The sequence below is a fragment of the Scophthalmus maximus genome, chromosome 1 (assembly GCF_022379125.1).
Source record: "Scophthalmus maximus strain ysfricsl-2021 chromosome 1, ASM2237912v1, whole genome shotgun sequence".
Taxonomy (NCBI): Eukaryota; Metazoa; Chordata; class Actinopteri; order Pleuronectiformes; family Scophthalmidae; genus Scophthalmus; species Scophthalmus maximus.
Genome location: NC_061515.1, coordinates 11,038,566 through 11,165,000, shown reverse-complemented (window position 1 = coordinate 11,165,000; position 126,435 = coordinate 11,038,566). Strand labels below are relative to the sequence as shown.

General features: G+C 43.6%; 11 protein-coding genes across 21 annotated transcripts in view; 3 read left to right on the top strand and 8 right to left on the bottom strand.

The window, feature by feature from the left end:
* The window catches only part of itga8 (integrin, alpha 8), a 35,972-nt gene extending 979 nt beyond the window's left edge, over positions 1–34,993 (top strand). The window contains exons 3-30 of the mRNA XM_035627832.2: positions 2,072–2,172; positions 2,297–2,420; positions 3,542–3,603; positions 4,080–4,125; positions 6,133–6,258; positions 6,377–6,421; positions 7,794–7,837; positions 9,372–9,428; positions 9,629–9,681; positions 9,769–9,974; positions 12,416–12,613; positions 17,030–17,075; positions 17,244–17,351; positions 21,632–21,687; positions 22,155–22,312; positions 22,423–22,554; positions 23,426–23,493; positions 23,942–24,089; positions 24,787–24,879; positions 27,417–27,496; positions 27,952–28,032; positions 29,368–29,473; positions 30,596–30,754; positions 32,386–32,502; positions 32,606–32,719; positions 33,227–33,328; positions 33,447–33,569; positions 33,685–34,993. Coding sequence (XP_035483725.2) covers positions 2,072–2,172; positions 2,297–2,420; positions 3,542–3,603; positions 4,080–4,125; positions 6,133–6,258; positions 6,377–6,421; positions 7,794–7,837; positions 9,372–9,428; positions 9,629–9,681; positions 9,769–9,974; positions 12,416–12,613; positions 17,030–17,075; positions 17,244–17,351; positions 21,632–21,687; positions 22,155–22,312; positions 22,423–22,554; positions 23,426–23,493; positions 23,942–24,089; positions 24,787–24,879; positions 27,417–27,496; positions 27,952–28,032; positions 29,368–29,473; positions 30,596–30,754; positions 32,386–32,502; positions 32,606–32,719; positions 33,227–33,328; positions 33,447–33,569; positions 33,685–33,774 — 2,843 coding nt within the window. The 3' untranslated portion in view covers positions 33,775–34,993. The remainder of the gene's footprint in view (positions 1–2,071; positions 2,173–2,296; positions 2,421–3,541; positions 3,604–4,079; positions 4,126–6,132; positions 6,259–6,376; positions 6,422–7,793; positions 7,838–9,371; positions 9,429–9,628; positions 9,682–9,768; positions 9,975–12,415; positions 12,614–17,029; positions 17,076–17,243; positions 17,352–21,631; positions 21,688–22,154; positions 22,313–22,422; positions 22,555–23,425; positions 23,494–23,941; positions 24,090–24,786; positions 24,880–27,416; positions 27,497–27,951; positions 28,033–29,367; positions 29,474–30,595; positions 30,755–32,385; positions 32,503–32,605; positions 32,720–33,226; positions 33,329–33,446; positions 33,570–33,684) is intronic.
* Positions 34,994–38,930: 3,937 nt separating this feature from the next.
* On the bottom strand, positions 38,931–50,530 carry LOC118302049 (ataxin-1-like). Of its 4 annotated transcripts, XM_047331933.1 has the most exons (4): positions 48,154–48,631; positions 42,275–44,346; positions 41,712–41,883; positions 41,174–41,418 (listed from the first exon to the last, which is right to left on the bottom strand). In XM_047331933.1, the coding sequence occupies exons 2-4, from the start codon at positions 44,072–44,074 to the stop codon at positions 41,327–41,329; spliced, it is 2,064 nt and encodes a 687-aa protein (XP_047187889.1). In that variant the 5' UTR covers positions 44,075–44,346; positions 48,154–48,631; the 3' UTR covers positions 41,174–41,326. The 4 variants fall into 4 exon arrangements, with proteins under 4 accessions (XP_047187886.1, XP_035483740.2, XP_047187883.1 ...); XM_047331930.1 differs by lacking the exons at positions 41,712–41,883; positions 48,154–48,631 and adding an exon at positions 50,418–50,530 and having other exon boundaries at positions 38,931–41,418; XM_035627847.2 differs by lacking the exon at positions 41,712–41,883 and having other exon boundaries at positions 38,931–41,418; positions 48,154–48,615.
* Positions 50,531–58,184: 7,654 nt separating this feature from the next.
* On the bottom strand, positions 58,185–61,683 carry LOC118311794 (protein FAM8A1). The gene is made up of 5 exons (XM_035635917.2): positions 61,167–61,683; positions 60,060–60,180; positions 59,789–59,912; positions 59,503–59,642; positions 58,185–59,394 (listed from the first exon to the last, which is right to left on the bottom strand). Exons 1-5 carry the CDS (start codon positions 61,645–61,647, stop codon positions 59,250–59,252), a joined length of 1,011 nt encoding a protein of 336 aa, XP_035491810.2. The 5' UTR covers positions 61,648–61,683; the 3' UTR covers positions 58,185–59,249.
* Positions 61,684–63,290: 1,607 nt separating this feature from the next.
* On the bottom strand, positions 63,291–64,148 carry fabp4b (fatty acid binding protein 4b). The gene is made up of 4 exons (XM_035635918.2): positions 63,991–64,148; positions 63,729–63,904; positions 63,542–63,643; positions 63,291–63,435 (listed from the first exon to the last, which is right to left on the bottom strand). Exons 1-4 carry the CDS (start codon positions 64,061–64,063, stop codon positions 63,385–63,387), a joined length of 402 nt encoding a protein of 133 aa, XP_035491811.1. The 5' UTR covers positions 64,064–64,148; the 3' UTR covers positions 63,291–63,384.
* A 10,048-nt stretch (positions 64,149–74,196) lies between these two features.
* On the top strand, positions 74,197–76,530 carry LOC118315844 (hairy/enhancer-of-split related with YRPW motif protein 1). Its single transcript, XM_035643458.2, has 5 exons — positions 74,197–74,450; positions 74,741–74,813; positions 74,934–75,017; positions 75,142–75,223; positions 75,331–76,530. The coding sequence occupies exons 1-5, from the start codon at positions 74,365–74,367 to the stop codon at positions 75,945–75,947; spliced, it is 942 nt and encodes a 313-aa protein (XP_035499351.2). The 5' UTR covers positions 74,197–74,364; the 3' UTR covers positions 75,948–76,530.
* A 1,173-nt stretch (positions 76,531–77,703) lies between these two features.
* stmn2a (stathmin 2a) lies at positions 77,704–82,024 on the bottom strand. Its single transcript, XM_035640698.2, has 5 exons — positions 81,726–82,024; positions 79,841–79,936; positions 79,496–79,668; positions 79,186–79,377; positions 77,704–79,057 (listed from the first exon to the last, which is right to left on the bottom strand). Exons 1-5 carry the CDS (start codon positions 81,742–81,744, stop codon positions 78,998–79,000), a joined length of 540 nt encoding a protein of 179 aa, XP_035496591.1. The 5' UTR covers positions 81,745–82,024; the 3' UTR covers positions 77,704–78,997.
* Positions 82,025–82,699: 675 nt separating this feature from the next.
* Positions 82,700–86,049, bottom strand: upp1 (uridine phosphorylase 1). 2 transcript variants are annotated; one of them, XM_035637924.2, is made up of 8 exons: positions 85,904–86,049; positions 85,538–85,605; positions 85,112–85,223; positions 84,861–85,019; positions 84,651–84,765; positions 83,816–84,025; positions 83,578–83,724; positions 82,700–83,464 (listed from the first exon to the last, which is right to left on the bottom strand). In XM_035637924.2, the coding sequence occupies exons 2-8, from the start codon at positions 85,576–85,578 to the stop codon at positions 83,313–83,315; spliced, it is 936 nt and encodes a 311-aa protein (XP_035493817.1). In that variant the 5' UTR covers positions 85,579–85,605; positions 85,904–86,049; the 3' UTR covers positions 82,700–83,312. The 2 variants fall into 2 exon arrangements, with proteins under 2 accessions (XP_035493817.1, XP_035493827.1); XM_035637934.2 differs by having other exon boundaries at positions 85,538–85,578; positions 85,904–86,023.
* A 2,313-nt stretch (positions 86,050–88,362) lies between these two features.
* Positions 88,363–91,234, bottom strand: gra (granulito). Of its 3 annotated transcripts, none has more exons than XM_035630281.2 (7): positions 91,095–91,234; positions 89,995–90,077; positions 89,817–89,875; positions 89,469–89,526; positions 89,176–89,282; positions 89,008–89,066; positions 88,363–88,778 (listed from the first exon to the last, which is right to left on the bottom strand). In XM_035630281.2, exons 2-7 carry the CDS (start codon positions 90,074–90,076, stop codon positions 88,751–88,753), a joined length of 393 nt encoding a protein of 130 aa, XP_035486174.1. In that variant the 5' UTR covers position 90,077; positions 91,095–91,234; the 3' UTR covers positions 88,363–88,750. The 3 variants fall into 3 exon arrangements, with proteins under 3 accessions (XP_035486174.1, XP_035486098.1, XP_035486245.1); XM_035630205.2 differs by having other exon boundaries at positions 89,995–90,116; positions 91,095–91,194; XM_035630352.2 differs by having other exon boundaries at positions 89,995–90,101; positions 91,095–91,189.
* A 651-nt stretch (positions 91,235–91,885) lies between these two features.
* Positions 91,886–97,008, bottom strand: rbm12bb (RNA binding motif protein 12Bb). Its single transcript, XM_035629991.2, has 2 exons — positions 96,866–97,008; positions 91,886–94,288 (listed from the first exon to the last, which is right to left on the bottom strand). Exon 2 carries the CDS (start codon positions 94,264–94,266, stop codon positions 92,359–92,361), a length of 1,908 nt encoding a protein of 635 aa, XP_035485884.1. The 5' UTR covers positions 94,267–94,288; positions 96,866–97,008; the 3' UTR covers positions 91,886–92,358.
* A 376-nt stretch (positions 97,009–97,384) lies between these two features.
* On the top strand, positions 97,385–115,629 carry setd2 (SET domain containing 2, histone lysine methyltransferase). 5 transcript variants are annotated; one of them, XM_035629980.2, is made up of 22 exons: positions 97,385–97,799; positions 100,841–100,862; positions 100,998–105,040; positions 105,162–105,293; positions 105,653–105,781; positions 106,024–106,147; positions 106,237–106,314; positions 106,411–106,508; positions 106,663–106,795; positions 107,187–107,321; positions 107,440–107,568; positions 107,661–108,734; positions 108,852–108,900; positions 108,975–109,311; positions 109,424–109,695; positions 109,810–110,156; positions 110,698–110,823; positions 111,459–111,595; positions 111,684–111,795; positions 113,015–113,089; positions 113,274–113,375; positions 113,926–115,629. In XM_035629980.2, exons 1-22 carry the CDS (start codon positions 97,765–97,767, stop codon positions 114,085–114,087), a joined length of 7,851 nt encoding a protein of 2,616 aa, XP_035485873.2. In that variant the 5' UTR covers positions 97,385–97,764; the 3' UTR covers positions 114,088–115,629. The 5 variants fall into 5 exon arrangements, with proteins under 5 accessions (XP_035485873.2, XP_035485864.2, XP_035485856.2 ...); XM_035629971.2 differs by having other exon boundaries at positions 109,774–110,156; XM_035629963.2 differs by adding an exon at positions 99,317–99,426 and having other exon boundaries at positions 109,424–110,156.
* Positions 115,630–116,659: 1,030 nt separating this feature from the next.
* nradd (neurotrophin receptor associated death domain) lies at positions 116,660–126,221 on the bottom strand. The gene is made up of 6 exons (XM_035630072.2): positions 125,818–126,221; positions 121,451–121,583; positions 120,945–121,298; positions 119,553–119,778; positions 119,281–119,423; positions 116,660–118,377 (listed from the first exon to the last, which is right to left on the bottom strand). Exons 1-6 carry the CDS (start codon positions 125,854–125,856, stop codon positions 118,064–118,066), a joined length of 1,209 nt encoding a protein of 402 aa, XP_035485965.1. The 5' UTR covers positions 125,857–126,221; the 3' UTR covers positions 116,660–118,063.
* Between the last annotated feature and the right edge of the window lie 214 nt (positions 126,222–126,435).

Genomic DNA, 126,435 nt, shown 5'->3' with positions numbered 1-126,435 from the left:
TGTGTGTGTGTGTGTGTGTGTATCTGTGTTTAAATGAGTTGGCAACATGTGCTGTTGCATGAAAAAGAGAGATAAGACATATGGGTCTCATCAGCTACGTCTAACAAAAAGGTGCATGCTGGCGGGTTTTTGCTGGTGCAAGCGCACATCATGGGTCTTCAATATATTATCATCACTGCAAAGTGTCCAATCAGAGTTTGTTTGTGTACCTAATGTCTCTGATGCAAGAGGAAGAGAGAGAGAACAAGTGAAAAAGAGGGGGGGGGGCTTGTATGCACATGGGAATTTAGTCCCCCTTCGGAAGAAAGGGGATTGGGTGAGGTCTGCTTTTTATTAGATCTTGAAAATGTATCCCCCATCCTACACCCCCTCGTTCTCCATCAGTCTTTACCTCTCAGTCCCTCTCTCTTTGCTTCTGTCTTTACCTCAAACCAGGGGAAAGACAGAACCGACCTTTTTATTGTAAAGACTTGGCGGGAGGGGCTCTGCTCTTTGAGGGGAGACAGACGACAAAGTTTTAACGGGAAAGTTCGATTTTTTTCCAAGAAAATCTTCAACGCCTTACGGGGAAAAGCCTCAGTTGAGGATGGAGCTTTAGCAGCAAGTGATACTTATATGAGGATATCAGCAGAGGACTGTTGTGCTATACACATTTATGAATATGTTTGGCTGCTACTTGTCAGCTGCTCTCCAATCAGCTGATGTATCACTCTGCCACCCGAATTAAACAGCTGATAGCGGGTTGGCTGACATCAGTGTTCTGCCTGTGCTTTATAAAACAAGGCTCCGTGCAGATGAGGGTAAAGCTCCAAAGCTAGGATAGTTTTGTTGGTTCTCCCTCAAGTTAATTATAGGTCTTTTTTTTTTAGTGTGAAGTGTTTTGGGGGAAATTTCAGGCTTTTAGGAAAGAAGAATCAACGTGGAGGAGTAAATGTGTGCCCAGATATGTGCACACACATTTATCTTTTCTCTCTTAGTGGTGGGAATGCACAAGTTATTGATGACAGTGGCCGTGGTGGATATTTATAGAGTTACAGATCCTTTATTACGGGTACAATCAGACTGACACGCGCACACACTCATGCACAGGGTACAAAATATCCACACGTGGTGAACATCTGTGTGTACTGTACTGGGTAATATCGGTCAGTTTCACATGTGCCTGATTATGTGTGTGTGTGTGTGTGTGTGTGTGTGTGTGTGTGTGTGTGCGTGTGTGTGTGTGTGTGTTGGAATGAGTGTGTGCGTGTGCATGGCTTCAGTGATGTTAGGCAGATGTTGTAATTCATGCCAGTGTAGAGTGGGGGGCTGATACGGTGATAGTGTGACAGATTAGTGATAAATTGCGTGTCTATAACTGGAGTGGAGAAACTTAGGAAAGCAGAATACTTTACTGCTCTTGTGTCTGTGTTCTACTCGTACAAATGTATTAAAATTAAATCTGCTTGGATATGATACAGATTTGTCGAGTAAGACAAGGTGTTTAAAGTTCTTTGCAGAAAAAAGTTGATTTAGCATGCTTACTGTTTTCCAAGTAATGTCAACAAACACCTACTGTACACCTGCTTTAATGCGGAAACTGTATTCCTGTGTGTGTGTGTGTGTGTGTGTGTGTGTGTGTGTGTGCGCGTGTGTGTGTGTGTGTGTGTGTGTGTGTGTGTGTGTGTGTGTGTGTGTGTGTGTGTGTGTGCATATGCCAAAAAAGAGAAGGTGTTTAATGAGGTGGAGACCCAGCTGGTCTTTAATAAAATAACACTGGAAAATATGTACAATAGAGCAAAGACACACACACACACACACACACACAGGCTTGCTGTTTCCGGGGGGCAAATGGTGTTTGAATGTTTGTTACAGGCTTTTTAAAGATGTTTCTGTTTGTTCTTGCTTAAGGGACAAATGTTTTCCAACCGCACAGTCAGAGTTAAAGGCCTCGATCCACATTACCACGGTTAATATCAGCTGCTACTGGGACCATTATGAAGAGTCTCCTTTATTCTCATTTTTCATGCCCTTGCCATTTCCTCCCTCTCTGTCTCTGTCTCTGTCTGTCTCTGTCTCTGTGTCTGTCCAGATAACAGGATGATGAAGGTTAACGGCACCAGAGAGCCTGTGGAGTTTAAATCGCACCAGTGGTTTGGAGCATCAGTCAGGACACACAAAGGAAAAGTGGTGGTGAGTGGACCTGATGCCGAAACACACTATTTTTTCCCTGTTATTTCTTTAAAGACTTTTATTTTAGTGGCCCTTTATGGGAGTATTTCTTAAAATGGGAATCAGAGTATTATTTGCTGTGTAGGCATGTGCTCCTCTCTACCACTGGCGGACGGTGAAGCTGAGTGGGGAGAAGGAACCTGTGGGGACTTGCTATGTGGCCGTCCAGAACTTCAGCGCCTACGCAGAGTATTCACCATGCAGGACCAGTGAGTCACTCTGCAGCCCCGTCTCCAACGGCACATATCTCCCTTTTATTGCTTTCCGTCATCCATCATCTCTCTTTCTCTCTCTCGCTCTCTCTCTCTCGCTCTCTTTCAGTATGAACACAAATTAACTAGTTAAAAAAAATGAAGATATGTTCCTTCTATACTGTATCATCCATCAGTGTTGTATGTCATAATAGGACCTAAAGCTCAAGTACACTACGCCAATTTTCATGTCAGCCTATAAAAACCAATCAGACAGATTTTTACCACACCAACCTGAAAATAAGCCGTCTCTCCGACAGTCTATCGCTTTCTCTCTGTGTCCTCTTCTTTGTGTGACTCATTCTATAAATGGGTTTCACGGGGTTTCCCTGACTTGCTCCCACCACCATGCCTTTATCTCCATTTTCTTTCTTTCTTTCCCACTTTCTTCCTGTGACCTCCTGTGATAAGGAGAAACAGAGGCTATCGGGTAGCACATCATAAACAACAGATCAAACACAGCCCTTATCATCCACCCCATCATCGGCTTTGCATGAAAATCCCTCAGTATTCACTCTCTTACTCTCACACACACACACACACACACAAATGCATACTTCCAATCCCTGTAGTAACTGGTTAAAGGACGTTGAAGACCAGAATTCTTATGTTTTTGTCAGCGCTGACTAATCAAGGTTAGAATAATCACATTGAAACTCAATTGTTCTCAGGGGGAATATAATGCTGCCAAGGAATGATTTCTTTATCATATGTCTGAGTAGGAATTTTCTGTCTCCAGCAACCCCTCAGACTACCGCTATAACTCACACTGTGTTTATACACACGCGTGAGTAGTTTCACATCATTAAACTTCACCTCAGGGTGCCTCTGAAATGGAGAACAATTCATTACGTACATAAGTTTGGGGATTTTTTTTTGTTCGTGCTCAGTTAGATGCAGTTATTTAAACAGAAGCAGCACCTCGGTGCACTTGATGTCAACTGTCATAGGCGTTCCTTCATTTCTCCAATTTGTCTATAGTTGTTCTAGGGGTTCTTCTCTGTGAGCGGTTAGATGAGTGCTTTGCTCAAGGAAACCGGTGTTGGTTCTAGTGACTAGTTTCACTCTGCGGTTTCCAGGTGATCCAGACCCAGAGGGGCAGGGGTTCTGCCAGGCTGGCTTCAGTGTGGATTTCACCAAGGTAAAGACTGCAGCAACAATCGTACATTATCACCATGACACCCCCCTCCCCACATCTTGTCCCGTCTCATGCAGAGTGGTTTTCTTGAAAACACTCCCTCCAGTGATTTATGGACATGGGGAAGATGAGAGCAAGCTTGTCCCAAGAGGAGCCTCCACTCCTGACGTGACCCATCGCCTCTGAACACAATAGACAAAACACACACACGCTTATCCTTACGCATTCTTTCGGTGTATAGTCAATGTGAACCTTGACCTATGTTTCATGGTCCGATCCTACCCTCCTGTACAGGAAGCTGTCATTCTACGAAGGATGTCAACTGGCATGGCAGCAGAAATCATATGTGCTCACACACACCCACACACACACACACACACACACACACACAGCTACACGTGTGATATATCCCCCTCTGCACAAACTCACTGACAAATGTCTGTCACATGACTCACCCGAAGTAATTGTATTTATTCCAGGAAGGAAGGCTGGTGGTAGGAGGACCTGGAAGCTTCTACTGGCAAGGTAACTGCAATAGCAGCGTGTAAACCTGCGTTTCGTCCCTCTTCTGCGATGATATCATGGTGGGAATGTGTTCAAATGAGAGAAAAGAATGGAGATTAGTTTAACAGTCAGGAGGGCCCACATACACACACACATCCACACTGAAACGCTTACCACATTTTGCTATTTCATTACCGTCTTGCATAGGACAAGGTGGAAAGAATGTGTCTCTTTCTCTTTTCTGTAAATCCCCCCCCCTTGGTCTTTGACTTCATGCCTCTCTCTAGTGTAACAGGAAGTGGGTGTTTGTGCTCTCTAATGAGCTGATCGGGGGGTAATGGAGTGTGGAGGAACTGCCCCTTTGCCCCGTGATAAAGCACAGAGGGCCTTAGAAAAAGCGTCAAGGAGAGAGGAAGACCCTCATGGGCAGGCGACAGGGTTGAGAGGATGGAGAGAAGTTTTTTGGCTGTTGAGGGGGCAGCGGGAGTAACAGAGGATCATTAGGGAGATGATAGAAACATGTTGAAGTGGAGCGGGAGACAGTTGAGATGTTAGGGTGAACGCTAGAGCGTCAGAAAAAAAGATGGACCTTCTGCTTGACAAAAGCAGCACTGAGGTCAGCCAGTCTAAGCAGAGGGATGAAGTGTCTTAATAGGTGTGGACACAGATCGAGTGTGCCAGAGGTCAGCTGTTGAAGGATAACGCTACTCCCACGACTCCAGGTGTGCGCCAGAGTGTGTATGTGTCCTTTCCTCTTCCCTCATCCTGATTCACAGGAGACTTAACTTAGCTCTGCAGCTCTTCGTGAGGAGCAGGGGGACAGTTATTGATCAGTTGCACGCCCTCACTTCCCTCCTTCCACTTTTCTTTCTCTGGGACCCCCTGTTCTGTCACTCCACCGCACTTCATTCTTTTTCACAGAGAGGCCAAAAAGAAATAAGACAAAGACAAACGATGGAAGTAGCTCATCGATTGTTATTTTAAAAACGTACACACCTATTTTTATGCTCTAGTGTTATTGTTTGCCATCGATGCCGCTTCTAAATATGGTTAAGTAGAGAATGTTCCAGCATACAAGACGGCGCTCGCCAGGCATCGCAGACAGCCTAATGGACTGCTCCCTCTCCGATCCCTCAGCGTGGCAAGGCTGGCTGCCTCCAGTTAAAAAACTTCCTCCCAATGTTTATAAGAGCACTCAGCCTGGATTTTATGGCCTCTAATATACCACGATTATCTTCAGCCTTCAGCCTGAGTTATCATAAAAAAAACTCTTTTATATACAATCTTGTTATCTCTGGGCGTAAAGGACACTTCAAATTAGCAACAGTGACTTATGCCTTTGTGTTAACAGTTTGTAACATGGTGTCTCATTAATCAGATTGGAGTTTTATAATGAGTTGATAAAGTGAGATGCTGAGGGAGGAACTCGTAGCTCAGTGTGACAGTTTAAGAGAGAGAGAGAGTGTGGGAGAGGAGCTGGAGGGAGGGTTAAGAGGGCACATTTTCCCGACGTCAGTGCGCACGCACGCACACACACACTCACACATTAAGGAGGATTTATGGAAGGTTGAGGGCGGCCATAGATAAAAATCATTTGTTTGTCTGACCTCTTGTTCAACGGCAAAGGAAGGGTGTTGTTTGTGTGCGGACACCTATAATTCAGATTCCTCTCTGTGGAGAGGACAGGAAAACATTTCTTATAGGGTTTTTGTAGTAACGTTCGAGTATTTGTCCAGCGATTCCCCTGCCAATGATGTGTGTTAGCTGTCCTCGGGGAGGACTTGTGGATGATGTGTCGTTAGCTGCTTGCATCCTTCATGTGGAGCAAGCAGTCCAGCTCCAGCAGGTTTCTTTAGCAGCGGGCAGCGGTGCTCGCTTCATGGGGTCCGAGCTGAAACCGCTGTCCATGAGCAGATGTGACTGTCTCGCCCTGGGCGCTTGTTTATCTCTCTCTTTGTGTGTGTGTGTGTGTGTGTGTGTGTGTGTGTGTGTGTGTGTGTGTGTGTGTGTGTGTGTGTGTGTGTGCAGGTCAGGTGATGACAGCAGGGATAGCTGAGATACTGAATGGCTACTCTTTGAAGGCAATCCTTAGAAAGGTTCCAGGAGAGAAACACACTCGAGCGGCCGAGGACACACACGATGACAGCTACCTTGGTAACATGCATTTAACAAACTCATGCACCGTCACTTTTGAATAATAATCATAACTGAACATTAACCGCAAACCACTATGTTGTGTGCAACTGATCTCTCTCTCTCTCTCTCTCTCTAGGTTACTCTGTGGCAGTGGGGGAGTTTACAGGAGACTCTGAACAAGGTGAGAAAGCCGAGAAATTCATTGCAACTAACCACATGCAGCACCAAAGGAATCCCTCATTTACAACATCAGCAGCCAACCCGCAACACCATCTGAAACGAGGCGTACTTGCCACTGCGAGGCTGGATGCTGGGAACAATGTGAACGGCCTGATAGGGTGAACGATAGGGAGTGGACAGCTGGGTGACAGTGTCTCGGTGTGAACTCAGAGGCAGTCATGAGAACTGTCTCTCTATGTCTAGGTCACGACCCGGAGGGGACTGGACTTCAGGAACCACTGATAAAGGGATTTCCTGTCCTCCATTTTGCCTGATTAGAATGATTAGTGGCAGACGCAGACGTCTTCAGGTCTAGAGTGGGTCCAGAGTCACCTCTCGACTTGAAATATTAAGTGGAAAGAGAGACAGGCGCACCTCACGGTATAATCTTATTAAAGATCAGCAGATGGGAAAAAATGCCTTTGAGTTAATCTTTCGATCTTTTTCAAGTATGTACTGATCAAATTCATAGAACCTTAGATCATTAGAAAATGTAAAATAGTAATCTTTTGGTGCAGCATTTTGAGTCAGGTGCTGATGAAGTTCTTTCCCATGCCACCAGTTTGTCAGCACTACAAATGAAACACACAAGCACTTCAACAAAAAGCGCAGCTCTGTTATTATAAAAGATACTGAGGGAAAAAAGTCAACCACAGTCATGCAGCATCAGTTTTAAACATTTCTTATGGCTTCCTCTTCAAACACTGTGTCATCACACACTTATTTCGGAGACCCCCCTTCAGCTTCCCATTCATCATTTCCTGTCTATCGGAGTCTCTTGGCTAATCACCATTTGGTGGGATCTTTATGGGACAACATTACTCTGACATACCCCCATAGCAACCCCGCAAAGTCCCTGAACCCCCCTCCGGCACAACACATGTCAGAGGGTCTTAAAGTGAGCCTTAAGAGGTTACACATGCCTGTTGATGTGTTGTCTTGTGTTGTGGTACAAAACTTGTTGTGGTCTTGTTTCCCCAAACAATCTCCCGACCGGGGAACTGGTTGTAACTGGGTGCTCTGAGTGAAGATGGAGCTGGGAATTACTGGTTTATAGGCTCGTGGTGGAGCCTGATGGCGCAAGCTGAAGGGCAGGAAGGGGGGTCTCTGTCTTCTCTCTCTGTGTGGGACCCTCAGATCGTCCCTATAAGTCTGCAGCGCCTCACTCATCAATCAATACACAAGTAGTGCCTGAGCACTCAGATGTTCAGATGGGAGCGGGGTGCATAGGGGGTGTAAGGGTTTTTAGGCCTTCGTCAAACCTCTGTCGGGCCCTTTCTTTCTCTGTTAGAACCGCTAATTTAAGTCTTTTAATTGTTTTTAATGTTTTCCAGAGCTGATAGCTGGAGTCCCAAGAGGAGCACAGAACTTTGGATATGTGAGTATGTGCAGACGAGCAGATTTGACAAAAGGCCCACAGATTCATAGAGTCAGAAAAAGACACGTATTGGGTCATTCAGCAACAACGGCATTGCTTCAGATTAATACATAACAAATATTCATTTGTCCTTCCAATGCACAAATGATCAATGAATGGTTTGAAATTTAGGAAATGTAGAAAAAACAGTCTCCAGATCTCAAACCCAGTTAAACACCGATGGGAGATTGTGGAACCGATGTGATCATCATCAAAACACTTAAATGGGGAACTTCTTTGGAAAAGAAACATGTCCATGCCTTCAATGACTCTTTGTTGTCTCTGTTGTATAGACAAACCTGGTATCTTGTCAATGTGTTTGTCTAAATGTCTGCATACTGTGACATACAGTAATAAGTGCAGGGGCATGTGTAAGCTTTCATGGACAGACACACCAAAGTCTCTGAGCTTCATCTGTTTGACTTCTCTTAGTCTCTCAGATCTCTCATGGGATAACAGCCCATACTGTACAGATCACAAATGCATGCATCTACATGGATTTGAAAAAATACTGTGCCTCTATGCATATACTGCAGTGTGTCTTGTGTTAGCTTATGGGAATTTGTCCCCAGGGCTGACTGTGTCAGTCCTCCCTAATGACACACAGCTTCCGCTTCATGTGGAGGGGGGTGACCCCACCTAACCCCACTAACCCTTCTCCACACACACATGACCCCTAACACTAACCTGCAGTGCAACCGCAGGACTCACCGCAATGCACGCACACACAGACACTGCAACAGTGTGTGTTTAACGTCTGGACTGACTGTAGCTGGTGCAAGAACGCTCCTTCCTGTACCGACTGTGCACTCTGACCGTCGTGTAGATTCGGGCCTGTAGCTCACTGTTGGAGTCGTGTTATAGCGGATGCAGGTTGGCCACATTAGAGGCACTGGAGTTGCTGTCAACTGCGATCAGGTTCCTTCTGAGACCAATCTGACAACTCAGAGTGCACGAAAGATGACATCGGAGCAAGTGATTCAATATTTGTGTTTACACATCATCATCTGTCTGTGTTCGTAAGTCTATCCCCGTTTAGTATGTCTTTGAGACATCTGTGATTGGGTCAACGTGTATCCTTCTGCATGTGTGTGTGGGTGTGTGCGTTTGAGCATGTGAGTGTGTACGTGTAGCCCCCCGGCTGTCTCCATGTGGTTGTTATTTTAGGTCTTATGAAGGAATTCTCAGCCTTCCCCCCTCCGTCCTTCCCCACGACCCGGGTTAGGATGGGGGGAAGGAGGAAAAGATGAGGGGAAAATGGTAAAGGCACAAAGAGGATGGTGGTGGGGGAGGGTGGGAGGGTTAAAAGAAAGGGGTTTCATTTGAGTAAAAGCTTTCTTTATGCGGTTTGCTGATTTTTTTGTTTGTTTTTGCCAGCATTCTTCATGAGCCTGTTTGTCAGACTGCTTGGCCATGTTTTTGCCCGGTGTGATACAAGTCTCTTGAGGATTGTGCTTGTGCTTTAGTGTATTGACAGTCTATCTGCTGGTTTTAGGTGGTAATGATCAACTCCACCAATCTGACCTTCATCCATAATTTTACTGGGGAACAGGTACAGTAGGAGCATTAACATTCTGCACATCATTTTTCAAAGTCTGTCGTATAGCTTCAAATACACTACAGTCATCACTCGCTGATGTGAATATTTAAAAAAAAAAATTCAATTTGAATTTCAGTTGAGTTAGATGAAAATCATGTAACAGCATTGGATTTATGGTTAATAGTCATTTTCCTTTCTCGTCTGTCCCTCAGATGGCCTCCTATTTTGGCTACTCGGTGGCTGTCACTGACCTGAATGGAGATGGGTAAATAGAAAAAACAACTTGTCACTCTAGACACATGTACTTGCCGTGTCTTTACCTGAGGAACGAAACTGCACTTTGTGTCCCCAGGATGGACGATGTGCTGGTTGGAGCACCCCTCTACATGGAGAGAGAGATGGAGAGCAAGCCCAGGGAGGTGGGGAGGGTTTACTTGTACCTGCAGATTGCACCGCTCACATTCTCCAGTCCTGTTGCCCTCACCGGCACACACATCTTCGGACGTTTTGGCACAGCCATAGCGCCCCTGGGGGACATCAACCAAGATGGATACAATGGTATGTTGAGGATGAAAGACAGAGATTGGGAGAGAAGGAAGCAGAGAAAATATATGAAGGAAATTGACCCTGATAAGTCGTTGAGATGAGGAAATTAAACAAAATCCCTTCATTTATCAGCACATTAATTACTTTCCCCTGTGCTTTTCTTCATACATGGGGATGATGCTTTCAGGTAAACATGTTGGCAGACAAATCTCTTTTCTGTGTTTTGTCTCCGACTGAGGAAATCCTGTCAGATGCAGCAGCTTGAGAAAGCTTCAAGCGCTTCAGCCAATCAGGAAGTGTGGCGATGAAAAGTTGTCCGGGTGAACTTGTTTCCGCCGGCGCTGATCAGGGGTTAAGGCCATGTGTGTTTAAACATGTGTGTTGGAGTTATTTTTAACTCACCAGATGTGCCCTGAGATAAAATCATCTGTGAGTTTCTGTCCGGCTGCCCAGAGTTGATTCCTCTTCAATGTGTTTGTTTTATCCTCACATTGATTGGACAAAGGCACACGGATGCATGTGCATGCTGTACACAGAGAAATCAGGCAGTCTGCAGCCCAAATGCTCCATGACGCTAAGGCCTGAAAGCCTGCAGACCTAAAAATGAATTAATTGATACACATCTGGCCCTATAGTGTGGTAAAACCCCACTGATTTATATTTCATTATTCATGGACAGCATGTGTTAATGTGTCCCCCAACCTTTTAAACCCGTTAACCATCGGATCAATAACCACTGGATCAATACTGAAGCTTTCTCTCCGGCCAGGAACATAAATCACAGCAGGCTGTCTCAGGATGTGACAGTCTCTGAGGGGTGGTGACGTGGCCTGAGAGGGGATGGAGCCCCTCTGCCAGCTGCAGTGACATACAGAGAAAAAGACTTGTTGATTTAATCTGATGACTACATGTCCATGTCTGTGCATGATTTCAGTAATCTGCATTACATACATAAGGTCGCAACGGAAACATTGCGACCATGGCTGTCAGCAAATTACTTTTGCTAATGTCAAACTTATGTCTTCAAGTACACCTGTGTCATCGTGAGTGTATGTATAATCACTGACAGATCCCTTTTCTCCGTGTGATTATATGGAACCTCTCTATCGTTCCATGGCAGAGGCCTCATCACTCAATTTCTAAAATGATTCGTAAAAGCAGAACCATTCCCCTTCTCCTCTCATCTTCATGGCTTTGTCGAGCGTAAGCTGTTGAAACCTTGCAATTTAGCGAATATATTTTGGAATGTGGCTCTCTTTGTTTTTTAATTTTTATCAACCAAAACGCTGTCCGCATCACAGGCAGAGCGCCGGTCTGTTTTTGTCTGTGAGTAGCAATCTCCTTTAGTTTTGGTCCCAGTTATCGTAGTGGGTGTTCCACTGTGGATGTCTGCGTTGTGTGGGATGTTGTTGAGCAATGCCTGTGAGTTACTTTCACATTATTTGAAGACTTTTTTCTCTTTGGTAAGAGGTTGTTGTTTTTTTTTTTCACGGCTATTCAGTTATGTATACATACCCACGCATAGACAGGCTTGCAGACATAGGCGCACACACACGTGCTCATACACTTGCATACACACATGGTTGCATTTACCCTTTCTACCCCACAATCTGCTTCATGTGGAACTAGTTGTTTAGGCTGAGAGAGAGGGGGTCCGGAGACAAACAGGATGTCTAGAGGTGTTTGGACAGTTACACTACCGAGCGATAGGGGACAGTGCATTGCATGGACGTTTAGAGGTTAAAATACTCACTTGTATTATAGTGAATCTTTGACTTACTGCAAGTGTTTCTACGTATACTGCGTGTCTGAAGGAATTGTTAAAGGAACAGTTTGACAAACGCTTATTTGTCTACACGGTACATATCTTTACAGTAAATAGGAAGCAACCTCCACCAGCTGGTTAGCATATAGCTTAGTACGGAGACTGAAGCCGGGAAACTGGGTGGGTGTGGGGAGTGGGGGTCTGACTGAGAGCATGTCCACTGCGCGGCTGACCATGCACCTATTAGACGTTACCAGATGTCCATCATAATCCCTGTAACACTGCAACGTGTGATTTTTACACTTGGCAAGACGGTGAATATGCATATTTCCAAAAGTGTGGAACTATTCCTTTAAGACTCAAACATGCTAATCTCTTAGCCTTCCCACAGCCTCAACCTTGTGCCTTTAGGCTGGTATTCAACCACATATTGTCCTTACAGAGCGCAACACAAAGCAATCAAGAATAAGAGCAATGACCTCAACAATGCCCTGAAAGAAAATCAAGATAAAAAGTTGAGTACAATTAATGGAATTTAAAAAAAAAAAGAAAAAGTGGCCATGGTCCCCATTGCAGTCAAAGGAAGGTCAAGCTCTTTTCCGACTACCTGTATGTTTTCCTCAGCTCCTGTCTCAAAGGGGCCTTAACCCTGCTGATGTCTAAAACATACATGTGTGTCATCCCATAGACATGGCGGTGGGCTGTCCATTCGGAGGCGACGAGCGGGGAGGCAGAGTATTGATCTTCAACGGTAACAGAGACGTGTCCACGCAAGGCTTGATGCTGAGCCAAGAGCTGAGAGCCGCCTGGACCCCCAGTGGCAGCGTCCCGGGATTCGGATTCACTATAAGAGGAGGCCAAGACCTGGACAACAATCAGTATCCTGGTAAATACTCGCACTCGGCAAGTTTCTTCTCTTCTCTACTCTCCTCCCTGCGTTATGATCAAAATTCGTTGTCAGAATTGCATTCCTTCACTTCTCCACTTTCCTCCCACCTCCTCTTCATTCTTGACCTCCACATTTCATCGTTCCCCCCATGCACTCCTCCACTACCGTACCAATGTTCTCCCGTATTGCTTTCCTCCTCTGGTAAAGTCATCAGTCAGAAGAAGGGGGTATAGGGATGAGTGCCAATGAACTGCTGCCGCATCCATTCTTTGGGGATTTTCAATACTCAAGAAGGAGTGAAAACACGAGATTGGAAGAAGTGTAAGTACACATTAGCTGCACATTCAGTCTGCCAGACAGTCAAACCTCAGCCCATATCCTTAAAACTGTGAGCAAACAAAGCCTCATTCAATCAAGTTACATGTAGAAACTCGTTACTTAATGTGCAACCTACTTACTTTACCAGACACCTCCACCTTCTGAAACCTCACTACAATCATAGGAGAAGTTGTTTATATACATGAGTTTTTCAGTTCAGAAGAAAAGAAGCATTTGAAACGAAGCAGGTCTGTAAAACCACAGTTTCACTACCTTATTTTCTCCCTAATTTGGAGCCGCTCTGTTCTCAAAATTACTCCAGCTTTGTGCTTCACCGGATTAGGCTGAAAATGAGAATTTGTTTATTTTTACCTTTTTCTCTTTTTTTGCCTCCACTCACGTTACCCCCTTTCCTTTTCATTTCGCTATAATAACAGATTTCTTCATTCCACAAACAGGATATAAAGGGAAATACACGCACATGGAACACACACAGGTTCACATGTGTGGCTTGTGATCAGTTTCACTGGCAGCCAGAGAGTGTGTGTTTGTTGAGCATGTGCCAGGCTCTGCAGGTCAAAGCTAGACCTTGTGCAGAACCACTGCAAATCAGAGATCCTGAATCAGAAGCATTACAGTAAATACACACAGGGGTTACAGGTTGAAACTTAGGTTGGTGGAGTCCCTTTGGGAGAAGGAAGTGAAGTAGAAGCTCACGGGTGGCAGAGCACTCAACCAACACAGTCACACACACACACACACACACACACACACACACACACAAATGTGTAGTGCTTGTGCCATCTGTCATTAGAGAGCTGGCTGACGGAAGTTACACACATACACACATGGTGTGTCGTTAGCGGGGTAGTAAAGTCACACTGTTCAAAGGAGCCAGCGATGTTTGATCAGCATTATGAGAGGACTGCACAGGCGTCTGGGAGGCCTGCTCGAGCTGCAATATGCTCCCGTCAATGTTCAACGTCGTTAGTCCACTGCAGGAACACTAAGAGAGAGAAGGCGGATGATTAACTCTGCTTTTAGCTTTAATGAACTTTTTCTCCAAAGATCATTTTATTTTAAGCTTACACTGGGAAACAAAATGAAAAGCAGAAGTAAAAAAAAAAAAATGTTTTTAAATGAGAGGCTTACTGACACCTACACTCGAGATTAAGCTTAATTAATTCAAATGAAAGAGTGCTACTTTGGTTGTGTGCATGACACGGAAGCACTTGTGTTATTACCGATGCAATGGAGGCCACCAAGCCGGCTGGAGTTGAGGTCAGGGTATCTGGGTGTTGGTAGGGGATCAGATTGCCTCAGGGTGCATTTTAGGTTCAACCAAGGGGTCAAAGGTCAAAAACTGACAATGTTTTACCTGTCAATCACACCGAGAGAGTAACAGGCACAGCGACGTGTAGGGTCATTGATTTGGATGTGTGTGGTGGTGAGGGGTCATTAGGTTGGTAAGTAGGTGTAAAATGTGTTACTGGGCTCCACAACAATCCATTTATTTTCAGCTCCGTCTGGACGTCTTTTGTCTTTTTACAACTTAAAAAAAAGAATGTCAAAAAAGTTTTTAAAACAAGAAGAAGAACGAAGTATCTTGTTCCCTCATCACTAGTTATACCCCCCGAGTGTACCGAGTGTAACCAAATCCTCCACAAATTGGAACAGCCTATTCCCCTTGTCTGCATTGTGAAGACTATACTTTTCATTACAGTAATGTCATGTGCACAGGGTATTGAAAATATGTATAATAGCTGGCAAGTTATTGAATATCCTAATAATAATCCCGCACATGCATCAAAGAACTAGGACAAGCTCCCTTTTTCTCTCTTAAGACCACCTCCTTTTCCTCTGAGTGCCATTGACCTTTGGCATTTCATCATCAAGACCTTTTCCCTGCAGCCAAACAGGCAGTTGGGGCAGGCAGCCAGTGACAGCTTGACAGTCTGTCTAAACTCTGGGTGGAGGTTGTGTTTTCACAGCCCAGCACGGACACTATCAGCTAAAACAGCTTAGTTACCAACACTATACCTGCAAAACCTAGACCGGCCATCAGTGAGCAGAGTATACAGGCTTGTTTGTCAGCCCATTTGTGTGTGTGGGGGTATGGTTCAGTGTGTCTCGCATGTACGCAACCAATCAACAGTGGCAGGCAAGTTATTTGATTTAGCCCTCAGAGCATCCATGAGCGCGCACACACACACACACACACACACACTCACTTAACCCCAAAGGTGCCCTATCCTCCAATCAGTCTTGTGTAATGCAGTGATTTTGAGAGCAAACACGAGACTTGGGATAAGCAGCAAAGCCACTGTATTGAACACACACACACACATATAGTTGTGGCAGGAATGGAGTTAGATTTCCATGCTACACAACTCCAATATCTGGATGAACAGAGGAATTTGGATTGGGAGTGAAGTGGTCCCTCTCTGCCTCTCTCCCCCTCTGCTGAGAATACACCTGGCTTCTGATGGCTTTCACAGATTCCAGTTTTAAAGGCCAAGATCTGCAATCCTCTGCCCTTGTTTTTTCTTTCTTTCATTTCCCTAATCTCCTCCCTCTCATGCGCTCCCATTCCCCCTTTAACGCACCTCTCAAACTGCCCCACAAAAACCCACATCTTGGGGTCCATTCTCATCGTAGGCTTTTCTAGACATGACATACACACGGTGCCACACACACTCATGCAGCGAGAGAGCGCACCCCAAGGGGAAGAGGGACCAGGGTCTAAATGTTTAATGTTGTGGCTTCAGGGGGACTGTGACTGCAGCCAAAGGCAGAAACAGATGTGCCTCTCTCAGATTCAATTAGTCCCTTTCTTGTTACATATGCAGAGGAGGAGAGACACAGCAAATGACAAGCAAAGTCTACTACAGTGCACTTCCACCATCTTAGGCCAATATTCCCTGAACCGGGTTACAATAGCATTTCATATTTACAGTTGCCTAATGTGCTAAAATGATAAGTTGATTTAAAATCAGCAGATCAACTGAAAATGTATCGACAAGGCTGTTGGTGATCAATTCAAAATGCCAAACATTTACTGACTGTCGCTTCTCATACAGTGTTAATTGGTCAATTTTATTAAAAAAGATAACAGATCGATTTCTAATGAAAATGATAATTGTTTGCAGCCAAAGTTGCCTCTCACTGAGCGGCATGAGGTTATTTTTTTCTTTCTCAAGATTAGCCAACTTAGTTTGGCTTCATGTGGCACTGGTTCCATTAAGTGCCTCTCTTCAGTTTCACATTGTTTTAATCAGCATTTGTATGTGTTCATGGACTGCATGTGTCTCCTTCAGTGTGTGTATGTGTGTGTGTGTGTGTGGTGTGTGTGTGTGTGTGTGTGTGTGTGTGTGTGTGTGTGTGTGTGTGTGTGTGTGTGTGTGTGTGTGTGTGTGTGTGTGTGTGTGTGCTTGCGTGCATGCGTGCATGCATGCATGTGGCTTTCATCGGTATGTGTCCCCTGACCGCAGCCATTAAATAACCGGCTCTATTTCAAACTCAGAGACCCAATTAAAAGTGTGTGTTCATCACAAAAGCCATGAAAACAAATTAAAAAATCACATATAGATGAGATCTATTGCTGCTTGCAATTATAGGACCCGAGTGTTGCAATGCAGGCTGTTGGGAATTGTTGTTGTTTAGCCAAATTTGATTAGAGTAATGTTAAATTCTTTTAATGGCACTGGAATGCAACATGGGGTCCCTGTCTCGCAGCACACGTCAACGTGAATGAACACACACACATACACACACACACACATGCATTATGAACTCACAAACATACACGTTAACACGTTATGTTCATTAATTTAGTCTGAACTGGATCATGTGTAAAAGGAATAGTAAGGAAAAGCATGATGATATCATAATGTTAATGCTGTATCATAGAGCGTGCGTGCGTGCGTGCATGCATGCGTGTGTATTAAATGTGAGAAGTCTGTGTTTGATGAAGATTGCCGGAGACCTTGAAATCAGTCCCATCTGTTGCATTCTTTGAAAATCTCCATTTCCCTTCACTCTGTCTCCCTCCTCTCTCTGTTGCTCGCTCTAACGCCCGTCCCTCTCCCCTCACAGATCTGATCGTGGGGGCGTTCGGCGCAGGCGAGGTGTCGGTGTACAGGTAAGAGTGAGCAAGGTGTTGTGTCTCTTTTGGAAAGCTTCTCAAGAGACTTGACCGGAAATTCTTAGACTCCCAAATTCTTGTATCTCAGATTGCGTGTGTGTTTGTGTGTGTGTGTGTGTGTGTGTGTGTGTGTGTGTGTGTGTGTGTGTGTGTGTGTTTGTGTAGATCTCAAGCTGTAGTATCTGTGGAAGCTGCAATGACCCTGACTCCCAGAATCCTCAACCCTGATGACCGACAGTGTCACCTGCCTCAGACAGACATCATGGTTACCTGGTAAGAGAAGCATACTCAGATAGTCTGTGACCCCAAATACATATACAAATACTTATTCAGTGTCTTACAAATACTAGACATTCCCAATGGGTAAGTTTTAGATCTAACCCTCTCGTTTAACTGGCAACTCCTTACCTATATGTGCACGAACCAAAAGCAATATGGCCTGGCGTCCTCACAACATCTGCCAAAACCTTTAAACACTCGGCAGAGCAGATAACTGTCGTCGAAGTCAGTTTAAAGATCTGGGGCGGAAAAAAACTTTTAGTCAGTGCTTCTAAATGTTTTGTTTTTACCTTATTTTAGATTTGGGTTTTGGAAACTCATAGCTATCATCCTAATTGGATATTGTCTATACTCTCTACTCGTGACAGCAGTTATTTTAGCCTGTTTATATTATTTATACAATGTTTGAAAGAGAATTTAAAAAATCATCAAGACTGGGAAAGAAAAAAGAAAACATATTTATCTTTGAACTATCATGCTTTCCAGATAGCGCAAGAAATGAGCGCACTTCGTGATACGATGCATTAACAAGCTGCCAGATGCTGACTTTGGAGCACCACTGTCAATTAAACACAATAACTTTATATTAAAGTGTTCCTCTAGTGCTTCACCACAGTCCACAATTTGTTGTAATTTTTCCCAGCTGTGTGTTTCTCTGTTTGGCACTGGCTTTTGGGGCAATAGCATCAAAAATCAGCCAAAAAAAGAAGAAAGCGGTGTCTTTGACTAAACTTAATATAGTCACACTTTTTTGTGTTAAAACTCATCCAGTTTGAGTTCTAGACCTTACAGAGTAAGGACATTTTGGCTGATTCTCACAGGGCTGTGGGAAGGAGAAGGTTAGAGTTAGGTTCAGGTTAGTGTTAGGGAATGCATTGAGTCAATGACTGTCCTCACAAATATGGAAAAATACATTTGTGTTTGTGTGTGTGGGTGTGTGTGTGTGTGTTTGCAGGTGAATTAAAGCTTAAGGATCAAAGTCTTACACAAACATGAGACTAATGAGTCCCACTGCTTCACTGAACCCGAGATCGTACTGCTTGTACTGTATCATAAATCGGTATCGTATGAAGTATAGGCTTCCACTAACAGATGTGACAAATATTTCACCCCTGTGTTCTAGACGTCTGCCATCGGCAGAGGTCTGATGGTCTCTGTGTCTAATGCAATAACTGAAAGGGCCTACTCATAAAACCTGGAAATTCAGATTTATGGGACCGTGCAATTAATTTGAAACTGCATAATTCTATTTTGATTATATTATTGTTCCCTTGGCTTTGAACAACCGGGGGGCGAGTTTAGTTGAGGGGGAGCGAGTCTAAAGGCTCCCGCTGCTTCGCCACAGTCTAATGTTAGTTCTAACTTATTGGGGCTGGAACTGCTGAAGGACTGTTTGGACTGGAGAAGTGTGCTCGGCTAGTTGCCACCATGGTGTCTGTGCGTGTGTATGCAGAAGTGTGTGAGTGTTGGCAGTGAGTGAAAAGGGGAAAAGGGTTTTGGTCGAATTGACAGAGAGCACTAAACTATGGAATTCTGAAAAACAAAACTCAGCTTATTTAAATAAACCACCATAGAGTTTAGGTTAGAGCTATGGAATCAGATAGGACATAGGAGACAGACACACACACATGCAGAGTTGTCAAGCAGCAGCTCTTAGAAATTAGGGATGTCTGAGACTCTTGTGTTTCAGAGAGGTAGAGATTTTTTTACATTTCCGCTGTTTCCCTGCGGTGACAGACGGAGAGAAGCATGATGGGAGGTGGCCCCAGTTTGTGCCTCTCGTGTATAACCATTACATATGAGTTTCAGGGTTAAGTTCTGGGTTTTCTGAAAAATAATTACCAGAGTATCTATGAAAAACCCAGGTCTTTTTTAACAATACTGACCACATTCCTGAGGGTATTTCCAGAATCCTCAAAAAAACCTTTGACGGTCTGGTTGAAAAACTATTCTGTCTGATGGGCAATGGGTAGTTTAAGCCTTTGTTACAGCTGGAGGAATTGTGCTTCTTTTTCCAAATCCAAGCAATGGTGTTAGCCAGAAATACTATAATGTGAACGCAAATCAGTCCTTTTATTTAGTTCAATTGGTATATATATTTATGTTTCTGTCCAATATTTTTTATCCCAAGACAACCTAATGAGATAATATTTGTCTTGTCTTTCACAGAAGGAGAAATACAATTTGTTTTAGAAATGCAGTCACAACTTAAGAAATGGGTTGAAAAGAAAAGGAAATACCTCCAGAACCTCACTTAAGTCTTGTTAGCATGTCAATACAATGGATCACATTCCTTGTACGTATAAATGGTTCATTTGTGATGATGAACAAACAATGATGAGCTCAATTTTCAATTCAGTTCTCATCTCTATGAACCTTAAAAACATGTTTTGGCTGACGGGTTCACGACTTGACTGTTTTGTTGCTGCCCAGCACCAGCAAACCAGAGATAGAGAGCCAGATATATGGCTAACATGTTTACCACATTAACTGAAGGTGATAATATGTCACCATTTTTGTTTCCAGCCTGTTTCTGCTGCCCCCCAAGTTGACAAAAAAAACCATCACGTTACACTAACGTTATTGCAGGTTTAAACAACCATCTTATTTTTTTTTTAAGATCAGATGCTCTTTGATTGCAGTGAAGGAGTGGTGGAGAAGGAGGAACAGTAACTAAATGACCAGTCTTAAATGGAAAGTTCCTTCTCATTAAGCCGACCCTGGGTCGTGGGGGAAGAGATTTATGTGTGCATATTTGCAGGGAGGCCCAGTTAGCAGTGTGTAGGGTGGTGGAGCACAGATGCATTGTGGGGGAAAATTACATACAGTAATGACCAACCAAGAGCTCCAGCTGTTGTCGGTAATATGGGGGTAATTTAGGTGCTACACACACTTAGGCTTGACACATAGTGCTTATTAGAGTCACACCAGAGCACACCCGTCCAAGTACACAAAATGTGTCCGCATGCAACACATACTAAACACACATGAAACAACCTGGAGAGGATAAGATTACTAAGGGGAGCGATTTTTTAAAATAGAAACCTGTATTTAATCACACACACACACACACACACACACACACACACACACACACACACACACACACACACACACACACAAACACATAAACTCACATCTGAGTTTCAAGATTATGTCATCTTAATGGGGATCCTTATTATTAACAAACACACAAACATCAACAACATCTGCCATCTAGTTGTTAGAGTTTGTGAACTGTAACCAAACAAATTAATTTACCTCGTGCTCCACATTGCAGGGGTCTTGCATCTGTAAGCTCCCCAGATTGGTAGATATTGACAGTGCGGAGCTCCACTTTGTGGGAGTCACTTTCCTGTTCTTGATTAAAGAGGCGATAACACACAGACACACACACGTACACATCCATCCATACAGACATAAATAGAGGAAATGCAGAAATGTTTCCCAGTCTCCCATGTCTGTCTAATGGAGGGGCACATTGGGCCCTAATCAGCATTTCCTACTGCCGCCTGTGCTACAGAAAATAAGAAATGTCTCATTTATGGACCGTTTATTTATTTACTTAGTTTTATATAATTTGTATTCTGTGGGGGATTTTGTCATGTGTATAAATATGAAGGAAGAATGTGGTCAAAACTTCTGCAATGAAGCTTAGTGTCCGGTCACACTTACATATTTCAATCATTATATATATCTATATAAATTGATATAGATATATATTCCTGTGTATTCCCCACACAAGACTAATCATATATGCCACAAATTAATGTAAACCACATTTAGGTAGCCCTTGTGACAGACGGGTGACCTGTCCATGCTCTATGTAATGTTTGTATTCCATGTTTTTGCACTGAATAGAAACATTACAATGGCGAGGGATGAGTAGCAGGAAAGACGGGACTCGACACAGGACACCGCTGTTAATAGAAACATTACAGTATACACCCGGCGACCCTAAAAGGATAAGCGGGTATAGATGATGGATGGATATTTTCAAATAAAGCCAAACTAAAAAATTCACAAAATTCACAAACTAATAATAAATACAACAGACTGTATTTGTAACCCAGAAGACAAATCACAGTAAATATGAATTAAATACACCTTGTTGTGTTTCTTGTCTTCTAGGGGACATCCTGGTTGGCTTAATAATGTGCTAATCATGAACAGTATGCTGACAGTCACAATTTTCTTTCTCTCTCTCTCTCTCTCTCTCTCTCTCTGTCTTTCTCTGTTCTGCCTTTCTTTCCTCTAATATCATCCTCCTCCAGTCTGAAGGTGGATGTGTGTGCAGCAGTGAGCGGTGTGGGGATCCCCAGCTCCGTGGGTAAGCAGCCGTGCACAATGTGTTGGACCGAGAGAGAGAGAGAGAGGGAAGGGGAGGCAGAAAGGGAAATGTTCAGTGGGTGGGACAGCAGTCGCAGTAGTCAGAAGCAGCTTTGTCGAACATCTCATTAGATTCTCCTGAGTCCACTGCTCTGCCACAATGATCAGAGGGCGAAGGGAGGAGGGAGGGTGGGAACAGGACTAGGGGAGAGACACAGGCATGAGGTGTGAAGTACATTTTTCCACTGTCTAATGATGCACTTTTGTATTTAGCGCCTACCAATGGCACTCAGTTACATAACCAGTGGAAAGTCACATGCACCCGGGCCCACACACACACACACACACACACACACAGACACAGACACAGACACAGTTATGGTCTGGTTGGCTCGATTTTCTTATTCACTCCTAATTGTCACTTCTTCATCCATCTCTACCGTCTCCATCATTTTTCCTCCTGTCCAGATCTGAGAGCAGAGCTGCAGCTGGACTGGCTGAAAGGCACCAGGGGGGGAGTGAAGCGAGTTCTCTTCCTGGACACCCAGCAGCCTCAGCACACGGGGATCCTGACGCTGGGCCACAGGCACCCACGTGCATGCCTGAGCTACACCATTTACCTGCGAGTGAGCAAATCACGCATACACAAACAGACATGAATCAGCCTGGAGTATTTCTACAACTTCTTAGTTTGTTATTTCAATTGAAACAAAGTTTCTCTGTTTCCTCGCCACAGGAGGAGGACGAGTTCAGGGACAAATTAACCCCGATTGCACTGGCTCTGAACTACAGCTTGGCTCCTCCTCCACATGGCCAAAACCTCCCACCTGTTCTCAACCACTACAGCAGCACCTTCCTCCAAGAGCATGTAAGTATATATACCGTACACAATATCGTGTTACACATAAACAGTGTAATATTGTATTCCTGATTTTCCAATTGTACTTTTGATATTTTGGGGTTTATTCTGTACACACAACATCTGTATCTCATGTGTGTCCGTCGTGGACGAGGATCCGTCTTCTGTTCCTCTCGCATTTCCCCTCATTAAAGTGTTTCTTTTGGGGAGTTTTGTCTTTATTTGAATCGGGGGCCTAAGTATATTTATCTAAGGACATTTGTTTGTCAAATAAGTAAGCCTGAAGTGCACTTATATTATTGCTCTTCCTCTTGTAGACAGATTTTTTTTTAAATACCAAGAAGTTTTATTTTTTTCCAGAGCTGAGTCTTTGATGGGCAACTAGCAATTTCTTGTTCATGCACACTCATGGACCACACAAGCAATGTTACTTCATTAAAGAAGCCTTGTCCAAATAATTTATGTTTTCTTTTTAGCTTTTTTTTTGCATTATATTTAACATTACTTATCTGTAGTATTCCTTATTACTAGTTTTCCAGGCTGTGATTTCTTTTCCTGCAAGTCATTCTACGTTGTAATTGAAACACATCACACATGCAGACAATTAGAGTAACTATAGACAGAAAGAAGAAGAATATGTGTTGCAAGATTACACTTCATTATGAAGCTGGGCACAACAAGACAGCCCAAACCCAACCTCAAATTAATTTTGCTGCTCAAGACCTGGATAGCACAACTCGAAACATGTGTGTTTGTGTCTGTGCTTTTACGGAACCTGCATCCTTGTGTGCGTTTTTCTTCTATTTTTCATGATGATACCCAGTGAGCCTTAAACATTTCCTCCTGACAACCCCCTCTCCTGTGCCCCTCTTCCTCTCAGGCCTACATTCTCCTGGACTGCGGAGACGACAATATTTGTATCCCCGACCTCCAACTCTCTGCCAGCATGTAAGAGTGACACAGCCACGCCCTCTGACCTCAACCTGTAAACATTCCACACTTGACACAGACACTCACACACACAGTCGAGCTGAAGAACGTGTGTCTGTTATTCCTCACACAATGAGCAAAGTTTACACTGAAGTCGTTCACATTATAGTTACTTTTACCATGGGTTTTAGCCTCCTCTCTATAGTGTTTCCAGCTGTACGTTATCTCCATGGCAACATTACACAAACATCCTGTCACTGTCTTCCGACTGACACACTCACATATTGTTGGGGTGCGGGGTATTGCATTCTTTGCAGCTGAAGTGGATTAAACTTGAAGTCTCTGATCCTAAAAACTGTAATGTTTGTGTGTTGCTATCTGACTCCTCTAAATAACTAAAAAACGTTATTTTCTCTGTACACTGTTTTGTCATTTAAATAAAACAAACACACACACACACACACAGAGACCACTCAGAGCTGCTGATTGGAGATGACAATCTGGTCATGCTGACCATCACTGCGGTGAACCGAGGAGAGGGAGCCTATGAGACAGAGCTACACGCTCTGATACCACCAGAGGCTGACTACATTGGAGTGGAGCGCAGGGTGGAGGTAAATACACACATAAACACACACACGCGCACACACACATTTGTTTGATTAAATCTGGTTTGGTGTTAATGTTCCGCAGTGTGGATACGGAAAATAGATACATAGGATTGATGGCAGTTATCTCATCATGGTCAAGTATGTACCCAGTGAACATATCAAAAAAAAGAGGAAGTAAGCTATTTGAGGCAGCAGTTACAGTACGACATCACTTCCTGTTGTGTTTGGCATGATTAAGGCGAGGCTATCAGGAAGGTATGCTTCACTGGCAATGGCCCAAAGGCCCCTATTATGATTTACAAGCTGCATTAGTGACCACGGAAATGGACAGGGTCAACTGTTCTGTGTGTGTGTGTGTGTGTGTGTGTGTGTGTGTGTGTGTGTGTGTGTTTGTGTGTCTGTTTATGTCAGTGTGTGTGTGTTTGCATGTGTGTGTGTGTGTGTGCGCTAATGAGTGTGTAATGGGGCTGTTTGATTGATGAGGTTGTTACTGTCAGATCATTCATCACTCTTCCTCTCCCTGCATTCTCCCTCCCTCCCATTTTCAATCCCTCGCTCCCTTCCCCCTTTGATGGCGTTACGCTTCCCTCCCTTTTTCTTTTCTTTCCCCTCTTCACTCTCGCTGCTCCCTGTTTGTCTTTTTCATCTCACTAATTCTCCTTCTTCTCTTTCCCTGTTTTCTGTTTGATTCCCTCTCTAGTCTCTGTCTCAGCTAAATTGCGAGTACAAGATGGTCAATGAGTCTCGCATGGTGGTGTGTGACCTCGGGAATCCGATGGTAGCGGAGACAGAGGTGAGTTTTTACACACACGCAAGCGCAAACATACAGACACACACACTTCACAAAAAAACCCCACTTTTAAACATCCATGCTGAAAAGCTGCGACTGTTACTCATCAGGTTTAATTCACACTGATTGATGGTTTCCAATGATTACTGATCATCACCTTGACCTTCATTCCACACACTCTGACTCCCTCGACAATGCTTCACACTCAATTTGTGCATGAGTGTGTGTGTGTGCACTGCAGTGTGTAATAGTCATCCATACAGCGCTTGGATCGCTGACACATGCAGGAAGCCAAGGCTTTGTAAAGTAAAGAGTGGTCCCTTCCTACATGAAATTCTACCACGCCAGTGTACGTATGTGCGCCACAAAGCATGTCACATTTAGTGTTTGTATGTGGGCGAGTGTGTGTGTGTGTGTGTATATTTCTTTAAATGTAGGGTATTTCTAAAGGTGTCAAGGCTGGCAAAGAGGTGCATTTGAGCTCTGGAGGTGACACACGGCGTTCTAATAAATCAATTATGTGGTCATGTTTCACCGCTGGGGGAGGAGCGTGAAACCAGGCATGTTAAAGGCACAAGTTGTGTGTGTGTGTGTGTGTGTGTGTGTGTGTGTGTGCGCGCGTGCGCGCGCTCCCCAGCTGTCCAGATGTTTCCCATATTTAACTCTCCTCTTGCCCCGTTGGACGCTCTGGAATCCCAGGGCTTATGCAGAACATACCGTCATGTACCCCATACGGACTCTGGTCCTATTGTGCAGCTCAATAATTGTCATTATTCGAGTTCATTCCCTGTGCCAAATGACACAGCTGCCATCAGCGTAGGAGGTACATGCCTGAAGGAAAGCTGTTTTTGGCGTCAGTGTTCGTCTGTGTTGCTTTCCTTGCTGACCGTGTCTTGATTTCACTTTAGATGTAGTTTAGTGACGTTACTGTGAGTATGGTTCAGTAAATATGGTATAGGTCAAAGTTTTGACAGCAAACAATAATGATCAATGACTACAAAGCCACGAAATGTTTTCAAATGGATGAGGTTTCAACTCATGTCCGATCCTTGTCGGGTCAAGTGATTGTATGGAAACACTGACATTTAAATGCAGTTGTGGTTTAGAGTGAAGTGTGCAAGCACAAGTGTTATCATCAATGCCGTCCACAGTCATTGCACCTATGAAAACATTTGCTGCTGGGTGATCGTTTCAGTTGAATCCCATTTTGACAATACGTGTTAGCACTATATTTTTATTAGAGGAACTTAATTATTCTTACTTTGAGACAAGTTGTCTGTTACTCATCAGTAAAACAGCCACAATGATCAGTTGACTTCTTGTTCATTGTAATATATACTTGCTGACAAAAAACTGGCTGACAGAAAGTATTCCGATGCCCTTAGAAAACTTCACAAACCACCACGTCAGCACAAACCGCCGCTTTTGGTATTGTTTCAATGAACCATTGTTTTATCACAATGTGGCGAAATACACAGCTTGTGGCGAAGCTTTGCAGCTTCAAGGAGGGTAGTAGCCGAGCACAGACGTTGTGTATTTAGCCATATTGTGGCACCATTGTAAGTATTTGCAATACACTGAGCACACAGATAGACGGTGGATAGGCTGACCACATTGCAAGAATACTTTGAAAAGGTTTCTGTCTGTGTTTTGATGATTTTCTACACCGAGAAACGATACAACTCATTGTAAAACCCGGATAAATTCAAGCTGCAAGCAGCTGCTGGTCTCTATTAAAGGACGAAGCAAAACTTTTAACAGTCAAACAGAGATGGAGTGTCGGATGCTTAAAAGGCAGATTTTAATAGACACAGTTGACCTCTTTGTTCCACTGCCTCTTCAGACGTCTATGGCTGTGGTCCTCCTCCTCCTCTCTCAGTATCATAGCTGATAGTGACGTCTGCTCCTTTCTCCGAACGACCCATTGCCTCATTTGGTGTCTGCCTCTTTAGACCTTTCCTGCTCGACTTTGTAGTCCCACACACCACCTCCCCCCCACCCCTCCCCAGGCCTTTTGAAGTGTTAGTGCGAGTCTGCATGCTGTCATTTCCCTCTCTCGACCATGTGTTTGACCTGTTGTTCAGTAGAGCTCATGCACACACACACACACACACACACACACAAACACACACACACACACGCTGTTGTCGTACAGTGGATGGTGAACCGAATCCTCCAAGTTTCGGGTTATCCTGGAGGACAGGAGATTTAAACTGGGGAGAGACGAGGAAGTGAACTGTCGCTTTCGAGTGTGTCTGTGTGTGTCGTCAGGATTTATCTCAGATTTCAGATTTCTGCTGTTGTCAACAAGTTGTCTTGCCCTAATAACAGAAGAGGATCTAGTTAACGGCGGTTTCACTGTGTATTACTGGAAACTTTGAGACGCAGTGTGGCCTTTGATCTACAGATGCGTCTTGATTCTGCCTTTCTTTCCTCCCTGTGATCTCTCTTTAACTGCCCTCCTCTTTCTCCTCCTGTCACATGTTTTTTATACATCCTCTATCTCTCTTTTTGTGTGTTCTCTCCACACTCCTGCCCAGCTGTCTGTCGGTTTGAGGTTTTCTGTGCAAAGGCTGGATGATGCCGGACCAAAAATCAGCTTTGAGCTACAGATCCACAGGTGACACACCCACTAACAGTCACGCATTCCCCCCCCGAAACCACAAACACACACACACACACACACACACACACACACACAAAGAGCTGTTTGTATTTCCTCTGAGCCATGTAAATAGGTTCTGTGTCTGTCCCAGTCCTGTCACTGTCTGTGGTTTGATGAAACTAACTGCAGCCATGGAAGAAGACACATGTCCACTGTTTGCCCTCATTGTGCTGAATTCGATACAAATCATCACTAGACGCAGACACAGACAGTCCAAAGCAGGCCATGGCAAGAGGAATTCCTCACGGAGTCCGCTTGACATTAAAAACACAACTTCATCATGAGCTTTTCTGCACTTTGGATTTATACAGAGTGGATAGAGAATGTAGAGCACAGTCAGTGTGTTTGTGTTTTATATTATGCCATAGTTTTTTTTATATATATAAACCCCCTTTTGAATCTCTCCACAGCTCCAACAAAGATAACTCCAACAGCAACCCAGTCAGTTTGAATCTGTCCATCGTTGCGCAAGCTCAACTCGATTTACGTGGGTGAGTAAAGCATCGATTTGCATGTGAGAGTGTGGCGTCTGCACCAAGGAACATTGACATAATGCTTTGTTGTTGCCTCCCAAAGATAAAACTGATCTGGTTTCAGTCTAAGACTTGTTGGTATTTGCAGGATATTACTGCCCTCCTTTGAATTTGTGGAGCCTGTTTATATACAGATGGAAAACAGCATGAAAACACATTTCTAGAAACAAATTCCAACTAATCTTGTGCACATGGGATACTTAAGAGACGTTGACATGTACGTAGATGCCCATATGCCCACTGACACACACAATAACACACTTCAAAGGTGGGAGCCTTCATGGCCTTGTTTGGGTGTGGTCACTTGTGCATATAAGCAAAGGGGGACCAGGGATGAGAGAGATGAGGACGTACAAGTTCCCGTGTTTGTCATGTGAAACTATAATGCCTCAACTGTCTCTATCTAGATTTAAAAATGTTACATTTCAAATTCTTTATTTGTTTTTTAAAAAACACTTTGGTGATAATTGATCAAATCTAACGAGACTGTCCACCTCAAATTCCAAAATGAATGTAAGATCAATAAGTAAGATTTGGACGCGTTGCATTTCAATCACATGCCAATTTAGCTTGTAGATATACCTAGAAAATTACCAAACTGGTATTTTATTGCTAAAAAGGGTTTTGTGGGAAATATTTCCTTATATATCTTGCAGACATGGAATCTTTTGTCCTTCCAATGTAGCTGTTTTCAGACATGAACTCTAGAAAATGTCTGTAAAAATGGGTACCGACACTTTCTGGTGTTTGCCTTCGATATATGACGAAAGCAGCAGGACATGATGATCATTTCTCCATAGAAATCTCCTTTTTTTTTTTACAATCATCAACAGGCACACTTGCTCGCTGTGAATCTTCCAGAGATTTTGTTTTCTCACTTTGGCCCACTTGGACATTTTCCAGAAATGTTACCAGGGGGCTGTGGACATTTGAGTTCTCACCTCCGGAAAAGTTCAGGAAAAATGTCCAGACTTCCGTGCATGTCTGAAAGCAGATTTGGACAACATGTGGGTCAGACGTTATTGGCCTTTTGGAGCAAAATTTGTAATGTATTTGACTTCTGTGTCCTGGTGGAGGGATATTATAATTATTACTACCTGGTAGTCAGCTCTAGGCTTGTAACACAGACAATACGCCCTACTTACGACAACCAGAGTGTCCCTCCGTCATAGCTAGAAAGACAACACTTTGGTGAAGGATCACACTGACCACTAACAGGTCTCTTGAGATCGACTCCAAACCGTTTGATGTGTACATGCATCAGTGTCACCGAGCTGTTTCTCCTCCCTCCAGGGTGTCTCATCCCTCTCAGGTGGTGCTGCCATTCCCACGCTGGGAACCCAAAGACAAGCCTGTCAAAGAGGACGATGTGGGACCACAAGTAACTCACATCTATGAGGTAAACGGAAGCCCTTACGTGGAAGCACAGCCAATCGTCTGAATCTCAGAGGGCTGACTAGTTTTGTTTTTGTTGGTGGTGGTCAAAAAGCATGTCTTTGGCGTGGACTGGTAAGATGAAGAGCAGAAAAAAAAGGTGTGAGAAGTTGTAAATTAGACCACAGCAAGAGAGAGAGAGGAGGAGGGGGGGCGGGTGTCTGTACGGTGAAATAAACAGAAACACACCAAAGTAAAACCAGTAGCTCTATAAAGATTTAGGCTCTGGCGGATCAAAGGTCTCCAGCTCAGGAGTAATTACTGCTGTGATGGAAGGAAAAAAGAGAGACATGGGGGGAAACAGAGAATGGAATAAGGAGCAGGGCAAGGAGGGAGGAGGAAGGAAGGGGAGCAAGGTTGTTCTTAAGAGTGGACACAGTGTAATGAGTAAATAATGATTGAGAGGAAAAACAAGGTCAAACAGAGGTATAGGCAAATAGATCGAAGGAGGGAGGATGGCAGACAGACTGGCAACAATTTATAATAATGTGTGTGTGTGCACTCGTAATGTACATGTGATTTCCCTTTGTTTCAAATGGACGGCTGCTTCATTGAACCCGAGTGCAGCAGTGTCTGGCCTGTCCTGCAGCTGATAATGATTTTCGTTTGTGGTACTTTTTTCCCAGTTGGCAGCTGCTTCTAGTTAGAGAGGACAGAGTTTTTCGCTCGCACAGAATTCCTGCCCTGCAGCACCGGGATCATGTCCTGTTTGGAGGACTTGCATCAGTGTTAATGACCGTGTGTTTGTGTGCGTGTGCGTGTGTGTGTGTGTGTGTGTGTGAGAGAGAGAGAGAGAGAGAAAATACTGGGTTAAAAAAGAGGATTTATTGAATTGATGGTTCATTTAAACTCATAATTCATTTATCCTCACTTGGATGTGGAATGATGAGCCAGGTGATGCTCTGGGCTTTTACTTGACTGACGGCAGCATTAGTATCATCTTCACTAAATCACAGGTGGCCTGTGTCATCATTCCACAGTTAGTATAACCTGATTATAGCCTCGGTCACTTGAGACCTGCTAATAGGACAGAAGAAACCACAACCCTGACAACTTTGCTATCCCCCCTCGCTCCCTCTTTCGACAGCTCCATAACTTCGGTCCCAGCAGCATTCAAGAGGCTGAGCTGCAGGTCGGCTGGCCTTCCCGTTTCCGTGAGGAGAACCTGCTGTATGCCATGGAGATTCAAACTGACGGACCAATTAGCTGCAGGACGAACACCAGCCTCAACCCACTTGGCCTTCAGGTAACATGAACACATACACGTATACATGCAGAGGTATGTTCAAAAACAGATTTGAAGCCTCAAAATATATAATTATATATAATTATATTCTTTTACTCACAAAAACTTGCACACTATCAGAACACCAGACCTACTGCAGTTTCAAACTTGTATTTATTACATTGCTAGCGGCTCTTTCATCCATCCACTGGTCCATCATGTATACCCGCTCATGTAAGACATAATTGTACTCATGGTTCTGGCTGCTCTCCATGTTCTTTTGCCAGTTGGCTCAAAACAAGGAGGCAGGATTATTACGCTTATTAGTCAAAATTAGAGCAGAAATAGTTTCCAATATCTATGATATCATCTGTAGTTGTTTTAGAGAGTGTGCAATACTGTGTAAGCCTCTATGAAATCAAATGAGTCAGCTATACAGCACATCGTCAGAGGTCAGTTTTTATTTTCTCCTTGATTTATTCATTGCCAATATAACTGTCAAATATCATTAATAATATTGTATATTAAAATGAAATAAATAAGTTATTTCAATATAAATGATATGAAGAATAATCAGTAGCTGTAGCCCAACTGACGAAGCTTTAGAGGCAACTATTTTAGAAACGAGCACGATCCCTCTCCTGCCAACACTGTCATTTGTAACTTCTACAGGGAATTGAACCCAGTTCCCCCCAGAGGTGGCATGCCATTGCTTTTTTTGTGTGTTTTGTTGCTCTACGCCACCCAGGTGCCCTGCGGGGACCACGGAGATATCAGTGCAAGGTTACATTAAATAAAACATTTTTACAGTAATCCATTTACAAACCTCAAACCATTACAAACCGTTATTGCAATCTGTGGCCTGCAGCTCCATCGTTTGAGACTCACTGGCTGCCGCCCACTGAGCTGCAGGACGGAAAAGGAGACAAGTGTTTCAATGCCCTCCTTCCAAAATTAATAGAGAGGAATGAGCAAGTCCTCTCCTTGGATTTAAAACCTTTTAGTCCATAAAGCTTAAAATAAATGAGCTGTTATGGAAGTGAATGGTTTGTCTCTATCTCTTATCTGTGAGCTGCGACAGATTATCCAGTCTTGTCTCTTGTTGCTGTCAGCTCGACTGTGTAAGCTGCGCTTCGGAAATGAAAATCTCTTCAAATCCTCCTTTCATCAAAATGCCTTTTGATCAGAACGCTAGACGTCGTTCGTTTGCTCAGCTGCTGATATTTGTTGTATCTTGTACGACATCTTTAACATCTTACTTAACAACCATTCTTCGTGTTCTCTATTTCTCACTCATTTGCCGTCTGGGCGGCTTCAGAGCCCATGTGCAACACAGACTGCACCAATACATGTTCGTCTGTAACTGACAAATAATTGCCCTCGAAAGGCCTGAACACATGTTGCTGAGGGATTGATTAAAATTACACCGAGGAATGTGAGCATCAGCAACAACTCAGTACCTTCCTAGGTTTCCATTTCATTCTCGCCCATTTGCAAAACCTTTATTCTTACAGGTCAGTTCTGATGAAGTCTTCAAAGCTCAGATCTGATTCTATTATAAATGTGTAAGAATAACTGGCTGATGACTGTCTACCTAAAAAATCGAATTCAGACTTTGATCAGTGGTAACTCTCCTCCCTTGTCTGTGTCAGATCTCCGCTCTCCAGGACACGCCTGAATTACTGGGTTTCTTGAGGAACACAAGCGCTCCTCCTCACCGCCACAAACGAGCCGTCAGCAAAGCTCCGAGTTACAGCGGCAAAACCCTGGTGAGCCGCGCGTGTTTGTACATCCTCCTCATAAAACGAGCTCAGACGGATGTTGGTCAGTGATTCGCGTGTGTTAAATGTCTTCCTCCTCCTCCTCATGCAGAACTGCACTAATATCTCCTGTCTGAGGATCACATGTGTGGTTGGCCGGCTGGATCGCGGGCAGAGCGCCGTGGTCAAGATCCGCTCGAGACTCTGGGCACACACGTTCCTGCAGGTCAGTGTCGTGACACTGAAGTTTTGGGGGGTTTTTTGCTTTACTTCCTTTCTAAGTCTATCACTTTTTTAAGGGGTTTTCGTGTTTTTTTTTCTGTGCTTTTTAGTGCAAGTAAATCAAACCGACAAAGGTTTAGAGTTGATTTCTGTTCCGTTGAAACAGCAGTTGAGATTTTACAATAAGGTCTATTAAGTGGAGGTTCTGGAGCTTTTGATCATGTCACGCGATCTTCATCAGCAGCTGCAAATGTTCAAATTAGCTTTTTTTCACAGCACTTAAGGTGCCTCACATCCTCGCTGGCTTAAAAGCTAAGGTTCAAAGTTCAAACGAAGCTTCACAGAGAGTGTTACCCAGAAAAAAAACATGAGCTTTTTTCAGACATGAACTTGGATAAAAGTCAGGAATATTGTGTCCTGGAATCAGTCTGGAAGCAGCTCTAACAAGTAAAATGTGTGATGTGTCAAATGTCACCCTTTTTGAAAAAGTATTGTAATATGTGTCTTGCAGCGGCGTAACGATCCGTACATTCTCAACTCCTCCGTGTCCTTCGTGGTCACCGCCATGCCTTACCGAATCCGACCCCCCACCCTGCCTCAGCACGCCACCTCGGTAAGACGGAGCATGGAGAGTAAATGGAGTGTGTGAGTCTGTGTCAGGCGCTAAAGGAGATAAAGAAGATGCATCAGCATGTACAAACACCTTCCCTTTACCTGTCTGTGTTCTACAGATGGGGACCCTGGTGTTGTGGGGGACTCCTGATGTATCGTTTGCTGTCCCGCTCTGGGTCATTATCCTGGCCATACTGCTGGGGCTGCTGGTGCTGGCCATGCTAACGCTCGCCATGTGGAAGGTACAAACGCACACACACACACACACACACACACACAACATCCACCTTCCTCAACATTCTTTACAGCAGTTTAATTTTCCAATCCTGCACTAACGGGTCAATGTGATTCCCTCAGTGTGGTTTCTTTGACCGGGCGCGGCCTCCAGCCGACGACAATGTCTCCGACCAGGAGCGGCTGACGTCTGATCAAATCGGGGATGCCTAATACGATGCATGACAGCAATTGATTGGAGGACTGTGGTTTGGGAGGGATGTGCACCTTCTGAGTAACTCAAACCGGATCTGAGATCTGGGATAGTCGGACCCTACATTCCTTGGCCTGGACATCTTCTGCCTCTCTATTAATGACACTGACTGAAAGGACAGACGGAAGACTGCAGCGCCACTAAGACTGGGACTGAGGAAAGAGGCTCAAACCAGACAGAGTGGGACCAAAACACACTAAACAGGCTCAATCACACACACATGTCTATTGTTTATCCGCTGCGATGAAGCACCAGAACTGAAGACAGAACGGACTTTGTTGTGAAGACAATGCTTTAGATGTTTCTGTAACTGAACGTTTTCATGTGTCTGTGTAAAGACACGTGAGATCTATGCACAAGTGCTTTTCTGAGGATGAGACTGTTTTTTTAATGAGTGTGTGTGTGTGTGTGTGTGAGTGTCTATGTGTGTGTGTGTGTGTGTGAGAGTGTCTATGTGTGTGTGTGTGTGTGTGTGTGTGTGTGTGTGTGTGTGTGTGTGTGTGTGTGTGTGTGTGTGTGTGCAGGTAGTGTACATATGTGTGTGTTTATTCGGTGCCTCTTGTGTCAGCCTCTCATTCAGTTACTGAATTCTTTCCCCACCTAATTTAATTTATCCTGGTTCTTCAGCCCGGGCCGTACACACACTACAGAAACACATAGGATCCGGCCACATGCATGAACACAACGGCACAAAGTTTAATGTGTATATTTAAGAATGTATGTGCAATATTTGGGTGTTGCGTGATACTGAAGCTTGTTTACACTGGCATTATTTTTATCAGAGCTTAATGTTTCCATTGTTTATGTATATAAGTGTATATTAGATTTTAGTATTGCAAAAAGCTACCGTTTAGACTGACTCAAGCCAACACATGACATTACAGAACAAATTGAGGAGACAAATGACAAATGAATAACTTATTACTCACTTGCTTGTTATTTTGGATTTGGTGAGACTTCAAAAACTGCAAAGATAAATGATATTAGCAATGAATGAATATAAAAAACACATTGAACAACATTTAGCTGTGCGTTTAATTTTGTCACTTGTTTATCTGATAATGAAATGCATCACACGCAGGCCAGGCAGTACAAAGGGCATCAACATTACCCAGAATTTAAAACGAGTCCTATATGTGATTTGTGTAAGTTATATCAGAATAAAGTGTGGTTTGGCGACTTATTCTCATCATTTTCGGTTTATCGGGTCACTGACCTGTACATTTTCTTTTTCACCATGAAGTTAGAGAGTGACATTATCAGTGCATTTGATACAACAACAAAAATTGCACAGAAATAGAATTTTGTTTTTAAATGTTAATGTCTCAGTGATCTTATTTTTCTGTACGTTAAGGTTTTTTTTTACTTGCAGCAGCTGTGGGCCAGCGAATCATAAAGGTGACGTTTTCCTCTTATCAACCCAGTGATGTTTTCAGTGTTGTCATGTAGTCAGCATCTCCACCTCAGCAGAAGGACTCTTGCGCCCCCGGTGGTGCAGTGTAGAAATAACCGACTGCTGTCCGGTTGAGGAAACGGTCAAACCTGAAAGAGGTGCAGGGAGAAAGGGGACAGCGGCCTCTTGTGGCGATGGCCAAAATACATTTTAAATTCAGAAAATATCAGGTTAGAGAAAAGAACAAAGCTGTTGTGATGAAGTTACCTGCCCTACAAGAAAACACACGTCAACAAGACATGGTCTGTGAGTCTACAATGCATCACGGGAGCCACAAAATGTTTAGTGTTGAATTTATTTTTCAAGTCTTTTTTTCTGTTCAAACTCTCATTGGTTTCTCCAGTCGACACTTCATTTGATTCTCCGTGTAGCAGCCTCAGACTTCCCACCAATCACCTTTACAACATCACACGTTCTTTGCCTTTGGGCAAATATATATTTCTGAAATGTACAGTATACTAAACCTGCACGTCTAACTTCCCATACATAAAACATGCTCATATATAGTTTTTAAAGGAAAACAGACTATTACAAACCAAGAGGAGAGGCACACCGTGTCCCATCAGCTCTGTTAACAGTCCAGCACAGTATAATACATGCCTTCCATCTCACAGTAATGCAAGAATGTACATTTTGAAAACGCGTGTATCCACGAAGGTAGCTCAAATGCATCGTCTACGTGTGCTAATGTTTTGTTTACAAAGTTGCATGAGGATCTGATTTGTAATCTATGAGTTATTGAGCTGCAAATTTACACTACTCCTCATTAGCCATGCAGCTGATCCATTCTTCCCTTCAACTGAAGGGCCTGCGTGAATATCCTCAACATAATCTGAGGCACAATGGCCACGTCAAAAGTAGCTCGACAATATGTTTGTTTTTGTTTTTTTGCTATGCTGTTCATGGAAATGTTTTTCTGATGCTCTCTGAATATACTAAACCACTTACCAGCAGCAGGGAGGCGCTTGATCCTTCCAACCCCCCTCTGGGCTGTAATCAACAATTATTGATTTTGTTTAAAGGATTCAAGTCTATGCATTTTATCTATGATATCCTTGTTGACCTTAAATGTTGATAGATGCTGTGAAACATTTTTCTGGGGGTTTTATCAAAGGAGACAACTTGCACAGTTTGTCTGCATTATATTGTGTTCCGGAGTAAAGTGATCAGGATATAGATACAATAAAAATACACAATAAGCACAGATAAAATCAGGGAATTTGATTCTAAGAGCCACTCTGTGATCTAAAGGAAATAATGGCTATAACTTCACAAACCCCCAAAGCAACATCATTGATTATTATTTGAAATGTGAAATTCTCTCTCCAAATAGTGTTGTTCAGCCTTGTCATGGCTGGTGTATGTTGTGGGGGAAATACCAAATCAGGAGATTGTAGCTGAAGCTATGATCAGGTATATCTCAACTGGGGAAGCATTAATCATGGTGACACAGCAAGCAAACCACATATTCACAAAGTCCTGCCAAACATCCCTCTTCCCTGAATATCTTAGGACGGCATAAAAAAGAAATACTGTAGGGGTTTTTCTTTAGACTCTTTATTTCTTTGAATATATTTGATCAAATGTAAAATCAAACATTTGAAGTAAAGATTGAACAGTTTCTGACTAGCAAACCTCAACACCATCAAAATAGGGAACATTATGGATACTTACTACATACTGTACGTGGGACATACTGTATCTTAGCTTTGAGATTTGTCCAACAAACATACTCAAATTACAAAATTGTTTTGTTTTTTTTAAAAGTCTGTAACTCCCATAATTTCCCGGGTTTTTGAGCTAGTGTAAAAGAAAATGTCTTAGGTGAAGCAATGTCCTGTACTCAAATAATGGATGATGTTTCCTTGAAAGTAAACTTCACTTCAAAGGTCTGTACATGGGGATCAGTGTCAATCCTCTCCACTGGTCACGCAAGGTCATACCAACATCATAATGGAAGACTTTGGCTATTTACAAATTGCTGGGATGTACTGTTTGTGTACGATGTATCTCAGACATGCTGTACATTACTTGCTGTATTTTCTTTTTTAAATAAAACGCCCCAAACCCCACCCTATATTTCAAAGTGCAACTCCATAGATCACCACAAGGTGGTGCTTACACCATATTCAACATTATTTAGAAAGGCTTTGAAAATTTCATATTTGAATGGTCCTAGTTCAGGCATTATTTTCCACAAAAAAAAGGGGGGGTATGATGATAAAAAGCCTTTCCAACAGGCTGAAATTAGGGTATAACTTATCGTCCCTTTTCTCCGATTAGACCTCTTAACACTGTATGGGTCACACACAGACTGTGCTTGGCTGTGGTTGGTCCTTGACAGGGCCAGACAATATCCACTGCATCATTCTTATAGAACTGTTGTTGGATTGACAGTATAGCTCCTCCCAGAATCAACCTGAGCTGAGGTCTAACCAGCAAGAATAACTGTGCGGGTGTAAATGGAAATGGAAATTATAGGCCAAGCTATTATTAAGTATTTCTGTCATGTCAACAAATCCAAGGTAAAGACCACAACCAACAATGAAGCCTGATCTATCCTGTCCTATCTGTGTCGATGTTTTACTATGGTGAGACGTCTCACTCGTGCTGCTCAGAGAACCCGGGTTACGAAAGTAACCTAAAGATTTGTGTCTTCATGTAGGGATGAATTGTTGGTTTGAGTCTTTTCATAGGACTAATTAACAATAAGAAAAATGAAGAGTAACACCAGCCTTTTCCTCTAAGCATCAATGCCACGATTTCTTCGAGGGGAGTACAAAGTACACTGGCTCACAGAGAGAGAAGAATGGCTACAAAGGACAAACTGAGGAAACGGGAGCTCTACTTAGTAACAGTGAAGAAATATAAGACCACACAGTCTCGGAGGAGAACAGTCACCAGGCAGTGTTTTTTAAGCCTGAGCAGTCAAACACAAACAGTCAGTAAGTGGGTTTTTACAAGAAAACACCTTTCAGGAGTTCCAAAAGGTCAATGGCTGTTATGACAAACTGCAGTTCATATTCACACATACTGTATGTTACAGTGTGCAAGTCAACTTAAACTGTGGGGAAGCAGAATCATGTAGATGTTCCCCGAAGAACTGTAGCACATTCATGAACATTGGATCAGTCCTTAACTGACAAAACAAAGAAACGATAGCAGGACCACTTGATATCGGTGAGTTAATGGAATGATTGAAGGAGGCGCTGTGGCACATACAGTACATACTCTACAAGAGGATTAGAATATCTATACACACACTGTACACTTTCCAGGATACACTTTACTGTACATGATCAACACTAGCTGGCTAGTTAACTCTGCAACTCTCTTTCTCTGAATAGTAGCTCTATGCAGTCATCAAAAAAATAAACTTGATATAGTTTTGCCCGATGTGTGTTTTTAAATTCCCCGTCCCAGTATATATTGGTTTTTTTTGTCCATGGTAAAACTGCAGGATGTAATGTGATGTGAAACAGTCACTTTCATATTCTCATCATATCTGACAGTGGAGGAGCATGGGGCACTGCAAACACCATCACATCACCACCATCGCCACCTCGACCCTACTGGACGCTTCTTCAAAGTGCTGCTGCTCAGAACACACACACACACACACACACACACACACACACACAAAGATATAAAGACACACTGTTCCTGAGTATGAACTGTAGGATATATTTATTTTGGCTCTACTCTGAGAAACAAATCTACTGACCCAAAGAACTGCCGTTTATTCCAAACAGCAGTTCTCTGATACACCAAGGTATGGACTTGAGAAAGGCATACCGTCATTGAGGAAAAATAGGTTTTAATTGCAAAAACCCTAAAGAACTTGTGCTGCTGTGAACTATAAGTACATTATATACTGTATCTAAGGCCATAGTTTCTGTAAAGAAATCAAAAGGATACATCAGTAGACTGGGAAGGTACAGCTCTTCTGTCAATGTGTCATTATTGTGTCGTGCTTTTCTTATGGTGTGTTTGCATTTAAAGTCGCTCAATATTTTGATGCCGTCAATGGGTCAGGTAGCTCTGTGGATGATGGAGAATTTACGAACTTCAGATATTTCCCTCAGGAGCTGAAGGTGAGATGAGCTGGACGTCGTTGGAACCTGCTCCGAATGAATGTTAATGTTGCTCCATGTCTGCTTGTCTTCAAATTTGAAAAGTTGATCCTATGTCAATGCTAGTTTTACTAGTTTGCTGCACTGGCCGCAATGGACAAAAGAAGTTTTTCATTCATTTGAGTAGCAACCATGGTATTTTTGCAGTATGAGGGCTCACACAAAGATTGGCTAAAAACTCTTTCAGAGGTATTGGACATTTTTCCCTTTTTGTACATATTTGAAATGCTGCACAGAGCAGCAAGGGTATTAAAAAAAAGACAAACACATGTTGTCCTTGAAAGGGAATTACCAGTATTACCAGAATTACCAGGAAGTAGGAAATTGTCGAGGTAATGGTTGAGAAAGGAACTTAGTCTGAGGAATGTGCTCATGTCCACCTGATGTCACCCACGTATCGCAAAAGCATCTGTATCAAACTCTCCAACAGCACATGCATGACTTCATGAGTCGGTATTGTGGACAAATTCAGTGGTTTACATTCAGGCCTTTTCCGTTTCTGCATTTGCAGGCTGCACCGACAACTGAGCACACAGCTACAACACACACACACACACACACACACACACACACACACACACACACACACACACACACACACACACACACACACACACACACACACACACACACACACACACACACACACACACACACACACACACACATCTGACTCCTATGCTCTGTTTAACAGCCACAAAGAAAAAAAACACACAAACCAATACACAGGCACATACTTATGGAGACACGTGACGCAAACCAACAGCGGTAGCACACATCTGTAACGGTATGAAAAGGAAAAATAAAATGATGAAATAAAACTCCAAACCTCACCAGATACACAAAGGCAGCAAAAAATCACACAGCCGTGACGATTAAGCATTGTTACTGAAATGCCACAGGTTTCTCTATGACTCATAAACATCACTAAAAACCAAATGAACAGCGAAAAAACAGAATTGACAGTCGAAATATGATAACCCACTCTCTAGAAGCTGACATCGGAGACTGTGCTCGTTCATGTGATATAACAAGAGATTAACTGGACTGCATTCAACGGGTTTGAGTGAAATGTCTCTCAGGTGACCGCCATTCATTCTCAACATTCACGCTGCATTCATTTTTTGCTTTCAGCATTGATTGCACTGATCTCATGTGTGATACCTCTTATGAAGGTGCTCTACTGTACTTCATTGTAGATATCAGATTTATGTGAAAGAAAACATGTAAATACTGTGTAAACACTGTCTATATTACAGTAATCTGGATAGAGCGAAGAGGGGGTATAAACACAAAGCAAACCACAGGTATTTAAAATTCTCTCAACAGTCTACTCTCTTGTTCAAGAACCTTCCACTCCCGGTACTGGAGTGGCCCTCGATGCTGATTTTAACCTCCTGAGGGACGAAAGAGGGTTTGGGCAGAGTCAGAGGAGGCTCGTCCTCGGCTCTCTCAGTCTGGTCTCTCTCCGGAGCTGACCAGCGTCTCTTGCGGGATGAGGGTCTCTCTGGATCACCACATTGTATTTTCATGAGAGCAGGCATGTCAGTGTTCATGGATTCCTGTCTTACTTCTCCAGTCCCTGAGACTGTCAGCATCGGTCTCGCTCCGTAGAGCCCCTCTGCTGGTCCTGGAACTAGTCCCAGTCCTGGTGGTAGCTCTAGTCCTGGTCCTGATCCAGCTACCTGTTTCCTCTCCAGCCGATCTGCATTAGACGCCTTCATCAGGAGACCACTGTTACCGCCCGCAGCGTTTGAACTCATACTGTTTCTGACAGTGGCATCCACACTGAGGCAGGAGTAAGGGAGGTGACTCGTCTTCAGCTTGGCCCCCAAAGCCTGGCCGTCTGCTGCCGAACCATTCCTCAAGCTGCGGAGGGTCAGCGACACACACACATCGCCCACACACAGCTTCGCGCAGGACAACTCAAACAGCTGGGTGGTCCGGTCTGGGCAGCAGGACGACCAGCCCTGACCAAATACAAAGAAGGGGTACTCCACCAGCACCTCTACACACACCTGGATAGGAACACAGGTACAGACAAATCCCAGTTAGCGCTCGGAAAAACAGAGACTGACAAAATGATTAACAGGAGTAGGGAGATGACATATCCCCCCTGGCCACCAGGAAAACTTGAAAGAGCAGATCATTCGGGGCCACAGTTACCTGAAGTCAAACAATTTCTCTAATGAAATCCAATATATCAAAAGTACGGTGGCCCAGAAGGTCGGTGGAACAGAAAAGTAAAGTCACAACACAATGAAAGTGAGTCACAACGTGTTGACATCGGTTGCCATGGCAATGTTCTCACAGTGAGCAACGTTGCATTCATGTTGTGGCTTTTGCATTCCATTGGACACTTCTGGGCCTTTTGCATTCCGTTGGACACTTCTGGGCCTTTTGCATTCCGTTGGACACTTCTGGGCCTTTTGCATTCCGTTGGACACTTCTGGGCCACCATACGAAAGCCACCTCTTCATTACCTGATAATGAATATAATTGTGAAGTCTCATGAAAAAAAAATTCCAAATAGTTTTCGTGTTCTGCTCCAGAAACATTTTGCAAATGATTCTGTTAGCTTGAGTTTTTGTTTGTAGAATTATGTGACTTTGGCCTTTTCCACAGAATAAATTTTAACATGCCACAGCAGGAAAAGCCAGGGTGTAAACAATAAAATGATGGCGTACGAAGTCTATATAGCTGCTTCAGTTTCAGGGTCCAGGTATCGCGCATGCTGCATCACTGTCACACTGTCACACTGTCATGGCTTAGAGGAACACTTGAGGAATACTTGAGATTTAAAATTCTATGAGTACTGACGTTAAAAATTAAATGTAATATTCATATAACAAACATACATTTGGAATATCTCACCTGAGCTTTAAGCTCTCCCACAGAAAACTGTATGACCACAGCATTGGGAGTTTGCCCACTGTCAATACGCTCAACAGTGCTGGAGTCGATCTTCAGCTCACTGCTAATCTCGGCACTCTGGATGAAGTCCTCTGTCTTGAGGTCCTCCACGCGCTTCAGCTCCCCATCAGCCAGCTGGATGATGGAGCCTCGCATGAAGAATGGAGGAAGTGCCACAGGGGAAGAGGAGGAGGAAATGGAGGGGGAGGCTTGGATGGAAACGGGGGCTGGGGCTGGGACCCGAGCAGGAGCTGGGGAGGGACCTGTCACCACTGCAGGTGCCGGGTGTGAGGGCAGGACTGGCAGCACTGGAGCCGGTGCAACAGCAGGGGATGGTTGATTTCCATCTGGCCCAAGTGCCTCACACTTGGACAGGGCTGTGGCCAAATATGCATGCGGCATGGCGGTGGATATTTGAGGGGTTGTGGTCGCGGTCAGGGCACTGACAGTATGACTAACCTCTATTTCTGTGCCGTTATTGGTGCCACTGACTGGGATGAAGAGGGACTGGCCACTTGGGATCACCAAATGCTGGGGCAGTGCTGCATGGTAGCTGACAGCATGCTGGTTTGTACTGGTGATATAGCCAATGATGGGAGGTTGTGTGGAGGAATAGAGATTGGCTGGCAGGTCCTCGTGGGGCAGAGTGGTCTGGATGACTGTGTGAGGAGCAACAGACTTCACCATCTCTGAGGAAGAGAGGGAGGTGAAAGAGGATGATCTGGACACTGGTTTCCCCAAGCAGATGCCTCCTTTCTCAGTCTGAACTAAGGAGATCTTATTTGAGGCAGCCTCATGTTCCTCTCCGTGGTTGGGCTGGGCCACCAGCACCAAGGAGGTCTGGAGTCCTGCAGCGTTTTGGCCATAGTCTGCAGGCAAAAGGATATGTCTGGCCTCATAGCTCTGGACCTGCTGATGGTTTGTTGGATGACTGTGGGCTTTTGCCTGTTTGACCACCTCGAATTCCCCATTCAGTAGCCCCTTAGCATGCCCCTCTGGCTTCTTTCCAACTGTGCCATCTGCATACTGAACCACCAACTGGGAAGGAGTGAGGGTAAGTGTTTGAGGGAGGACGGCTGTGTGAGGGTGGAGCTGGAGGTGGGCTGTGTTTGAAGTGACAGCGTTTCCGCTGACAGTCAGAGGAGTTCTGCCGTCCAGATGGATGTACTGGCTGGTGACGTGGGGAGAGCTCGGTAGCGACACAGGTGCCAGTTCTGTGGGGGAGAGGCCTATTTGAAACTGCTGCTCCCCTTTGGTGTTGGGGGAGATGAGGGCAGTGGTGTAACCATCCAGCTGCGGACGCTGCCCTACCATGGCAGAGCTGTGAGGCACAGAGCTAGCGTTTGTTGAGATGATGTGAGAGGAGATGTAGCCGGCATAAGGCCCAGAGCTGATGAACTGAACGTTGGGTCCCAGCTGAGCAAACTGGATGGACCCGGCCTGCTGGGGAAGGGCTGTGGAGTAAACTGCAGGCAGAGAGGCCAGGGGCAATGCAGACAGAGGGGTGGCAGAGGAAGGTGCAGACGTGGAAGGAGAAGAGGAGGTGATGAGACATCTTGGGCTTTCAGCATCCCTAGATTTGCAGCGTTCACTGGCTACACTTGCCAGCCACGCCAAGTTCTCTGTGTGGGGACTGTGATCAGTCACCACCGCGGCTGGGGGTGTAGCTGTGGCTACTACCACTGTCCGCTGCTCCAGAGCCAGGATCTCACGCTTCTTAGGTGGCAGGCATCCGTTACTCCGCTCTTGGTTAGATTTCATTGTGCCACAGTGGTTTTAATATTCCCCTGCACTATTTTCTAAGCTCCACTGAGACAACTCTCTCTCTCTCACCTCGCCTCAGTGGTTGTGTGCACGAGCTGGCCTCTCTGTGCACTGTGCGGCTCTGACTCTCTTTGATTTCACTAGTAGACAGCTCCAGGACTCAGAGCAGAGAAGATGAGAGAGTCACTCCAGCTCAGAAAATGAGCTCCATAGACTTCATGGGGAATCATCTCGGACCGGTCCACCTCTTCCACGATGCCGGCAGTAATCTGATGACGGAGAGAAGCTTAAATCAGACACTCAGGTCATGTGCAATTAAACAAAGTCCTGTTGATATGCTCAAACATTTTAACATCCTCCTCTCTAGTCATGCTTTATACAAGAATTTGATTTAACTTGATTTGGTTTAAAATTGAATTCAATCCCATTAGACTAATTCCACTGCAGATCCAAATTCAAAACAGCAATACAAAAACAAAAATACGTCACTCTTAAAAATGTCCCTGATTTTCGTGGTGTTCTTGTTTTTGCCACAAGGTGGTACCTGGTATAACTACTGCATCCAATGTGTGTTTTTCTAATGCACTTCAGCAACAACATGTAGTAGATTCTCTGTGTTTGTTTCTCCATGAGCAACTTCTAAAGATGAATCTCCAAGGATCTACATGGACTAATCTGTCAAAACGCACCAAACATTTCCATGAGTAATGACGTATGACACACAGGAAAGTACAGTGCTCTGTGTGTCATCATTTACATCATGAGGAAAAAGACTCTTTCATGTTTTCAACACCAGGCAGGAGTTTCCTGGGATGCGGTGTTTGTGTGTCTGGGTGTGTGCGTGCAGGGCAAGTGTGTGTGCGTTGCTGTTGGCTGTTATCTCGCTCTCGGGCACGGAGAGCAGAGCAGAATGAAAGGATAACAGTGCAGAGTAACAGCCTCACAGTCTTTGTTTTAACACTCCCAGGCCTCGTGTTGAGTCAGTGGGGCTACTATAAATATAACATCCACCTCCAGACAGGAACTCTGGGTCAATGGGCACATCAAAAAAAATGAAGTGAAAACAATATGGCTTGCAATTTGATTATGGAACATTCTGCAAGAAGCACAACTATCACTGAAGAGCATGAAAATACTTTATAAAGGCTTTCGCCCGTACCCCGTTTGAGCGGTGTCTCCAAGTTCAAGGAAATACACAGTGGACAACAAACCATGAGGGAGGTTACTGGAAATTGTGATGCATAGAGTATGGGTTGGGGAAATGAACCTAACATGTCAACAAGCCACAGGAGCAGCTACTGTAGCTGCTTATTAATGTTTGACTGCATGGCTCCTTTAGTCCATATACTGCAGATTTACAGGTATGCATGCTCACATACAGTATCTCTAAAACACACAAGTAAACACGTACAATATGCTGTGCATCCATTAATTCAACAATATTAACATACAGCCTTGGACTTTCCATTGGTTTCTTTTTTTTTTCTCCTGAGTTTCTTTTTCTGATTGACTGCTCTATCCTGCAGGCTTATCTGTGGGTCAATGCACGGGACTCTGAGTTGTTCATTAGCCAGAGGCACCACAGAGATGGAGTGTATGACACCATCCATTCACTTTTCTCCCCCTACATTCCATCCAGAGAAGCAAGTCTAAACTGTATTTTCACAAAGGAGAGAGGAGGTTCACTACAGCGGGCAGCAGCAGACATGTTACATAAAGACAGAGGGGAAAAAAACACAGAATGCGACCTTGCTCAGTTTCTATTAGGTGCATCTACATCCATCGATGGCTTTGACAAGGTCACCGCATCCAAATGCAACGGGGGGGGAACAAAAAACGGGCAATCCGTCCATACGACCGCAGAGACCGGTAGATCCACCAGATGTAACAAAGGAGGGGAGCAGCGGGGTTGGAGAGAAACAGAAAGAGGAGAGCGTAGGGGAGGCGGAGTGGGAGATATGCAAGATGACAGAACTGTGTTGAAGGAGGAAAGGGAGTAAAAGGGGTGGTGGTGGTGGTGGTGGTGGGGGGCTTTGGAAAAGAAAGAAGATTAGGGATGAAAAAAAGAGGGAGAGAGAATAGGGAACGGGGAGAAGACAGAGTGCTGCTTCTCCTGACCCACATTGAGCAGCGCCTGCAGCATCGGAGCGCCGTAGCCCCCGCCTCGCCGAGAGTTCCCTGATCGGCAAAACACACCAGCCGCTACAGCCTGAGCGATGCATCGCTCAGTGGCAACAACCCCACCTCAGCAACACCATATCAACACTGTAATGACATCACATCTGAAGCACAAGTACCTCCTCCGATTACAGCTGCACTGGAAGACAAAGCCTGCACGCTCACTGATTTACGAATGCCAACAGAAAGAATAAAATATCGCAGGCGTATCTCCTCTCCTCATTTAACCTGCACACAGCCCGCTCTGCACATGGTCTCTCACACGCACGCACACACACACACACACACACACACACACACACACACACACACACACACACACACACACACACACACACACACACACACACACATACACATACACACACACACACACACACACACACACACACACACGCATACACACACACACACAGGCAGACACACGCATACACACGCGTACACACACGCATACACACACACACACACACACACACACACAGGCACACACACAGACACACGCACACACACACACACACACAGACACACACATACACATAGCTAAAAGTCTCTCTAGATTTTCCAGCATCAGACTATTATTAGATCACTGACACCAACAAACTATGGGTCGTGTGATACTATGGAGAACAAAGGCGAGCTTTCAAGACATGACTGTCACAGCAAACCAGACGGCACAGGATCCCTGAGTCAGTCCCCAGGACCGTCTCCCCTGAGACATGTATAGATGGGTGACAACGGAGAGTGATGGGGGGGTTACAGGATGCCCTCTGTTCCTTTCAACACACTGATGCTTTTCAGCTCAGACGGAGTGACAGAGTCAGCCTTGCATGTGATCCTCTCTCACACAAGAGGCTGCACAAACCACAGAAAACAGTTTGGTGAGGCGGTGTGTGTCTGCCGTCACAGATGATTGTTTTCTCTCAGCCTCCTGTCTCTTGTCTCCAGGTGAGAGGCTCCCAGCAGAGAAACTGCCCGAGCCCTGAATCTTCTCCCGTGCAACCAGAGCCACTATCCAATCCTCGCATTGATCCATGGCTTCATGGCAATAACATTTCTCCGCAGCAGGAGGACGCAGGGAGGCAATCGAAAGACGAGAAAAATCACTCGGTGACAGTGTCCTGAAGTGAAGCTTCCGTGCACAAACAAATCGTACAAAAAAGATGACTGCAGTGACCCCGGGGTTATAAACACACATCATGTTTCACCATGCTAGACCACGGATACACAGTGAATACGCCGCACTGCAAATGACTATATATAGAAAACAAAAACATCATTGTCAATCCAAGCATGAAGGGGGAGGTATTGTGGAACACTGTCGAACACGTGTATGTGTGATCCACCGCATGTAAAAGGGACCTCACGTCAACTTCACTTAGAAAACCAGCTGCTTTAACCACACAGCCGGTCAATATAGCGTGCAGCTTTTCTTCTAATACCCATAAGAGCCATTTTACTGCCCCTTCGCTGTTACGACGGCGGTGCCTGCGCCTTTAAGAGGCGGACCGACCGTGTGGCAGACTAAAGCAGACAGTAGGAACAGGCAGTGTGGTTCAGCAGGCTGTTTGTCTCCACAATGACTCCAGAGTTCTCTGCTCGACACACTCCCAACCTCACGGCACACAAGCACAGATGTGTACGCAGGCGTAGCTCGCAGCGAGCACCGCGGCAACGGAATCGGGATCGATGCTGCCGAGTCCTCCAGCTGTGGCTCTGGACAGATGCTGTGGCTGGAGCCTCTGCACGGGGGGGCTTTAGAATGACAGTGAGAGCGCATGAGTGTAGTAGCAGGGCAGAAAATACTACTATGCACACAAATCGAGAAAAGGAAAAAAGAAAAAAAAGGAAACAACCCACCCTCCTCCCCTCCTCTGGTTAGAGTACTAAGAATAGCTCACCAGTCTCTCCACAGCCACTGCTTGCAGAACATGTCCAAGGATTCTTCCTGCCTCCCAGTGTGTGCGTGTGTGTGTGTGTGTGTGTGTGTGTGTGTGTTTGCTTGTGTGTGTGTGTGTGTTTGTATGTGTGTTTGCGCGTGTGTGTGCGTGCGTGTGCTGGAGACGTGTTTCCTAGGACTCTTCTTCCTGGATCTCTCCTTTGTGCCGTCCTCCTCTCATGGAGCCTGTGTTGTAGCTGCTCCGGCTCTGCCCTCCTCTCCGGACTCTCCCAGGTTTGGGAGGTATACGTCGCCCCTGCGGCCCGACGGTGAAGGAAGTTCCCCACTGCTCAAGTCCTGCGTGCAAAGGCTGCTTCAACGTGTGTTATGCAAGGCCACCAGACCGCCAGCTCCCTCCCTGCCTGTCTGCTTCTCTCTCTCTCCCCCTCTCTCTCCTGCGCTCTCTGTATTTCTGCCTCTCTACCTCCCTCCCTCCTCCTCCTTTCTCTCCCTCAGTACTCCACTGACATAGCTCCTCCCCCAGCCAGCCTCATCAGCCGCATCAGGTATTCATTCAAAAAAACACACTCCACTTGGCTCGGCGCCCAGACTACGCTCACACAGAGAGGGACGGCGGGGGAGGGAGCAACAGACTGAGAGGGAGGGAGGGACGGAGAGCTGGAGAATCAGAGCAGGTTTGCTCAGACAGACATACTGCATGAATGTGAATGACCGTGGGACGTTCACACTGGCACATACACACGCGTAGATATTGACACATGTGCAGGCGTGCACGCAGACCGACAAAGGATTCAATTGTTCGGTGTGTTAGCACATCGAAGATGTTTCGATGCACTGCCTTGTTCTTGTTTCTATTTTCATAGACGCATTTTCTCTGCAGAGACAAATCTCTTCCTAATCTGCCCTGTGAGCTGCCCCACAATGAGAGTCTCAGCTTCAATTCAGCTGCAAAGTGACTGGGAGTAACCCCCCCCCCCCCACACACACACACACACTCATGCGCACACACATACACACCCCAAGGTCTCCCCATCACCTCCCCAGAGATATTCCCCTCAGTGCAGGCAGGGCAGGCACTGATAACCCACACACCTCCGGCCCTGACATTGGCCCTGTGGCCTCTTGAAGAGCCTCCTCCTTGCAGCACAAACTCCTCCTTGATCTTCTGTGGAGCCACTGTTTGCTGTAAACAGCAGCAGGCTGGAAGACATGGACGTAAATCTGGTGCACATGCACACTGAACTACTGAGGCGATTTGATGTGTTTCCCCAGCTGTTCAGTGGGGGGGGGGGGGGGGGGGGGGGGGCATGTGCCAAGCGTCTTTCCTGCCAAGGGGCTACTGCCTCATCTTCTTATTGTGACTCGTATTGCTTCAAAGACGCTACCGAGGCAATGCAAACCTGGCAGGAGAAGGGAAGGCAACATGACAGAACCCCACTGTGAAACATCAGGGCATCTACAATAGATTGTTGTTTCCTTGCCCTGAAATGGCTCGCTGTAAGTTGAAGGTCAGAATTGATGTCAGCCAAGTGAGCTGAATTAAGCTTTTCCTGTGAGAATTCACAAATCCAGCTCGAGTCTCGCGGAGCAGAAATGTTCACTGTTCTGAATAGATCAAGAGTGGGAGGGCCGTCACATCTGACTTGGCTGTTCGCTGCCCGGTCAAAGACGTCCCCTGCATTTCTGTGCAGGAAAAAGTCTCCAACACAGATCAGGGATATTTCATCTTTGCTGACAGTTTTTTTTCTTCCTGATAGTATCGAAGAATATTGGACATTGATTATTGTGGTCCAACCTGATGGAGGGGTTGTTGTTGTTCTGAACACATACACACACACACACACACACACACAAAGTGTAACATTCCTCAGTGTGGGACACATAATGAGAGGGGGAGCTCCAAACTGTACCAAGATCTATGTCATCATACAAAGATTAACTACTGACAGTAACAGTATTGCAGTAGTAATCGCAGTAGAAGTGTGAATACTTGTAGTGACACAACAGTAGAAATGGTTCGTGGACACTAGCACTGTGCTTCACCTTCACCATCTTGCGTTGCATTATGCTCACATTCCTCCATTTTTTGAACACACCGCCTCTCAGTGCCCTCTCGTACTCGCACACTCAGACTCAGCAGCCTTCGGCAGGAAACGACGTGAAAACACGAGTGGGTTCCAGGTGCCGCAAGTTCTGGGGGGGGGGACTTTTTCAACAGTGATCTCACACACGGCTCAACTTTGAAGAGACGATGAACCACGTTACCTTGAAACTGTTCGGTGCCCGGCAAAAAAACAAATAAAATATATCTAAGCATCAATACCGGCAGTCGCTTCTGCATCCTCACCAGACATGTACTGCAGCCAAGTGAGCCTCCTCTACTGCGGCAGACATGTCCAGACATGTTACTCTGACACACACACACACACACACACACACTGGACAGAGAAGCACGTATGATGCAAACTGTCATGCAACTTGCTTTTCCCAGTGTGCAACAGATCTCAAAGTTTTACAAACATTTCCTGGATCACCAGATTAAAAAGACCCTTACAAACTTGCTAGTTACATGTATTATGAGAGTTGCGTAAGAGGTACTCACATCCTTTGCTGAATTAGCAATAGTACAATGTAAGGCTACTCATACTTTTCTTTTTTAAGTCCTATATTCAAATTTGTGCATGAATAAAAGTACAATATACTATCATCAAGATGTAACTACTTAGGTATCAAAAGTTGCAGTATTCGGTACAAAATTGTATACAACTGTGTGGCGTTTGTTATATAATAATGCATCATATTTTATAAGTTTATCACTCAAATATTTACAGCAGTTAAAAAACTGCAGCAGAGCAGAAAATACATTGTTTCCCAAGAAATGGAGTAGAAGTAAAGTAGTATAATTAACGCTAAGTACAAATACCTTAAAATTTGTACTGAAGTGTAATTTCTTAGGTAAATAGTTCAGGTCTTCATTTTAGTGAGAGCATAATGCAAAGTTAGAAATACTGATACCTACACTGAGAAACAATGACTCTACTATAAAGTTGAAATTATAGCTTACTTAATGAATTTGTTGATTGATTGTTTGTTGAAAATTTGCTTAAAATAAGATTTTAAGTAATTGTAAAGGCAATTCGATAATCAACTCAGGCAAAAGAAGTCACTTTTTCATAATTGAGTATTTTATACTCAATTCTGACAATGCTTATTGACAATAACTGCAGCAAGTAACCTTTGTGGTAGAAGCAGAGGAGTTGTATTTTAACAACAGAACATTCACTCATTAAAATAGACTGTAAATGGTTGTTTCTGGAGCGAAGAACAACATTACTTAAATATTTAGGCAGAGTAATTGATTGATTGATTGATTGATTGATTGGCTCGCCGAAGACCATTGCGAAAAACACTGCTGGCAAAGTGTTGTTGGACACTTTCCCTTTGATTATTTACATTTTCACTCTGTCAAATTCTATTAACCACATGCTCTATGTGTAATTGCATAAATGCTTCTACACTCACCTAAAGCTTTCAGCATCGGTGACATCATCGCGATTGTCGAAGAAGTACCGTTTTCATCCCGCGTGGACTAAACCATTTGCCCCTTTTAAAGAGGGGGGGGGGGGGGGGCGTGGCCTGGAGAGGCTCTTAATGTGGTTAAAAACTTAATGTAGCCAAAGTCAACAATAATAATTGACTTATAATGCTAAAATGAGCGGGGGGGGGGGGGGGGGGTGCTGAAATGCACTATTTCTTTAACTATGGCATGTGCAAAAAAAACTGTGAGTTTTTTAAACTTCATCTCTACACTGCGGTCGTTCTCAAAACGACCCTGACTTATCCAGATGTTGGTTTGACTTCAGATGTTGACTTTTGACTTCAGAGGCATAAGGTTTCCTTCCAATGACTCTTCCAGGTAGACCCTCTTTGTGCATCAGCAGATGTCAAATAAACCTTTTGCAGTCATGAGGGGGGGGTTGGTTTGCGTGTCTGCCCAGCAGACAGATTTAATTCATCAATGTGTTCTTGGTCTTCTAGATCTTGTCTTGACCTCCACAGATCATCTTAACTGCTGCTTCTTAATGTCATTTCGAACAGTGCAAATTTCAAGCTGGAGGCGCTTTGATTTCTTTTTTTAGCCTTCCACAGCTTTGAAGGCATCAATTAGCAGTCAGTCGCTTGTAGAGGAGCTCATGGTTGTTGAGTTTTACCACAAGGTTTGAAGAGTCGGAGACTCAATCAGCTCTGGAAATGTGATCAGCTGACAATTACTAATGTCAGCTCTGACCTTACAATTTCTAAAAGAGTCCATTAAGGTTTAACGAGTCGATTCATGTCCGAGTGTTTGACAAAAACAAAAATAGCTTCTCTTTAGCATTTGAACTGAAGCCTCATTTGCCTGTCTGCTGCGGGTGTTGTATTTACTATAACTATCACTTAAAAGATCAACAAAGTGTGTCCAAACCTTTGAATATGACTCTGCATGTGTCAATGGTATCATCTCAGCTGTAAACTGCAAAAATTATAAACAACAAACCAACAAATTAGTGGGATTTTTCACCTAAGACACTTTCCAATCTGACTCTAATTTACATACACGCATACCGATGGCATCAAGCTACCTGACCATTGGCAGCAATTTGGGGATTTCAGTGTCTGCTCCGAGGACACTTTGACAGGTGGAGGTGGGTGTTGAGCTGCCATCTCAGCGTGATAGGTAGGCAGCCAACTCTGCCTCCTGAGCCACAGATGCCCCAACAAAGCTTTAAGAATACATGTTTTTAAGTTTGTGTTTGAGCAAATTTCAGTGTGTGGGAGCGGCCATTGGGGAAACACTATGCATTAGTACTCCAGAGAACGGAAAGCGGAGTGTGGGTGGTGGGATTAAGAGGGAATCTGGTATCAGAGCGGGTGGCAAATAACCCTGGCTCGGTCCTGTCGGAGAGCAGTCCTGTCGGAGAGCAGACCTGTCTGCGCGGTGGCGCGCTCCAGTTTGGAGGGAACGACATGCACACCCCACGCTATGTGGGGAGAATGTGAAAGTGCATGCTGCCATGGCAACAAGGCAGCTCCACAGTCTCCAGTCCCCATTAAGAAAGATGGGTGGCAACGTGGCTGTAGCTCAATGGTGGTGTAGCATGACACGCTGAAAGAGCCTATTGAAAGCCAGTGAATTCAGCAGTTAATGAAAAGAGCAAAGGGACAGCAAATCCACCAGGCAGGTGACACTGACCTCACCTCTCTGGGTTCATGCACTTCACTGAATATTATGTGTGTGTGTATATTATCTTCTCTGTTCCACCATTTTTCATCAGCAAATATTTTGCAGCTGAGGCTTAAATTCTCAAAAGAGATTGTTGTCGAATCTCATTGTTGAGTGCAACCAGCAGTTTCAAAGTGACCTTGAACAGAGTCCTTGGATTAAAATCTGAAAATGTTATGTCAATTCAGGGCCTTAACATTTTTCTACAAAAAAGGTTGAGTGCACTATGATTCACAATTGAGGCAGTGGCTGCTTGATGCTTGGGGAGTAGATCAAAAACTGTTCAATCAACCTGTTAAATTGAAATTACTATTATTATTACTATTATTCTTTCCCACATACAAATTCTACAGGCCAAAACACACAAGTTATTTTTTGTATTTATATTTCTCAGGATAACAAATTCCTTAGGCATGTCAGACAGAAAAATGATTATTCTACAACCACGCAGCTCAATCACATGGTTGTGGTTTTACTGCAGCATGCCATTAAAGTGAATTCTTTATCTCTGTTTTGTTGTAGATACTTGGTGAAAGCCAAATTCACCAGAACAGATTTCATCCCTGTTCCAAGTGCCAAGACTTTTTCTCATTCAGCCGAAAATAGCAAGCCACTGCTTACGCACATCTCCAGAACATAGTATAGGCAACTGAAGGATTGGGTGGGAGTGATTTTTGTGGAGGAGGAATCAGGCACTGATGGAACTGGGTAGAATCTGTTCAAACACATGAACCAAATGAATCATGAAAGACACCAAACCGTGTTGAAAGAAAACTGAGCACAGTGTGCAGCCAGGAAGTGAAGTTGCTGTTGGTTTTTAATCATAGTTTCCAAAGACGTTTAACAGAGATTTATCAGGCATGAAAGGCCATGCAAAATGATGAGGAACTCCCAGAGCAATGTGATCCGTTACATGTAATCACATATCTGTCATTATGGAATAAAAGTTACAAGTTCTCAATATGGACACGTCCCTTTTCTTCAGCTGTAAGTGGAACAAGGAACCCGACCATAACTGGAATGACCTCACTGACCTCGCTCCTCCTGCCTCATGTAGGGTCAATACCAGATTCACACAGCAGAGGGCAGTATAATGGACTCTGTGACACTTCAGCTACAGGTTAGATGTGGATATTGTAATCAAAAAAAAAATCTCATTATATTAATTATGAAGGTAAACCAATCCTTGACTGTGGCTATTACCTATGGAGAATATGTTGGTATATATATATCTTAGTTTTGCCCCAGCTCCATGCTTTATTTCCAACCCATTCTTCGAACTACATCATCTTATGAAATCATAATATAATGGCATGCAGACATCACAAAGAGAAGTTGAGAAAAACTGTTGTGTAAGTCATTAATTGTATGTTTTTTTTAATTAATTATGAATCCAAGTGTCATTAAATTTAAAACCATTAGAAACTGCACTGCATTGTTCAGTCAATCTAAATAATGCCTGTGCAATATATACAAATACAATATTTCCTAAAAAATCCCATTCATTTGACATAATGTCAAAGCGTCAAATCTGCATTTAACTCAACTGTAATCAAATACTTAGTGATTGACACTGAGGATGAAAAGGTCTCATGACTATTATCATGCAAAGTTTTGGGACTGATTGTGCTTCTCTTTTCTCTTTGTCTTTCTCTCATCTGAAAAGGTCTTGAATGTGTTCTGGTGATCGTTTTGTAGATAGTAGCAAATGATGCCAAGAAAATGCACTCAAACACATTTCTAGTCAAAATCGGTTGATGAAGTCAAACCTCGACAGTCTCTCCGCATACGAGTGGGACTGCAGTGACTAAGTCATAAAACTGAAAGTAGCATTCCAGATGATGCCAGGGGGCAAACATATGTTGGGCCACTTGTTCCTCACCAAACATCCTGTACACTCTGTATGTGCAGCATCTGTACATCAGACATTGTGTTTCTCTAAACCAACGTAATCCAAGAAAGAAAGGCTGTATTTCTCTGCAGTAACCAAAGCTACCTCCGTGGTTGTCTTGACAACTCAAGCTTCTGGCTGCCGTAAGCAGAACTGTATTCAAAAACACAAACACCCAGAGACCTAATGTAATGTCATGTGAAAAAGGAAAGCCTTGAGTGAGTTTGTACTCGCCTCATATTCACATCTATTTTTATAACAGGGAAATGAACTTGAGTACAGGCAATGTACTATTCTGGAAAATAGGTTTATTCAAGTCATACTCACTCTTATTTATTCACTATCCTAGAAATGAGTTCATTCATAATTTAGCGCCATTGTAAGAGGCAGTAAATCCAAATCACACAGTGCTGATTTATGATGCCCACGTCCAGTTGAATTGGCTTTTGGAGATGTATTAAAAAGCACTGAGGGGTAGGACTTCATAATTCACTTAAAATAAACTACAACAACAAAAACTAAAACTAAAACAAGGCTGCACAGCTTTTTCTTCAGAACTTCAGCATGAAACACTGTGTTCAGATCGACTGATACTGTGCACATATGTAATGGCATTGTGACCCCAAGAGGTCCTCAAAAGAATGACAAAAATACAAAGAGTGGGTGCAAATGTGTACAAATATGTGTGTGTGTGTGTGTGTGTGTGTGTGTGTGTGTTACCCTCATGATGCCCCATGGCATCTCTAGTGTTAGATCAGGCGTTCGTCTCCTCTTCATCAACAGCCCTCTCCACTCAGGCAGGACCTAGCCGGCCTGTAATTACTGACTCCACTTGAGAGGAATTCCTACAGGCACAGGCACACGGGGGGAGACAACGACGACGACAGTGAGCAGCCTTTCACTTCACGCCACCTTTGCACAACTTCAAGACACCTGGAGCCTGCTGTGCTGTGTGAAGAGCACGCCGCCATCAGCTGTTTGAATCTCCACTGACTTAAAGGATAAACATTTTGTCAATTACAGATCATTTTTTGGGGGGGGGGGTCCAGTTGAGCCCAGACTGTTTACCTCCTCTCCTCTGAACTGTACGTGGCTCTGGTTCAGACACGGACTGTCAGAGAAAGCTGTGAGCTCTCCACGCTGCCTGTAGTTAAAAGAGCCAGAGAGGGTGTCAGGAAATAGGCTGGACACTTCACCAACTCAGCACCGTATGGCACGCCGTGTGTCAGCAAGGATCGGGAATCTGTCAAGTATGGCATCAGACAACAGACATAGAAAATGGGACGGACTGATCATGTCATCATAAGTCTAGAGTAATATTTATCTTTCCTTTTCTTTTTTTTTCACAGTCATTAGCTAAGCCGGGATCAATTCTATGACTGCCATCATTAGTTCCACATTAATATTTATAGCAAAAGGGACGATTTTTTATTTGATTTAAATAAATCATTGGTGCTTTATGAATAACTGATTGGTATATGTTAACAACATCAGGGCCCGGAGGTTTAGTGTTACAGAAAGTAGGGATAAGACAAGTCTGTCATAAATTATAGTATTGACTGTTCTCTTTTTTACTAATCTTTCCAAATCTCAACTGCACAATGCAGTTTACTGCACAACTTTTTATTGCACAACAGCTAGAATGCATGCTATTGTATATCGTTTTTTTTATTATATAGTATACCCATTTAATCTTATTTACTTTAGATTCTGTTTTTTACTCTTATTTTATTTCTTATCACATTTTCACCATGTGCTGTTACACTTCTGTGCTGCTGTGTCAAATTTGAATTTCCCTTTCGGAGGATCAACATATGTAGATCTTATTTCATCTTATCTTCCTCCTCCACATTCTCTTTGGATACGAGCCAAAGTATATTGATACAGAAATAGATTACAAACATGGCCCAACTACAAACACACTCACCAGTATATAGTACAGTAATGATAGTGGGTGGTGTCTGTCCTCAGAAAAGCTCTTCACAACTACGGGTTATATTATTCAGTTGCCTACAGTAATGGCATGGTGCATGGCAGCAGCATGTGGGGGGAGGTCACTGTGTAATCTGCGAGTACCATCTGTGGCTGTCATCTGAAGCTGCCACTTAGTGGGCCTAACACACATCACCACATCAACACGTGCCAACAACTGGAGCCTCCACAGTCCCTGTAAGCACGAGAGCCCTCACCTGCCAGAAAAACCAGAGAAACGTCGCAAAAACAAGTAAAAAATTACAGTTTGGGCTGTTCTTAAATTCATAAAAAGAATTACTTTTGTCAGGGAAAGATGACGTGGTAGAGTTCCTGCGACGATAAAGGAGGAACATAACAGTGCAGTGGGCTGATCCTCCTCATTACATCAGCATCAGCGTGAAAATGTCCATAACACTGACTAGTAAACACTAGGTGGAGCCAAACTCTCATAACGAAGAAGAATGTGATCTCTCTGCTTTCTAAAAAATCAATTAATTTAAAATTTTAAGCTTCTCACAGCAGAGAAAATGGCTGAATTAAGAGGTAACATTAAAAGAAAACCTGCTCCAGAGTGCAACCTGCCACTGGGGTGATGGTTCACCTTTTCAGCACTTTTCTAAATATGACATCAGTTTGGGGTTTTTAATCAATTGCCGGAAAATAAAATAATCATTATGGATTACAGATTGTAGTGAGGAGGACAACATTTCAACAAAATAGTGTGCAAAAGGTGAAGGAGTCTGAAAACTTTTTGATGGTACTTTATGGACTCATGACACAAACATTAATGTCACAGTTTCAGTTAACAAAAACACACCGTGGCCTCCGAAATAGTTTCAAAACATTATACGAATTATCAAAATGCCGACAAACAGCTTAAAAAACAGACATCTCAAGCACACGGTTTATTAGTGGTGGTTTCGTTTAATCTTGTTGAATGCAAAAGAAAAAAAAAGAAAAGTGTTGTGTCGCATAGAAAATTTATAATACATTAACTTTTCAGTCACACACATGCTGTCGAGAGCAGTCGTGCTGAGGTTCATATTTCCCTTCAATAAATTTAAATTTGCCTTTAAACCAGAGAGTTACAGCAGCTGAAAAGCTGAGCTTGATGCATCACTCTTACAGTGACAGAGGTCAACAACTCAAAGTCTGAGCATACAAATCTTATATACAAAGATATACTGCAGGGACAATCTCGTGTATGCATGAATAATTAAACTTAAATACTGTGTGAGACAAGACATTCAACCTTAGTTTGGAAGAGTATTTAAAAAAAAAAAAATTAAATCTCATCATGAGATGAGATTTAAAAAAGAGGCAAATCTTGTGTTAATGAAAAGGTACCGTTATTTTCTTGTCTTCAGTCGAGACGTAAGCTGTTTTCAGACACGCGTCCGGACATTATACTGGAGTTTGCCGTTCACGTACTGTATAAAGAACTCGGCAGGAGATTGTCAGGGTCACACGTAAACAACGGCAGGGAGATTTCCTGGAACATTCAGACAAGGGGCGGCGCATGGAGAAGACGGGACCTTACACCCGCTCGCTCGCTGAGAGATTTTGCTGAGATTTTCCTGCTGTATTCTCACATGGGCTCACTCAGACCTTTTCCTGGAAATTGAACTAGGGGACTGGCAAGAAAAGTTCCAGAAAATGTCCAGACTTCAGTGCATGTCTGAAATCAGCTGTAGATTTGGCACAAGAACTGAATTCTGAAAGTGGCATGAGGCAAACAAGCACAAATACAGTTAATGTCAGAGACAAACCGAACCCAAGTCGTAGGGAACTAAAACAGTTCATATTGATGTGTATCAATCTCTCTGCCAACATCTTAATGCCGACGCACGTTCAGACAACTCCTTGAAAGGGGCCGTGTCTGAGGAGTTCTGCTGGCGTTTTTTTCAAAAAACCATTACACACTGCCTGCTCAGCGTTACCGTGGCACTCTCTTGTGGGCTCTTCAGCGTCATCTGGCCCTGGAGCGCTTGACAACAATTGTACCAGCCACCATATCATACACAGTCCGGTTGTGCTGAAAGAACAGAAGTGTGATGAAGGCCGGGAAAAAGAAGGCAATTGAAAAGTTCTTGTTCAAGGCTCGGACGGTTGATCTGTAGAAGCAGACAAGAGACGGCGGTTACAATTCAAGCTGTAAGGCTGTGACGGGTTTCATTAGTTATTAAACTGCTGAAAGACAACCTTTCAAATGAACCACTCACGCAGACAGAGAGACATTCGTTGCCGGTACCACAAGCACCCGGTTAGGCTGAACCAGAACCGACGAGTCACATGTCACGACTCTGAGTCCAATGAGAAACTTCCCTGGAGTTGCTCCTCCTGCTCCCCAGATACACACTATCTGAAGAGAGAAAGGCGAAGGAGCTGTCACACAACAACACTTTACTACTTTTCAAACATGTACATACGAATATTTGATATGTTAAGTTTGACACCAATGTTTTGTCTCACATGTTTTAGAAAAAATGTTTTTTTATGAGCACTCACCTCATAGAAACACACTAATATGCGGTAAACAAGTGCAACAAGCATCATTTTCTGTAGCTCCTCCATTGAAGTGTCCTCATCTATTTCTTCCACGATGAAATGCATTGCGAACTTGGACACATCCCTGAAAAGAAAAGAACAAAAAAAAAATACTGTAAATGTATGATATTGATCCAGACAGTGTCTCAAATGATAATTCAGTTTATGTTTTCTGAAAAGCACGGGTGTGGATTTACCACCTCTCCTACCAACATGAACTAAATAGACTTACTTGATTCCACTCAGGTGCATCATACTAATGATTATAGTTGCTTTGATGAAAAACAAAATGAAGAAGTCCACCATCTCAGCCAGGAGTCTTTGAAGAGGTGAAGGAATTCCATACTCTCGACCTGGTGAAAAGCAAAAAAAACACCAAAGTTTAAGTTAAATAAGTAAATGGACTCAAAGGGCTTCACAGCACAAGTCACATTCACGCACTCACACACACATTCATACAGCGCTGCTTATGTACCACACTATTTTATCTATCACATTCATACGCTGCCGGAAGAACATTTTTTCGTTAAGAGTCTTGCCCAAGGACACGTTGGCATGCGGACTGGGGGAAGCTGGGATCGAACCACCGACTTGCGCGTTGGTGGACGACCGACTCTACCTCCTGAACCACAGCTCCAGTGGAGGCTATATTGTTCACGAGCACAGTGAACAATAAATCCAAAAGTATGTGTGGACGCATGGAAACCGTGTCTTTTCAAACCAGATATGCTGCCGTTACTGCCCCGACTCTTTTGGACAGCTTCCCAAAAAGGACTTTGGAACCAGGCTGCGCAGATTTGCTCTCATTCAGTCTTTGGGTGATGAAGTGTTCCAGCTCATCCCCCCGGTTGTTTAAAGGGGGAAGGCTGTAACTACCTTTCGCACTGAGGTCATCATGTCCGTTATCTACGTCTGGGGAGTGCTGACAATCTACACTGGTTGAGACTCAAACTGTGGTAACACTATGTAGGAATATGCAATGAGGCAAACTATTCAATTTTTTAATAATGATATCCCTGGCTGTGTGCAGGGGGCTTTGAATAAGTATTTAGAGCAAAATAAAATGTACAAACAGTGTATCTGAATAGTTACATCTATAGCCCTGCTTGCAATGAGGTCAAGTGCCAGTTCCTCCACATCAGGACCTCGCCTTGAGCATGGACGTATTGCCATGGTTACTCGGACTGTTGCCACAAAGATCTAACGACTCTCTATTCCATATCTATGTGTTCATATCTTTAAAAAGTAGCCCAATCCATAACACCAGGACAAATGCAGACAGGGGTGTCCGTGCTGCTGTCGGAGGAGCGTTGTTAGTCTGTCAGTCCCTGAGTTGTACCTGGTCTCTGTGCGTGTCCGTTCTCCTGCGGCGGCGGCGGCGGCTGCGGCGGCGGCTGACCGGGCACCGCAGCGCCGCCTGCAGCTTCACCTCCCCGGCTGCTCGGGGAGCCCACGGCAGGCGAGTAAGGCGACAGCGGAGGACCGAACGGGCTGTTGTACCAGTGCTGCGAGAGGAAATCGAGGGGGGGGGACGTCGCCGTCCCGCCGCCGGGCTGCAGGTGGGGAGGGTAGGACATGGCCGACGCCGCCAGCCAGCTCTGCCAGTTCACGTACCCAGTGTAGTACTGCCACATCCACGCCTGCAGCTTCTCGCAGTACTCCGCCGTGGCGCGGCTCTCGCCGGCGCCCTGCTTGCCGTCGACATCGTCGCGGTTGCCCGTTCTCTTACCAAGCTCGTCCGCGAGTGGCTTAACTTTGTGGGCAGCGGGTTTGTTCTTTTCCTCGTCGACTTCCATGTTTGTGTTTTTTTGGTCGGCCATGTTTGATGATGGCACAGCGTCACGCGCAACGTCACTCGGGACCGTTGCATCTGGACGAAGACAAGGTAACTGTAAAAATTAGCATTGTGGTCGCTAAACATTATTGCTTGGGAGGCAATCTGACTCATAAATAATTTAATAGTCTGTTGCTTAGGACAGATAAACTCTCACAAAACGTGCGTCCATTACACGACAAAATGTTAACCCCCGCCTTATCGGGATCCAATGGTACAGTCCATTCAGTCCCTGCTATTAGTGCAAACAGCCACAAGGGGGAGTTTCTGTGCGATAAAGGCTGCAGTGATATTTGACATTTAGGGTCCAAGTTCACATTATATAATTATTCAAATGAGCAAGTAATGTAACAAAACGTTTAATATTGTTTTTAATTAGGACATCATTGATTAGTCAATGATTAAACAATAATTGCTGCCAGGATTAAAAACAACAATTCTATTTATTGCTGGTGTGTAGCTTCAGAGTGACGTCTGCTGGCCACACGTCTTGAGAACATTTCAGGCAACCTGTTAATTTTTATATACACGCCACATTTCTGCTGTATTAAGCTTTACAGCAAAAATAAATAAATTATTCAGACTATTTTTGCACTAGGTGCTTTCAACAAAATAACCAAGTGATAACTAGAACCATTTCTAAAGAAGGAATAAGCTCACAATCATGGTAAACTCATGTTTAAAAGAAGGTAAACCCATTTCAAAGGCCAGCTTGCTAAAGCAAAGCTTAATCCTTGTTCCCCAGAACATAGAATACAAAATGCCTGCATGTGCAATGATCTTATATAATGTGGCATCCAAGACAAAGAATTAGCTTTTCATTAGTCAGTATTCATTGTTGTCTGAGCACCACCCAGGGTCACAATCATTCTCTAAACCCTGGAAATCTTTTGAGGATTTGGGCCTAAACCTACATTCCCCCGAAGGACCCTAATTAAAACAAATTATGTGCACTTGCGTGAACTCTGTGCATCCAAGTCAAGGGGCCTGGCACAAATGAGGTCACCGCTCTAACCCCAAGCAGGGATTTGGCCTTCCCACCTCGTCGTTGTCATTAGGAGGGCTGCTAGAACAGGTTGCTTTTCTTTGTTTGAACAAAAGGCCTTTGTACACCCCCCACATCTACTTGGATTAGAAGCATGACTTTGAACTGGTCAGGGGGGATTCTTACAAGATGTTAGACAAATGTATTATAAACCTCATTCAAATGTTAGTGGTTTTAAAATTGGCATTTGGCCATTTTCCAAATCCATTTTGCCACGTCCAGGAAACACTAATGAGGCATTGGGACCTTTACAAAAAAGGAGATACTCTAGTCCATTTCTAAAGCCCTCATCATATCTGATTGAGGGCAGTTTTGGCAATAGCCAAATGTGCCACTCTAAAGTTTCAGGTATTCTGAACCATCACCGTCCCATGCAACACATTCGTTTTTAAGTCAAGGGGGGAATAAAAGTGCAAAATAATAATTATCTGGAATTCGTGTATACTGCTGCCATACCATGAAAAGTCAAAACGGGTCTACAAGGACTGAAGTGGTCCATTCACCATTTAACAATAGACATTTCAAGCCCACACACTTGTGTGCATCCGAAACAACAAAAAAACCCACTTATTCATGCACAAGTATTTCAGACTGAAGAACTACAGTTCAGACTTTATTGGCATCATGTTTGTCATCCCAGTGCATTTGTTCGTGGAACAGGGGTCCAGGAGCAGCTAATTAAGCCTTCTCATAGGTCCTTACTGCAACAACATCATCCATGATACATTTCTGTGGAGACAAGTGTTCACCAAATGTTAGAAATCTTACGTTTCATAAGGGGGAGATTTATGAAAAGGCCTTATATCACTTGCTGGGTTGATTCGAGATCACTCACAGCGGTCAGTTTGCCATCTTGGATCTCTCGTTCCAGTGTTGTGGCCTTTCCATCCCACGTCTGTTTCTGCACAAGTTTGCCATTCTCAAAAGTGATGGTGGTCTGAAATCACACGGATTGCCATCGCAAGTTAGATTTCTTTAAAGAAAAAGAATAATGAAGCCGACGGGGTTTTGTGATGACCCACCTTGGTCTGTCGTCCGTCCGCGGTGTTCTCGTCGAACTCTTCGTTGATCTTGAACTTGATCTCGGTGTTCTTGAACGTGCTCTCGGACTTCATCGAAATAACCCCAGCGTCATCCAGGCTGATCACCAGGTTGGGCTTCACCACGTTGCCCATTTGCCGGGTGGCGAAGCCCACACCTGAAACAGCCAGGCTCATTTGAGGATCATTTTGTATCATTAGTCCCAGCAATATAATAACTATCTCTACAATTAAATAATCTCACCAATCGCCTTCATGTAGTCATCGAAGTTCTCGCTGGCAGACAGAGTCCAGGTTCCAACAAACTGCTCGACCATGACGGTGAAGTTAAAGCTCAAGTCTGCGGCACAAACGCGAGGCGTGTGGAGCGCGGAGAGACCGACACTCGGAGCACACTTCGCATTTAAAGCCCGGTCGAGCACGCGCTTGATCCGGGGCCACCAATCAAGAGCGGGCGCTGCCGTTGCCACGGAAACGGACTGATTGGGGGGCGAGTCCGTCTCGGAAGAATTAGCGTGGCGTGTTTTGATGGGAGGGACGTTGAGCTCAGGTCTGCTGACCTCAGCATGGGGTTAGGGAGGTGATCGAGTAGCGTGTGGCAACAATATGACCTGATGTGATTCTGTGTGTGGAAGTGTGTGAGCGACACAAAAAAAAAAACAAGTTTCATTTGAGAATCACTTGATCGTTTTATTTGATTTTTATTAAACAAAAATTGTCAAATGTTTGCCGATTCCAGCTTCTCAAATAAGGGGATTGGATTTGTTTCTTTCTCTGTGTCACACATGATGGGAAACTGAATCTTGGTATTTTGGACTGTTGATCGCAAATTAAACAGAAATCTGAGGCCATCACCTTTGTCTGTGGGGAATTATAACAGGTATGTTTCATTATTTACTGTGATTTTATCAAAAAGCCATTTACATAACGGAAAGAATTTTAAATGCAAACTTCACCCATTAAGAGTTTACAAAATAAATCAAACACAGATTTAATGTTACAGTCAAATGTAGTTTATTTCCCCGAAACTGCATCAGAAAGTTTTATTGAAAATCAGTGTGTGTTGCTGCGATACCCTCTGCTGCCAAACACCACCTCTGCTTTGACTTAGTACTGGTTTTAACCAGTAGATGGCGCCTGTGGAAAGCAGATGGATGTAACATTTCTTAGCTGCTGATAACTGTTGAGAACAAAAGTTGCAGACTTTCCCCCGGAAGTTATGTTTAAATTTTCTTGTCTCTTTACATAATATTTTAGATTCACTTGAACAGTTGCAATACAAATTATGGGCGAAATAATTATTGTTATCATTTATTTCCTCTTATTATTATTTTTTACTGGAGTAGCAGTTAAGGCCTTTCACAAATGTGGGAGAAAACAATCAGATTCCAGTGGATTTGTGTCCCAATGCCATGTACTGCCTCCCAGTGGTTAAAGTAATACATTACAAGAGACTTTGTAACTGGCCTTTCAAAACATTATCAACCCAAAATACTAAATATGCCAAAAGGCAAGTTACTTAATGTTGCATTCAAAGTAAAACAAAACCGGACATACAAAACATTTATGAAAAATTTATCAAGTTTATCTTCTCGTTCTGTTGTTCAATGGGTTATTCTAATCCAGTTCAGGTTTTTTATATAATAAGAGAATGTGTTGTGTGCACAGGGTCAACAAGTATAGATTTCACAAATAGATGAGATGTCATTGATTTATGTATTTATCTAAATATTCTCTGTAAAAGAAAAAATGCAGATTGAAATTCAGTTTTGTTCCTCAAACAATGAAATAAAGAGAACCATCCTAAAAAATTCTTACTTCATAAATATTCCAGTTGTGTTTTCTTTTCAGATGATTTAAGAGCTATAAGAGCTAATCAGTGCTGCAGACGAATGTGCCATGGGTGGGAAAGTAGAAAAGAGTCCAACATAAATGATTGGAGATGCTCGGAGCAAATCAGATTCAGATCAGATGAGTGCTCTGTGACAAAGGGGATTGAGACGTCACGTCCTCCTCGCACCGGCTCCCACCGTACAACAGTTTCCACATCTAGAGGCTAAAAGTCTTTAAGACATAAAATGGTTGTTCAACTATGAAAGCCTAGAAACAAAAGGAAGTAGTGAGGTTTGATAGCAAAAAAGTGTAAATCTGCTACAAGTCAAACGTTTCCAGTAAAGAGTTAGGTTGTTGTGCTTTTGTAAACTGTGCATTATGCGGTAGATCAATTATGTATGTTCACTGAACATGAACCTCATGGCAGCCTGTGATTCATTTCTCAGATTGAAAACTGAAATAAAAAAGCACTTGGGTTAGAGATGATGGTGACATTTCTATTCAATCTTAAGCCAAAAGTTGTTCAAATAGAAACAGCAAGCTCTTTTGGTTATCACAAATCACAGGGCTGTTGACAGTGTGTATGTGTGCAGTGAAATGTCCCCTGGGGGCCCATTTTTATCTTATGATGAAATCCCATGAGTCTCTATGACACCAGGTCCTGCATGCCATCGTAGTTTAGTCCTAATGCTTCTAACCTTTAAAGAGAAACACAAAACTAACTGTCCTTAAGAAAGACCAGACAAACTGGAATCAGTGAATAAGCCATATAGTAAGATCCTAATGTGACTGTCACATGGCCACAGTGTCTGATTTCACAGTGCAAAAAGCATTAATTATTCATTAAGTTCAATGACAGTCGGCGATGGCGTGGATGGTCAAAGAGGCCGAGCTGTGATATATCATGGAATGTTGTTTACCAATCCAATAAGCCGATTACGTCTTGTTCTGTCACCCGGGGTTTTCTCTGTGTACATACAGGTGCCTTCCAGCCGCCGCCGAGCCCGTCTAATGAACATGAACTCTCGCTGGCAGCCACAGAGAAGTCCTTTCCTCCCGGTTTTCATCAACACTTCAGCCCCCATTGATGGGAGAACAGTGGCCGTGGACAAAAGCTGTATATACTGTACAAACACAGCTCTGACCAGCAGCACACTGACTCATTCTTCGGTGTGTGTGAGAACGGAGGGGGACCCCTTTCAGCTCCTTTGTGTTGGTGTCTGTCAACAGTGTAGTCGGAGGCAGAGCTCATTGTGGCGGCCAGTGTTTCGTATTGACACAGGGCCTCGCTCAGCTTGTTCCCAGGGTCCAACCTGAGGACTCATGAATAATGGAGAGAGGATCCTCAGGGCCAAGGTAGCTCACAAGTCTGACTGGGCTCATTACAAACCTCAATGTCAGCTTCAAATGTCAGCAGGTAAAACTGGGGTCAGCGCATGTTGACAGGGAACTTTGACACAACCCTCTGCGGTCAATGATTTAACCCAGTGAGAATCGAGCAAAGGGATAAGGGCTTAATTCAACTATGATAAATCATTTTAAAAAGGGAACAACACATTTGAATTTGCACCTGTTTCCAGATGATGGTTTTTCCATCTTGTTTGAGAATGTTTTATTGTTTTGTCTCCTGAACTGCCTGAACTTTCTTTTCTATTCTGAGTAAGCCTTTGCCCGACGTAGGGGATAATTTCCGTGTTCCTTTCAGGAGTGTCTTTCATGTGCTGTAGTCAAGACACATTCGTAATCTGTTTAAGTTTGAACCAAATCCCACAAACGATGTTATGATTTTAAGATAACCTCCTGCTTCCTTTTGAAACATTTTTCTTTCGTTGAAATGTTGCACATGCCGTCTTTCTCATCGTATCAAATTTTAACGCCCTCGGAATCAGAACCTATCTTTAAAAAAAAATTGGTAAAAAAAAAAAGAGAAAACCAAAAATCAAGAAGCCTGTTGCACTTGATTAGAAGCCTGTTGCACTTGAAAAAGCATGAGGAGGAAAATTGTGTGTTAACGTTCGACAAATAAGAACAAAAGTGGGCGCGCACCAGGCCGTTGGCACCAACAGGAGGCATCACTTCAGTTCTGGTTCCCAGCAGGTCCCGACCATCTGCTGAGAGGCTCACACGACCTGAGCAACGTGCCCTTTCCTCTTTGCCTTTTTACATGGCTGCTCTGTGTGTGTGTGTGTGTGTGTGTGTGTGTGTGTGTGTGTGTGTGTGTGTGCGTGTGTGCACGTGTGCGTGTGTGTGTGTGTGTGTGTGTGTGCGCGCGTGCGTGTGTGTGAGGCGGAGGTCAGAGAGGTGCCTCTTGCTTGTGTGCTTTGAGCTTTTTCATGCCTCCTGCTTTGATCTTCTCTCTCATCCCTTCATCCCACACGCTCCCTGCGCCTCAGGCTTCTGGTTTGCAGCACACCGACAGTGGGGCTGGAGAGGGAGGTGTCGGTGGTGGGGGGACGGGGTGCCTCTCACAGAGACACTGCTTGTTCTCTCAGTACAGGGAGAGGTGCAGGGAGAGCTGCCCATGGGGTGCAGAGTGCAGTGGGCGGAGGGTTCGCCAGGAGCTAAAGTGATGCATACTGTACAGTTCTCTGCTCCTCTTTCATGCTCGCTTAGATCCCCCAACAGTGGGCCAGAATTCTAGTGCGAAACACAACTGTCACAGTGCTTAGAGGGTGGCCTCCTGACCCCTTACAACATGGGAAAGTGCACCCCTCAGCTGGTAGTTATATAAAGCCTGACAGAGTCATGAAAGTCCCGGATAAATCACCTCCTGCGTCTCTCCGCAGCTCACATGGAACGATTATTTTGCATAAGTCACTATCATGTGTCCCTCTCTGCTAAAGCTTTATGTAGGCTGAGTGTTGCCATGTAATCAGTGTAGCAAGGACTGACGGTCACAGAGCAGCATGCCAAGTCGTCATGAGAACGTGTGTCAGAAAACATCCTTTTATCCCCGTCCTGTCTCCAGAGTCTGATAATCCTCAAACAACCCAGAACACACACACACACACACACACACACACACACACACACACACACACACACACACACACACACACACCAGTCCCCGCCACCTGCTGAGCTGAGACTGGAAATCACAGATGCGAAGGCACAGAGCAGAACCCCTAATTGAAGATTAATTGGAAGGGGGAGGCACTTACCTTCATTTAGACATGTGGTACGTGTTAGGCTGTGACAAGCGACTCAACCATCTCAGCAGATGACTGCACTTAATATTTCATGACAAACCTTTAGAGGGAGGGGGTTCAAGAGGTGGTGGTGGTGGCGGGGTGTAGCTGTGCCGCCCGGCAGTCAAAATAACCAAAACATTCATCCACTTCAAAGATGACAAGGATCATTAATAGATATGGCATCTCACTGGTGAGCTAGCAAGTGCTCTCTAACCTTTCCCGTCAAGTCAAATCCCCTTTAAATCAAAAGGACAAGAGTGGACTACAGTAGATAGCTGTTGATGCGTGTAAAAAGTTAAATGTACCGCTTTATGGCAGTAAAGTTTTAAGTTATTCAATCACACTGTTTTTGTCCAAAAAAAAGGAATATGAGAGATTGATAGAGAACCTACTTATTATTATTATCTGCATTTCAAATATTCGAATGAAAACTACCTAAAGACAACAGATGACAATAAAGGTCGCAGTCCGAATAGTCATGAGACGTGAACAGAGGCAGATAGAAGTAATGATGGAACCAACAATAGGACTTGGTGGGATTCTGATGCATGTTTGTGTGAGTGAGGGGACGAGAGAGAGGGAGAGAGAGAGAGAAGGGGCTGTGCTAACAGGCTTTCTGCAGATCACTGGCAGTTTGACTGCAGTGGAGAGTAATGGGGCTGGCAGGGCGGAATCAATTACTGGCCACAACAGATTTTCCCACAGGTCGGAGCTTGGGAAAGCAGTTCTTTACTGCAGAACAGACAGCTGGCACAGAGTATCCACTGGGAAAGGAGCCGACTCACAAAAAAAGACAGCTTTTTTTTTTTAAATAAACTTGTGACACACCATGAATTGGCTCTTTTTCTCTCTGTCTCTCTCTCTCTCCTGTCTAAAAATAGTAGGTTTCATAATGTCAAATCAGCTTTGATTGCAAATTTCATTATGCAAATAAAAACAACAACCCACATAAAACCCTGTTATCACAACAGGATCGTTGATTCGCAGAGACAGACATGCTTTATAAAACACAGATTTTCTCCGGCAGTGACCAATAATGTCTGTGTAGATATTGACAGACACACAATTATACACACACTCTCAAACGCGCGCGCGCACACACACTGCAGAAAGACGTTTTCTAAAGCTTAGCATGACTGATAATTCATACGGTTCCCCTTTGCATTATGTAAGCCATGAGATACATTTCAATTACTGCCCCAAACCTCCCGCCATCTTACCTCTCACGCACACACACACACACACACACACACACGCACACACACACGCCATTGATATGCAAACAATGTTTTTCCTGTGGAAATACAATGTGTGGTCTTAATAGTAGCGTGGTCTGTGGTCCTCCTTTCTTTGTGTCAACATCACGTGCTGTCTCCTGTTGCGCTTATTTGGGAACCAGTCTTATGATCTGCCTTCCCTCTATTGTGGACTTGCAAGTTAACTGGTAATGGGGCAGCATTGTCGTAAACCTCATGAACAATATAATCGTTAGGGACCATTGTGCAGGAGTGTGCACCATTATGGAAAACGGGGTGAAATATGTTTTATTTGTTTAGGTGTAGTTCAGGTCATGCACGTAATTTTTGTTTTGTTTTAAGTCAACACATAAAATTGCCTATATCAGAGTTCAAGTATTGTTTGAATATTTTTGAAATGCCGTTCATGCCCTATAATTGACTAAGCCCCGTAATTGGCAGCACTGCTGGAATTCTGGTGTCAGTATTACGACCTGTGCGATCCTCAGCAAAAAAAGAAATAAAATAAAAAACTTTTTAAAAGAAACTTTAAAAAAAATACCTCCTGCTAAACAAAGAAACAAGGAAGTGAACATATCCTCCCTGGCTATACCTATCCAAAAAAGCACAAGAAGAATACGCGCCAACAAAGGCAGGAAAGTAAAGAATGAGACGGTGGGTGTATTAGTGTCAAACAGTGGGAATGGGTCTCAGGCCTGGTCTGGTCCCTGCCCAATATAGCGCCTGGGTGCTGACTGGAACCAGAGGGGACAGGCAGGAAGCTGTGGCCCATAGGATAACATTGTTGTATGGGAGCTGTGTGGGAGACATTTCCCTCAGTCAGACAAGCACTTCAGGATCAGCATGGGTGGCATTTTCTAACTTAATACGACACAGCTCATGTATATATGTAGCAAAGTTCAGACCTTTTTCTGAATAAAACATGGACAAGCCATGATCTCATAGACACAACTGTCCCCGGACGCCTCCATCTCCTCCCCACACCCTCCTCAACACACACACACACACACACACACACACACACACACACACACATACACACACACACACACACACACACACAAACGCAAACATCACTGTAGCAGTTGTTGAATGACAGGTATAAGATGTCAGGATGGTGTGCACACAGGATGCAGGCACGGCTGCGAGCGTCGCTCCTGCCGACAGCCCCAACGGTTGACATAGTAAATCAATCCTGATGGGAGGGTGGGTAGGACGGAGGCGGGGAGGGGTGGGGGCCCAATGGGACTGAGCCGGCCTCTGTCAGACACACTCAGCCACTCAGCCAGCCAGAGAGAGACTGTCGACGGGTGGGAGAACACTCGCCGGGAAACGCTCACACGGAGATTGAGTTACCACGGAATTAGATCGGGGCTGTGGGAAACAGCACCTCCTAAACACACTTGCACACTCTCGGTCACACACACATAAACACATGCAGACACACCAGCACACACTCTGGCCGCACTCTTGCACACAAAGAGTCACCAAGGGAAACCTGAGGGAAGATTGAGGGAGGCAGCTGGGCACACGCCAGTTTCAAACAAATGCTTGCTTATACCTCTTAGCTTCCTGGCACCAGTTTGAGAGTAGTTTCTTCAAATTGGTGCCAAGCTAGGCCCAGGGTCAACAGGCAGTTTGGCATGCTGTTCAGGTTATTAAATGTAAAGGTAATGCAGGGAAACATGGGCCATCACAGACAAATGAACTCAAACACATTCAAATAGAATACATCATTTTTATCAAAATTGATTAAGAGCCAACTGAGGTCGGGGTCGAGAAAATGTTGTGATGCCACAGGTGAGAAGTCAGGGTTTTTGAAATGAGAATTACCTCTAATGTGCCAAAGGAATGTGAAGGACCTTGACAGTCAGGTGTGAGGAGGGTGGATGGTGTCTGCTTAATGGGGACCACATGAACCGGCCTGTCCCGTAGACTGCGTGGGACTGCAGAGACCGATTACCATAATGGTATCATAAACAATACTGAAGTGATCCCAAATATACTTACGCTGCCCTGCAGCAGAGAGTCATGGAAAGGCCATGTATGGTTTAGTCTGAAGCAAAGAGCAAGGGCAAGGCTTGCACGGATCTCGCTGGGATCTGCATCAACATCTGCCCCGCTACCACTTAAAAATTCTGGAGTGAAGTGGATGACATATGGCTACCTGGGAAATCCTGTCCAGACAGGGAGTATGCACGTCTTGGGGGCGTTTTTCAGCACTGGATTATGCACATGTTCAGGTCTATAAATCGATCGAGTGGTAGTGTAGAAATGCATGAAATGGGTGAAGGTATGATTTTTTTAGTGAAAGTGCGTGCTGACAGGGAGCAGAGGGGAGGCGGGGGTCAATGTGTGTGTGTGTGTGTGTGTGCAGGCACATCCACACTCATCCACCTACATCACCAGAATGAGTGACGCTTGCACATTGTATCTGTCACCACTGAAACCCCTCTGACATTCGGGGAACAGCATGTTGGCCTGCAGTTGCTCCCTGGAATCAAGCTCTCACCCATACTTGTCTCGCTCCCAATGCACTAACTTAACAACTGACCTGAGGGACAGAGCAGAGAAACAGCTGCTCCTCTACAAGGCACTGGAATGGAAGTACCATACCATGTGGGGGGGTCACGCTCCCACTGATGGCCTTACCAGACATGTTAAACTCAATGCAGGAATTATCCCAGTCTCAAGTGCTTCCTAGACCGTGCATCCCTGACAGAGAAACTGACATTTGACATTTGACAGCTGTTTTAATAGTAATAGTGGAATTGTATGCATCATACTGTACACATCTACCACAGAACCTGATGGCACCATATCAAAAAGGGCTTTACATGGAAATGTCCTGCATTTAATTTTTTTACATGAGTTAAAGGCAAAAATAAATGTGTTATCTAAGTATGAAAAACAAAAAGTAGTCATGATATAGTAAAAGTGTATGTAAAGTTCAAGTACTTGAACAGTACTTGAGTAAATAAAATGGATGGACATTTTATATCCAATTAAAAAACATAAATCGTAAATATTAGATCTAAATATTTGACTTTCAAACATTGTATGATGGTTTGTTAATACAATGAATGAAGGCTATGACTAAAATCTAATCATTTAGCCTATTCAAACATGATATCACCAAAAAACTTTTGAGATCACAACTTATTAAAACATGTTCCTTGAATTACATGAACGAATAAATACAGTACACATGTACACACACTGTAGGCAGACGTATCTGAATCTGTGTGTTCTCCCTGGCATATATTGGAAAAACAGGCAGAGGGGATCAGTTACACAGTGGAACATAAACATTGAACGCTCCCGTGTTTTATATAGTTTGCCCCTTTGACCCGAGCGCATTAGTGGGGTCAAAATTATCACACCTTCTGCAGACCACCCTCGCTTCTCATCCGGAGTGAGACGTTTATGTTTTGCTGCTCATGCCTGCGTACGGTGCGTTTGTTTGTTCTTTTCACGTAGCTCATGAGAAAACATTTATCTATGGTGCGTGTAGCTTCAAGCTTCTACAAGCATTTCTGCCCCCCTTTCCCACTGCACAGCACGATGAGGGCTCACCGTGGATGAATGAGTCCCTGGGAAGGTCTTGCTGTGCCAGTCAGTTGGCGGCGGGGTGGAGGGTGGAGGACGGAGGGTGGGGGGCTGTCTCCTAGGAGAGCCTGGCAACACTGACTGACTAATGTTGGGCCTCCAGGCCGATCAGTGCTGTTGTGGAACCACACAGCTGACACCAGACAATAAACAACACACTCTGCTAATAGGCCGTGTGTCCTCCACAACACCAGAGAAGAAGAGTGCTCCTGCCATAATGGGGCCTGTTGCCTGCGGACCGGGGTCTCAGCAGGGGAACCATGGACCCGAGGCCAGGAGTCGACCAGACAGCCTGAGCTGTCACAGGGAAAAAGGGGCCGGCCTCTGTTTTTTCTTTTTTTTCTTTTTTACAAGACATAGTATGAATATAAATTTTTAAACGCATCCTGTTAAAAAGGACGAATTGGATATCGACTCATATCATTTTCAGATGTGATTCTCAACGTCTTCATTAGAGCCGTCTATGAGACCTTGGGCTTGTTCATTGATTAAAAGAAAAAAAAAAGTTATTTTTCAAAGCACATGTCACTCAAATGTCAGCTCGATTTTAACAGGCTCGAGTCGTCTCAGGCGCCGCCCACATCCCTCCGGTGACCACGCCCCCCTCTTTGGCAGTGTGCGAATAATCACAGCAGAGGCAGATCTGACGGTCAGACCGTGGTACGGAGCCTCTGCTGTCAGTGCATCACCGGAGCTCCCTCCCGACGACGTCTTCGACCGGGGGGCAACATGAAGCGGAGCCACAACTACAGTTCATCGGACAGCGACCTGGACGACAGTGTCGAGGTGGAGAAAGAGAGTGGCGACGAAAATGGGTAGGAGGCCACATTGACTTAAAAAAAAAAAAAAATGCTATAAAAAGATGCTATAATCATATATATCTATATATAGATATATATATCTATATATCTATATATAGATATAAAGATATATATCTATATATAGATATAAAGATATATATAATCAATAATTATAGAATTGTTTGTTTTTTGCCTAATCAAATGCAACTTTTCAACTTTTTGCCATATTTCGTGTGCATGTGTGTTTGTTATCGAAGAAGTCCATATTTATTTTCAGTAAAAAAAAACCATTACTTTCCTTACAGACACATTGATTCTCACAGCTCGATGTCACCCTCCACAACCACACAAGTTCAAGCCAGGAAAAGGCGCAGAGGGGTGAGTGAACTCATTATCTCTGTTGCCAACTCTGATAGCACTGATAGATGCCAGTGCTTCTTTTTTCTACCTGTGACCTAAATTAGTTTTTTAGTTTTTTTGAAATCTTTTTTTAAACAGATTATTGAGAAACGAAGACGTGACCGAATCAATAACAGCCTTTCAGAGCTGAGGAGATTGGTGCCGAGTGCCTTTGAGAAACAGGTAAGTTGGTTATATATTTTCATTCTTGTCGTTTGACTTGTCCATATAGAACTAGATTGTCATGTGGAAAATGTAAATGCCCCATCGATTTCATTAGAATTATTTATTTTCTGTTTTATCACAGGGATCAGCCAAACTGGAGAAAGCAGAAATATTGCAAATGACAGTTGACCATTTGAAAATGCTTCATGCATCTGGTGGCAAAGGTAAGTGCATGAAAAAACATGAATTGTACCTAATTCCTAATAACAAAAATCTGCTTTAAATCATTAGTACATGTTCCTAATCCTGACTCTGCTTTCTTCCCGGACAGGTTACTTTGAAGCTCATGCTCTTGCTAAGGATTACCGCAGCCTGGGCTTCAGGGAGTGTCTGGCAGAGGCAGCTCGCTACCTGAGCATCATCGAGGGTCGGGACGGCACAGACCCCCTCCGTGTACGCTTGGTGTCCCACCTCAGCAACTGTGCCTCTCAGCGGGAGGTGCACACTGGACTGGAACACTTGGCCTGGGGCTCTGCCTACGGATCAGCCCCTGCCCATTTCTCCCACTCCCTCCTCCTACAACACCCCCAGGGCAGGACACCTGCATCCAGGAGCAACAGTAGCCCACCCTCCTCCTCCTCCTCCTCCTCCCCTTCTTCTTCATCTTCCTCATCCTCCATTGAGGCATCTGGGACATCCAGACTCAGTGTCATGCCCCCCACAGAGTGCCTCAGGGTATCTCCCAACAGCTCGCTGCCCTTCAGTTTGCCTGTGCCAACATCCAAGCTTTCGACACCGCTCCTCTCATCTCTCTCCTCGCTCTCGGCCTTCCCCCTCTCCTTCGGTACTTTCCCTCTTGTCTCCCCGGCTGCCCTCGGCACTGTGAGCCCCTCCTCCACCCTGTCAAAGCCGTACAGGCCTTGGGGCACGGAGATTGGGGCCTTCTGACGTTAACAACTGGACTGAAGGCAACAGCTGAGCTGTGCCCACCATATCAGACTGGGCAGGACAACATGCCTCATCTGTTTTTATAGTAATAAAACACGGGGGGGAGGGAGAAAACTGATTTTATTTTATTAAGTATAAAGATGAGTGTAAAAGGTCGCTGAAAGATGTTAATGTCAAGATGTTCTACTCAGTGTCATTATCAAGAAAGAAATTCAAAAAAAAAAAATTCTTATTAGTTTAAACTAATTCTAGTTAATATGCACTGTCTCCAGGTTGAGGACTGATATGATTATATAATGTGTGGGCCATACGTAGATTTACTGTGAGCACACATTTATAGGAAATACTTTTGTTGACCAGATACTGAAACGTCTACATTTGTCAAGCACGGACTATTGCATTTAATATAATTAGAGTGACTCAATTTGGTCTGCTTCTTTAGTTGTGTGAGATCTCGTGGAAATGAATATGCATATTGTATGTGCCATTGACGGTAAAAAAAACTAACTACTTGAGAATTGGAAACTACTATTCTTGTATCTATATGTTATGTTTTTGGACCAATAAATTGATTGAAAAAGTATTCAACAAGCTCTTGAATTTGCTCATCTAGAATCTTGTGTTCTCACAATATATTAAATGGGGGTTGCTTTATTATGTATTCATGCAACAAACTCCTATACGTAAGCAGAATATATACAAGTCAAGGATAATAATAAGTAGACCAAATCTACAATCTGCAGGTGCTTGTTCTTTTTTTTTCTTTTGCAATCCCATTTGAGTTCATCATGATCTAATAAGGTCTCAGTTAATAACTAGAAGGCAGTTTCTCTACTGTGTGCCAGGTAAGTAACCAAATCTGAGAGCATTGTTGCCCCCATGAATACCCAGGAAATCATTAAGAGCCAGAGGAAATCCTTTACAATGTTGCCCTGACCTCACCAGCTCGGGTTGGTCTGAAACGGAGACAATAGTGTGAACAGGATGGGGACACTAGAGGAAAGCGGTTAAAACGTACCGACAAATCGCAGACAGCTGGACCAGTAAATCACCCACTGCAGCTCTGAGGTGTTTTTTCAGGACCAATTTTAGAGGAACAGATTTTTTTTTAGGGTGTTCACTGATTTAATGACTTAATATTCTATCTGTCCGTGCGGCACCCCAGGCTTCCAGGAGGGGCAGCAGCTGTCTGTGATTAATGCTCAAGCCACATTTTATTAATAATAAATGACGTATATTTGTCTTCCTACGAAACCCTAAATATCAGTCAATGGAAATCACAATATAAACAAATGTCTGTATTTAGTGACCTTTGAGTGCTGATGGATGACACCTACCTCTTCCCTATAAATGGAACTATTACTTAGATTTTCAAATTCGCATGATTCCCACAAAGATGACGGTTGGATGAAAATCATGTCTTGCAGATTTAGATCCACACTCAGTGTGTCTGTTGTAACAGTTCTTCCCCGTTTGCATTTGGAATTAGTGAACTTCTGCCCTACTTTTCAAAGTGCGCATGGCCTAAAGTGTGTGGTCTGTAAATAAATCTAATGTACCACTGCCACCTGCTGGAGGAACATCGCAGGTCTTTTCTCTTCCATATTACCGATGGCTGATCCTGGTGTCATTTCATGTTGATTTAATTGAATGGTTATCATTTAATTTGTGTCGAATAAATTACCTCCAGTTCCAAATAAATGAACATAAGACTGGAACATATATGGTAAAAAAAAAATCAATTATAGCGTAAGCCTGTGATTCCCAGGATGTGTAGATAACTGGTTTCTTTTATTTGGCAGTTTACATTTCCCCTCCTTCAATAGAACAGACAATTATTAGATGGTGCATGCCATGTCCACAGAACCCCAAACCTTTATTCAGCAAAGCTTTCACAGAGAAGTATACGAAGGAGAAACACAAGCAGCAGAGGATGCAGGCAGATATCAGTGGTACTGTATATTAAAAAGAGACTAGTTCAGTGTGCTGTATGTAAAGCATCCTGCATCCATTCTCTACGTAATCCCCTAAAGAGAGCAGATGCTAATGACGCCTCATGGTAAATTCGCATTCACATACACCCACACAGACATAAGGTATGTTCTCACTATCAATATCAAGGTGGGAGCACATTCCACTGTCCCAGACACAAAGCATTGGTACCAGTATGGTGTCGTAACATTCAAGAGAATAACCCTAAAAATACTGTGTACGTAACAGAGCTCTTGATTTCGCTGAGGATGGATTCATCGAGAGATGGCATGGGAATGTGCAAGTGTATAAACAGTTGCTCCCATTGACAATCTTAATAACAATAAAGCGCCTCTCAAGTCCATCATCAAACTCATTCCAGAGGAAGTGGACACTTTTCTTTTATCAACCTGTGGGTTCGGCGTACTGTTTAGTTCCAAGCGTGCGCGTTGAGCATGAGAGGGTGTGTGCGAGAGGAAGATACAGATGGGGTTAACGTTGATATCTTGAGCATTGTGTAAGCCTGCACACACCAGCCATCATTCTTCACAAAAAAAAAACACAGAAACATCATCATCATCATCGTGACATCATCAGCAAACAACTGTCAGTCAACAGCCTACTCACAACACCGAGGGCTTTCACAAGAAAAAGGTTGTAGAGTCAAATTTCAAGAACTGAAACAATAATCAATGACAAACTAAATGTTTGAAATTGTACAGCGCAGTACAGTACGATCTTTGCATGTACTTCAACGACCATCATAGATAGATCGATAGATAGATAGATAGATTTGAAAAAAATATTTACATAACAAAAGCCATATTCCTTGCATTTTCCCGAAAATCAACAAATCCATTCAATTCTCAAGATAAGTGTTATTGATGTTTGTATCCACTGATAAAATACTGATAGTAGTGAGTACTGGTGGTGTGGTGTGTTGTGATGTGGTGATGAGGTCCTAAAACCTCTCGGCCTCCAGGGTTGGGTTGGGTCTGTTCAGTGGAGGGTGGGGGGCAGGGGCAGGGGACGGGACTGGACGGAGGGACATGGATGGACCACAGGACTTGTGTGAGAGCTTATGCTGTCACCTCTTCCTTCATCTCTTTGTTCCTGCGCACCACAGCTGCGTGTCTCTCCTGAAAACAACACAGCAAGAGAGCGAGAGGAATTAGTCATCAGGACAGCACATTTCGATCGACACATCAGAATTGCATATTTGCGCTTTCCTCGCGCAGACATGTAACAGCAATCCTGGCTGTCCCACCTTCTCCTGTAGACGCTCAATCATGGCTGCCAGAAGGGCCTCGCGGTTCTCCTTGATCTGCCCCATCTTCATCTGGAGCTTCTCCTCGGCCATCTTGCTGAAGTTGCTGTTCTCTTCCATGGCCTTTAGCAGCACATCCCTCTCGTGCTCTCGCTTCTCCGCCAGAGTCCTCAGCACCTGGGCTTCTTGGAACTAAAAATGCACAGCAAAAATAAAGCACTGATTTATTTATTTTCAGTGGTTTAATGGCCCAAAGATTTTCTTTCTCAATTTTGAAAAGCAAAACCTTTTTTTTTACAAAAACGCTCACCTTCCTCCGTTCTTCAGCAGCCTCCAGTTTCTTCTCAATGTCCTCCAAAGAGATATCTCTCTTGGGGGGCGAGGGGAGGTTGTGGGACACATCTGACACTGGAGAAGGAGGCTTGAGGATCACCTCAAAGGCCTGGCCTGAGGCCCGCTTGTTTATGGGTTTCACCTCCATGTCTGTAAATTAGACAATTATGATGATTACACCAGCAAAAATCAATGCCTAGTAATAAAATGTATCCAATTATGTGTCATTACTGCTTTTGTCTGTGTTATCAGCGCAGCTCCAGCGTCCATGGGGGACGCTAGGCTACATCCAAAAGAAAATCAATGTTCCAGCGATCCATACCTTCAAACTCACACACGAGCTTGTTGCGTGACTCTGGGTAGAAGCAGGAGCAGATGAGGGAGAGGACTGACAACTCCTTCATCTTCTCTTTGTACGCTGTGAGAACATAAACACATAGATTAGCATCCAGGGGTATGTAAAAAAACAAAAAAACAATACAACAGGCTAATTAATGGCCTGCTAAATCACCTCCCAAATAACGCTGTACAAACAATATTCATGAGATATTTCCAAATGAATGCATCACAAATGAGGAAAGGAAGTGGCTCAATAAACCAATCAGCATCCGATGACCACTGCCTTAACGATGGTGGGAGCACGACGCAGAGTCTGATCTAAATCTAAAAGTGCCGCCTTGCTAAATTATTCATTGGTTTTGTTCTGAACGGGCGATCAAACAGGCGTTATTACTATGACTTTATTGGATGCTGCGCCTCGTCTCGATATCCTTTTGCAAATCTCCAGTGTGGACCGACCCTGTGCCAAGTCATTCAATTTCCTGTTGAATTCTCCTCCATTCGCCGTGTGTGGGGGCCACATAAATTAGAAGCACTTATATCCGTCTTATCCCTGCCCTGTTGTTGGGTGTTGCTGTCCTAGCTGTCAGCTATGGCTGATTCATGATTTTGACTTTGGTCGTCCCCCCCCCATTATGAGCTATTTGTCACTTTTTCCATGCCCAACACGCAGCTGACATAACGTCCACCTGTCCCTTCTCAGAGGACTACAGATTGTCAGGACTGCATGCTAAGCCTTCTGCTGCAAAGGCCAGTGTGTAAACTGCCCCTTGCTGCAGGGCTGGCCTGCCTCCCACCCTGCCATGCACCTGTCTCCTCCACCAGATCTCTGCCACCACACACACGCCATAAAGAAGCACCACGTACTGCGTTTGAGAAACGACACAACTGTTTGCTCGAGGTTAAGATACCATAAATGTTTCATACAGACGCTATAAAAAATTCCGGAAACAAATATTCCAAATGCCTGGCCTACGACAATAACGGTCCATCAGAGGGGAGAACCAATGCAGGATACAGTGTGGTTATTATACGGCTCAGCAATTCTTCAACAAAATTGTCTAGAATTGGAGACTTTTCTCTTTTTTTTAACATATGCCAAAAATATATTCTAGTTAAAAAACGAAAAAACGGCAGCACATCTGTCACAGCTAGTGATGCATCATTGGCATCCTCCAGAGCAAAGGCTACTGAGATTGATCCCAGATATAAAAAATTTTAAAAAAATGAACAAATTGAACTTGTTCAGGTTTTGAAATGAGCAGTTAGGACTTATTATAGATGTTATTATAACGAGGTGGAATAAAAGACAGAGTGATGAAGCCCTCTGAGCTTCTCCGTCTGCTCAACGGGCGGCAGCCCAGCATCTTGGGTGGGGTCCGTCTGCATTATGCTGCATGCTTGGGCCGCTGGAGGATGAAAAGCAGGTGCAGCGTTGTAAATAAAGCAAATCCATGTCCCGCTGCATCACAATATGGGCTCAAAATAATTGGAGGGACAACAAGTCGACGCAGATGAGGGCAATAAAGGAGGCATTTCTATAACCCATACTGTAATGACGGAGGATGTCATGGTTTCACAGCCCATAGTCGCACCATCATTACCAGACTCTCGTGCTGGCACAATAGGCCTGTTGTTGTCGACGGAGAAATATCAAAGTGCGATGCAAATCACATTTCCGTCTGAAGTCGTTCAAAAGATGCCATTTGTCATTTGGAGCCATTTGGGAGCACCACACCGGGCCGACGCGGAGTCTAAAGGATGCATCTATCAGCACAACCAAACCATCCATCAATCCATCCATCCATCCATTCATCCATCCATCCATCCGTTTTTTCAACCCCGGCCTGAACATGCAATGTGCTTACCGGTTGCTGTTTTAGCCATGGCTGGAGTCTTTGTCCGCGGGGGGGATGCTGTCTGCCTCTGCTCAGGTGCACGGTGATGCTGCTTAAGGCACTGAGTCAGCGAACAGACCGGGGCGGAGGATCGGATGGCAGACGGGGAGGTGGGCGCGCACCCGGGAGCACGGGAGCGCGCAGGCGGACCCTCCTCTGTCCTCTGACGCGCAGGGCGGTGCTCGGTGTCCACCGTGGTAACCTTGTGAAGACGACGAGCGCGGAACAGGCGCACAAAGCTGAGCCATGTTCTCCAAGACCTGACGATAATACGTGTGTTTCACTGGATTGTGAAAGAAATGGGTCCACAGCAATCCAATGCACCAACACAGCCAATTATGCTGATTGGGGGAAACGAATTACCCATAGGTCATTTCGGGAGGTTAGGCCTCTGTTACTTGAATTTCTAATAAAATGGGCTAAAAAGAATGCCGACTACTTTACAGAGTAGAACATCTGCTGTGAACTGTCTTTTGGACCGTAGAACGCCAAAAATAGATTAAAAAATAAATAAATGACACGTGCGTCAACTAACTCAATATCAACCTGTTACTTTGACAATGATCCAAACACCTGAACGACGGCCTTTGATCTTTACAGTGACCCAGTTGATGTTAAGTCATATTATTGAAATATCCGTAGCTAAACTAAAAAGGATCAACTTAAGTGATCCAAATAAACATTTATATTCGTTATTATATCATTAAGAATTATATCAGTTTATCAGCCAAAGGAATGATTCACTATAGATCATATTCAGGGACTTTATTATTATTACTATGAATGATGGTGTCCTGGGCTTCAGGTCTGCAAATATACTGAAGGGTCCAGAAGTCGGAGACCACGTTCCCTCTCAGACACGTATCAGTGTGCTTCATTCCGCAAGACATAATACAGCATCATGCAGCGTGCTACGTAAATAAAAACAGAAGATAACGAACAACTCAAGACTGTATGAGGCTTTATTAGAAATAAGACATTCAGGGACATTTCCTTCTTCTCAAAAATTATTTACATTTGTTAGTTTTTAGGTTCTGAATGAAACCTCTACAAAACATCACAGAAATGTAATCCTAAAAAAATAATCCAGTTACAGATTTGTAGATTTTTTAAAACCAATACCGACACAAGGAAACACATTTAGCTGTGCCATAGTCACTTTGTTAGCATTAATGACCCAAGGAACATTTTCAATAAATTAGGGGATTCAAGTGTAATAGATACAGAGCTTCAAGTCGTAAAACAAAAGATGACCACAGATTTCTATATTACATTTAAAGTTCAGTTAAAGGTTTAGAGGTCAATACGAGCGTGAACGTGAGCCCATGGCGGTTTAATATGATGGTGGTATCAATCAAAAGATGAATGGAAGGCTGTGCACAATTTCAAAATGCTGTGATCATCCTGGACACATTTAAAGGTTTGGCTACTGTTTGCGCTGGAACGTGTACACAAGATTGTTTTAAAGCTCAGTAAGTGCATTGCATGTTTCCAGTGTCAAGAGAAGATACTCAGATTTGGATGTATGTTTGCAAACCAGTGAAAACACTGTCACACTTAGTTCTGTTCTGCTTTGGCCAACAGCTGCTGTTTAATGTAGTGGCCAACCAGTATCTGAGGACGTTGTTGGTAACTGTGCAGAACTTCGTGAGAGCAGCTCACCTGATCCCCCTTCAGCCGATCCAGTAACGTCACGCAAACCACAGCAGCTTCACACAGCAAGAAACGGATGTTAGAAACTGAGCGAGGTGTAGAAAAAACACAACGACAGACAAAAAACCAGGCTAACTTTAATGTAATGCTGATGTTGTATTTTTCTTACCAGACAGACCACTCAGCTTGCACATAGCAGCAAACACTGATGACTCCATTTCAATATTGCAAACTCCTGCTTCTTTGGCTTTCATGAGGTAGTCCTGTTTATCCTCCTCAGTGTAGGAGCAGAAAGCCCCATCCAAACGGGCTTGCCCTGGTCGATTGATCAGATAGAAGATATACAGAAGACTGTAAATGTCAGTGAACAATGGGATTAACACATGACAGTGGAGAAGAACTCATACCTTCGTAGAAGTCCATGGTACACATGGTGTTGCCTATCACAGTCTCAAACTGGTTCAGGTCTCTGCTGCACTGCAGCAGCTCCTCGGCCAGGCTTTGGTCCAGATCAATATTACGCACCACAGTCTTCCCCAGAATCATCTGCTCAAACTTGGGCAGGAAGGTGCCATCCACTGACTGCTTGGTGACAACAACAGTGCCAGGCTCAAGCGCTGACAACAAAAAATGGAAAGTGATATGAACGGGTACAGAAAGCATAAACTGGAAGGCATCTTTCAATAATGTTCAAATGAAACAACAGATTAATGAAGACTGTTTAATGTTGAGTAAGCATCCTGTTCATTTTCCAATTTCCAAACAAATTCTGAAACATCTTATTAGATACTTCAGATAACCTATGTCTTAAGCCTAAAACCATACACCATTTAGCTATGCTGTGATTTTCTCATATATGATCTATCAATTCATACCTGTAACAGAGGACACTGATTTACAGCAGATTTAGAAAAATCGAAAAGTTGGTACATAACAAAATGGTTAAAACTTACTTCAATAAAATATCCGTTTACTCTCATTCAGGAAACTGGAGATAAAAACATCAGCTAATAGCAACTTTACACTCAAAGCCATATTGGATTAAACTGCCTTAAAGGGGCAGTAAGCGATTATAAAGCAACGTCACCATCTCTTGGTAAGGACGCGTGTGAGCACACAGGGAGTCGAAGGAAGGTCAAGTCATTCGCTCCAGTGTTTATGGTTTGACGATGCAACAAATGTTTCACCATATTTATTATCAGTCATTTCACTCAACAAAAAATTACCAAATTATGATCTTACCTATTCCACCTGATGTCCCAATGCGTATGATGGTAACACCTGTGCAATGTGCATGGTGGAGGAGCTTTATTAGCTCATGCAACATTATGGCAATAGACGGGATGCCCATCCCATGCTGAAAAATATGACACACACGCAGAGTTTTTTTTTGTATTTGTAGTGTATCAGCCTTTGTTTACAAAAGAGGACTAAAATTATCTTGAGACTTACGCTGACAGAGAGAACAGGTCCAACTTTGTACATGGCATAGCGGTCCGTTCCAGCGCAGATGTTCGGGTAGTCGGATTTGGGGTCTTCCATACCGAGCTCAACAGCAATGAACTCTGTGAATGCTTTCATTCTCCGGGGACTGCCCCCAACACACACAAACTGAAAGAGAAAACACACACAAAAATTCATTCATATTGGTAAATAAAGATTGCTTATGCATTTTCTTTTTCCACCATTAAAAAAAGAATTACTTTGACATCCCCAAACATGGCTGGCAGGTCGTGAGTTCCTGTTCCGAGACTGAAGTGGTAGAGGATGTCATCCTTCAGTGCATCCAGGTGAGGGTTGTGCACATAAACTGGGCTTGAATGGGAGGGGGAAAAGAGATTATAGTTTAATTTCTAGGTTGATATTAATCATGCTGAATTGCATCATCTGGGGAAGACATGAAAGTGAATCATTCATTTCCCGTAAGCCTGACAATTAAACGCGACATTATTGTATCCTCACTGTTTAATCATTGACAAAGGAAAATAAAACAAAAACAAAAAAGAATTTAAAAAAGGTCATTGACCTGCTTTTCTGACACACCTTGTATGGTTTCCTCATTTCAAAATCAACTACAGAACATAACTGACTGAAAATAACATGAGTTTGACTGGACTGGAAGTTCTCACCTGCAGCTCAACTCGTTTCGCTTGTCGTCCTTTGAATCCATCTTTCTCCCGGAAAAGAAAGAAAGAAGCTGTGTCCGAAATTGTATTCAGGGACCAGGAACAAGAGCAAAAGACAAAACAAAACCGTGTAGAACAGTTCAACTTCAACGTGACGAGGATGATTTCTTCGCCTCAAAGTCAATTTACACAATTAAACATAAACACACGGTTCCTTTCCCACTCATTTAACGCCGCAGGATGAAGAGGCATCGCCGCAAACACTGCGCGTCTCTCTCTCACAGCAGCAAGTGAGAAAAAAAGTCTGCACCTTCGACACACACCAGCAGGACTATTACAGCAAAGAAACAAGAACAGAGAAACACGTACCTTTGATATGTTGCCGTTAAACTGCCGTCGCCTCCGTTTCCCACGAATGAATTTCGCTCTGTGGCCGTCTGACGTGACCTGTGACGTCAGGACGTCGAGGGTCCGGCCCGCGGCGGCGTGACGTCGCCTACGTCACCGGCGTCATGACGAGCGGGCGGGACGGAGGGCACTCGGTCCCGGTCACGTACTGACGGAGGTGACTAAGCGAGACGTTTCCACACCACACTGACCGACGACAACCGCAGGGCGTGACATGACCATACGTGACCATACGTGACCGCTGACCGAATGGTTTCCTGCTGCCTTCTACGGAATTCGGGGTCAAAAGTGTAAAGTCACGATCTTCCCGATCACAGAATGGCGGAAAACGAACAGACAGGAACACAAGTGGCGAAGTCAATTCATTTATTATCACACGTTGTTTGTCATTTTCATCCGTGTATCAATTAAAGGCTGCGACAGTCAATCGATGGGTGATCGATCACTTAATTAATCGCCAACTATTTTGATAATCGATAAGTCGGTTGAAGCAGTTTTTATGAATTACAAATTCTCTGATCTAGGCCTCTTAAATGTGAATATTTTCTGGTTTCTTTGCTACCTAATGACGGGAAACTAAATATCTTTGGTGTGTGGACAAAACAAAACATCGTGTTGAGGTTTTGGGAAACACGATCGACATTTTTCACCAATCGAGAAAACAATCGACAGATTAATCGATTATGAAAATGATCGTTAGGTGCGGCCCTAGTATCAATAATTCCTAGTAATATAATGAAATAATAGTGAATTAACATGACCTGGATGGATGACTGTAGAGATAGATGGAGCACAGACTCAGTTGGACATATGAGCCTCTGTATAAAGTGACATTTTGTCAGAAAAAGACTACAAATCCCACAGCGACAAAGAACCAGAGTTGCAAAGCAAGGGACACTAAAATCGAACGGGGACAAAATGAGCAGAGAGAGGCTGAAAAGTGACAACAAAAACAGACTCATACTGACCAGAGAGAGACACAAAACAACCACAACGTGATTCAAAATGAACACAAAGACACAAAAAGACAACAAACTACCCAGTCTGCAGATCCTGTAGGAGGGGACGCTCTTATCTATGTCTGTTGTCTCACTATCTGTGCACAACTGAACCCAAGTCAGACACAGAATGTTTGCTGGATTAACCAATTGAAAATAAACAACAAATTAAGATTTAAGTCATTGCTTGCCTCTGTAGAAGAAAATAATGTCAGCTTTATAGCTTGTATGTGTGCATCCTGCTTAGATTCCTTTTCTTATTACATCAGGCAATGTGCTGAGACAAACTGTTGTACATGAATTAAAAGATACTTGTGTAAAACTGTTGATATATTCATCCAGGATTTGTAACTTAATGCACATGTGAATATGATTTACCAGAAGGCGGACACATCACATTGTCAGAGGTGTTGAAAGGATTGACCAAATGAGTTACTGGCAGATCGGATCACATTATAAATTAAGCATGTCTGGGATTTCCTGAGTTGTGTCCACCTGTTATCACACAGACCATTTGATTAGCCCCAGCCACAACCTATTGTTTTAGACTTGCCTTGATGTAAAGGTATACAACCTTACTCTAAATCTTGACCATCAGACAGAATTGTATCGCCTTGCAAGACCGATTAGTCTTTCGCCCCTATACCCAGGTGATCTTCTGTCTCCACTGCTCAGTGAATAAAACTCATCTGAACCAGCCACAGAATTGGACCTGAAGAGGTTTTATTCTTCCACACCTCCCAAAACCTGAGTTATGCCCACAGCAGGCAAGAACAATATACTGGACCTATTCAAATGAAATTTTAAGACTTTTGAATACTTTGTAGGGGAAGTAAATTCAATGAAATATCCCAGATTAGAGTTTTCAGTAAGAAATTATTCATCACATTTACTTTCAGAGTTTACTGTTATAAAATAGATGGATTCAATAATGGTGAACAAGATCTTTCTAAAATATTCACCTGTTATCACGAATTAGCTAATCCTACTGTGGGCCTGTAATAACTCAACACTGCATTTATATCAACTGGTGTTTGTTTAATAACTGGAAAACCTTGAATATTGTCACTTGTCTGTTGGTTTAGCTCCATCTCAGTCCATCTTTGGTTAAAAGGGGAATAGACGAGCTTAAACTTGTGAAAATATTGATTACGAGTGGCGCTAGTGAGTTATTTTTTTCTTAGTTGTGAATGTGGCAAACTTGTCAACTTATACATCCAACAGACACAAAGCAACATTATCATTCATGGTTATATCCCCCTAATGTATGTTTATTCACGTTCTGAGTTGGGTGATGTGGATTTGTCCCTATGAGCATCGTCTTTCACGTTACACACAATCATTTGATGCATCGTAAATATCCATTACTGCAGCTTTAAGTTTTAATAGGTGCTAGAAAAAAAATGTCAACACACCAAACTCTCGACTCACACATCCTTTAACACGTTTATTAAGACATGTTATCACAATGTTGATGTAATGACTACAATGGCAGTCTAGTCACCTAGTTTTTTTGACAAGTAGCCATTATTATCTTATATTAAGATTATTTTTTCACAATAAGAAAGCTTCACCATAGTCAAAATCATACACAGCAGAAAATGTTAGAAAACAATGCCAAACGTATGCTTAAGCAAATAAAGATGTGCTTAGTATTAACACTTTGTGCAACTTCACAGCAAATAATTATTAAATAATAAACATGCAATATAAAATTTCACGCCTTAAATCAAATTCAAAATAAGCAATAAGAAAAAGGAAAAAACTGAAACACACTTTGGGATAAATAGTGAAAACTTGTGCAAATTTTTTAAGGTGAGTATAGCCTTTGTGTCGCCCTAAAAACAGAAAAAAAATTGAACATCTATTGTCATACTGTTGGTAAAGCACACTGTAAAACATAGAGATAACATCCAGTAATATATCAAGACTTATATGTATTTTAAGTGTTCATATAGTGATCTGCATTTAATTCAAATCATAACTCAGATTAGAGATTAGACTTTCCAGTGCCAACAAAATGGTTTGATAAACTCAAACTGACCTTACGTTTAAGATTAAACTCACATTTCCTCTTTTTCACCAGTCCATCTCATTTCATGAAGCCTTAGGTCCGCAGGCTCTCTCTGTTAAGATGGTATAGAAACAAAATCAAGCACAAACAGCACATCTATGAATATGTTGACCATTTAGGGAGGATATTAAAACAAAAGTGATAATAAATAGCAAACTTACTGCCTCAGTTAAGACTATGGGGTGCTCTGGCAAGAATTCCGGCTTCTTCCTGGCCTCAGGACAACTCGCCAGTGCAATTAAAAAATCTCTTGTGTAAGATATTCTGCCTACAAATATATGTATATATGGACATATATTATAATTAGTTATAAGTTCAGGAAAATAATGAAAAATGGTTGCTACTCTGAAAGTGAAGGGGACCTCTGCCATGCCACTAATCCAAATAACAATAACCTCCCAACTTCAAGTAAACACATTACAATAGTTGTCACGTCTAAACATTTGGTTCTCACCTTCTCTCTGTTTTTCGAGGTTGAAAATCTTGAGGAATTGCTCTATGCCAATATTTGTCTATCAGGGAACAGAATTGGAAATTTGTTAGAGGAATAGAAAACATAATCTTGTCGAAATTAATAAAATATTTGCTTAAAATCATATTGCTGGAAGGAAAAAACACGTCCAACATAAATTAGGGAGACAAAAACTAAAGAGAATTAGTTATTAATCAAAATACAACTTTAATTGTCTGGCTTCTAACATAAGGTTGCTTACAAATGATTAATCGGAAATTTGACTGAGTAATCGATAGTATGACAAAAAAAGGTAACTTCAAAATATTTGTCTTGATTGCAAAGTCTTACCTGTGAATCCACTTCCTCCACCAGTGCCTGTGCACATGTTGCAGCATTTATTTTGGGCTCTGAACGAAGTGGTGAGAAATCTCATAAGAGCGCTTGTTGAATATGAACACAGTAACAGTAACTTTAACAAACTGAAACCTTTTGATCTTACGAGTTTGAACTGGTGCAGATTTCTTACCGATGCCGATGTGGAAGCAGCGACGCAGGGGTCTGGCGGGTTCCAGATGTTTTGGGAGAGATCTTCTCCTTGAAACCTCCATTCTGGTGTCATGAAGGTTCAAACATCTATTGAGACACATTCTACACATCCAAGGGCTCGACCATCACATTTATACATTGAACTGTTAATTAATAGAGGCAGACATTACTAAAGTTTGAATGTATTATTTTTCCCTGTGCTGTCCACAGTGGGGTTTACAGACCACTAGGGGATCAGTTAATAGGCCGAAGCCATAGGTCGTATATCAGGAATATTCCAAATCATCTTTAAAGGATTACAAATGTACAGGGGATTACTATTGAGGAGTCAGTTCATCTTCCCCAATTAGATTTTTTTTTTTTAATTAAAAACAGAAAAAAAAAACATCCTATGTATTCATTTGCAAGATAGTACATTTATCACATCATTTATCAGTAATGTTTAGGGTTATCCTTCCTTGGATAAATAAACACTAAACTACTGTTTTAAAAAACAACAACTAGTAATAATAATAATGATGATATAAAGATGTGGCTGGTAGTGGATAATCCTGGGTGAACCTGAACGCAGCACAAACAGCTAGCACGAGCAGGTGTTGATAGTTTTAATGCTAGAGAAAAGACTTAACATTAGCTTAACTTTAGTGGCTTAACTGCCTGCTAACTTCATATAAATTAGTACTATGTGAAGACCGGCGGTAGAAAACGGTTGATTAAAAACTCCTTTGTCCATCTCTAACTTTCGAGACTGTTCGTGTCGGGTCCAGTGTAACGTGTTGCATGGCAGACCTCTGCGTTCACCACAGACTGGCGGCTGCAGCAAGCGGTCGTGTTAACAGTCGAGACTGTTGTGTCCACAAACCATTCACGATTCTTCATCAACGACATTAACGAATTCAATAATTCACCAGCTCACGTGAGCTGATGGAAACGGCCACTCCATGATGATGCAAACGTTTCAACAAGGCGACCCCATCTTGCTAAACAGCAACATTGGTGTAATTACTTACGGGCTCTTTTCGTTCTCGTATTACATCTTTTTTTTAATAACATTTTTCAAAGACATGTTTATTTATTCACCTGTAGAACTCCCAAAATCTCTGCAGCGTGGTTGTCCGATTTTCTCAGCTCACCGGTGTCAAGCTAGCCCTGGCAAACCCATAGCTTCCGGTACAGATTTCAAAAATAAAACCCACTTCTGTGAGTGTGTATAGTATATCTTCAGTTAGTAGTTTACACATTTTGCAGAATGAGTTAACAGGGTGCTTATGACTCGTATACTATACTATAAATTATAATTAATGTGGCTACTTAGTCTTTGCATCAATACAAACTTGCATTTCCTTTTTTTTTATTATAGAAAATTGATAAAAATTCACCACATTGACTGACAAGATAATGACGTATAAAGCTCAATGTAGGGTGCCGAGGCCCTCACTGTGCACCTGTTGTATTTAACTCCATGTGTAAAGCTCTTTCGGAGGTTGCTAAATTAAGAATTAAGATAAAATTGTTACCTAATATTCTGAAGTCCCATTCACACTGTATATGTACCATACTTTGGAGTGGCACACTGTGTAAAATGTTATTACCTTTATGGTTTTTTCTTTTTTAAATCTCTGGTCTACATTCAAACATGAGGCAAAATTGTTTATGTTCTAATGTTACTGCAATTTTCACTCTCAAACACCATCTCATTATTCAAGAGGTTGCTTAAATCCATAGCTGTTTTTGAACACTTGTATCAGAGGATGAGGTAATATCTCACAGTGGTCACTCTTGTTACTTATTGATCATCTAATTCTAAGTTTGTTGTTATATTCTTTCTTTTAATAAATGGCAAATACTGTGTATCCAAACATAATACTCAATCATGGACACAAGCACTTTATTTACAGATTCAGGTAAACAAGCACAATTGGTTTATTCTTCAATTCTGAAAACTGATGAGAATCTGACAAAACTATTTTTTATAAAGAAATACAGTTCCAAAAATAACTACTAACAGTAAAAAACAGAAATTCACCTTTATACACTGTTGTATGATGAAATAAAAATCTAAATATTTAAGGAGAAAATCAAATCTGAAGTATTTCACTGCAATGTATACAAAACCTATATTTAATCGATTGACTACTTTGCCTAATCACAGAAAAAAAAAGGTTAGAAAAAAACAACAATCATATTTTGTACAATATTCCCATGGAATGGCAAACAAAAAGAGGAAGAAAAAGGCATGCTTCTTTTACATTGCCTTTTTTCTTTTTTTTTTAAATCAACATTTTGCATGTGTCCGAACCCCACTGCAAGGAGCATGTTGGTGCAAAGAAAAGCAATTTTGTTTTCAAACAAACATGAGCTGTATTTTTCTTGGACCAATCGGTCTTCCACTCAGTTCCTCCACTGCTGTTAAGGCCTCCGGACGAGACTGAAATACTACAGTTGCAGTGCCTGTAGGTTTTCCACCCCGGTCATACTGCAGTGAGACAGATCCAGGGATAATGCTATATCCATAACAAAAGTCATAGATTTCTTCATTCCTGATTTGGAACGGTAAGTTGACTAACTTCACACAGGTGGGACCATCAACAGGCTGCAACGGGGGGCCAAAGTCACCACGAACACCATTACCCCTGTCCTGTGGAGCACGAGGGCCTACCGCATAAGGCTCGTAATCCTGGTTTCTGTGGACTTGAGTCTGTACATTGGCCATTGGTATATCAGCATCATGAGACATCCTAAAGTCAGGGTACTCTATGTCAACAGAGCGATAGGATCCCTCCCTGCTCCTGCCAGAATACCGCTCCTCTCGTGGCATTGGCTCTTGCGCCATCGGTGGCTCAACACCCAACTGCTTCATCTGGGAACGTGAAATGCATTTCAGTAGGACTTCTGACCCAAGAAACCGTTGTCCATTGAGAGAGAGTGCCCTCATAGCCTCCGCCTCAGACTGGAAAAGAACCAAAGACTTTCCCACCCCTGCACCTTTATGATCCAGCAGCAAGAAAACCTTATCCTCTGTGATATTAAACCCAAGAAAGAAGTCCATGATCTCAACTTTCCTTACATCCAATGGCATATTCCGCACAAACAGACACAGTTTCTCAGAGTCGTAGCGATCAACAGGGATAGATGGAGGCCTCTCCTGAAACCGTTCAGAGTTACCAGGAGGTTGGACATCCATGCCCTGAGACTCCAGAAGGTTGATCATGCTCTCCCTTGAGATTGGGCGGGTATAAACCCATCGATTGAAAAATAGTCTTTTTTCATGAGTTAAGGCATCACAGTAGTCGCGCTGATTCTTGAACAGCACAAACAAAGATCTAGTTCTTTTTCCATCACTGCCAATCAAGAGCAGAATCTGGTCATCCTCCAGGTTTGCATGGTGAAAAAGCTTTTTCACGTCTTCTTTTTCCACAGCAAAGGGTAGATTGTCCATCAGAACACAGTACTCGTCATCAGGAGCAATGAGCATCCGGGCCAAAGGTGACTGTGATCTGGTATGATCTTGTGGATTCCTCTCATTACGAATGGGTGATCTGTCCCTTTCAAAGTTGTCATCTTTGTTGCCAACCATTGGAGGTCTGCCAGTTGAACAATGCCAATCCTTTAATGTTGTCATGGAAACCTCAATATACCTTGACCCAATGTAGTTCCTGTCCCGCTTCAGTCCTTCGCTTGCATCCTCTGTTGTTGCAAATTTGGCGAGACCTCTCCCGTTGTTTTGACCTTTTTCATTTTTACATAGGACTATTTCATCAACAAGTAAACCACCGAAAAAATCACGTACTTCATTTTCAGTCACAGAGTAAGGCAATCCTTTTAGGAACAAACAAAAGGAATCATCATTGTTTGAAGCCCTCTGGTTCATTGGGGGAGGTGTATGACCCGATCTGCTACCTGATCTCCTGCCTAAATCGGGGCCAAATGATCTTCTAGCAGGTCTTGCATTTTCCTCAAATCGCCTCCTTTGATCCCGCTCGACAGTTTTTGAACTTCTCTCAAGCATGTTCTGCATCTCTGCTTTACTACTGAGTAATAATGAGACAGGTGAATCCCTAATGGAATTCCCTGACCGCGTCATGGCTCTTCTTGCATCTTCATCCGAAGCAAAGATAATGAAAGCTTCCTCTCGCTCCCCACCAATTATATGCACCCCTCCATCTGGAATTTTGAGGCCAGAGAAGAACTTGCGAATATCCTCAGTACCTGCTGTGACTCTCAGTCCCTGTAAACGGATGACGACTGCCATGCTGATGCACAAATAACAGCACCTGCAGACAGAAGGGTATAAAATAGCATTATTGCCAACTGTTGAGCTTCTCTAGCTCTGCCTCATTTGCCTGGTATTCCAATATAACACCGCTGAATCTGAATATGTGAGGTAAAGGACATTATAGACAAGGTGACACCATTATGACCAATGTCCACAACAGCAAAGTACTAAATTAAAATTGGCGACGTTAACTATAACAAATCAACAAGTACCATGGCTCACACTTGAGAGTGGGGAGTCTTTAAGACGCAATATCATCCATCTGCCCTTTGTGTTGAAATGTTAGCCGGATGATTTGAGTAAAATATGAATAAAACATCTATTTACAATCAAAATATTATCTACATAACATTCAATCAAGTCTTTAATCATTAATGAGATATCTTAGACAAACAAACTATGGCACAGCATTTGCCAGTATATTCAAAAATGTAGCCCAACTCTGGCTTAAACCCTCAAAATGTGACCATCTGTCCACCACAATCGGTTACCTTTTTGCCGTAGGTCAAATTTATCAGACACTTTAACTGCCACTTAACCGCAAGTATCAGCCATATTATCTTCAACACTTGTGCAAAAAATGTGCACACCACTTGAAATCCATTCCATAAATTCCAAATAACAATACATTTAAATATGCATCTTGCTAATGACACACAAAGGCTAAATGACGAAACACGTCACTTCCCAGAACCAGCAACCAACAGAACACCAAACATAGCCATCAATTTGTTTGTGACCGTTATTTTCAAGTTTACCACCAAGTTCTTCCACTTATTCAGCCAACGAAGCAATCCTTAAAACCAGGATGGAACAAGTATTTCTCCATCGCGTTTGGAGTGGCCTTGGAGGGGATGCGACATCCTCGATGATCCATCATAAATTCAGTCTTGAAATACAGACTTGGAAAAGGGCAGTGCTTCAACTGGTACAAAGCGTTTCATCAAGGACAATGTCACTGTTATCATCTCATAATATCTACAAGCTGTTTGTATTAGCTACATCAGAACCTGCTATAATCCAGCCAATGCAGCACCACATCTGTCAATCACAAACTACAAGCCAAAAGGCATCAAACGTGACAGTTACAAATACATTGCATATTCAATTTCTATCCAATTCAACATGAACACTCTGCAATGAATTGCATAGTTTAGCTTCTCTCCATGTCATAGTATAAACCACGCCCATGAACAGATAATCGATTGTGATTGAACCGGCATTTTTCTGTCAGAGGATAATCGCTTCCCAATGGAGGGGATCCAGACTGTAGTCTAACAGGGCAAATGAAATGAGCTCCCGGAATTCATCTGGGTCCCAGGCTAATCTACAACACTACTACAATCTGTTCATTCCAGAGAATGACATTCTGGTTTATCCAATATCAGCACTGTTCCCTTTTCTTGCCTTTTCCCCGTCCGTTTCTTTTCCCCAGCACCACTCCTCCCTGGTACTCTGACGCAAACGTATGCACTTGTTCCATAGAAAGTGTAATCGTCTTCTGATTGGAGCTCCTCGTGATGTCTTCAAATAATTTAGAAAGCACAAGGAATGCTGAATGACGAATGCGGCTGAAACATCAAAAAAACCCATCAACCTACAATTTGTGACAATTTCTTTTTACAACATTCATGAAGGAAAATCTATATTTCCGGCCATGTTCCAAAATGTCATAGCTAATGTGTCAGCGGTAAAGCAAAGTTCAGACTTTCAATTTGACTTTAAACCACCACTTGGAAGCAGATTCACTAAACGCCTCAACAATTCCAACACTTAAAAGAAAGTTTACTGCAACATAGTAATCATTCACCATTACATGGCAAGCTGCGAAACTCTAGCCCTCTGAACCAAAGCACACAATAAAACAAGTGAAACCTCAGATGAACTCAACTGAACACCATCGGGGCAGATGCCTGTGAAACGATGCCAGTTTGAAAGAAGTCACCAGGGAAAAACGAGCAATTGTCAATTAGCAAATCAAAAATGTAGGTAAGGCTTCCAGGTTGTCCATCCACGTAGTTAACCCCACCGGATCCGACGTGTGCATTAGTATTCCCAAAGTGTTCTCACTCAAAATGGTCCACACACAGTCAGTCGAATCAGTGCAGGCCTCCATTACGTCACATGGCTTTACACTGACATTAATTCCCACATAGGGAAGACAAACCCTCACAATGTGACAGATTGTAAACAGATTTAGATATCCACAACATGGGTAACACACACATCTACCATGACCACGTTATTATCACCAGCATTCCAACACCGAAACGCAAAGCTAATAGACGTTGCATTAAACACACAATGCACACAATAACCTGTGTGTGCAGTTTAACTTTTGTAATATAACTCGTTTGCTAAATCGGCAGCAACCACTGCAAAGGTGCTTGTCGTTCGAACAAAGCTCGGCAAAATGTCGATCTTAGCTAGCCTTAGCTAGCCTAAGCTATGTAGCCAGCTAGGCCTCTCGCCCCAGGGTTAGCTCGTCTGAGTCAATGCCGGTCTATGGCAAAGAATATTGTATTCTTTAAAGATAAACCCAAAATGTCCACCTAACCAACGACTTAAAACTTACACAATGGCAACCACTGATTATCGTTCAAATCTGAATTGGCAGGAATAAGAACGGTCAGCTTCGTTCAGATGTCGTCCGGAAGCGCTGGAGCAGCGTGAAGCTAGCTGATGCTAGTGGTGAGCGGCTACACCAACGTGAAGGATGCGTAGCGCCACCTACTGTACCGGAGTATGTGCTAGTGTTTTCTTTTTTGTACGTTGCTCTAAGTAAGTGTCCTAGTAATAATATACATATCACAATATCTCCCATATCACACGACTTCTCACTTTGACAGAAACATGTACTCTGTAATAATATCCACAAGTCCAACTCTTACACACCGAACACAACAGCTAGAGCCGGGCTCTGGACCATAACATCTCTGCATCGACACGGTCAAGAACAGTGCTAAGTCCCATTACTGAGCGAAAATATATGTATGTTATTTTTAATATATATATATATATATATATATATATATTTTTTTTTAAATGTTGATATCGCCGAATCGCAGTACGCTCCAGGGTTCGCGCCAGCTGTGCGCCCACATCATGTGATGTTGTTGGACACAGCAACCGCCGCCAGAGAAACACTGCGAGGACCAGTGTGGAATAAAATATATCCAAAGATATGTCCACAGTCCCTCTGGAGGATCAGACTGTCCGTATTGTTTTAATTTATATGTTGGCCGGACTACGATACTTTCGGCCCCTTGGTTTGCGCGATAACTCGGGCTTTCCATCTGTCCTCCAACTCCTGGCTAACTATGTGAGCTCGTGCTAGCCCAGGCTGAAGCTGGGGTGCAGCAGCAGCGGAGCCACTGAGCCGACGATCATTTCCGACAGCTCCGTATGGATTTGACGTCGGCATACATTGTTGCTTGATGTTTTTCAAAGGGCCGACCACTGGCGACTACGAAGATGGGAGAACACTGTGACCTTAAGCACTTCGTTAAGTGAGTATCTCGCGAGCCGAGGATTTCCACTCGGGTTTACGTTAATTCTGCTAAAATCACCTCACTACACACAAGACAAAACACCATTAGCTAGCATGCTAGTAAAGCCGGGTGCACAGACTCGAGTACATGGGTCCATTATATCCCTAAAACGGAAGCACAGATCAAACCTCCCCTGTTTATTCGTGGAATTAGAAAAGTGACTATCTCCCCGCTTGTCGAGTGAATCGTAATTAGTAAGACAAAACTTGGTGCAGCTCCCAAGGCTCGATAGGCAACATATGAGTTACCTGCAGTAGAGTTAGCCCACTGGCTGCTAGTTACGACACCCAGCTAATCTAGCTAGCGTTAGCTTCTCATGCTAGTGGAGTTCTCGGCTGGTCATCTTCGTTTATACAATTAAATGTGTTTGTTTACATCTGCAGTGCAGCCGAAAAAACAAGTTAGACAACTCAACTTGTAACACTCATTCGAATTATAAGTATTGCAAAACTGGCAAGTCCACGTTAACAGTAATAATTGTATAAAGCTCAACACGAGCGATTGCTATCTTTACAGATGGCCCACGGAAGCTCCCTGTTAGCGTTAGCTTGCCCAAGTTAGCCTAGATGGTATGTATGGTAAATATAAATATATGTATTGAAATCAGTGTCACGGTCGAATGGCTACGTTCATCGTGGCTACCGGCCCACGCATTACTTATATATGTGCTATAGTGAGACACGTTAGCACATCGTGATAACACGTTGAAGTAAAGTGGAGGGTCTGCTGCACATCCTCTTCTCGTTCTCGCAGTGTGTAGATCCACCTCCATTTAAAGGCCATGTTTTGGCTGCATCCACTCCTCCTGCACAGGCCATGCTTTTGTCAGTTTCTTAATTTGCTTCAGAATAGTCATAGTTTGTTTTCACACGAGCGCCGGTGTGTCTCCTCACGTAAGCCTCAATGCTGAACACACCCTTTGTGTTCTGTTGGCCATTTACTTGCGATTTACATGTATCGCAATGAGATGCATGTCCCTTTATCGCCCTGCTTTTCATCTATCTTCGCTCATTATAGAGCTATTTATAAACCGTAGATGCATGTCACATTTTAATGTTTGCTGTTTGCTGTAATGCAGGTAAAGCCACTGCAGTGTAGAATAACCACCGAGCGGAGAACAGGGGAAATCTTTGAATCACACACTCATTGAGACAGAGGTCTCTGCCACATTGCATCGATAGATAACGGGGATGTCAGGAAGGGACGCCTGCAGAAGTCCTTGATACCAACGGCTGAAAACATGTGGCACCACGGACCTTATGAGTGGTATATGACATGTATATACCATGCAGTGTGTTTTGCATAACCACATTGTTATATGCTACAGTTAGCTGTCCAATAAAAAAGGTAGGAATTTCTGCATCCCTTAGAATGCTAATGAAGTCTAAATGAAAAGAGTTCAGGACAGTGCAGCTGTAAGCTGTTGTGGACAAACAAGACTCAGTTCATTGCAACCCTATCTTTCTTTTTGTCAGGTGTGCCGTCACTTTGGAGGGCTCATTTCTCTGAATTGGATTATTCTCGGCCAGCAGCCTCTTCAGGCCCACTAATCCTAGACGAGTTTCTCAATGGACACTCTGCTCAGGTCAGAGATCAGGTATTAGACAGTTTAAAATGCGACTCATGGTGCATATCTTGTTAAGTAGTTTAATATGAATTTGGGAAGAATGTTGATATGGTTACCAGGTTGTTTATTCTTCTGTTCACATCTGCCTTGCAGTCATTTACTGTTAAATTGCTGCAAGGTCATCCCAAGGCCAAGGCTCTGTTAATATTCTATTCTTATTTATACACTGATGTTTATTTGACTATCAAGAATACAAAACTCAAAAAGAAAATATGTATTCACAGACTTGTTTGTATTAATTTATTATTTCCTGGCGAGTGTAAAGATAGCTTGTGTTTTGTGTAGTGTAGCAACAGACACATTTCACTATACATTTTTGGTGTGTGTGTAGTCGTATAATTTATATTTCAATTCTCTTGCATGAACAAAATAACAGTCAGCGCAGTGCTTGGTATTGGATGATAAGTATGGAATTGCATTCTTATACTTGTTTTAAAAATTCAAAAATGAAGGGGAAAGGGTGACGTTCTAGGTTTAGTTGGTCCCGTCCATCAGTTATATGATTGTAGGCCACTTTTTACAGTCGTTTCTATATGCAGAACTGCCCCGTTTTGAAGGTCACATAAAAAAAAGGAACTCCTTAGGGATTAAATGACCCAGTTGTTGCCTAGCACCCATTTTGAGGCAACCCCTATGGAAATCACGCACACTATAATAAGACAAAATGAGGAAAAATCTGAATATTTACTTTTTCCCGTATTCAACATCTTTTTTGTGATATGTTCATTCATACCCATGTGTAAGGGATCCTTATAAATCATTTAAATATACCGTTAGGTTTGCAGTTAGTTTTGTGTTTGTGTTTTTCCATGAAAAGACAAACTCTTTTTTGTTAGGAACTTGGACCTAACGATAGAAAGAACAAAGTCTGTAAACCTAACCTTTGACCTTACTCAGCAGAAATGTAACTAAGTTACAGCATCATGGCAAAAACGGATATTCAGGATGTGTTTAAAAGGTGTTAACACCAGGGGTGGATACGCTAGAATCGCTGCTTGTGCAGTCATTGAAGCTTTCATTCAGATAACAATGGTGACAGTGGTGTGTTAGATCTACTCAAAGGAGGCGTGTTCAAGTAACTCCATTTGTTCACCTGTTACAAATAAGACTTTGCCTCAAGTTTCCAGCAGGTCATTGTTTATTTAGTAGCATTGTGATTGTGGGAAATGGCATCTGAAATAAGAGAGACTGTCAGTAATCAATTGTTATTCTAAGAGATTCTGTAAATAGGGTTGGTAATTGTGGTTGACTGGGCACATTTGATAACCATGGTGTTTGTTCATCCGTGCAATATGTAAAGTATCTGATACATGAAAATACATTTCTGTTTTCCCTTTCTTCCATGTTCTTTGATGTCCTTATGTAACCACAGAGAGGAGGGGAGTGGAGCCTCGGTAAGTTTATCATAAAGCGTATTCAAATTTTAGCAACCGTCGTTATGATGCGACTCCTATGTCTTTTTCACATTTTTCATAAAACTCAGGTCATTGATTTCATGGTTGTTGTTTTTTTTATTTTTTTTATTGTAGGTGAAGGTTGAAGGTCTTTCCAAGGCAGCCCTAATCAAAAGCCTGTCTCCCAGAGTGATGCTGTCCAACCATTTCTTGCCTAAAGGGACCAAGACGAAGGTCAACCTAGAGGATCAGGGTCGTCAGAAAGTGTCCTTCAGCTTCGCACAGACCAAGAAGCCACTGCAGAGCCTGTTCTTCGTCCCTACCAGTCCTGACAAGTCGGTTGCTGAACCTCAGGATGCCTTGTCACCGTCAACCTCAGACAAAGAAGGGCAGAGTACAGACAGCAAAACTGAACAAAAGCAGACACCCATGGTGCCAACATCAATTGCAGAGATTCCTCAAACACCAGTCCCCTCAGCCAATAAACTGAAACCGGATTTAGCAAAGATGCATTTCAAGAAGCAAATTCTCAGTGTCTCTGTGAGTGAAGAGATACCAACACCCATTATGCCTGAGGAACAGCATTCATCTGATTTGCAAGTTTTGCAGAACATGCCAAGCAGTGCAACTGAATTCCCAACACCCCAGCCTCAGAATATCGTATGTGTCAGTCCATCTGAGAACGCTCACATTGAAGCCTCTGAGACAACGGAAACCTTGAGCCTCAAGAACCCTGCTGCTTCCTCAGGAAAAGATGGAGAGACTTCCAGCAGTACAGAGCAGGATAGTAACGTAAACAAAAGGAAAACCAGGTCCCAGCCGGATAGTGCTCCCCCTGGCTCAGAATCTGATGGAGATTCAGTCAAGATGTCTTCCAGTCGCAAATCTGTTGACTCCAAAAGTAAAACAAATGCTGACAACAGAAGCAAAGAGGTAAAAAAGTCTTCCTCTGGTTCACATGTGGAGGAAAAGGATAAAACTTCCTCAAAGCGGTCAGAAAATCATGAAAGGTCTTCTAGTTACTCCAAATCAGACCGAGATTCTAGACACACATCATCACGATCCGCTAGATCAGACAAAGATCGCAGAAGGTCCAGGTCTAGGTCACGGTCTCGATCACGAGGGTCTCGAACTAGTTCTTCTCACTCCAGGTCAGAAAGGTCAAGAGGAGACAGAGGATCACGCTCTGAAAGGTCATACTATCATGATTCTGACCGGAGATCACACAGGAGTTCTCCCCGCAGAGAGAGAAGAGGTTCTCGTTCTCGCACTGACAGAACTCGGGACAGCTCTGACTCCGAAGATGACCATAGGAAGACAAGGACAAGGACAAGTGACTCAAGTAGATCGTCCGGCCATTCAAGCTCATATAAAGAGTCAAAATCATCTTCTTACTCAAAATCGGAGAAACCCTACAAATCTGTAGATGGTCCTCACTCTTCAGACATTGATAAAAGGACAAAGTCCGAAAGGACTTCAAAGCGATTATCAGACTCTGATTCCCAGCGCAAGTGCTCTCCCGATCTGGACTCCAATTACCGTAAATCTAGCACCCATCATAAGGCAGAGAGCAACAGCAAGTCCTCTTCTTACAGTTTGCATACCCACTCTCAAACACATGAACAATGCCAAAAAAGCAGCTCAAGTGACTCTGAGGCAGATCATAAGGGAAAATCACAGGCCTCTGACAAAAGCTCCATCTCGGAGGAGAAGAGTGAAAACTCCCTAAAGAAAACCAGTAGGCCAGACTCTATGTCTTCTTTAAAAACTACTGGACATGAAAGACAATCAGATGACATGCCTCAGAGCTCCGGCAAAGCACTGTCATCTGCAACAACCACAGAATTTCCTTCTCGGAGTGAAAAAAACTATTCTGATTCCCATCAGGATGGAAATGAACATACTAATTGGGGTGTTAGGGAGATGCTTTCATGTACTGAAAAGAGTTTGCAAGAATCCTCACCCAAAAGAGCGAAAGAAACTACAACAGTTCTTGAAGTTGAGAATGAAAATACCTCCGCTTTAACCTCAAGTGAAAGCCTAAAACATATTAATGCCGCCCTGGAAAACTTGACCAATGTGAAGGATACCCTTTCTTTTAACAATCGACCACATGTGAACTCGAATGCAGCTGTCTTAAATTCATGCAGTGGTAACGACAGTATAGTTTGCAGCCAGGACGAAAACGTTGTAGTCTGTTCATCAGGACCAAAGTGCTTACCTGGTGCAGCAGCTATACTTGTCACACATGAGGTCCAGCAGAACACTAAACCAGAGATTGTTGAGCTGAACAAAGTCGATGGACTGTCTGACACAAGTGTCCCACTCAAATTGGAGTCACCACGTCCTGAATCTGAGAAAGAGCTGACATGTGGACAGCAAAGTATTGATTCTTGTAAAAAGAGCAGCAGTGCTAAAAAGTCCCGGTGGGATATTGTTGGGGAGGACACTTCAGAGAGTGATTATTCACAGAGGACACTTATTGCGGAGAGTAAACCTACTGTTAAAAAAATAGTCTCGCTCAAAAAAATTGAGTTTTCGAAAGACAATAACCAACAAGACTCTGACGTTAAAGATAATATCCAACAAGAAACTGAAACACATTCCACACTGGTAAAGCAGACTAAGACCTCTAAGCAGGAGGTCGGATCTGATAGCACATCCTTGACTGATAAATACAAAGACAAAAGTGAGCCTTCACAAGCGAGCACCAGCATTGACCACTGTGACTTAAAATGGACTGTTCCCCAAAAAACAACCACAGATGGGCCACCATACGTAAATGATACATTGCATGTTGGTACGGCAACAGAGATGAAGAGTTGGAATGGAAATGATCCTGATGAAAAATCGAAGGTCAGTGATCACAAAAGCAAATTGACCAGGAGAACATCGCTTCATCAGGATGCATTAGGAGGACAGAGTGAGGCCAGTGATAGTGACAACTCTGAGTATGACTCTGATTGTGGCGAGGCTATAAAACGATTGCACTCTGTGGTGGTGGTGCCAAAGAATTCATCCCTAACAATGGATACAGAGGAGACAGGAGCTTCCTGCAGTCCTGTGAATATTTCACAACTGCACAATGATAACATAGCAGCTGACGTGAATTCCCATTCAGTAGTCCCCAATCAAGTCAGCTCTCAACAAAGAGAGGAGGGTCCACCCTCTGCATTAGGAGAAGCTGGTGGTCTATCTACTGACGTAAATGATTTATCCAACAGCACTATGTTATGTCAGTCCCAGAGCAATATGATTGATAGCACCAGTCACTCCGAGGGTTCCAGCACCGTCAGTGCCCTGCCTTACATGCTTGGTAGCATCGTTGCCCATGGAAGTGCCACAGATTCTGCCAACAGCCTTGATAATTCCCCACGGTGTGAACCCGGGCAGAATCAGCCTACTTTAAGCAGTAGAGGTGAACGGGTGTACTCCCACTACCAACATGGTGATTTCTCAAATGTTGACGATATAAATGATAAGAGTGGACTCATCCTGGGTTGGGATGTTTCGCAACCAGAGCAACCAAGTAGTACATACCAGCAACCTGACAGCAGTCATGAGCCACAGTTAGCAAACACTAAACTGACAGACGCCTCTCCTATGGAACAGGATCACGGGCAGAGTAATGCCTTGTGGAATCATCAATCCCCAAACATGCAGGTTAGCAGAACACCCTTCCTTCATGCACAAGAACATTACCAGGATCCTGCAGGTGAAATCCATCCCGATTCTCTAACTAATGACCATGGCGACTACAGTGGGGAGAAATCATTAAATCTTTGTAAATCAGCTGTTGAATGGAATGGTCCTAACACCGCAGGGTCATCAAGCTTTGTACAAGGTCATGAAATAAGCAGTAACAGCAGGGGCTCTATTGTGCCTGACCCCCCTAGAGAAGACATCTTTAGACCCCACAGAGGTAGGGGCCCTCCCAAGAAAAGGCGTCCCGAGATCGAGTCAGATTCAGACAATGAGGCAGAGGCCGGGCCTGCGGGCAAAAGGGACCGTCAAGGAGATGCTGACATGCCTAAGGAAACACTTGTCGCTGAGGTGCGCCGTCCATCACTGAATCTGCAAGACTTTCAAGATGCCAACAAATGGAAAGATTTTTCCAAGTCTAGAAAGATGCCCCCTTACTTTGACTTGATTGAGGAGAACCTGTACTTGACTGAGAGGTAATGTTTGGTCCTGATTGACACCATATCCAACTTTGTTTGAGAAATGACTTGCCTTGTGGAGAAACGCTTTTGCTTTCAGGTTTGAACTTTAAAAGTTTTTTTTAAATGTTTTTTGCAGAAAGAAGAGCAAATCACACAGAGATATCAAGAGGATGCAGTGTGAGTGCCCAGTGCTCCCCAGAGAGGAGCGCTCAAGGGGAGCATTAGCATGCGGGGAAGACTGTTTGAACCGGCTGCTGATGATTGAGTGGTAAGTTGAATATTACTGATAAAGTTGTACCACCACATGTAAGAAGGTTTGTAGGTTAGCAAGAAACACATTTTACGTTCTTAATAAAAGGATTGCTAACATATTTTTATGTTTATATATTTATCTCGTAATGCTCTATTCTCTTGTCTTTTGTATTCTTGCTTATGTTTATACTTGTTTTATTATTCTTAGTTTTCGCTATTTTTTTGTTTATGATTCCTTCAATCAACCAACCAGACTTTTATTTGTGTAGCACTCTTCATACAAATAATTTAACAAAAAGTGCTTTACAGAATATGAGCAATAACAACAATACTTTTCTGTCCTTTTTTTCCCTTTTTTTTTTTTTGTCTTTCCAGCTCATCACGGTGCCTGAATGGAGTCTACTGCTCTAACCGACGCTTTCAGATGAAACAACATGCAGACTTTGAGGTTATCCTCACAGAAGACAAAGGCTGGGGACTTCGGGCAGCTAAAGACTTGACTTCGTAAGCCTCTTAAGTTCTTAAAACAACTTTTTTAAATAAATGTTCAGAGGTTCACAAAAGGCCTACGTACTCTAGGCTACTTCAAGCTACATAATAAAGGTGTTTGTGTTGATTCAACCTTTTGTGCATTAAAAAATAATTGTGTTCTAAAACAATATGCAGCATGAGGGCAATTTAATGATTTTTTAAATGTATGGTAAAAAAAGACTGTCAAACTTTTTTGTTTTTTACTGCTATCTCAGAAATACATTTGTACTGGAATACTGTGGTGAAGTGTTGGACCACAAGGAGTTCAAAACTAGAGTGAAAGAATATGCTCGCATGAAGAACATCCATTACTACTTCATGGCTCTAAGAAATAATGAGGTAAGAAATGATTTGACACATTGCAAATAATGTTGATATTTAGACCTGTGCCTGGTCAAAGTACTTGACATTGTTTTGTGACTCTCCAGATCATCGATGCAACGCTGAAGGGTAACTGTTCTCGATTTATGAACCATAGCTGCGAGCCCAACTGTGAGACCCAAAAGGTACAGAGGCAAAAGAAAACTGTGATAATACTTTGTCAGGTTCCCCTGCCTGTAGGCTGAATTACACTGATGATAATTTTTTTTATCCCATTTCAGTGGACTGTTAACGGCCAACTTAGGGTTGGGTTCTTCACCACCAAGGCCGTCGCTGCAGGAACTGAACTGACATTTGATTACCAGTTTCAGAGATACGGGTACTGTTTCTCTACTCTTTTGTACCATGTGTGAAAAACATTTGATGTGTGTAGATATATACTGTATGTTGACATAGATTGGATATAAGTAACGCCTATTCTAAACTTGTAACATTTATCTTTGATTTCACCTTTGTTTTATTTAACCCTCCAGCAAAGAAGCACAGAAATGCTTCTGCGGTGCACCCAGCTGCAGAGGCTTCCTTGGTGGAGAGAACAGAGTTAGTGTTCGAGCCGCTGGAGGGAAGATGAAGAAAGATCGCAGTCGAAAGAGTGCTCTCACCACGGTCAGTTCTTTCATTCATACTTGAAGGTCTTGCTGTCATTTGTTTGACATGCCTTTGGTGGTTACAGTCGTTTTTGAAGGGCTAAAAAATTGCTCCACACTTATGTTAAGAGACAATGATGTTCTTGTTTAACTTCAAGTAAAGTTTGTACAAGAGTCAGATTAAGTGATGTCATGCATAATTAGTACCATAAAAACACAGAAAAAATCCTATAATTAAACTCTTTCATTTGTATATAATGACTCTTAACTGGTGACTTGTAATTGTTATTAACCTGGCTGCAAATAATGAACATTTTGTTAAAATTTGGCGAATCAGACACATAAATTGTCTCCTCAAGTTAATATGTTACCAATACTGTTAATGATAACCTGATATTGTCATTCCACAGGTTGATGAGGAATTGGAGGCGTTGCTTGAGAACGGAGAAGGCCTGTATGACGAGAAACAGGTGGTGTGTCTTTGCAGACTGATGGTTCGAGTGGAAACCATGGAGCAGAAACTCATCTGTCTCAAGCTGATACGAGTACGAACTGAGCCATTGATGACTAGTTTCATGCGTTTAAACTAATTTCCTGTCATGATTTGTGGAGATATTAGTTGTTATTATAATTTGCAGTAGGTAATATATTTGTGTTGTGCAGGATACTCAAAATCCGTCATGCCTGAAGCAGTTCTTGGACCATCATGGATTATCTCTGCTGTGGATTTTCATGGTGGAGCTTTCTGAAGCTAAAGGCAACAGTGCCAATAACATCAAACTGCAGTTAGAGGTGGGATATTGAATTGATTTTACATTAAGACCTAAGTCTCATATACAGCTATCTCCTGTTTGATGATCATTCATTATATATTTTGTTCACAGATCATGAAGACCCTAGCTGTGCTTCCCATCTCAACAAAGAACATGTTGGAGGAGAGTAGAGTCCTGACCTTCATTCAGCGATGGGCCCAAACAAAAAGTCTTCATCACCCTACTGAGATGGACGGCTACTCCAGTGAGAACACATCCCGTGCCCAAACACCCCTCAACACTCCTGATGGGTCGTCCACCAAAATGGGACCAGAATTGGATGCTGACACTTCCAAACCTGCTGTGTACCGCCGCCTTAAAATCATCAGTGAAAACAGTCTGGACAGTGCTCTCTCTGATGCCAGCAAAGCTTCTGATGGGAAGGAGGAGGACGACGAAGATGACGAGGAGGAAGAAGATGAATCCTCAAATGCAGGACTTCCTGATAGCAAACAGTTGAAGGCAGACCCAGTTTGTGAAGCTGCAGATCCGACTAAAGATACAATGGAAGAGTCAGAGGAGGTAAAAGAGGAGCAACAGGAAGAGGCAGCAATGAGTTCAAGCAGCCAGGACCAACCTCAATCTGAGGAGGTAAAAGACAAAATAGAGTTGGATCTGGAGAAGGAGGACATTGAGAAGAAAGAGGACACAAGTGAGGGTCTGAAGGATGAACTTCAGTTGGAGTCAAATGAGACAACTGAGGAACAGGAGAGTGTAGAGGAGCAAACCAGTGTGGCAGTGACAGAAAAGACTGAACTGGAAAGTGACCATTCTGCTGTAAATGTTCTTGAGCCAGAGAGTCAGTCCGTCCAAACAGAAGTTGCTGATCTTCCGTCTGAGCAGCCTCCAGAGCAGATGGAAGCCCAGCCAGAGACTCAAGAGGCTGACAAAGGTGCTCTAAGCGGTGTGGCTCAACCTGAAGAAGCTACTACCGATGTTCCTCCTAGCTCTGAGATCTCAGAAGCCAGTTTGCCCTCTGAGGTGACAGTGGGCCCAGTGGACCCATCAGTGATAGGAACTCCTTCTCAGGATGAAGAGGAAGGTGTCTCAGACGTAGAGAGTGAGAGGAGTCAAGAGCCCCAGCTCACTGCCTTGGACATTTGTGGCATGGCCGCCAGGCTTCTGGAAAGCTGGAAGGATCTCAAGGTAAGACATTGTCAAACATGCATACCAATGTGATGTATTACCCCTTAAGTCTTTGTTGTCTGTTTGTATGTAATTGCAGTGTGAAGATTGAAATCAAAATGTTGCTTGTCCTTTCAGGAGGTGTACAGAATACCAAAGAAGAGTCAAGTGGAAAAAGAAACAAATGGTACGTTTGTCCAATGTTGATTTTCGGCATAACATTTTTTACGTATCGTTTTGACCAATCAAATTTTCTCACAGATCGCAGTCGAGATCGAGACACTGCTTTGACGCCGCGCACCACCTCTGGGAGCCGAGAACGTGAAAGGGAGCGAGAAAAGGAGAGGGAACGCGACAGAGACAGAGATTATGACAGAGACAGAGATCGAGATCGAGACTGGGACAGGGAAAGAGACAGAGAAAGAGACAGGGACCGAGAGAGAGAAAGAGACAGGGACAGAGAGAGAGACAGAGAGAGAGATCGGGACCGCGATCGAGTCTCTGACAAAACTCCCCGCAGCACTGAAAGACGGAGGAGACGCTCTGCATCTCCACCACCCTCATCCTACGAAAGAAGCAGCCGGCGCACTGAGGAACGGTAAAGAATTCTCATCACTGGGGGAAACAATGTGGACGGTGCATACTGTATAAGTGCATACTGTAGGAGAATTTTGTCATTCAACTGTCTAATTCTGTGAAAATTCTTTAAGGTTTGACCCATCTACCAGCAATAAGACACCAAGGGGAGTAGGTGGCAAGGAGCGCAACAAGTTGTCCACAGAGGAACGCAGAAAACTGTTTGAGCAGGAGGTTGCTCAGAAGGAAGCCCAGAAACAACAACAGCTTCAACAGCAGCAGCAGCAGCAGCTTCAAACTATGGCCTATGACCCTGCTTTGGCCTATGCCTCCAGCCCAGGCTTCATCACATACCCCCCTGGATATCCCATCCAGACCTTTGTGGATCCCACCAACCCCAATGCAGGTAAAGTACTGCTGCCAACCCCTCCAGTTGAACCCACCCTGAACTATGAACAGACTCCTCCTCAACGACTAATGTCAGACCTGGGACTGACTTCTCCATCCTCCTCTTCCCAAGCCACACCAGTCGCTAATCTCTCACAGCACATCACCGCCACCAACCTCGCCACGGGAAACCCCCAGCAGTATGCCCAGCCGACTGTAGCAACCCAGGATGGCGGTGTAGCCGTCCTCCCTGTGCCGGCCCAGACAGCCCCTCAGGTACAGAGCCAGCAGAGCTACACCACTCTTTGGGACCCCACCACTCAGCAAGCAGTGACTGTGCAGACGCAGCCAGCGCAGCAGTATGCCACTGCTCCAGCACAGGCCCAGACGCAGACGGCAATCTACTACCAGGGCCAGCCATGCCAAACCATCTACAGTATCCCCACCGCCTACCCCCAGGCTAACGCTCCAGTCATACAGGTACGGTGCCTCGCAGGGATCTAATGTGCTCCGAGCAAATCAGTGCACTCATATTTTATAATTGGTTTGTTTAATAATTCCTGTTGATATAGGAATATCTCAAAAGGTGTAGCAACTGAAAAAAAATTTGGAAAAGGTTTGACCTTACTCTACATCAAAAATAAGTAGCAACTGAGGATGTCTCTAATTTTATCACCATCCAACTCCATCAAATCGTAAGATAAAATAAAGCTAATTTGGTTAAGGCAAATTGAGTTTTGGCTTGGTATTAAAATATTTAATGTTCTTTTATGAAGGAGCATTAGGTCCATATTGAGAGAGAAAAAATAATTTCTGAGATTTTGGGAATAATGTTGTTATTGAGAAGAAATTCATAATGTTACAGGAATAAAGTCAAACTAATTTGAGGAGAAAAAAATCATACTATTCTGAGAAAAATGACCAGCCATTTTGTCATCTATTTAATCCACAACATGGTTTTCATTAGTATTGAATCCTTCACTCCGACCAGTCTGATCTGATTGTACTTGTGTTTTTGAAGGCGTATACTGAACCCACAGCCGGCTACCTGCATGGCCAGCCGGTGTATCCTGGCCATCAGCAGGGAGTGGTGGTGCAGCAGGGCGGCACAGTCACCACCATCGTAACATCCCAAACTGTGCAACAGGTAACAAATACATTTTGAAAAGCCCTTCATAGTTGTGTCGTTACTTCTGTAATGTAATGTATTTCCAGTTGAAGTGGGGGGCAAAACACAGTAAGAGATGTTTCAAAATTGTTCCCAGTAGGATATTATGTGAGGAGAGTGAGGTAGCTTTTATTGATAAGAGGGACAGAGGGGTAGGGTTCCTTAAAGATCTGTAAAGGCTTTATTTGTTTTTCTAGGGTGTTTTTGTTTTTCAGCAGCATGAAGTTGCAATATAAATTAATTATTTTAAAGGTGCATCAGTGTTCTACGATATTAAGATAAGTTTCAAAGTGTTAATACAAGTACTTTTTTACATGAGGTCCTGAAGTGACCGTCTGTCTCAGTGTGGCCACAAGGGGGTGGTATAGATTTAAATTATGCAACCAGGTCTAAGACCTGTCTCATACAATGAGAAAGCACCTTAAAGTTATTAATTAAGATGGAGGAAATAAAGGAAAGAGCTCAGTGGCTCCAATTTCTGAATAAAAATCATGTGTATTTAAACTACAATAATCTGAATTGTGTGGTTTTTTTTACTTTTAGCCAAACCCAAAAGAAATTGATGGCGCTTAGATTTACTGATATACTTCTTTTCCATGTATCCACCTTACTAGGAAATGATTGTACCCAACAATGTGATAGACCTGCCCCCACCCTCTCCCCCAAAACCCAAAACTATCGTCCTACCGCCCAACTGGAAAGTGGCCCGGGACCCTGAAGGCAAGATCTACTACTACCATATTGCTACAAGGTTGGTACAGCAGTATGTCTTATGTTGGAACCTCTGGAAAGGGCCCTGCATCTATTTCCGTGTCACATTTTTTTTTTGTGCACATCAGGCAAACTCAGTGGGACCCTCCCACTTGGGATGGAAGTAGCGACAACACTAGTGTGGACCATGAATCTGAGATGGACCTGGGAACACCGACCTATGACGAGAATCCCGACAAGGTGAGCTTTTAGCTTTGATGTGTATATATTTTTAAATTTTTGGTGTGAAAATGTTGAAAACAACGATGATGAAGAATCGTCTTTTTTTGTTTGGTTCCCAGAAAGTTTGTGCTTGAATGCAAAACATAATTATAGTGTTTGTTCCTTGAGATAATTGAAGATGCTGCACCAGTGATTACTTTCAGCTGTGTCTCAAGAGAAGAAGAAAAAAAGAAAAAACATCTTCACAAAACCATATTCGATGAGTGCTACATTCTCGTCAGTGACTCGTCCTCGCAAAATGGCTCATTCGAATCTACATAGAGACTTGAGATTTGAAAAGAGAATGCACTCGCCCCACCCCCTGTTCATCTGTCTGTCCCTTAGCCTCAAGGCCGTACAGGGAGGGGTGACTTTGCTCATCTCCTCTTCCTCTGCCTCGTTTGTTTTCCCCCTTCGTTTTTATCCCAACTTTGAGGATAACGAAAACCATCTGGAGGAGCCAGCCTTCATTTATTTGTGGTTTCTTAACTACGCATGGTGTCCCTCTTCCATTGTGTCTTAAAAAGATGTTTGCACAAAAACAAGGAATTGACCATTTTTAAATTTGATGTCATGGACTATTTCCCAGCATGTGTTTATACAGTGGTGGTGTCCATGTCCAGCATTTGAAACTACGGCACATGCTGCTCTTCACATATACACTGTTCAGTTTCACTGTTTCTCGTTTTTTGGGGGTTTTTCATGTCCTTGGCACCGTGTTGGTGTGTGTGTGTGAATTCTTTGTGCTTGCTTTTGATCCTCACCACTTTGTTGTGGGTGTAGCCAGTCAGCTGTTGCCCGCTTGCCTTTGTTGCTGAAGGCTGAGGCCGGAGAGGGAGCTTCCTGGCAGGATATCCCTGCTTTCTGTCAAGTGGCTGGTGAGCAGGTGCTGTTTGATACCCCACTGACCTTGATGGCTACTGTGCCGCAGCCATGTGCCATGTCTGATTGAGCTGGCGCGCAGGTGGGGCCTCACTTGTGGGTATAATGGCAGAAAATTACTCTGCTGGATTATGTCTGTGACACGGTAATGCTGTCTCCTTCGTTAAGTGATTAAAGTAGAATCGGATGGGACTTTGTTTGTGAGGAGTTACACTTTCAACGCCAAGTGTTTGGGGGTTTTTTTGAGAGAAAAAAAAATGTTTGCAAAAAAGAATGTTAATCCAATCAATTTCTTTCTGCCACTGTGTTGTTACAGTTCTCCACAAAGACAGCTGAAGCCGACACGTCGAGTGAACTCGCTAAAAAGAGTAAGGAGACATTTCGCAAAGAGGTGAGCCAGAGTCTCTGCCAACAGTTTTCACAACAATGGTATTCCACTCCAGATGTTTCAATTTTCTAGACCTCTGCTGCCTTGCCTATCTTGTAGTGAATGTCTTCTATCCACCCATGCAAGTTCTAATTTGTTTTGACATATTCTTCTCTTTACACGTCTCTTTTGTGTGCATGTTACTTAGATGTCCCAGTTCATCGTGCAGTGTTTAAACCCTTATCGGAAGCCAGACTGCAAATTGGGACGCATCAGCAACACCGAAGACTTCAAACACCTGGCTAGAAAGGTACGATTAAACAATGAGATGTTGACACACGTGGTTAGTATTTCCATTAATCCCAGAGAAGCTTTCAACCTCTCATTGGCCTCCACGTGGCCAAAGCACAATGGCAGCATTGGTCAGCTTTTAACTTAAAAGGAAAAGTTTCCCTCAAACCAGAACTAAATAGTTGAGCTGAGCTCCCACGATATCTTTCCCCAGCCAAATGTTTTTGTATTCTGCCTCTGCAAGAGACTGAAAACATATTGTACATGTAAACTATTATCTGCCTCTCTTTTGTTTTACTCATTCCTTTCTAAAAGCTGCTTGCAACAGGCATTTCTTCAAAGGGCAATTGTTGTTTTTTTTCTATGGTTCCCAGTGGGTCCATGGATTGTTTATACGGGGAGGGGTTTGCTCTTGGATGTGCTCAGGGCTCTGAGGACATGGGCACGATAAACAAAAAGAAGATGATCTGGGGTTCACTCATTTAGACGATATGTTTTACTGTCTCAAACTCTAAAAGAACAAAAGTCACATGTCTTAAATCTTTCCTCGTCTCTGCTCATTCTTCTAGCTGACTCACGGAGTTATGAATAAAGAGCTGAAAGCCTGCAACAATCCCGAGGACCTTGAGTGTAACGAGAATGTGAAGCACAAGACCAAGGAGTACATCAAGAAGTACATGCAGAGATTCGGCTCCGTGTACAGGCCCAAGGAGGACACAGACATTGACTAGCCTCAGTGGCCAGTGGAGATGTAACACTTGCTCTGCATTAACACAGGAGAAGCACAGATCGAATGCCTTTCCGTTCACTCCTCCATGTATGACCTGGCCAGCCCGAATCACGAAGTAGTTTCTTAGCTGTATTTATGTCTAAGAATTGCACTGCTGCCCAAGGAGCTGTCCGGGCCCCGCGGATCAGGGCGGAGCCCGTAAGAGACTCGAGTGCCGCTGAACAAGCCGAGACTCATATCGCAGTGTTCTCAAAGGATGACACTGAGGGGTGCTACTGAGACTAATGTTCTCGCTGACTGTTTGATTTTAAGCATTTGTTTTCCATTTGTGGCTCTTAATTCTTCCCGGGATGATCACCTCAGTTCCACTTTTTAAAACTCTTCTAGCCCTGAATGAGGAGTACTCAATGGAATCAGCTTTGGTATCAAGCATATCAGATTTCTTTGTTACTTTCCACTGTCTCCTAAATGGATCATTGACAGAACAGTCTGGTCCGTTCTCACCCGCCCCCAGCCTCCCTTTTCTTGTGCATGTTTCACCCTCCGGCCACTGGCTCTGTATCTGGTGCTGCTTTTAACTGGGCCGTGGAGGTCCAAGCTTCCAGTCCTCAAACCCCGCCTTCTTTGACCATACAATTCTGCAGCCTCTGTTGTTACATGAATGCATGATGTAGGCTGAGGTCAGAGCGATATCCGTACGGAAATTCCTGCATTTTCCGTGTCTCTCGCTTCAAGTAAAATGCCCTTAGCGGGACAAGCTTTCACTCACGATACGCGTGCGGGTCAGCCAGTGACTAGCAGGTTGGCAAAAGGGTTAGAGATTAATATTTCTACGTCTTTTATCAATTCATGTATAATAAAGGGAGCAGGGTTTGAATGCTATGTTTGATGTGCTATTCTCCTAGGAATTATGCTGAAGGTTGACGCGTCACAGTTTTAACAGTTTCCAAACATCTTGTGTTCTCGTTCTTTTTATCACTTGTTGGTTCTAATTCGACACAAACTGCCACAAATTAATTTCCAAGCGTTTTACAATGGTCAAGTTAGTCTCTTTAGCATTAGGTTACCGGTTTGTTGCAAGACTATTAAATTGCATTAAACCAAGTTTCAACATATGTACATTGCTTTATATGTGAATATATTGAATAATAGTTTTGGGAATGTTTAAATAAGCAGACACTTTTTGTAAAAGGACTATCATTTCATGATTGAAAAGTGTAAATAATGTGTAAAATTACCAAAGCTGTACACAGGAGACATGGGTCAGGGTGCACAGTGAGCCCACCCATCCTCACCAGCTCAGCCCTCCTGATGCAGTTACCACATCAGTCTGTCAAACTTAGGAGCCCACTGACTCACAGCCCTCTATTTTATTTCAGTGGTGGGGGTGATTTCCCAAGTTTTTTTTTCCCCTTGTTATTTTTCTATGTACAAAGTAAGTTTCACCCTACTCTACTGTAAGTATTGTGTAAGCACATTGTCATACCGAGTGTACAAACATTTTAAAAAGATAATAAACTTTTTTTGTAAAATGATATCCCAATTCCCTGCCGTGCAGCTGAATTGCTTTCTCCCTGGTGTCGGCTTAATGGACTTGAAACGATCTGAGCAAATGTGACTGACCACTGTTACGTGATTAACTGCCGTGTGCACAACCAAACCCATTTTAAGACGGGCTCCCTCCTCTAATAAGGGGTGCACATGGCACGAATGCCACTACAGCGTTTGCAGTGTTGAGCCAGATGTTTGACCCCTGTGAAGGGAAATCAAAGTGATCGACTGCCGTCATTAGAGACGTTATGTGCACTCTAAATATGGAGACCCATGACAAGTGGAGAGAGGCACTGCTCTGCTTCCCCTTTTCTCCTCAGTCCCTACCTCCCCAACCCCCTTCCCCTCCTAGCGTATCCACATTCCGTAGCCCGGTGCCTGTGTGCTCCAGACCGCAGTTAAGCAGTCCCGTCTGGAGTGTGTGACGGCATGTAACGCTGCCCCAGGCCATGCGAGATGCCTGCTCCCACTTAAAACTGAAGGCAAAGAGATCATTAACAGATCTGAGTGCAGAGCAAAGTGGGAGCAGGAATCAGATTGTGCCTGCGAGAGAAAGAGGAGAACTTTCCTCTGGAATATTTTGGATGAATTTTTTATTTTCATTTCACTCTGAAATTATTAAATACCTCTTAAATGATTTCCCTCTGGGTCTTGAATAGGAAATGTTCTTATACACTAAATCCCTTGATAAGGGGGAGTGAATTTCAAATATGTCAAAATTTCCATTGTGTCGTCCATCAAGTGTGTTTTACACTTAACTGTTTGTGACACCCTATAGGACTGTGGTTGTCATCAGGTTCAGCAAATATATTCATATTTCTATGAATGATCAAAAAAATAAACTTGCCATTTGGTATCAAAGGCATAAAGCACAGTATCTGAATTACATAAGCAATGTCAGCCATTATACTGAGCAAAAAAATTATTTAATATTTTTCAATTAGCTGACCTACTCCACAATCACACACCACCAAGAAACCTACACATTAACTGTGCAGATTCCTGTTACAACAAGAGTGCACTGACTTATCAAAGTTATTTATTAAATGAATAAACTCTTACAAAAACACAGGGGCATACCATCAGGGGATATATACAGAAAACCATACATGACTGGCATAAAAAGAATAATCAAACCATCTGAGGCCATCACATAGAGTCACTACCACATTGCTTAATGATTTAGTCTTGAAATGGTGATGAAATAAATACAGATGCATGATTGACACAGGCATTGGTATTAACTGTGTCTTTGGATTGTTTTGTTTTTTCTCGCAATACAAAAAAATTAAGTTGACAGAAATAGTGTATTATGAATGTAAGGAAAATTGATTCAGTTTTATTCCTTTTCCTCCGTTTTCACAGTTCACGATTGATCTCACAAAACAAATCAATATTTAAGACATTTACGATCATAGACAAACATTAGAAAGAGCTAAGAAATGTGTTTTCATATTCATGCTTTATTTTCACGTCTTCTGGTGATATTTGAAACCTCACTGGTGCATAATAATATATCCTCAGTGTAAATAAATACCAAGGCTACTTAGTGGCTGCAGCAAAGAAAGGGGTGAGAAGTTCATGTCTAAGAAGTGTTCTTATAAAGAAAATAACAATTTCAAGCTTTTTTGTTTTGTTAGGAAGATTTAACCTTAAATTTCTAAAGAAGAAATCAAAACACTTGGCATTTAAATTTCTTGTAGTATTCTTTTCTTTCTTCAAGTGAAAATGGGGCCAAAATAGAGAAGATCGCACAGTACTGGAAAGAAGAGTTGTTGGCAACAATCAACAGCAATACCAAAGTGGTTGCTGAAGTTGTGATTCATAAAACAATGCTAGCCAGACTAGAAACATGATGATCTGAGACGTGTGTATTTCTTTACAATAGTACATGGAGGGAATATGTATTTAGATGAAGCAGGGGACAAATCTGATTTCTGTCCAAATAACAAGTTAACAGTGGGTTTTTTTTGTTGAAAAAACGAATTACACCCATGCAGCACATGTTACACATTACTCTGTTTCCTGCCACTTGTGGAATATTGCAGGGTATGTGGACGTCACTGTGGGTCTGTTCAGATTCTGGACAGACCCACAGTGTCACCGAGGCTAATAGATTCACAAAGTCCATTTCCATAGTAAAAGGAGATTTTCTCTGTAGCGCAAACAGACAGTTCGCAGGGGATTCTTTCATGCAGTTGGATCCGCGTAATATCAAATGGCGACATAAACTGGGGTAAAGTGTCATTAGAATATGTTTTTCGTCTTGTAAAAACAGAAAATGTCCAACGAGGCGTTAAGAACTGTCAGTGGCGGTCTCCCTCAGTGACAGGTGTTGATATCAAGAGTACCTCCCTTGTCATTTCTGTCAAAGTTCTTCACTTGAGTCTGTCTGTCACACACACACACACGTGGCTGAAACGATGTCAGACCACGGAGACGCCCTGCGTGGGGCAGGTGAGAACGGTGACCACGTCGGGCCTCTCGATGCGGGCCAGCGCAGAGCACAGCAGTCCCAGGGTGGAGCCTTCTTTCTGGGCCCAGTTGGAGAGGAGCGTGTGAGCGGGGGCCTCCCCGCGCCCAAACAGGTCTAGCTGTTCGGGCTCATAGCCCAGTGCGGCGCCCAGCTGCCTCCAGCCTCGACCCCCTCCCTCCTGCAGGAGGCGCTCCACCTCTTCCTGTCTGTGGGGGGGCAGGTTGACGTACAGGCGATTGTCCTGCTTGCTGTCCCTCTTAGTGCCTGTTGAGAAAAAAACGAATTAGCTCACCGCTTATCAGCCGAGGGGATCCAAACGGGCTCTTCACAATAATAATCAATAATAATAATTATCATTATTTTATCAATCAAGGTAGACATAGTCATAGGTCTCATGACAGATCTTTGATTTTAGTTACAGACGAGGAAGTTTCCTTGTTCCTATTCTTGTGGGAAACTGGAAACTGAGAGAGGCCCAGTGGCGTTTTCTTGTAAACAAACACATTTATGTTTACATCCATTGTTTCTTGCCAAAACCCACTGTGTCTATCCCAGAGGCCCAACAAACATGACGAATGCATTTTCTTCTTTATAAACACTCTTCAGAGCCAACTCTTTTTTAGAGTTTTGAAACGCACATTGTTTACATGTTTGCTAGCCAGAAGTCAAAGTTTCTCTTGTGTGTGACTACCACCAACTGTCAATCAGCGGAATAGCCTGCGACTGGCAGCAGGAAATGCGTTCTCCCACATTTGCATCAGACGCAAGGAACAAAATGGGGATCTGCTCAAAAAAGACCCTGCTCAGTGGCACTACATGTGGTCAGTTTCTTCACAGGGTCCCTTTAACAGAGAGTGGAGGACATTAGTGTCCAGTCTGGAATATTAAATTATATATTTTTCCTCCTAATACATTCCCTATGAAATTCTATAAACAAGGTCTTTGGAACGAAATCTGGAAACATCATTTAAAATTCTGGATTACATTTAATCTTGTTTTCTGTCTTTTCCTTCAATAGTCTACTCAGCTTAGTAATGCCGGCATGTAAGTGAATTTCAGCACACTGAGTTAATAGAGTGATGGATGTTTTAGTAACCTTGTTAAGATAAATTTCTGAACTCTTCGACTTAATTTAATCTGAATTCAAAGAGCCTTTGTCTGCCGCACCTTTGCTGGGCTGGTTGTCCTGTAGGCTTTGAGAGTCCAGAAAAACCCCGCTGTCACTTTGGAGCTTTTCACCCTCTGGAGATGATCCCAACTCAGCCGCACGGGCCTTGGAGAGAGCCTGCTTCTGTTTACACGATCTCCAGCTGAGAAGACCACAGGAAAACAGTGTCAGTTAAATCACACACAGTGAGCCATTTGTCTCCCCAGGGCCAAACCTAAAATCATTATTACTTCCATTTAAGGCCTAGGACCCAACCCTGAAGGGGACTCACCATTTATAAGCCACATAAACAAGCAGACCCAGCACCACGGCAGCCAGAACAGACACATAAGCCAGAATGTTGTTGCTGCCCCCCTCATCCTGTGGGGTAAACTTGGGTGTCCCGGGTGCAGGACTGGCGTCCTCTTCCTCGATCACCTCCTCTTCACCTGGAAACCCAGGAGTATCCCGAGTCCCATCGGCCTCAGCAGGTCGAGATAAAATGTGCAGCTTCTTATCTATTAAGATTGAGAACGGGAGACTCGTCAGATACAGGAACACGTGTACACATCAGAAAGTCATTTGGGCTGCAAAGATTAGGGCCAGAAATAATCATGCGGAAGCCCGTATGCCTGATGTAATGATAGCCTCAGTCAAAATGGTCCCCTGGGGTTTCAAAACCATTCATTGCCCCTGCTTCCAGCCTCGTCTTCCCTCCTGCGGTCTGCCTATTTTAGGATCAAACACTACGAGGTACAGTACTGATCCCTCCGGGGTTCAAAGGGTCATGACATATGCACCCGGAGTGTGTACAGATGACCTTACTGCTGGAGAGTGAATGTAGCCATTCGGGGGGAAGCAGACGAGTGGTCAGGGTCGGCAGCCTGCCTCGGTCTTCGGGTTCTTGGGACCCGTCAAGACCCGTCAAACTCAGACCAATTGTGACTACAGCACTTAAGTGAGCTCCTTTTTTCACTACTCATGTTTCCAGGCTTAAAGTGTTACAGAGAGTTTGGATGAGGTGTGGATGCAGGTGTTAACCACATGTCCTCGTAGGCTCGCAGGCACTCCCCCACCGCCCAACCCCCCGCTCCCTTGAGCTCAGTCTTTTATCTTTTTATCTTTCACTTTTACTGCCTTGCCCTGCGTTAGATCTTTAAAAGCTGGCGCTATTCTATGTTTTTCCTGTTTTCAGCAAATCCCATTATAAAACACTGAGATCCGTCTTTCAATAACTTCGGATTTACCTATCCACTCTTTGGCAATCGTTAAAAAAGATATGTCACAGATTTACGGCTTAATTTCTAAAAGGTAATGAAAACAGCCAAGCATTTAATTTTTTATAATCAAATTATGTATTTGTTAGTGACTATTTTCAGCTATAAAAATGGTCTGTAGGACTGTGTGTAGTCCCTATATGCATCATAGTGAAGGAGCATATCACCCAGAAGTGATGATGGCAGGTTAATGTGTTTTTGATCAGGTCTCTGGCACAAAGTTGAACTATATATATATATATATATATATATATATATAACAAGAATACTTCTTAGTAGCATCCATTCGTTTTGGTTTTTGTCTTTTGTGTGATCAATTGACAATGAGACAAATAAACAATATCATGAGACTTGTCCTTTAAAAATCAAATCTTGTCTTCCGACTCTAATTCTCCTTTACAACTCACCCATGCAGAGAGTGTCAGAGTTGGGCATACAGGGCCGGATCTCCACCTCGCTGTCAGAGCACCGGGTGCACGTCTGGCAGGGTTTGGTGCTGATACGCTCCTCGGAAAACGTCCCCGGGACACAGATCTGGCACAGGGTGTCTCCCTGGAGGCCACACTGCCGGGCGGCGCCCTCGCCACGGGTGCATTTGGAGCAGGGCGCACACAGGCCATGGCTTCTCAAGAAGAAGAAGCCGTTGTCACATTCGCACTGTGTGTCTTGATCAGCAGAGCAAGAGGCGACCGTGGGGACACTGGGTGGGCACTTGTCGCAACGAAGGCAAGGGCCGAGGCCTTCAGATGGGGAAAACGTTCCTGGGAAACAGATGACAAAATCAGTGTTCCTCTCACCATTATCAGTGGCAATGGGGAGACATAGTGCCGTCTAAATCTTATAGAGAGATAATGAAAGGGCGGGTGAAACACATTCTATATCGGTGTGGTAACATTAGATTATAATCGTTTACCTGGTGGGCACGGCGCGCACTTGGTATCCTCTTTCCCACATTGTTCCACCGCGCCGAAGCCAGCAGGACACAGACTACAACACTGTCCCGATTCAGTGAACTTGTTACTGGCACAGGCATCTCCGAGACCAACCTGCAGGGAATAAACGACACGGTAAGAAGAAACACCTCCACTGCGATTTCTTGTTTTATTTGAAAGAACTAAAAGAAATAACTTCTCGTGTTTTAGAGCCATTCTGTATCCACTCTCTCAAGACAACAGTTACATGATTGATATTAAACTTTTCAGACAGTAGTCGCCAAAAAAAAAAGACACCAGGAGAGGACGTTTTTCTTTTCTACAGAGTATTCTGGCTCACACCACGCGGGAAGGAAATCGCACACTTCCCACTCCTGTGCAACTGAAGATCTGGGCGAACTGAAAATGGCCCTTTTTTTTTATCTCCCTATCTGCCTCAGTTTTCACCCTTAAAGTGCTCAGAGTCCTTATCTGCAAGTGGGTAATGGAGAGCCCAGCTTGAGTTGTGACATGAGGGATAGATCAGACATTCCTAACGGCTTGTGCAGCGGGGTTGGTGCCTGACAGGAGTGGCTGGCTTTAATCAGATGGCTTCAGACCAGTGGAAAGAATAAGACAAAATGGGGTGAAGAAAAAACACTGAGAAAAGCAGGAAGGAAGAAGTAAAAAGAGCTTCCGCCCTCCCACTCATACCGACTCATTGTGAATGATACCGTTGGGACTGTGCGCGAATATACGTGTGTGTGTTTATTTCTTGACATCAGAAAAAGAAGGGGGAGGTTTATGAAGGAGACAGTTCCAGCCCCGGGCGCGGGTGTCAGTTAACCAAGGCTGCCCAGCATGTGAGTGTCTGTTTGGGTGAGGGGGGGGGGGGGGGGGGGGGGGGGCCTTTGAAGTTGCCAAGCCCCGCAGGTGTGTGTCTATGAAGGTCAGTATTTCACTAGCTCCCCCCTCTCCGGGCTCAGAACAACGGCATCTTAAACATGCACACATTTGAGGGAGATTGGCCCACTCTGCCTGGGGGCAGACGAGAGCAAACAGATGTCTTCACGACTAACCTCCTGCAAAGGGGAAAAGTAACAGCCAAACAACCCACCGATGTCTCTGAAGTCTGCCAAGAAGCACAGGCAACGTGTGTGAACCTGTAGAGCCTCCAATGAAAAGCCCACCAGAAACACACACACACACACACACACACACACACAGTGCCATGCTCCCAGTCGTGACACACTGAAAAGTTTCCATTCTGATACGACCGGAGAAACAGCTTTGAAACGGGGCTCGCCCGCTTCCAACAACAACACCCAGCTTTACTGCGACGGTCAGCGAGGAGCCTGATGGTATCTTGAGCACCAGCCGCAGAACCCAGATCAGGGGTATTAGTGTGTCGGGGTGTTTGGATCCAGCAGGCAGGAAGCGGCGGCATGTTTGGAGTTGGCAGACTCCGACCAAGCCTGAACCAGAAGAGCTTGGGAGCAGAGAGGCTCAGTGGCAACGCTGATCGCTCGTCTCCAGGTGGAGCTCTTCGGCTGACACTAGCCCTCCATCCATACTGTGATAAATATTTGGCTCTGCTTTGTTTTCACCTCCAGCTTGGATTACTGTCATTTTAACAGAGCATGGTGTGAGCCCCGAGCGGGTGCAGCCCTGTAAGCCTGCCTGGAGGGGCCAACTGGGCTCGGAGACGGAGCTGCCAAAGGTTTGGCACTTCACCCACTTCCCAGTGTACAATGAAATATTTAGTCCATGCCCCACTGGAAGCGAGAGGGAACAGTGATCTACTCGGCAGAGGAATGACTGAGTCCTTATCTACTGTATACACTGAAATAACACTATATATGGTTGCCACTTCATGTTTATCAGAATGATAGATGTTCTAACATCTGGTTACTGTCCATTACACCTAATACTGTGACGAACTTAGACACCTGTATGGTTTGATTTGAACATTGAGGCATTGACCCGTTTTTCATTTCATACAAAAAGGGGAACAGTATTAGTACTGATTTATTAAGAGAAATTGGCACCGTTTTACCACGTGAGGCTAAACATTTGGGAAAGAGCAGCACATAAAAACTAAACACACTGGCATTGTTTTAATTTTTTTAATCAGAAGGCAAAATCAACAAATTTGACTCTACCCTCTTTCTATATTTGATGGTGTTCCTACGATATGACACTTTGGCCCTATGTCAAACTTTCAAGCAAAGATTTATTTGCTATGCATACTCTCCAAATAACATTCAGTCGTATGTTTCACCTCGGGGGCAAATATTCTGAGCGGAAGGGGCCTGCAGTTGGTTTTTTTCCATTTAGGTAAGAAGCCGCAATCTGAAGAGATTCCCCAGGGAGAACAGACAGACCACCGAGGAGCACTGCTTTGAATGGGGCTCTCAACTCCACGGCTGCCGGAGACGCTCAGTCATCGCGGATCACACACACACACACACACACACGGTCTCGGCCTCCTCCATGCCTGAAACATTTCCCGTGCCCTTCTGAAGTGAGACCGCAAGTTGAAGCGCCTGGGCTGGAGTTTCCACCGTTAATCTAATCTGCGTGAAAATTAAACGCACAAAAGGAAGCTCTCTCTCTCTCTCTCTCTCTCTCTCTCTCTCTCTCTCTCTCTCTCTCTCTCTCTCCCTGTCACGACATTGACCCATGAGCCTTCACAATGTGACTGTGACAGCAGCAGACGGGGCCCATTCAGCAGAGACGGCCTTTGATGAGGAACAGTTGTCCACATTGCACATCCCACTGTCCTTAGTATACAGGGAGGTCACGAGTCAAATTGAATAGGGCCCGTGTTTCTCTATTTCCAAGTAGAAAAGGTCGCCCGTCACTGTAACCCCCTACTAGACCAACTAAAGAAAAGTGCTTCTGTTAACTTTTAAACTACTGATTTTTTTTTTAAACGTTCACTAAAGAGTCGAGAAGTGGTTCAAAGATGACGCTCAAATCTGCCCCCCAAGGAAAAGAAATCTGCTTAACTGCTCTATGGAAATTCAAAATGACTGTGGTAACAAACTAAAGCATTCCCTTGCCGCCGCCACCCCCCACCCCCCACCCCCACCCCCAACACACACACACACACACACACACACACACCACAAGCTAGAAGAAAATGATGATAATTGCTTTGCTCCGGATATCCAGACCCCAGCAACACTGCAGGCTAGGCCAATTTTTCACCAGAAGCTGCCGAAAGCAACACATGTGGGAACATCCCCAGTAAAAATTTCGGGCAATGAGGAGTCTCAGAAACACATTTGACAGTAGAAAAGACTCCTTTAGATACTGTAGCATGCAGTCAGCGTCTGCACTCAATCATCTGGTGAGTAATAAGAGAATCCTTTGACAGCACAGATTATAACTTTTCGGCGGGCGAAAGAAACATTCAGGCGATTGTGCTTTGTAAGGTCAGATGAGAAGAAAACATCTTTAGATATCACAAAGAAAATCCTGTTGCTACTGTATAGCCTCTTCCCGGGAAAGAGATACACATCTGCCTTTAAGAGATGGCGTTCTATCTAGATAAGACCTACTTCGATCTAACAAAAGAGCTTTTGAGTCTGATGAGCATGTCCAGACAGGTCCACGGGCCCAATGGGAATTTCTTTCCAAGGTAAGATGAATGTCAAATTATTGTGTGCATCTGTGAAGGCAGGGGCTTTTTTTTTTTCTTTCTCTCCCTCCACTGATCCTGCACTTAATGATATGCCATCGAACACCACTGTAAAGTATCATTTCTCCATGAGGTTCATCATTCGTTTCTGACGTGGTGCACGCGCCTGGGGAACGCGTGCGCTTGCACGTGCTCGGTCCTCGCCTGCCGTTCCAAGTTGTTGGGCTCATTCTGGCTGCTGCTGCTGCTGCCGCCGCAGAATGAGAGTATGTCATGTGAGTGGAAAAATGAGCACTGACATTCCCAGTTGGACTTTGCATACACACAAAACAAAGAATCTCCACATGTTTGGGGGGGGGTTCCGCAGGTTATATAGGCCACAGTCCGGAATGTGTTTTTGACAAGTTAGATGGAGCAAAAATAAGGAGCTGTTTAATATTCAATGGTTTGGTCGTCCGAGGCTATACAAGGACTCTTCCCCCTCTTTCAGACAAGTACAGACTAACATCAAGAACAAGGGTGACACGACGCTGATCAAACTCGGCTCTGTTTCCTCTCGGAACATTTGGGGAGGACAGTTTCAGAATCAGATGCAGGCGTTTTGCAAAGGCTGCTACTGTGCCGTTTTTGGTGATACGAGATCACAAAGGCTTGCGAGTTCATGAATAGGTGTGGCAATGGTTTTTTTTTTTTTACCAAAAACAGTAATCGATCGTTGCTTACTTTGAACAGCAGAAGCGCGCAGACAACAAACAGCCTCATGTCCTCCGTCTCCAAAACTCCTTCGAGTGGACAGATCGGTGCGTCTCAGGATCTCTGACAGACAGAACTTGTTTCCCTCCCCAGTCTGCAGCCCTCAAACGGCGTAATCCAAACTTAAATCACATAAAAAAAACAAAAACCCACACTTCTCGAAAAAACGTTTGTTAGTTGCGCGCACCGGAGTGTTCGGTCATTTTTACGCACGAACAACGCAGCAGTGTAAATCCGTGGATTTCTCCCTGCTGCTGCTGCGAGAGTTAGCACAAGGTTCCTTCTGTTCCAGCGCGCAGGATGCACGGGCTGCCTCCTCTCTCCCGCAGCTTCGCATCAGTTGAAGGCAGGAAAAGCTCCCGCGAGCTCTCCTGGGCCTTTTTTCTCTCCCTCCCTCCTCCTCCCATCTTCTCAGCTTTCAGAGCGCCCTCGTGATTGGCTGCATCCCCTCCGACGCACAGTCGGGAGCAGCAATGGACGGCGACGAGCTGCGATCGAGTCCCTCTGGTGTGTGTGTGCGTGCGTGTGTGTGTGTGTGTGTCTGCGTGTGTGTGTGTGTGTGTGTGTGCGTGTGTTTTATGTAGTCAA

What these genes read in the sequence shown, in the direction of transcription:
- fabp4b (XM_035635918.2), bottom strand. Translation starts at nt 64,063, where the DNA reads ATGGTCGAGCAGTTTGTTGGAACCTGGACTCTGTCTGCCAGCGAGAAC. An exon ending in CGGACGGACGACAGACCAAG is followed by an intron (nt 63,644 to 63,728) that starts GTGGGTCATCAC and finishes GTGTGATTTCAG; the next exon opens with ACCACCATCACTTTTGAGAA. An exon ending in AAGATGGCAAACTGACCGCT is followed by an intron (nt 63,436 to 63,541) that starts GTGAGTGATCTC and finishes TTGTCTCCACAG; the next exon opens with AAATGTATCATGGATGATGT.
- gra (XM_035630205.2), bottom strand. Translation starts at nt 90,115, where the DNA reads ATGTGTCTCAATAGATGTTTGAACCTTCATGACACCAGAATGGAGGTT. An exon ending in TGGAGGAAGTGGATTCACAG is followed by an intron (nt 89,527 to 89,816) that starts GTAAGACTTTGC and finishes GTTCCCTGATAG; the next exon opens with ACAAATATTGGCATAGAGCA. An exon ending in ACTGGTGAAAAAGAGGAAAT is followed by an intron (nt 88,779 to 89,007) that starts GTGAGTTTAATC and finishes TTCTGTTTTTAG; the next exon opens with GGCGACACAAAGGCTATACT.
- LOC118311794 (XM_035635917.2), bottom strand. Translation starts at nt 61,647, where the DNA reads ATGGCCGACCAAAAAAACACAAACATGGAAGTCGACGAGGAAAAGAAC. An exon ending in CGGACACGCACAGAGACCAG is followed by an intron (nt 60,181 to 61,166) that starts GTACAACTCAGG and finishes GCTTTTCACCAG; the next exon opens with GTCGAGAGTATGGAATTCCT. An exon ending in TATTAGTGTGTTTCTATGAG is followed by an intron (nt 59,643 to 59,788) that starts GTGAGTGCTCAT and finishes TTCTCTCTTCAG; the next exon opens with ATAGTGTGTATCTGGGGAGC.
- LOC118302049 (XM_047331930.1), bottom strand. Translation starts at nt 44,074, where the DNA reads ATGAAATCTAACCAAGAGCGGAGTAACGGATGCCTGCCACCTAAGAAG. An exon ending in TGGGAGAGCTTAAAGCTCAG is followed by an intron (nt 41,419 to 42,274) that starts GTGAGATATTCC and finishes GTTCCTATCCAG; the next exon opens with GTGTGTGTAGAGGTGCTGGT.
- nradd (XM_035630072.2), bottom strand. Translation starts at nt 125,856, where the DNA reads ATGAGGCTGTTTGTTGTCTGCGCGCTTCTGCTGTTCAAA. An exon ending in GCGCGCTTCTGCTGTTCAAA is followed by an intron (nt 121,584 to 125,817) that starts GTAAGCAACGAT and finishes TATTCCCTGCAG; the next exon opens with GTTGGTCTCGGAGATGCCTG. An exon ending in GTGCGCGCCGTGCCCACCAG is followed by an intron (nt 121,299 to 121,450) that starts GTAAACGATTAT and finishes TCTGTTTCCCAG; the next exon opens with GAACGTTTTCCCCATCTGAA.
- rbm12bb (XM_035629991.2), bottom strand. Translation starts at nt 94,266, where the DNA reads ATGGCAGTCGTCATCCGTTTACAGGGACTGAGAGTCACAGCAGGTACT.
- setd2 (XM_035629945.2), top strand. Translation starts at nt 97,765, where the DNA reads ATGGGAGAACACTGTGACCTTAAGCACTTCGTTAA. An exon ending in TGGCTCTAAGAAATAATGAG is followed by an intron (nt 106,148 to 106,236) that starts GTAAGAAATGAT and finishes GTGACTCTCCAG; the next exon opens with ATCATCGATGCAACGCTGAA. An exon ending in GAAAGAGTGCTCTCACCACG is followed by an intron (nt 106,796 to 107,186) that starts GTCAGTTCTTTC and finishes GTCATTCCACAG; the next exon opens with GTTGATGAGGAATTGGAGGC.
- stmn2a (XM_035640698.2), bottom strand. An exon ending in GCTCGTGTGTGAGTTTGAAG is followed by an intron (nt 79,669 to 79,840) that starts GTATGGATCGCT and finishes TCTAATTTACAG; the next exon opens with ACATGGAGGTGAAACCCATA. An exon ending in TTGAGCGTCTACAGGAGAAG is followed by an intron (nt 79,058 to 79,185) that starts GTGGGACAGCCA and finishes TGTTGTTTTCAG; the next exon opens with GAGAGACACGCAGCTGTGGT.
- upp1 (XM_035637924.2), bottom strand. Translation starts at nt 85,578, where the DNA reads ATGGATTCAAAGGACGACAAGCGAAACGAGTTGAGCTGCAG. An exon ending in CGAAACGAGTTGAGCTGCAG is followed by an intron (nt 85,224 to 85,537) that starts GTGAGAACTTCC and finishes CTCCCATTCAAG; the next exon opens with CCCAGTTTATGTGCACAACC. An exon ending in CAAGCTGAGTGGTCTGTCTG is followed by an intron (nt 83,465 to 83,577) that starts GTAAGAAAAATA and finishes TGCTGTGTGAAG; the next exon opens with CTGCTGTGGTTTGCGTGACG.
- LOC118315844 (XM_035643458.2), top strand. Translation starts at nt 74,365, where the DNA reads ATGAAGCGGAGCCACAACTACAGTTCATCGGACAGCGACCTGGACGAC. An exon ending in GAGAGTGGCGACGAAAATGG is followed by an intron (nt 74,451 to 74,740) that starts GTAGGAGGCCAC and finishes CTTTCCTTACAG; the next exon opens with ACACATTGATTCTCACAGCT. An exon ending in CCAGGAAAAGGCGCAGAGGG is followed by an intron (nt 74,814 to 74,933) that starts GTGAGTGAACTC and finishes TTTTTTAAACAG; the next exon opens with ATTATTGAGAAACGAAGACG.